The sequence below is a fragment of the Cherax quadricarinatus genome, chromosome 60 (genome assembly GCF_038502225.1).
Source record: "Cherax quadricarinatus isolate ZL_2023a chromosome 60, ASM3850222v1, whole genome shotgun sequence".
Classification (NCBI taxonomy): Eukaryota; Metazoa; Arthropoda; class Malacostraca; order Decapoda; family Parastacidae; genus Cherax; species Cherax quadricarinatus.
This window is the reverse complement of record NC_091351.1, coordinates 34,071-178,249: the sequence shown is the minus strand read 5'-3', so window position 1 is coordinate 178,249 and position 144,179 is coordinate 34,071. Positions and strand designations below refer to the sequence as shown.

At 40.5% G+C, this 144,179-nt stretch overlaps 3 protein-coding genes across 8 annotated transcripts in view; all 3 read right to left on the bottom strand.

Annotated features, from left to right (window-relative positions):
• Nucleotides 1-58,045, bottom strand: part of mei-41 (meiotic 41) — a 183,829-nt gene extending 125,784 nt beyond the window's left edge. The window contains exons 1-19 of one of the 3 annotated variants that reach the window (XM_070097851.1): nt 57,905-58,045; nt 51,395-51,470; nt 48,857-49,077; nt 48,382-48,543; nt 46,867-47,015; nt 44,437-44,607; nt 42,862-43,129; nt 41,144-41,271; nt 36,804-36,931; nt 27,245-27,431; nt 23,905-23,994; nt 23,507-23,714; nt 16,606-16,751; nt 14,339-14,499; nt 13,326-13,647; nt 7,934-8,076; nt 7,285-7,456; nt 2,267-2,361; nt 650-815 (exon numbers count right to left, since the gene is read on the bottom strand). In XM_070097851.1, coding sequence (XP_069953952.1) covers nt 650-815; nt 2,267-2,361; nt 7,285-7,456; nt 7,934-8,076; nt 13,326-13,647; nt 14,339-14,499; nt 16,606-16,751; nt 23,507-23,714; nt 23,905-23,994; nt 27,245-27,431; nt 36,804-36,931; nt 41,144-41,271; nt 42,862-43,129; nt 44,437-44,607; nt 46,867-47,015; nt 48,382-48,543; nt 48,857-49,077; nt 51,395-51,408 — 2,931 coding nt within the window. In that variant the 5' untranslated portion in view covers nt 51,409-51,470; nt 57,905-58,045. Of the gene's footprint in view, nt 1-649; nt 816-2,266; nt 2,362-7,284; nt 7,457-7,933; nt 8,077-13,325; nt 13,648-14,338; nt 14,500-16,605; nt 16,752-23,506; nt 23,715-23,904; nt 23,995-27,244; nt 27,432-36,803; nt 36,932-41,143; nt 41,272-42,861; nt 43,130-44,436; nt 44,608-46,866; nt 47,016-48,381; nt 48,544-48,856; nt 49,078-51,394; nt 51,471-51,615; nt 51,756-57,729; nt 57,865-57,904 lie in introns of those variants that run through there. The other 2 variants (XM_070097852.1, XM_070097853.1) reach the window with 2 other exon arrangements.
• A 10,290-nt stretch (nt 58,046-68,335) lies between these two features.
• Nucleotides 68,336-103,723, bottom strand: LOC128694436 (inositol 2-dehydrogenase). Of its 3 annotated transcripts, XM_070097850.1 has the most exons (10): nt 103,576-103,723; nt 102,277-102,421; nt 101,712-101,818; nt 98,120-98,222; nt 89,656-89,818; nt 79,402-79,549; nt 79,023-79,182; nt 70,672-70,895; nt 70,225-70,390; nt 68,336-68,811 (listed from the first exon to the last, which is right to left on the bottom strand). In XM_070097850.1, the coding sequence occupies exons 5-10, from the start codon at nt 89,793-89,795 to the stop codon at nt 68,702-68,704; spliced, it is 948 nt and encodes a 315-aa protein (XP_069953951.1). In that variant the 5' UTR covers nt 89,796-89,818; nt 98,120-98,222; nt 101,712-101,818; nt 102,277-102,421; nt 103,576-103,723; the 3' UTR covers nt 68,336-68,701. The 3 variants fall into 3 exon arrangements, with proteins under 3 accessions (XP_069953951.1, XP_069953949.1, XP_069953950.1); XM_070097848.1 differs by lacking the exon at nt 98,120-98,222; XM_070097849.1 differs by lacking the exon at nt 98,120-98,222 and having other exon boundaries at nt 79,414-79,549.
• A 4,235-nt stretch (nt 103,724-107,958) lies between these two features.
• On the bottom strand, nt 107,959-136,825 carry LOC138854459 (uncharacterized). 2 transcript variants are annotated; one of them, XM_070097846.1, is made up of 3 exons: nt 136,547-136,825; nt 122,608-122,808; nt 107,959-108,422 (listed from the first exon to the last, which is right to left on the bottom strand). In XM_070097846.1, the coding sequence occupies exons 1-3, from the start codon at nt 136,550-136,552 to the stop codon at nt 108,240-108,242; spliced, it is 390 nt and encodes a 129-aa protein (XP_069953947.1). In that variant the 5' UTR covers nt 136,553-136,825; the 3' UTR covers nt 107,959-108,239. The 2 variants fall into 2 exon arrangements, with proteins under 2 accessions (XP_069953947.1, XP_069953948.1); XM_070097847.1 differs by having other exon boundaries at nt 107,959-108,419; nt 136,547-136,819.
• Between the last annotated feature and the right edge of the window lie 7,354 nt (nt 136,826-144,179).

Sequence of the window (144,179 nt, the reverse complement as noted above, 5' to 3'; positions counted from 1 at the left end):
TAGTATTGAAAAAGAAATAACTTACAAAATACTGATCATGTTGGCCTCAGAGGCCATAAAAGTTACTCAGAAAAAGAAAAATTGAAAAAAAATTGAAAATAGTACATAAAAAAGTAAATAGAAAAATACCGGGTGACGGCAGTTGGCGATGTTACCATATGTTGTTCAATTTTGGCAAATTTCACACCTCCATATCTCGGTAAGTATTGACGTTAAAATTTTTTTGTTTAGCCTATAATGTTTAGAAAAAAAATACTCTATTTTTTCATAAGAAAAAATAATTTTTTTTTTTTTTGAAATTTGGCCGACCCTGAGAACGAGTTTCGGAGAGGGCCTGTCGACCCTCAAAGGGTTAATTACACACAGAAAATTACCCTCTCTTTCTTTTAATAATTTTTTATAATCATAACCCTAATTTTTAAAGGGGTGGACATGTAAGGCAGCAGAAGACCTCAGTCAGATGACCAAAAGCTTCAGCTGTGGGTCATCATATGACTAAGACCAACATCAGGGAATAATTGTCCTGTTTTCTGACAAACCTAATACTTATCTACCTCAACCTATTTGGAGCGCTAACAGAGATGAGTAGATCAATATCATGAGAGAAATCAGTGACAAAGCATGTATAAATAATCAGCAATGGCAGAACCTGGAAGTGGTCAATAAGAATGTCTCGAAGACGGAGACCAAGACATGCTGCCAGCTCCTGCAGAAGTCCAGGTCTTGATTCTTGTGATGCTCGCACTGCTAGGACAGGCAGTAAGTAATGAATCTGACTGCTGATAAAGTATCCTAGTTTACTACTTGACTGATTCCTAAAAAAAAATAAAAATCTATGAATAAGTTTTTAGTTACAACTAAATTAAAATTTTTGAAAACTATTATATACAGCAATTTTATGTCTCTTCATATACATATGTGCATGCAGGTATAAATTTAGGTAAATGTAAAAGCAAAACCAGACCCACTGCAGATTGCAGATTGTGTGATAATTATCATTTCAAACAGTATATTTTCCTGTTAATCTGACCTCTACAGCTCTTATGGAGTAAGTGAATGAATTCAGATATTTGGAAGGGAATATGTTGGTAGATGGGTTTACAAAAAAAAGAAAGAAGGAAAAAAGATGGGGTGTGTGTTGAGATATTTGTAGCATCTGGAGCATCCAACAGGCTTGTATGAGTATGTTAGATCAGGGTGGAAACAAGAATCATGCATATGTTGATGAAATATGATATTGACACATTGATGAATAAGACATTTGCAACACTTGGATATCTTTATTACCAAAACATTTCACCTGCACAATGGGTTTTTTTCATTGTGAAACAGGTGAACAGAGAACTGGAAGAAGCATAAGTAGTTTTCATTCGACCAGTCCAATACCCTCGGTTGGAGGTAGTCAGTCCCTCAAGCCTGAGGGACTGACATCCTCCCACCAAAAGTGATAGAATGATCATATCAAAGCTACTTACACTGTTTCTGGTGCTGTATTTTCCTGAATCTGACTGAACAACCATATTGAGCAGTTGAAATATTTCAGCAATAAAGGCATCCAAGTATTTCAAATGTCTTATTCATTGCAGACAAACAGCTTGAAGTGCTGTAGGAGTGTGAGCAAGGTAACATTTTTGAAGGGATTCAGGGGAGTCTGTTAACTGAAGTGGAGTCCTGGAGGTGGAAAGTACAGAGCCTGCACTGTCAAGGAGGGATGGGGATGTAATAGTTCAGAGGGTTATTTGAATTGTAATGTCTGCACACTTCTGGCAAGACAACTGTTGACTGAATGATGGAGAATATTTTTTTTTTTTTTTGGATCACCTTACCACAGTGAAAAATGGCTAGTATGGCTAAAAAACGTTCCTAAAATCAATTTTATTTCACATGCCTGTATACAGAGACACAATTTCAGTGGTTTATTATTATGGTCATGCATACTTTTATCACCTATTTAATGATTATTTACCTGCCCATTCCTATTTCACTTGACAATCCCATATAAAAGTCTTTCTGTTATTAAAAAAATTTCCAATAAGGTGAGAAAAAGGCAGTTAGCTTTTTTACAGAACACACTCAACTGCCATGTGTGTCATAAGAGGTAACTAAAATGCTGGGAGCAAGGGGCTTGTAGCCCGTTCTCCTGTATAAATTACTAAATTTAAAAAGAAAAACTTCTGCTTTTCTTTTTAGGTTACCCTGCCTTGGTGGGACACAGCCAGTTCATTAAAAAAAAAAAAAACACTCAACAGTGAGAGAAAGAACTTACCTCTTGTTTGTGGAGGAGACTGGCCACTCAAAGACTTCCGCAATATGGCTGAGCACAGCGCCAACTTCACCAGGATTAATAATCTCTGTTAACACCTAAAAAAGAAAAAAATACAGGAAAATTGTTAGCAGAAAAATAGAAAATAAATAAATTTCATTATGTAGGCAAATATATTAAAAAATTAAAGATATTTCCTAATATATAGAAATCACCAGGTAGTAGGTTGGTAGAGAGTAACCACCCAGGGAGGTACTACCGTCCTGTGGTAGTAGGTTGGTAGACAGCAACTACCCAGGGAGGTACTACTATCCTGTGGTAGTAGGTTGGTAGACAGCAACCACCCATTGAGATACTACCGTCTTGTGGTAGTAGGTTGGTAGACAGCAACCACCCAGGGAGGTATTACCGTCCTGCCAAGTGAGTGTGAAACAGAAACCAGTAACTGTTTTACATGAGGGTTGAAATGCTGGTGTCTGTTTTTCTGTCTCATAAACACGCAGGATAACAGGTATATCTTGCTACTTCTACTACACTTAGGTCACACTACACATGCATGTACACACATATATACAGTGGACCCCCGCATAACGATTACCTCCGAATGCGACCAATTATGTAACTATTTATGTAAGTGCGTTTGTACGTGTATGTTTGGGGGTCTGAAATGGACTAATCTACTTCACAATATTTCTTATGGGAACAAATTCGGTCAGTAATGGCACCTGAACATACTTCTGGAGTGAAAAAATATCGTTAACCGGGGGTCCACTGTATATGCATATGCATCTGAATTTTCTTCTATTTTCTTAATAGTTCTTGTTCTTTATTTCCTCTTATCTCTATGGGGAAGTGGAAAAGAATTCTTCCTCCATAAGCCAGCGTATTGTAAAAAGCGACTAAAATGCCAGGAGCAAGGGACTAGTAACCCCTTCCCCTGTATAAATTACTAAGTTTAAAAAGAAAAACCTCACTTTTTCTTTTTAAACTTTAGTTTTTCTTTTTAGGTCACCCTGCCTCGGTGGAATACGGTCGGTTCATTGAAAAAAAAAAAGATATAAAATATAAACACAAGTACTGTATAACACTGGATGTTCATTTGGAATACTTTCTGGAAAATCTGGGAGCTTTGAGTGAAGAGCAAGGTGAAAGGTTTTACAATGGCATCAAGGAAATGGAGAGAAAGTACCAAGGTAGATTGAGTGTCAGTATAATGGTCAACCACTGCTGCATGTTGCAGCACAGAGAGATACCACTAAAAATACATAAATAGAAGAGTGACAGTGCAGTTTTGAAGGAAAAAGACAGAGATTTAATGGAAAGGAGTGTGGAATTTATTAGTGGCGAATCTTATAAATATTTTAATGGAACCTGGTGTAACTTCAGTAAATATACCTTTTCTCAACTGTTGTTTATACAATAACAAACTATTTTATGCATACATTTTAAGTAAAGGTCTACATTATGTGGTGAAGAAACCTTACATGATAGAAAAACACCAGGGAGCCATGGTGGTGGGTGGGTAGCCTGGGAGCCATGGTTGTGCGTAGGTATGTGATGAATGGTTTAGAAAACCAACAAGTTGAAAAATTGAGACACTTATGGAACACATGGGAATCTTTATTGAAGAAACGTTTCGCCACACAGTGGCTTCATCAGTCCAATACAAAGTAGAAATGGGTAAGGAGAGGAGAAGTTTGAGGTAATCAGTCCCTCAACCTGGTTTTCTAAACCATTCATCACATCTGTCAGACACGGCAACATCATGGGATCTTGGTACAAAGACTTAAACGCTTGCCCAACCTTTGGACGACGACCTACTTACACTAGTGGCAGGTCCCACTGTGATCCCGCCTCCTCCTGCTTCACTTCATCTGACTGCAGTATATAAGCCACCTCTCTGGTCCTATGCTGCATTTCCTACAAGAGTGATGGACTGAACACATCAATTGCAGGTTGAGGGACTGATTACCTCAAACTTCTCCTCTCCTTACCCATTTCTACTTTGTATTGGACTGTGCATAGGTAGCCTGGGAGCCATGGTGATGGGTGGGTAGCCTGGGAGCCACAGCGGTGGGTGGGTAGCCTGGGAGCCATGGTGGTGAGTGGGTAGCCTGGGAGCCATGGTGGTGGGTAGGTAGCCTGGAAACCATGGTGATGGGTGGGTAGCCTGGGAGCCATGGTGGTGGGTGGGTAGCCTGGGAGCCATGATGGTGAGTGGGTAGCCTGGGAGCCATGGTGGTGGGTGGGTAGCCTGGGAGCCATGGTGGTGGGTGGGTAGCCTGGGAGCCATGGTGATGGGCGGGTAGCCTGGGAGCCATGGTGGGTGGGTGGGTATCCTGGGAGCCATGGTGGTGGGTGGGTAGCCTGGGAGCCATGGTGGTGGGTGGGTAGCCTGGGAGCCATGATGGTGAGTGGGTAGCCTGGGAGCCATGGTGGTGGGTGGGTAGCCTGAGATCCATGGTGATGGGTGGGTAGCCTGGGAGCCATGGTGGGTGGGTGAGTAGCTTGGGAGCCATGGCAGTGGGTGGGTAGCCTGGGAGCCATGGTGGTGGGTGGGTAGCCTGGAAGCCATGGTGGTGGGTGGGTAGTCTGGGAGCCATGGACAAAACCTGTAGCCCCAGCCAAAGGGAAGAACAGGAAAATGGGTTGGCTAGGACCCTAGGAGGGTGGCCTGTACTGGACTGATGGCTGTCACTCACTATCTCCTTTATTTCTTGCCTTCTTTACTTATTGCTTCCCTCCCTCACTCCCTCCCTACCTTGCTGTCTTTCACCTCTACCATTACAAGGGGTAAGAGAGGATAGGTGCTCACATGTCCTAGACATGTGTGTGTGACATAACATCAACTCTTACTCACCATTTCCTTCAACACACGACATTAGTTTACAGAGATATTAATTCAATAGTGGTTAAATATCAAGCGGTGTTGTATTGAGTGATCCCATTTGAGTGAAAACACAGACCCTACCATCACCAGTCACACACGAGTGAACTTTTACTGCATACAGCAAATGTGCAAAATTGCACATGGCAACTCTGCATAAAGTGAGGGAAATCTGCATATCCCTTTCCCATCTTATGCTTGGGATAATGAAAAATCTGATTATTTGAGAGAAGGTATAGATCCCCGGAACTTTCCCACCCCCCTCCAATTTAAGGCTGAAGTCAACTTATGGTCTGTAACATAAATTATGCCTCTATAAGTCATCCCATGTTACATTAATTTAACCAAAGGGTGTATAAATCTGTAGTGGTGGGGAGAAGGGGTAGGAGTCATCCTAGGAAAGAATGGAGGGAGGAGGTAAAAGAGGTTTTGTGTGCAAGGGGCTTGGACATGCAGCAGGTATGTGTGAGTGTGTTAAATAGGGGTGAATAGAGACAAATAGTTTTTGGGACCTGACAAGCTGTTGGAGTGTGAGCAGAGTAATATTTTGTGAAAGGATTTGGGGAAACCAGTTAGCCAGACTTGAGTACTGGAGGCAAGAAGTACAATGCCTGCACTTTAAAGGAGGTATTTGGGATATTGGCTGTTTGGAGTAACATCTAAACTATTGTATCTGAGTGCCTGTGCAAAGACAATGATTATGTGTAAATGATAATGAAAGTGTTCAAGGATGGTGAATGTGTTTGTTTCTTTTTTGGGTCATCCTGCTTTGGTGGGATATGGTTGGTTTGTCAAAAAAAAATTAACGTTAGACAAAGATGCACAAAGCTACCATGGTTGTTTATATATTTATATATGGGATTGTAAAGGAAGTGAATGCTATTATGTTGGAGAGAATTGTAGGATTAAAAGAAAGAATCAATACAAAGTGGGAGTTGTCACAGCTGCTTTTTGCCAAAGGCACTGTGCTATTGGGAAATTCTGAAGAGAAGGTATGTAAACAAAGGGTATGTAAACAAAGAAAATTGAAAGTGAAATCAGGAACGAGCAAGGTGATGAGAATAACAAAAAAATTAGGTAATGGAGTAAGTGAATGTGTTCATATATTTGGGAATGGACTTGTCAGCAGATAGGTCTATGAAAGACAAGGTGAATCATAGAATTGATGAGGGGAAAAAGGTGAGAGGTGCATTGAGGCATCTGTGGAGACAAAGAACATTATCCATGGAGGCAGTGCAGATATCATATCTGAAGGGAAGTCTATAAAGGATGAGGTGAGTCACTAACTGATGAGGAAAAAAAGATGGGCAGTGCACCGAGGCATGTGAAGAAAAAGAACTTTATCCATGGAGGCAAAAAAAAAAAAAGGAGTATATCAGAGTATAGTGGTACCAGCACACTTTTATGGGTGTGAAGCATTGGTTTTAAATGTTGTAGCAAGAAGGAAACTGGAGGAAATGGAGATTTTGTGTCTGAGGGCAATGTGTGGTATGAATATTCAGCAGAGAATTCATAGTTTGGAGATTAGAAGGAAGTGCAAGGTTACTAAAGGTATTATCCAGAGGGATGAAGAGGGGGTTATTGAGGTGGTTGTGACATTTAGAGGATGGTGCAAAATAGGATGACCTGGAGGGTGTATAAATCTGTAGTGGAGATAAGGAGGGGTAGGGGTCACCCTAAGAAATGCTGAAGGGAGAGGATTAAGGAGGTTTTGTGTGAGAGGGGCTCTGACATCCAACAAGCATGTGTGAGTGTGTTAGATATCTGTGAGTGGAGGCAAGTGGTTTTTATGACTTGATGTGCTGTTGGAGTGTGAGCAAGGTAACATGAAGGGATTTAAGGAAACCAGTTAGCCAGACTTGAGTCTTGGAAGTGGGAAGTACAATGCTTGCACTTTGAAGGAGTGGGGATATTTGCAGTCTGGAGGGGCATCTGAACTGTAGTATCAGCATGCCTCTGGTAAGATAGGGATAAGAGTGAATCATGGTGTAAGTGTTTATTTTTTTTTAGGTCGCTCTACCTAGGTAGAAGACAGCTGGTGTGTTAATAAAAAACATAAATTGGAAGGACAAATGATAGCGCATGCATACGAAACTCAAGCATTATGTTTTAAACAAATATTTCATTAACTCACCTGAGCAAGAGAATTTCTGTGTCTAGTATAAAGATCCTTAAGAGTCAGTCCCAAAGCTTTGGCCAGAGAATGTATTATAAGGTGGGACTGGGCAGTTACCATTCTGTTTGAGTGGACTAAACACCGCAGTAACAGCACCAACATTCCTCCTGTGAGTCCCACTGCAGGGCATCTGTAAATTCAGAAATAAACTGCACTTAGGAGAGGAAATTTATAACTTATGTTACGATCTGTCTTGGACCATAGGAATCAACTATATTTCTTAAACAAATTAATAAAAGAACATAGTACAAATACAAAAACAGTGTATTCAAAATAAAATGTACAAGATATAATACAGTATGATTATTATGACATTCGTAGGGAAGTGCTAAACCTGAAGGGGACATACAGCACCCAGGGGATGGAAGGTAATTAAGTCTGATCTGAGGAAAGAGCCCTTCACCAGCACTAGGGCATTCCAATTGAAAGGTACGCTAAAATGTACAATTTAAGCTGTAGCCAGTAGAGGCAAATGAGGTTACAACACAGTTCAGATATTATGCAAGAATATGTAAATATTGACAGTAAATATACAGCTTAAATGAACACCTTTAGTGTCATGTATTCGTGCAGCAGAGTATATATTTGTGACACACAAAAACCTTACTTCACTAGATGATGCAGAGCTTCAAGAACAACCAGAGGAGATTTACTGGAAGTGCTCCCAGCTGCTTTGCTCTTCTTCATTATATCATTCAGACAAGTAAGAACAACCTCTCCTTCCTTTGAAACACCTGCACTTTTTGAGTCCTAGGAATAAAGTATGACTGATTAGTTAAATTACAGTTTTACAAACTAAGAGCATTTTATTAATTCAAAACAGCAACTCCAATCATTGACTCAACAAGCAGCAGAAAATGAGAACAAGAAACAAAATGCCATAAAATTTATTATACAAAATAAGGTTGACCTCGTTAGACAAAAAGTATAGTAGACCCCCAGTTTTCATAATTAATCTATTCCAGAAGGTTAGCCAAAATCTGAAATGGCCGAAAACCAAAGTGATATTTCCCATAAGAAATAATGTAAATCCAATTAATACGTTCCAGATACCCTAAAATATTAAAAAAAAAAAAAAATTTTGAAAGAATAACTATAGTTTTACATACAGAAAACAGTGAGAAAGAAATATAAAGCACTAATTTTAATGATAAATGTATATTACGTACCTTTACTGAAGACTCTTGTTGGCATATGGAAGAAAGCGAGGAGGGGAGAGGGAGGAGAGTTTATTGTTTGGAAGGGGAATCCCCCTCTATAAGGACTTCAGGTATCAAAGCCCTCTCTGGGGTTAATTCCCTTCTTTGTCTTTTACTGCCACTAGGACCAGCTTTAGAGTCACTGTACCCCTGTTGCACAAAAAATCTGTCCAGAGAGCTCTGTTTCTGGTGTCTCTGTAAGATTTGCCTAAAATGGGACACGACACTGTCATTGAACATGTTGCAGACATGGCTTGCAACAGTTTTGTTAGGGTGATATGAGCAGGAGCATTGTCCATTACAAGGAGGCACTTAAGTGGCCATTTATTTTCCAGGAGGTATTTCTTCACACTCGGGCCAAACACTTCATTAACCCACTCAATGAAAATTAGCCTCATGACCCGTGCCTTATTGTTAGCCTTCCACATCACACAATTTACTCTTTGTGACACTGTTTTCCTTGAACACTCAGGGATTTTCAGAGTGATACACGAGTAAAGGCTTCACTTTGAAATCCCCACTAGCGTTACCACAAAACAAAAGAGTTAGCCTATCCTGGCAGTGCCTTTTCCTCCTGTGACATAGGTCCTCTTTGGCTTTTTCTTCCAAAAGAGGCCTGTTTTGTCACAAATGAACACTTGTTGAGGGAGGAATCCTTCAGCCTCTACGTACCCCTTGAATTCATCAACAAATGCTTCAGCCACATGTTTGTCTGAACTTGCAGCCTCACCATGCCTTACAACACTGTGTATGCCACTTCGCTTCTTGAATCTGTCGAACCAGCCTTTGCTGGCCTTAAATTCACTAACAGCAGCACTTGTTTCCGGCATTTTCTTTATGAGATACGCATGCAACTGCCTTGCCTTCTCGCATATTATCCCCTCCAAAACATCAGCTCCCGCTAACTGTTTCTCGTTTATCCAAACCAACAACAACTTCTCCACATCCTCGATTGTTTGTGATTTCTGTTTCGTTAGCATATTTACCCCTTTCATAACATCAGGTTTCTTGATTTCTGCTTTCTTCACCAGAATGGAACTAATTGCTGATGTCGACTTGCCATACATCCTGGCGAGCTGGGCCACATGTACGCCACTTTCATATACTGCTATAACTTCTTTCTTGAATTCTATCGTGCTTCTCACCTTCTTTACCTAAGGGCTGGCACTGAACTTTCCTTGGCCCTATGATGGCTTATTTCACAAACGCAATCAATAAACAAGCACCAAAAACAATGGATGAACGTGTGGAGTATTCCTAACTCAAGAGACAGATGCGATACATGTGTGATACATGTGAGAAAGTGTGTTGCCGGCATGTGGACCCGTCTCATACCAATGATTTCCAAGTGGATGGATGAAATCTGGGGGAAAATTTCGCCGAAAAAAGTGCTTGATTTCCGAATTGTACGATTCCCACACCTGCCGAAAACTGGGGATTTGGTAATAACTAATACATATTTTATGAAAAAGAGGATAAATAAATATACAAGGTATGATATAGCACATAATGAAAGTAGTTTGTTAGATTATGTATTGGTGGATAAAAGGTTGGGTAGGCTCCAGGATGTACACATTTATAGAGGGGCAACTGATATATCAAATCATTATTTAGTTGTAGCTACAGTTAGAGTAAGAGGTAGATGGGACAAGAGGAAAAGGGCAACAACAAGTAAAAGAGAGGTGAAAGTGTATAAACTAAGGGAGGAGGAAGTTTGGGTGAGATATAAGCAACTATTGGCAGAAAGGTGGGCTGGTCCAAGTATGAGTAGTGGAAGGGGGGAGGGAGGGTTGAAGAGGGTTGGAATAGTCTTAAAAATGCAGTATTAGAATGTGGGGCAGAAGTTTGTGGCTATATGAGGGTGGGTGCAGGAGGAAAGAGGAGTGATTGATGGAATGATGAAGTAAAGGGTATGATAAAAGAGAAAAAGGTAGCTTATGAGAGATTTTAACAAAGCAGAAGTGTTATAAGAAGAGTAGAGTATATGGAGAGTAAAAGTAAGGTGAAGAGAGTGGTGAGAAAGTGCAAAAGGAGAGCAGATGATAAGAGTGGGAGAGGCACTTTCAAGAAATTTTAGTGAAAATAAGGAAAACTTTTGGAGTTAAACAAGTTAAGAAAGCCTAGGGAACGAATGGATTTGTCAGTTAAAAACAGAGTAGGGGAGTTAGTAGATGGAGAGATGAAGGTATTGGGTAGACAGTGAAAATATTTTGAGGAACTTTTAAATGTTGACGAAGGAAGGGAGGCGGTAATTTCATGCACTGGTCAGGGAGGTATACCATCTTTTAGGAGTGAAGAAGAGCAGGATGCGAGTGTGGGGAGGTGCGTGAGGCATTACATAGAATGAAAGGGGGTAAAGCAGCTGGAGCTGACGGGATCATGACAGAAATGTTAAAAGCAGGGGAAGATATAGTGTTGGAGTGGTTGGTATTTTTGTTTAATAAATGTATGAAAAGGTTGGAAGGAAGGGGTAAGGGAGGTTTTGTGGGCGAGGGGCTTGGACTTCCAGCAGGCATGCATGGGCATGTTCGATAGGAGTGAATGGAGACGAATGGTATTTGGGACCTGACGATCTGTTGGAGTGTGAGCAGGGTAACATTTAGTGAAGGGACTCAGGGAAACCGGTTATTTTTATATAGCTGGACTTGAGTCCTGGAAATGGGAAGTACAATGCCTGCACTCTAAAGGAAGAGTTTTGGGATATTAGCAGTTTGGAGGGATATGTTGTGTATCTTTATACGTATATGCTTCTAAGCTGTTGTATTCTGAGCACCTCTGGAAAAACAGTGATTATGTGTGAGTGAGGTGAAAGTGTTGAATGATGATGCAAGTATTTTCTTTTGGGGGATTTTCTTTCTTTTTGGGTGACCCTACCTCGGTGGGAGACGGCCGACTTGTTAAAAAAAAATTCATGCTTATTTAATTTTTTTTTTTTTTTCAACAAGTCGGCCGTCTCCCACCGAGGCAGGGTGACCCAAAAAAAGAAAGAAAATCCCCAAAAAGAAAATACTTTCATCATCATTCAACACTTTCACCACACTCGCACATTATCACTGTTTTTGCAGAGGTGCTCAGAATACAACAGTCTAGAAGCATACACATATAAAGATACACAACATATCCCTCCAAACTGCCAATATCCCAAACCCCTCCTTTAAAGTGCAGGCATTGTACTTCCCATTTCCAGGACTCAAGTCCGACTATATGAAAATAACCGGTTTCCCTGAATCCCTTCACTAAATATTACCCTGCTCACACTCCAACAGATCGTCAGGTCCCAAGTACCATTCGTCTCCATTCACTCCTATCTAACACGCTCATGCACGCTTGCTGGAAGTCCAAGCCCCTTGCCCACAAAACCTCCTTTACCCCCTCTCTCCAACCCTTTCGAGGACGACCCCTACCCCGCCTTCCTTCCCCTATAGATTTATATGTTTTCCATGTCATTCTACTTTGATCCATTCTCTCTAAATGACCAAACCACCTCAACAACCCCTCTTCTGCCCTCTGACTAATACTTTTATTAACTCCACACCTTCTCCTAATTTCCACACTCCGAATTTTCTGCATAATATTTACACCACACATTGCCCTTAAACAGGACATCTCCACTGCCTCCAACCGTCTCCTCGCTGTTGCATTTACCACCCAAGCTTCACACCCATATAAGAGTGTTGGTACTACTATACTTTCATACATTCCCTTCTTTGCCTCCATAGATAACGTTTTTTGACTCCACATATACCTCAATGCACCACTCACCTTTTTTCCCTCATCAATTCTATGATTAACCTCATCCTTCATAAATCCATCCGCCGACACGTCAACTCCCAAGTATCTGAAAACATTCACTTCTTCCATACTCCTCCTCCCCAATTTGATATCCAATTTTTCTTTATATAAATCATTTGACACCCTCATCACCTTACTCTTTTCTATGTTCACTTTCAACTTTCTACCTTTACACACATTCCCAAACTCATCCACTAACCTTTGCAATTTTTCTTTAGAATCTCCCATAAGCACAGTATCATCAGCAAAAAGTAACTGTGTCAATTCCCATTTTGAATTTGATTCCCCAAAATTGAATCCCACCCCTCTCCCGAACACCCTAACATTTACTTCCTTTACAACCCCATCTATAAATATATTAAACAACCATGGTGACATTACACATCCCTGTCTAAGACCTACTTTTACCGGGAAGTAGTCTCCCTCTCTTCTACACACCCTAACCTGAGCCTCACTATTCTCATAAAAACTCTTTACAGCATTTAATAACTTACCACCTATTCCATATACTTGCAACATCTGCCACATTGCTCCTCTATCCACTCTATCATATGCCTTTTCTAAATCCATAAATGCAATAAAAACTTCCCTACCTTTATCTAAATACTGTTCACATATATGCTTCAATGTAAACACCTGATCTACACATCCCCTACCCACTCTGAAACCTCCTTGCTCATCCGCAATCCTACATTCTGTCTCACCTCTAATTCTTTCAATTATAACCCTACCGTACACTTTTCCTGGTATACTCAGTAAGCTTATTTAATTATGTTCATGAAAAAGCAGTAAACCCAGTAATGATAGACAGTGATGAAATTTTGATGAACAAGGAAATATTCTCACCATTGAAACCAAAGATAAAGCTACATTCTTCCTGTGCTTCAGAGATCATAGTCTTCAAAAGTACAATCAATAGAATCTTTACAGTTTTAAAAGTGTACAAATAACATTCCTGAAAAAATAAATAAAAACTCATAAAATGAAAGGATGAAACAAAATTGTTACCTGATTTGAAGTACTCTGACTCTGGGAGCTAACAAGAATTGGAAGCTGTTTGCAGATGGCACTCACTACAGCTTTCTCTTGATGAGTGAGCAGTGACAGGTACTGGTTAAGCATTTGACTGTTAATTGCTGTATGAGAGACAACTGCTGGGAGGGCATCCACCACTGCCATTACAATATTGGTCTCTGTATGAGTTAACAATTCCAAGAACTGTGATACCAGTGTAGGATCAACACAGTGAGCATTTAACTTTGTGTTGGAGTTTGGGTCATTACAGACCTTACAAGTTAAAACACAGAGCTTCTTGCTGTCCTCTTCATCCCTGTAAATGAATGAAAATAAAAAGACAACAATGCTTGATATTTTACACTATAATCAGAAAAATGCAAATTAAAACTTAATCTTTGCCATGAGTGAACATGATAACAAACAAGAAAAGTACTAACACATACAAGCAAGGAGAGTCACCCCTACCATACAAATAAGGAGAGTCACCCCTACCATACAAATAAGGAGAGTCACCCCTACCATACAAATAAGGAGAGTCACCCCTACCATACAAGCAAGAAAGACAACCCCCACCATACAGGCAAGGAGTCACCCCTACCATACAGGCAAGAAAGACAACCCCCACCATACAGGCAAGGAGTCACCCCTACCATACAGGCAAGAAAGACAGCACCACCATATGGGCAGGAAAGACAGCACTACCATACAGACAGGAAAGTCACACCAACCATACAGACAGGAAAGTCACACCAACCATACAGGCAGGAAAGTCGCACCTACCACACAGGCAGGAAAGTCATGCTTACATTACAAGGAGGAAAGTCAACCCTACTCTAAAGAAAGGAAAGTCAACCCTACTCTAAAGAAAGGAAAGATGAACATATACTTTCACACTATCATTATTTCACAGGAGATTCAAATCATATATTTCACTGAAAGCACAACAAGGTAATGATCAGTAGTCAAGAAGCAGCCACAGAAAAAATAAAGCAAAGTCAAATCACCTGTTATACTTTAAAGTTGTTAAGTTGAGAAGGGCACAAAGCAGATGACTGAGTGACTTTGCACCAGCATGGATTACTTGCACATCAGGGGAATGTAGAACCAAACCAATAACTTCTCCCACCAGCTGCTGACCACTTGCAGAGCCCAGGTGATGAACCATCTGTCAGGAATCAATGATATACATAATAAAGTTGAACATTGTTTAAATAACACTGGTCTACAGCAAAAATGCTCTGGAAGTAAAACTAGTCATTCTTAACCAATTTTTGGTCACTAAATATGAAATTAATGCTTAAAATTGCAAAATGGCTTTATTTATGAAGATACGAATTCAGACTGACTGTTATCATCTCTGATGTGAGAAGGGAGGAGGGTAAATAAACTGTACAGGGGAAAGGTTTTTGATTTAAACCCACAATGCCCAATAGCTTAAACCATGAATACAGTTTCCTATAGCCACAACGTATAATTTTTAAAAAATACATACAATTTCCTTTGACAAAAAAAAAAAAAAAAAAAAATCCTTTGACCAATTGATTGTCATTATGATAATAACAGTTTTAAGAACCCAAAAACCTATAAAGTAAAATATCTCTTTCCACTGAAGCACAAAACTGTTCAAAATTTGTACACCAGTGTAATGAAACAGCAACTTAATGATGTGAAAATTACATAAGTGTCTTATTTCCATTAATCCAATATCATATATGTTTTGAAACATGAAATTTCATGAAAAATCTTAAACATGGTAATAAAGTATAGAAGTACAAAACAACAAACAAGATGCAACTAAGACACTTGTGCAACACAGAGACTTTTTTTTTTTTTTTTTTTTTTTTTAAGAAAAAATTTCACTCCTAGAAGCTTGTCAATTCAACAAGAAAAATAAGACATTATGAGCATATACTGTATATGGAAAAAGAAGTCATGTGTGGTCAGCATTAGGTCAATGACATGTTAGTCTGGTCACCTGACAGCGGTGTATTGCCATAGTAGCACCAGGTTAGCCAACACATATGAAATATTAAAACTACTGGAGATCTGGACTACAATATTAGAAATGATGACCAATGCAGCCTCAAGCTGACAACTTTTTCTGCAGACAGCACTCTTTGATTATAAGCCTGGCTTCTCTCCAGTTCAAAAGATGACCATTCTTGTGATATACCTGTCACCAGTTTGGAGAGTCTTCTTGCACCACAACCCCAGCCTGGGGCCAGGCTTTTCTGTTGCTTGTCTGCTCAACCAGGCTGTTACTATTGGTGGTCCACTGGCCAACATATCCATCATTGTCTAGTTGATCCATTACTTGGTGGAAACAGTGATTGAATTGCCTCTTGAAGACTTCCATGCTTGTTTTTGCAATATTTCTGATACCTGCTGGAAGCAGTTGAATAGTTGTTGCCCAAACATGTTAATACAGTGGTCTCTTATTGTGACCATGGAGTCACTGCTTTTCACTTGGTTTATTTTACACTTTTCATATCTCTCACTCGAATAAGTTGTTACTGTAGTGTGTACGTTTGGGACCAGGCCCTCAAGTACTTTCTATGTACATATTCTCATGTCTCTCTCTCTCCTCTGCTCTGCTGTGCTCCAGAGCAGAGGAACTTTGAGAAATTCCCAGTAGTTGAAATGTTTTACTGGCTCCTTGAAGGCAGTAAATGATAGCTGTATCTGCTCCAACTCTGATATCTCTCCTGCCTAGAATGGAGCCATCAACAGTAAGCAGTACTCTAAGTGAGAGAGCACAAGTGATTTAAAGAGTACCACAAATTCACACTATTTCCCTTGTTTTGAAAGATCTAATCATCCACTTTGTTATTTTGTGTCTTTCAGAACTTTTGCTTATAGCTGTGTTGTTTCAGATTTTGGGTCCTTTACTCATGCAGGTTGAGCCACACATGTTGAACATTAAAGAGATATTATTTCTATTGTTTTGTCTATGAAATCTATTGCACTCCAGAAACTGTTATAGCTCATTCAATTTTTTTAGCTTCATTCAATTGTTATCTTGCCAGAAGTGTGCTGGCATCAGAATTCAGATCACCCTGTAACCCTTCAGAGTGCAAGCACTGCCCTTTCTACTTTAAATCTGGCTAATTATCCTCACTGTATTTTTGGCAGTTCACTGACATTTCTTGTTATTATTATGATGATGTGTGTTTATTGCTACTACCAACCTACTAAATATCTACAAGCCATAGTTATGTTTAATATCTTTTAAACTAAAAGAAGAAAATGAAGCAAAGAATACTGTACTAACCACTGGAAACCAGCATGCTATCTCTAACATAACTGGAGGGTATCTTTCACTGATAGCTGCACGAATAACATGGCACCGCCATCTTGGAGCCACACTTTCTGATGTGATGGCCACAATAGCCATACTCTTCGATTTTATTCTGCTATCTGCAATCAATCACAAACAATACATAATGTGTGTCGGCTATATGATATATTGATCAATCCTCTAATGCCTCAATTTCTTGAGTAACTTGAACTCTTATCACATATTAATCATTTTGGAGGAGCAATACTTATATAGAGTACAAAAAAGAATTCTACATGATAGTTTAGCTAACACATGTGAAGTAAATGGCATTTGTTTGTAATAAGAAAAGTGTGTGAAGTGAATGATGCAAAGCAACCAGCATTTGTTTGTGATATAAAAAGAACAAGGTTAACCATAGAAACCATACCCTGCCCGGGATTGAACCCGCGGTCAGAGTCTCAAAACTCCAGACCGTCGCGTTAGCCACTAGACCAGCTAGCCACAATAAGATTCGTCCATCTAGGTATATTTCTAGTGGCTAATGCGACGGTCTGGAGTTTTGAGACTCTCTGCCCGTGGGTTCAATCCCGGCCGGGGTATGGTTTGTTTGCAATCGTATCATTACGATTTCGTGAGTCATGTTGACGGCAGTGAGGGGACTTGAGCTAGAGTTCGTCACGGCCATGCTAGCTGGAGATTTGTCTGTAAAAACTTGCATTTGTGGTCACAGTGGTGCCTATGCTAACCTTCCTATGGTGTAGAAATATACCTAGTTGGACGAATCTTATTGTGGCTAGCTGGTCTAGTGGCTAACGCGACGGTCTGGAGTTTTGAGACTCTCTGACCGCGGGTTCAATCCCGGCCGAGGTATGGTTTGTTTGCAATCGTGTCATTACGATTTCGTGAGTCATGTTAACCATAGAACTGATGAAGGAAAACAGGTGAGTGGTGCTTTGAAGTATCTGTGGAGACAAAAAACATTATTCATGGAGGCAAAGAAGTGAATGTACAAGAGTATAGTGCTATCAACACTCTCATAAGGGTGTGAAGCATGAGTTGTAAATGCTGCAGCAAGGAGGAGGCTGGAGGCAGTGAAGATGTCATGTCCAAGGGCAATGTGTGGTATAAATATTATGCAGAGAATTCATAGTGTGGAAATTAGGAGGAGGTGTGGAGTTACTAAAAGTATTAGTCAGAGGGCTGAAGAGGGGCTGTTGAGGTGGTCTGGTAATTTAGAGAGGATGGAACAAAGTAGAATGACTTGGAGAGCGTATAAATCTGTAGAGGAAGGAAGGCGGGGTAGGGGTCGTCCTAGGAAAGGTTGGAGGGAGGGGGTAAAGGAGGTTTTGTGGATGAGGGGCTTGGACTTCCAGTAAGTATGCGTGAGCATGTTAGATAGGAGTGAATGGAGACAAATGGTTTTTGGGACCTGGTAAGTTGTTGGGATGTGAGCAAGGTAATATTTTGTGAAGGGATTCAGGGGAAACTGGTTAGCCGGACTTGAATCCTGGAGGTGGGAAGTACAATGCCTGCACTTTAAAGGAGGGGTTTGGGATATTGGCGGTTTAGTGACATCTAAAGCTGTCGTATCTGAGCGCCTCTGCAAGACAGTGATTGTGTACAAATGAGGGTGAAAGTGTTGCATGATGATGAAAGTTTTTTCTTTCTTTTTGGGTCACCCTGCCTCAGTGGGAAATGGCCAACATGTTAAAAAAAAATCTAGTAGTTAACAAAGCAAAAATAACTGATCTTGAAACTATACTGGGTTATGAAATAAAAACAGATGAAATTAACCAGAGGAGGATCTCAGCACCAAGCAAACAGAAGCAGTCATCCAGGCAAACAGATGTAATGAAGCAACTACAAATTAGTGATTCTGTTATCATGAAAAACTGTCTTTTCTTCAGAAGAAGCGGAAGTAAAAAATGCTTTAACATGGTGTATGATGTTTGAAAAACTAGCTTATATACAGCATGGACCCTGAATGCACTAGAGAAACATACAGAACTGGCAAACAAGGGGTTGGTGCCACACGGCCAATTATAAGGGTTCATGCAAGAATTAATTAACACGTCACCCAGCTTCTCTGTCAGGGAACGTCCTTTTTTTTTTTATTAACACATCGGCCGATTCCCACCAAGGTAGGGTGGCCCGAAAAAGAAAAACTTTCATCATCATTCACTCCATCACTGTCTTGTTAGAGGGGTGCTTTACACTACAGTTATAAAACTGCAACATTAACACCTCTCCTTCAGAGTGTAGACACTTCACTTCCCATCTCCAGGACTCAAGTCCGGCCTGCCGGTTTCCCTGAATCCCTTCATAAATGTAACTTTGCTCACACTCCAACAGCATGTCAAGTATTAAAAACCATTTGTCTCCATTCACTCCTCTCAAATACGCTCACGCACGCTTGCTGGAAGTCCAAGCCGCTCACACACAAAACCTCCTTTACCCCCTCCCTCCAACCCTTCCTAGGCCGACACCTACACCAATTTCCCTCTGCTACAAGTCCTGTTATCAATCATTAAGATTAGTCCAACACTGATGACCTGTAGGTCATCAGTGTTGGGCTTTTTTCACAACCAATGACTCTGAGCCTTCATCTGGCTGAAAGCCACGAGAAGGCTTGTTAAACTTCCATGGTAACCTGACCCAATATAGCCTCTCCTCACTTACCGACATCCTCGTTTACCGACAACTCGGAGTTATGATGGGCTCTCTGATGAGCTGCTATTGTATACTGTACGAGAACTTGGGTCACGAATGGGCAGTGCAGCATCTCAGCGTCAAGCATCTAAAACTCCTTCCTATATCCACTCAGTACACTAGCTTTCACAGTCTCCAAGACTACATATTTGTACAAATTTCCTGTTGTTTTTTCTCTTGGAAGAGGAAAAAACAAGAGGAAAATGGAAGAAGTATAAAAGAAGTTCATTGTAAAGGGGTTAGTGATGCACCTCAGCATCAAGCAATCTCTAAGACTACGTATTTCATCTATAAATTTGTACTTTATTGTGCATCTCGTTGTAGAAGATAGAGTTAGAAGTACAACAGCACTTGGAAGAGGAAAAGCAAAAGGAAAATGGAAGAAGTACAAAAGAAGTTCACAGTAAAGGGGTTAGCTGGTGTGTTTGTATGTGTGTTTAGATTCTCGGTGTATCGTGGCAGCTTAAGAAATTATTAAAATTTGTGAACAAGGTATGTTAATGGCAATAATAATAACAATAATAACAATAATAATAATAATAATAATAATAATAATAATAATAATAAAATAATAATAATAATAAATAATAATCACTCTAGAGTGCTTTCAACAGCCACCAAACCTATATATATATATAATACGAAATACTTATGACATTTAATGCGCTCCAGATCGATTATTTATTATTATTATTATTATTATTATAAATTATTATTATTATTATTATAAATTATTTTTTTTTTTCAACAAGTCGGCCGTCTCCCACCAAGGCAGGGTGACCCACCGAGGCAGGGTGACCCACCGAGGCAGGGTGACCCACCGAGGCAGGGTGACCCAAAAAAGAAAGAAAATCCCCAAAAAGAAAATACTTTCATCATCATTCAACACTTTCACCACACTCACACATTATCACTGCTTTTGCAGAGGTGCTCAGAATACAACAGTTTAGAAGCATATACGTATAAAAATACACAACATATCCCTCCAAACTGCCAATATCCCAAACCCCTCCTTTAAAGTGCAGGCATTGTACTTCCCATTTCCAGGACTCAAGTCCGACTATATGAAAATAACCGGTTTCCCTGAATCCCTTCACTAAATATTACCCTACTCACACTCCAACAGATCGTCAGGTCCCAAGTATCATTCGTCTCCATTCACTCCTATCTAACACGCTCATGCACGCTTGCTGGAAGTCCAAGCCCCTTGCCCACAAAACCTCCTTTACCCCCTCTTTCCAACCCTTTCGAGGACGACCCCTACCCCTCCTTCCTTTCCCTATAGATTTATATGCTTTCCATGTCATTCTACTTTGATCCATTCTCTCTAAATGACCAAACCACCTCAACAACCCCTCTTCTGCCCTCTGACTAATGCTTTTATTAACTCCACACCTTCTCCTAATTTCCACACTCCGAATTTTCTGCATAATATTTATTATTATTATTATTAAATTATTAAATAATATTAAATAAAATATTATTATTATTATTAAATAATAAATGCTATTTTTGCATTTTTTCTTATGACAAGAATGATCTAAGAGCGTTTTCCCTGATGTAAACAAAGTTCTCTTTCATTATAGACCAGAGGTACAGACGAGAAAACATATCTAGCTTAAGATCTTATCCCAGAGTGGCAGCCTCTGCCTTTACCCCACTCACATAATTTAGCATATATCATTCATTTTAGCACCTTTATGACAGTTCAAGGGTATTTATCGTGTTTCTGATATCAATTTGGAATAAATGTAATAGATAGATAACCTTTATTACTAATATTAGTGTAATTACACATTTTTTTAGCACCACTGCTAACATCCGACAACCATGATGACTCATCAGATACTGAATGCTACTGCTCACCTCTCCCTCTCTCATTTAGCTCCTCCCACTTCTTAACGATGTTAGATGATGAATTTAATGTATTAAACAGAAACATTAAAAAAAAAAATTAGAAAATCAGAAAAAATTCTGAAAATTCACTACATGTTCAGATGTACATTACTCACCGAGTCATAAAAATAATTTTTGTAAAATGACTAATTCTTTGTGGAAACATGGTACTAAGATGATACTTTTGCCAAAATGTTGCCAGATTCTTAAGCTATTTTTTCTGCAAGCTTAACTCGTTGTATGTGTATTTAACTTTTGTATTGTTTTCTGTAATATACAAGAGTTATGCAAATTAAAATACAGTTATCAAGTTGGAGTTTCATTTTTATTTGATTTTTTCTAATCTTTCTTTCTTTCTTTCAACGCACCAGCTGTATCCCACCGAGGCGGGGTGGCCCAAAAGGAAAAACGAAAGTTTCTCCTTTTACATTTAGTAATATACACAGGAGAAGGGGTTACTAGCCCCTTGCTCCCGGCATTTTAGTCGCCTCTTACGACACGCATGGCTTACCATCTGGCATCATTACAAAGTGGGCAGAGCTACAGCAGAGGGAGAAGGAGCAGTGTGTCAGTAACTCATGATTCCTCATGATGCTTCACCCCACCATAAAAGTATTGAATAGTTATACTATTACTATCATATTTATTCCAGAATAATATTAGGTATGACATATATAATGTAGAAGTATGATAAAGATGCCCAAATTAATAAAAACTGACATTATATAGAGAAGTATTGAAGGGTGGAGGGTGGGGAGGGATAAAAAAAAAAAAAAAGTGACCAAGAAAACATTACATGCTTGAAGGGTAACTATAGAAGATCACTTTTATCCTATGCAAAGGCTAAAAAAATTCCAATTTTGTGGAAAAAAACTTCCCAAGTAATCAGCAATGCATGTGTTTCCTGGAATATCTCGGAAGTAAGTCATTGACCTATTTCGTGTTGTATTACCATTAATAATAAACACACTGAAAGGAATTTCCCAGCAAACATATGGGTGGTGATACTTTTGAAGTGTCAGCGACGAAATCGTTTACCGATGGGGGTCTTAGGCCCTTAACTCTTAAACTGTCCAAACAAATCTACGTTCACATGCGTAGTGCTCCCAAAGTAGATCTACGTTTTTTACATATTTTCAAATACATACTATAACAAAAAAAAAAAATGTAGATCAAAGTTTTTTACACATTTTCAAATGTAAAAAAAAAACAGGTCTATGGTTTTTTACATACTTTCAAATGTTGGAAAAACGTAGATCTACGTTTGGACAGTTTAAGGGTTAACTCTATCGTTACGTGAAGAGAGGCTGTACTATCTATCCTGGCACTCGACGTGTCGAGATACTGGCTGAAAGTCTTGGCCTCCTCTTGACTGGGCTTGTTGGCATCAATGCCTATATTATCCAGGCTCCATAACTTATCCAATGGCTCTGTCCTCTCCTCTAACATAAAAAATTTTTGTTGAGGGATGTGGTTAGCGGTGATTCTGGTCACCAAGACACTTTCCACTACATCAGGCTTGCAAGTATTACCTCCTTTACTACCAGGGTGTGGGGTGGGCCAAAAATCATGCGACCACCTACAATGGTCAGCAAAAAAAAAAAAAATTTTTTTAACACCCTGGTTGTTTCTTGTCACTTTACGATGATTTCCACTTTATAGCAATAACCTGGAACCTAACTCGCTGTAAAACTAGTGCCCTCCTGTCCAGGTACAGTACAATTATTTCCATTTCACCATCCACCCAATTTTTTATTTATAGATTTCTTGTATGACAGTTTTTTAAACCTCTTTTATAATAATTTCTCCAAAATATATATTCCATAATCTTGCTACCTCTAATTCAATAGCGAATACTTTTCTCCATTACTAGATCACTTCCCATTATTACTGTAAATCATCTGTTATCTGACCCAGTCGGGGAAGAATGTTTGCCAGATTTCCAGAATTAGTTGATCCCATTTTCTTATGATCTCTCTATTTTACACATTTCTTGTTTTGCATTATCTGAAGAAGACCACTGGATATTGCTGGAAGAAAAGTAAATTGACTGTCAGATAACTGATGTGCTACTGTATTATATTTGTGAGGAAAGCTAAACTTGTAGCGGTCATGCAGTATCTGAGGACTAGGAGGTAAGCAAGTTTGATCCAAGGAAGAGAAAAGTAACTCTAATTTCTTCAATCAAGAGCCCTTAACCAGCATCACGGCAACATCCACTACCATGAAGGAATAATTTCATAATAATTCTTCCAAAAAATACAAAAATATAAAACAACAAACATACCATTACACCACTTCAACTTTGATGCAGCGACAATAAACTCTTTGGTATTATGAGGCTTGAGGTCCATGAGGCTCACTTCTGAAGCTAGCCATGGTAAGGTTGCTAGTGCTAGCCAGGAGTGACTAATGTGTGTTTTCAGGTTGAGAGGCTCCTCAAGAATATTTGATGTCCAAGCAAAATTCCACAAGAGTTCCATCATTCCAGTCACCTGAATTTATGTTAAATCTTTACAATGATTTTTATGCCAGTAAGAAATGGCCATTCTTGCAATATTAATTTATTTAAATAATGCTAAATAATATATGCATACACAAAAGTAAAGAATCAGTCAATTCACATAATTATTATCCACTAACATTATATTTATTAAATCATTAGAATACAGTGACTGCTCTCACCAGCTCGACATTATCTGTGCTTGTCATGATGGAAACTATACACTCGGTTGCTGTTATGAGCCAGGAATCAGGAAAGAACTGAAGAGAAACCTGGGAATACACAAGGATACATTAGTAACAAATTGCTCAAAGTTCTCTCAATGTTAATATTTCATTGTGTCATGTGTTCTATGTGTATATCAAGAAGCATTCTAAACATTATCGATTAATAAAAAAAAACACTATAAAACCAAAAATAATTTAATGGTAATGCTGTTCAATACAGCTATCATCTAATAATAAGCCTTATGCCAAGAACATAAAAATAAGCAAATCTGTAAGGTCAAAGACTCAGGTCTAAGTCTTTACAACTGTTTTAATCCTTTCGGGTTCCATCCATGTGTCGTAGAACTACGTGATGAGCTCAGCTCGCTCAGATAAGCTGTGAGCAGTAAATTTTGGCATAGATATGAGAAAATGGGTCTATGTGTTGCACCATATTAAAAATATCCTGCCCCATGCAGTGCATGATAGGAAAAGCAAAACTGTTACTGTGTGTGTTTGTGGTTTAAAATATCAATGTTGTGGCGTATTTTCAGATGGTTTTATTCTCAATTTCTTGGCTTCATTTGATAGAATGGAAGATACTATATTACAGAAACTGAGATAGTTTTGATTCATTTCAGGACTGGGAGTAGCTTAAAATTAAGCTCAAAGTAGCGGAAATATTTGATTTTTGTCAATATTCTAGAGGACACTAATCCCGTCACTTGTCAACTGTGTGTCCAACTGGCTGGTCTAATGTGTGTTCATGAATGAGCTGACATTATTTATACAATTTTTACAATAAGACAGTAGTCTGCATAAATCTTCTATGTATTTTTTTGTGTAAATAAAAATTCAGACCCTATTTTTAAATTGGAATTTTTTTAATTGAATGTGAAATTGGCCAAGTTACTGATTTCTGATCCCTTTATTGCATAGTTAAAAGGTTAAATGGGCAGTTTCCTGTAGTCAATCAATAGAATGGAAGGCATACTGGCAAAATAGCGAAGAGTGATCAACTGGAAGATTGGAATTGGCCTAAGATAGGACTCAAAGTGGATGAAATCACCAATGCATACATATCCTTAAGACCACTAACTTTGCGAAAGCATAATTCTGTAAGTTTTCCATCAAATTTACTTTTGGTGTCATTACTTTCAGAAAAAGATTCTCCATCATTTCATAAGAAAAAATCATTGTCTTGGGGGCAGGGGAGGATTTTTGGATCCTGAGAACAAGTTTCACATTGGGGGTCTGGACCCTTTAAAGGTTAAAACACTAATTGCAAATATGAATTAGTAAAAATGAATAAAGTTGTTAGGTGTCGAGAACATTTATTCCCTCTATTGTTAAGGTGTCTGCCACCTAGTTTCAATCTGATTATGCTTGAAAAATTTCCACCATTACCTTCCATTTTCATACAAGGTATAACTGTCCCTTAACAATGAAAAAATTCCGATTATTACTCCAGGATCTATTTTAATCTATATGGAAGATGGTTATTATTCTGTAAGTCACCTTCACTCTTCCTTATTTACTTACTACATATATAGCTTTGAATTTCCAAAAAATTCGGATTCAATTTTGTTTTTCATCTAGTCACCATCTACTTTTTCACTAATCTGTCACATTCTTTATATTCTCTCTTAGATCTTGTTAATTTCACCAGATAAATTTCTTTTCATTTTTCTTATAGTGACTACTTCAGTGTTTACTGAAGTGTTACATGAGACTTAATGAAATGTAAATGACTCTTATCTTCTCAGCCATATTTGATATGAAGCTGCAGTGACAACATAAGCATACAGTACATATAAGTGAGGAATAAAAGTCAAAAAATTGTGGCTGGTACAATTCACAAATAACCTGTACTGAGGAGAGGAATCTTCTCTCATCTTTCTAAGCCTCTAAGATAGTTACTACTTCTTGTGCTGTTGCATGTAATAATTACCAAGATTATAAGTCAAATGCAACATTTTACAGGCTCCCAAAGATTAAAGATGAAAATTATTTGTGTGTGTGAGGTGGAAAGACAGTAAACAAAAAAATTACCATCAAGGTAAGTGCTTTGATGCTCATAATGAGAACTTGATTCAAGGATATAGAACAGTCCTCCATTTCCTTAGATCAAACCTGATTATCTCCCATTTTCCAGGTTTAGCACTTACCATGACTTCTGGAAAAACAGATTGAATGATTGATGATGAATATGTTTTCTTCTTTGGGTCACCCTGTCTTGGCAGAAAACATCCACAAAGTTAAAAAAAATACAAATTACTTTTAAAGGGTGATGCTTTATTAATTAGGTAACAATAATTGTGTTGTGTCATCAAAGCATCATGATTTGGTTATAAATGTAGCTTCAGTTAACCCACATTTGGGGAATCAAATCTTCATTAACAGATGACAGATAATTATTTATAGGGTATTTAGTGGTGGGTGCTTGACATTGCTAATATTTACTATTATTCAGTCTCAGGTGTCGATTAGTGAGGCGGTGCAACATGTCTTGGAAAAAGATACCTATAACAGAAGCGGACTTTTCAGTATATATGATGTTTCACTTGCATGAGGCTTTATCAAGTACCAGATACAGCCTTCATAGGTGAAACTTAGTATTTAAGAAAATATCTGCTCTGGTTACAAAGGTGTCCCTCACTTTATAGGGGTTCACATTCTGCAAATTCACTATTAAGCTACAGTATTCCCAATTTCTATCGGTAAATCTTTATATGTAATATACTGTTGCCAAGTGCGATCAGTATGGTTTGCAAAGTGCATTTGTGCATAAGTGACTATGGCCTGCCTGAGTAAAGTACATCTTTCCAGTGCCCAGAACTTATTTATAGCATAAAAGGAGGGACACCAGAATGTGTTTTTCCCATTCAGCCTCAGGTACTAGCCACTGACACAGCCTTGTTACTCAGACCCATGGTACTGGTATGTCATGGCTTTTATGTAGGCCCTCACATCCTTGCCAGTGTAGCAAGGAGATGTTATTCAACACATTAACAGTATAAATAAAAAATTTATCACATGAATCATCAACACAAGTTCGAACAGGGTCATGTCAAATATGGCTGACAAACAAATCAGATGACTTTAGTTACATGGCAGCAAAACTTCACCATCTATGTATTCCTCCACATATTGTGTTATTACAATTTCATACCATCTGCCTTGTACCATCTGCCAATTTCTTGCACATACAACTTTTGCTATTCTCATAGCACTATTAATAAAATGTCATATAGTGTTTTTATTTCCAACCACTTTCATGTAGCTTTACAAAAAAGAACAAAAGTACAATATTAACCTCAGATGGTGGAGTCCTGGAAGCTACCCATGCAGGAGTTGAAATAATTTCACAAGCAGCTTGCAGTTGCTCAGGCAATGGGTTACTGGTTTCAGACCATTCTTCAAGAGAGGCACTCAGCTTCTGCAAGGCTAGTTTCCACCACTTGCTAAGGTTCACAACGCTTATAGGAGGCTTTGCCAAATCCCTGTAAAAAAAAAAAAAAAAAAAAAAAAAAAAATTATTTATAATTCTTCTTTCAACAAACTGGCCATATCCACTGAGGCAGGGTGGCCCAAAAGGAAGAAAGATAGCTTCTCCTTTTAAATTTAGTAATATATAGTGGAGAAGGGGGTTACCAGTCCCTTGCTCCTGACATTTTAGTTGCTTCTTAAAACAAACATGGCTGACAGAAGAATTTTGTTCCACTTTCCCCGTGGAGATAAGCGAAAATAAACAAGAACAAGAAATAGTAAGAAAACCCAGAGGGGTGTGTATATTTTTTTTTTTTTTCAACAAGTCGGCCGTCTCCCACCGAGGCAGGGTGACCCAAAAAAGAAAGAAAATCCCCAAAAAGAAAATGCTTTCATCATCATTCAACACTTTCACCACTCACACATTATCACTGTTTTTGCAGAGGTGCTCAGAATACAACAGCTTAGAAGCATATACGTATAAAGATACACAACATATCCCTCCAAACTGCCAATATCCCAAACCCCTCCTTTCAAGTGCAGGCATTGTACTTCCCATTTCTAGGACTCAAGTCCAACTATATAAAAATAACCGGTTTCCCTGAATCCCTTCACTAAATATTACCCTGCTCACACTCCAACAGATCGTCAGGTCCCAATTATCATTCGTCTCCATTCACTCCTAACACGCTCACGCACGCTTGCTGGAAGTCCAAGCCCCTCGCCCACAAAACCTCCTTTACCCCCTCTCTCCAACCCTTTTGAAGACGACCCCTACCCCTCCTTCCTTCCCCTATAGATTTATATGCTTTCCATGTCATTCTACTTTGATCCATTCTCTCTAAATGACCAAATCACCTCAACAACCCCTCTTCTGCCCTCTGACTAATGCTTTTATTAACTCCACACCTTCTCCTAATTTCCACACTCCGAATTTTCTGCATAATATTTACACCACACATTGCCCTTAGACAGGACATCTCCACTGCCTCCAACCGTCTCCTCGCTGCTGCATTTACCACCCAAGCTTCACATCCATATAAGAGTGTTGGTACCACTATACTTTCATACATTCCCTTCTTTGCCTCCATAGATAACGTTTTTTGACTCCACATATACCTCAACGCACCACTCACCTTTTTTCCCTCATCAATTCTATGATTAACCTCATCCTTCATAAATCCATCCGCCGACACGTCAACTCCCAAGTATCTGAAAACATTCACTTCTTCCATACTCCTCCTCCCCAATTTGATATCCAATTTTTCTTTATCTAAATCATTTGATACCCTCATCACCTTACTCTTTTCTATGTTCACTTTCAACTTTCTACCTTTACACACATTCTCAAACTCATCCACTAACCTTTGCAATTTTTCTTTAGAATCTCCCATAAGCACAGTATCATCAGCAAAAAGTAACTGTGTCAATTCCCATTTTGAATTTGATTCCCTATAATTTAATCCCACCCATCTCCCGAACACCCTAGCATTTACTTCTTTTACAACCCCATCTATACATATATTAAACAACCATGGTGACATTACACATCCCTGTCTAAGACCTACTTTTACGAGGAAGTATTCTCCCTATCTTCTACACACCCTAACCTGAGCCTCACTATCCTCATAAAAACTCTTAACAGCATTTAGTAACTTACCACCTATTCCATATACATACTTGCAACATCTGCCACATTGCTCCTCTATCCACTCTATCATATGCCTTTTCTAAATCCATAAATGCAATAAAAACTTCCCTACCTTTATCTAAATACTGTTCACGTACATGCTTCAATGTAAACACTTGATCTACACATCCCATACCCAATCTGAAGCCTCCCTGCTCATCCGCAATCCTACATTCTGTCTTACCTCTAATTCTTTCAATTATAACCCTACTGTATACTTTTCCTGGTATACTCAGTAAACTTATTCCTCTATAATTTTTACAATATCTTTTGTCCCCTTTCCCTTTATATAAAGGGATTATACATGCTCTCTGCCAATCCCTAGGTACCTTCCCCTCTTTCATACATTTATTAAACAAAAGTACCAACCACTCCAACACTATATCCCCCCCCCTGCTTTTAACATTTCTGTCATGATCCCATCAGTTCCAGCTGCTTTACCCCCTTTCATTCTACGTAATGCCTCACGTACCTCCCCCACACTTACATTCTGCTCTTCTTCACTCCTAAAAGATGGTATACCTCCCTGGCCAGTGCATGAAATTACCGCCTCCCTTTCTTCCTCAACATTTAAAAGTTCCTCAAAATATTCTCGCCATCTACCTAATACCTCCCTCTCCCCATCTACTAACTCCCCTACTCTGTTTTTAACTAACAAATCCATACTTTCCCTAGGCTTTCTTAACTTGTTTAACTCACTCCAAAATTTTTTCTTATTTTCATTAAAATTTCTTGACAGTGCCTCTCCCACTCTATCATCTGCTCTCCTTTTGCACTCTCTCACCACTCTCTTCACCTTTCTTTTACTCTCCATATACTCTGCTCTTCTTATAACACTTCTGCTTTGTAAAAACCTCTCATAAGCTACCTTTTTCTCTTTTATCACACCCTTTACTTCATCATTCCACCAATCACTCCTCTTTCCTCCTGCCCCCACCCTCCTATAACCACAAGCTTCTGCCCCACATTCTAATACTGCATTTTTAAAACTATTCCAACCCTCTTCAACCCCCCCTCCCCACTACTCATCTTTGCACTAGCCCACCTTTCTGTCAATAGTCGCTTATATCTCACCCGAACTTCCTCCTCCCTTAGTTTATACACTTTCACCTCCCTCTTACTTGTTGTTGTCACCTTCCTCTTTTCCCATCTACCTCTTACTCTAACTGTAGCTACAACTAAATAATGATCCAATATATCAGTTGCCCCTCTATAAACATGTACATCCTGGAGCCTACCCATCAACCTTTTATCCACCAATACATAATCTAACAAACTACTTTCATTACGTGCTACATCATACCTTGTATATTTATTTATCCTCTTTTTCATAAAATATGTATTGCTTATTACCAAATTTCTTTCTACACATAGCTCAATTAAAGGCTCCCCCATTTACATTTACCCCTGGCACCCCAAATTTACCTACTACTCCCTCCATAACATTTTTACCCACTTTAGCATTGAAATCCCCAACCACCATTACTCTCACACTTGATTCAAAACTCCTCACGCATTCACTCAACATTTCCCAAAATCTCTCTCTCTCCTCTACACTTCTCTCCTCTCCAGGTGCATACATGCTTATTATAACCCACTTTTCACATCCAATCTTTATTTTACTCCACATAATCCTTGAATTAATACATTTGTAGTCCCTCTTTTCCTGCCATAGCTTATCCTTCAACATTATTGCTACTCCTTCTTTAGCTCTAACTCTATTTGAAACCCCTGACTTAATCCCATTTATTCCTCTCCATTGAAACTCTCCCACCCCCTTCAGCCGAATAGGCAGAACTTGCGATCTTGGCTTAAATAGCAACGCTCATCTTGCCATATAGGACAAGTGAAAATTTATGTATGCAATAATTTCGCCAAAATCATTCTGAGCCTAACGAAAAAAATATATTTCACTGTGTTTGCTTAGTATTAAATTATTGTAAAGAAATCTAAAATATATTTAGTTGGGTTAGGCTAAAATAAATTGTTCTTGTTATAATAAGGTTACGTAAGTTTTCTAAGATTCTTTTGGAGCAAAATTAAATTTTTTTACATTAACATTAATGAAAAATATATATCTTTATAAGTATAAAAGAAAATTTTAGAAAGGGCTTAATTTTAAATGAGTTCTTGCTAATTGACCAGTTTTACATATTCGGCACGACATATATATATATAGATATATATACTATATAGTATATATATTGGCAGTTTGGAGGGATATGTTGTGTATCTTTATACGTATATGCTTCTAAACTTGTATTCTGAGCACCTCTGCAAAAACAGTGATTATGTGTGAGTGTGGTGAAAGTGTTGAATGATGATGAAACATTTTCTTTTTGGGGATTTTCTTTCTTTTTTTTGGGTCACCCTGCCTCGGTGGGAGACGGCCGACTTGTTAAAAAAAAATTATATATATATATATATATATATATATATATATATATATATATATATATATATATATATATATATATATATATATATATATATATATATATATATATATATATATAATATATATATATATATATATATATATATATATATATATATATATATATATATATATATATATATATATATATATATATATATATATATATATATATTTTTTTTTTTTTTTTTTTTTTTTTTTTTTTCAACAAGTCGGCCGTCTCCCACCGAGGCAGGGTGACCCAAAAAAGAAAGAAAATCCCCAAAAAGAAAATACTTTCATCATCATTCAACACTTTCACCACACTCGCACATTATCACTGTTTTTGCAGAGGTGCTCAGAATACAACAGTCTAGAAGCATAAACATATAAAGATACACAACATATCCCTCCAAACTGCCAATATCCCAAACCCCTCCTTTAAAGTGCAGGCATTGTACTTCCCATTTCCAGGACTCAAGTCCGACTATATGAAAATAACCGGTTTCCCTGAATCCCTTCACTAAATATTACCCTGCTCACACTCCAACAGATCGTCAGGTCCCAAGTACCATTCGTCTCCATTCACTCCTATCTAACACGCTCACGCACGCTTGCTGGAAGTCCAAGCCCCTTACCCACAAAACCTCCTTTACCCCCTCTCTCCAACCCTTTCGAGGACGACCCCTACCCCGCCTTCCTTCCCCTATAGATTTATATGCTTTCCATGTCATTCTACTGTGATCCATTCTCTCTAAATGACCAAACCACCTCAACAACCCCTCTTCTGCCCTCTGACTAATACTTTTATTAACTCCACACCTTCTCCTAATTTCCACACTCCGAATTTTCTGCATAATATTTACACCACACATTGCCCTTAAACAGGACATCTCCGCTGCCTCCAACCGTCTCCTCGCTGCTGCATTTACCACCCAAGCTTCACACCCATATAAGAGTGTTGGTACTACTATACTTTCATACATTCCCTTCTTTGCCTCCATAGATAACGTTTTTTGACTCCACATATACCTCAACGCACCACTCACCTTTTTTCCCTCATCAATTCTATGATTAACCTCATCCTTCATAAATCCATCCGCCGACACGTCAACTCCCAAGTATCTGAAAACATTCACTTCTTCCATACTCCTCCTCCCCAATTTGATATCCAATTTTTCTTTATCTAAATCATTTGACACCCTCATCACCTTACTCTTTTCTATGTTCACTTTCAACTTTCTACCTTTACACACATTCCCAAACTCATCCACTAACCTTTGCAATTTTTCTTTAGAATCTCCCATAAGCACAGTATCATCAGCAAAAAGTAACTGTGTCAATTCCCATTTTGAATTTGATTCCCCATAATTTAATCCCACCCCTCTCCCAAACACCCTAGCATTTACTTCCTTTACAACCCCATCTATAAATATATTAAACAACCATGGTGACATTACACCATATATATATATATATATATATATATATATATATATATATATATATATATATATATATATATATATATATATATATATATATATATACAGTGGACCCCCGGTTAACGAACTTTTTTCATTCCAGTAGTATGTTCAGGTGCCAGTACTGACCGAATTTTTTCCCATAAGGAATATTGTGAAGTAGATTAGTCCATTTCAGACCCCCAAACATACACGTACAAACGCACTTACATAAATACACTTACATAATTGGTCGCATTTGGAGGTGATCGTTCAGCGGGGGTCCACTGTATATATATATTCTTTCTTTCTTCTTTCAACACACCGGCCGTATCCCACCGAGGCGGGGTGGCCCAAAAGGAAAAACGAAAGTTTCTCCTTTTACATTTAGTAATATATACAGGAGAAGAGGTTACTAGCCCCTTGCTCCCGGCATTTTAGTCGCCTCTTACAACACGCATGGCTTACGGAGGAAGAATTCTGTTCCACTTCCCCATGGAGATAAGAGGAAATAAACAAGAATAAGAACTAGAAAGAAAATAGAAGAAAACCCAGAGGGGTGTGTATATATGTGCTTGTACATGTATGTGTAGTGTGACCTAAGTGTAAGTAGAAGTAGCAAGACGTACCTGAAATCTTGCATGTTCATGAGACAGAAAAAAGGACACCAGCAATCCTACCATCATGTAAAACAATTACAGGCTTTCGTTTTACACTCACTTGGCAGGATGGTAGTACCTCCCTGGGCGGTTGCTGTCTACCAACCTACTACCTATAATATATTTTTTTTTTTTTTTTTTTTTCAACAAGTCGGCCGTCTCCCACCGAGGAGTGTAGTGTAACCTATATGAGAGTAGAAGTAGCAAGATGTACCTGAAACCTTACATGATTATGAGACAGAAAAAACACACCAGCAATCCTACCATCATGTAAAACAATTACAGGTTTCTCTTTCACACTCACTTGGCAGGATGGTAGTACCTCCCTGGGCAGATGCTGTCTCCCAACCTACTGTCTCCTGCTTTATAATTATTATTATTATCTTTCATTGAGTCAATGACACTACAGAATCAGAGGGAAAACTGTTATGAGGATTATATTTTTCAAGGTGCATCGTTAGCATGTTTCTTTGAAAGCTGGAATTAGCTTTTAATTTAATTACAAATTTCAATAATAGTTAAATAACAAAAAGGCACAATACCGTGACTGGAACGATACACAAATAACCCGCACATAAAAGACAGAAGCTTACGACGACGTTTCAGTCCGACTTGGACCATTGACAAAGTCACACAGTGTGACTTTGTCAATGGTCCAAGTCGGACTGAAACGTCGTCGTAAGCTTCTGTCTTTTATGTGCGGGTTATTTGTGTTTCAATAATAGTATTACAGAAAATACAATCAAACCACTAGATTTCTCAGCAAAGAGCCTGATGTATAGGTTATTGCCAAATGAGTCTGAGACAGTCAAATTCAAGTAGCAACAATCCTGCCAATACAGGAGGGCCCCACTTATATGGCGGGTTAGGTTCCAGGCTACCGCCGTAAAGCGGAAACCGCCGTAAAGTGGAACACCCTTTTTTTCCACTTACAAATGCATACAAACACTAGATAACAAGTTTACACTAACATATATTATGTTAGCAATAGAACCAGGCATCAAAAAAACAATAAAAAAGTACAATACACACATAGTGCACTCATTACTTACCTTAAAATATTTATAGTCTTAATCTAGGGTGAGACAAGTAGTATTTATTGTAAGAATTCAAGTGTGGTATGTATGGTAGTCAGCCAGGCTACCATACCAGGCCACCCCACCCACATACAATTCTATGATATTTAAGCATCCCAGAGCGATAAAATGTATATACAGTTCACTCATTACTTACCTTAAAATATAGGGTGAGATGAGTAGTATTTATTGTAAGAAATCAAGTGTGGTATGTATGGTAGTCAGCCAGGCTACCATACCAGGCCACCCCACCCACATACAATTCTATGATATTTAAGCATCCCAGAGCGATAAAATGTATATACAGTTCACTCATTACTTACCTTAAAATATAGGGTGAGATGAGTAGTATTTATTGTAAAAAATCAAGTGTGGTATGTATGGTAGTCAGCCAGGCTACCATACCAGAGAGAAAGAATGAGTGCATGAGAGAGGACAGGCACAGAGTTATGTAAACAAACCAGGCGAAGGTAAGTTTTGTAAACAGTGTACACGTCTGGTTTGTGTACAAGTTACATTGTGTACAGGTTGTCTCTACATTGATACGGTAGAATAAATAAAGAAGAACACTCCCATTCTCATGTAACATCATTTTGAGAAGAAATGATGCTCTGAGTGAAGGCAATGGAAGTAAGTCACTTTGACTTTTTTGGGTTATCCTAGGTTCTCTACACATATGTTGTTATGTATTTATGTTATGTATCGTGTTTATTATATAATTTTGAAAAAAATATCACGGATGTATTAATGAAAATGTGTATATTAACGTAATATACAACATTTAATGATACACCGAGCTCAGACAGCGTAAACAAACAAACTGAACAGGTTGTGGACGATCACTCGGTCAGGCAAAATAGACGGTATTAATACGTGTCCAGTTTTAGTTCATTCATGTACATTTGTAAGAGTTTGTGAAACTTTTACCTTATAATATTTTTATTATTATTATAATAATTAAATCACGAAACAAATACTCTTACACTGTGTACAAGTTAGTAAAGAATTATAGCTATAAAGTGAAGGCATACAAAAGGAATATTTTTCTACAGTTATCCCTAGTAACAGGTGACGGGCTAGAGAAAACGTAATTCTTCCGACACTTCTACAAACCGTTTGGTAAACATCTCATATATATTTGTATAAATTTTTATACTGTGGGTGCATGTATCATGTTTGTGTGTTACATAATGTGTTTCTTATATAATTTTGAAAAAAATATCATAGATAGATTAAGGGAAATGTCTATATTAACGTAATATGCGACATTAATGCGCCCAAGAGATTATTATTATTACTATTATTATTATTATTATTATTATTGCATCAAGAGTAGAGAGACTCTTAGTGATTTTAATGTGTACCTACATGCCAGCACAGTGTGTAAGTTTATTTAGGTACAGGTGTACACAAGTTTAATTATCAAGTACAATACATATAAAATATACAATAACTTTAAAACACTTGAAATTTTGGAAAGTTTCCAGACATAATAAGGAGATGTGCTCAGGGAGAATGTAAACAAACTCGGTGGGCCGCTGTGACCGTATTAGAAAGACAGGTGGGGGGAGCCGTATAGCGAGTTTTGGTCATAATTTGAAATGTCCGTATTAGCGGAACGCCGTAAAGCGAAACGCCGTAAAGCGGGGCCCTCCTGTATATAGTAAACATCAGCTTGTCTTAATGTACGTCTGCAGTTATATCTCACACATATGTGGCCTTTAAAATCACTTTTAAACCCAGCTGCAGTTTTATATGATATCTTGCACCATGTTACCTCTTCTCAAATCATTTGCAAATCCTGTTCTAGTATTTAAATTATACACTTACACAAATATACTATTGAACACTATGAATTTTCAGTGAAAGAACATAGTTATTAGGTTAGGAAAATGAACAAATGCTTTTTTTTCCATGTGAGAGTACTTCTAAGCCCCACTAAGGGCAGCCTATATACTGCTTACTCTTGTGGATGTTTGAATTACCAGAGTCAAGAAGACCAAAGAATTTAAAAGAATTAAAGCTGAGCTCAACTAATCTTTCCATAACTTGCTACAATTAGAGTACAGTGCAGAAACTCACGTCTCCGATAATTTTCGCTTCCGTGATTGAGTTCGAGATAGTTCTTGACTGAGGTTGAGCAGAGAACTGGTGGGCAGTGCATCAATTAACTCGTTAAGCACCAGTCTCCTCAGAACAATGTTGGCAACCTGATGAATTCAATTATATTAACAGTTTCTTTACTATTACTTACTCATTGTCTCTTATTAGGACAAAATACATTTTAATGTTTTAGACTGACCTGAATATTCCTTCTATTATAAAATAAGGTGAAATATATAGCACAGTTAGCCCCTGAACAACATGGGTTTGAAATGCACGAGTCCACTTATACACAGATTTTTTTTTCAATAAATATACTTGAAATTTTTTTGGAGATTTGTGACCCCAAAAAATTAAGAAACAGTTAGTAATGTCATAAATGCATAAAATATATGTAAATACTAGTCTATTTTATCATTTACTACCAAAAATATACACTATAAAAAGTTTACATTTATCAAAACTTGCACACACAAACAATTACATGTCATACTGTCGTACATGTTCCATTCACTGTTGAGAGAAATGTAAACAAACATAAAGATGCAATAATATAATAATAATTATATTTTTTTTTATTAACACATTGGCCATTTCTCACCAAGGCAGGGTGGCCCGAAAAAGAAAAACTTTCATCATCATTCACTCCATCACTGTCTTGCCAGAGGAATGCTTACACTACAGTTATAAAACTGCAACAGAGTGCTGGCACTGTACTTCCCATCTCCATGAATCAAGTCCGGCCTGCCGGTTTCCCTGAATCCCTTCATAAATGTTACCTTGCTTACACTCCAACAGCACGTCAAGTCCTAAAAACCATTTGTTTCCATTTGCTCCTATCTGACACGCTCACGCACGCCTGCTGGAAGTCCAAGCCCCTGGCACACAAAACCTCCTTTACCCCCTCCCTACAACCTTTCCAAGGCCAACCCCTACCCTGCCTTCTCTCCACTACAGATTTATACACTCTCGAAGTCATTCTATTTCGTTCCACCCTCTCTACATGTCCAAACCATCTCAATAACCCCTCCTCAGCCCTTTGGATAATAGTTTTGGTAATCCTGCACCTCCTCCTAATCTCCAAATTACGGATTCTCTGCATTATATTCACACCACACATTACCCTCAGACATGACATCTCCACTGCCTCCAGCCTTCTTGTTGCAATATTCACCACCCATGCCTTACACCCACACAAGAGTGTTGGTATAACTATACTCTCATACATTCTCCTCTTTGCTTTCATGGATAAAGTTCTTCGTCTCCACAGACTCTTCAGTGAACCACTCACCTTTTTCCCCTCGTCAATTCTATGATTCACCTCATCTTTCACAGACCCATCTGCTGACATGTCCACTCCCAATTATCTGAATACATTCACCTCCTCCATACTCTCTCCTTCCAATATGATATCCAATCTTCCGTTACCTAACTTTTTATCCTCATCACCTTACTCTTTCCTATATTCACATTTAATTTCCTTCTTTTACATACCCTACCAAACTCATAAACCAACCTCTGCAACTTCTCTTCAGAATCTCCCAAAAGCACAGTGTCATCAGCAAAGAGCAACTATGACAACTCCCATTTTGTGTTAGATTCTTTATCTTTTAACTCCACACCTCTTCCCAACACCCAAGCATTCACTTCTGTTACAACTCCATTTATAAATATACTGAACAACCATGGTGACATCACACATCCCTGTTTAAGGCCTACTTTTACTGGGAAATAATCTCCCTCTTGCCTACATACTCTAACCTGAGCCTCACTATCCTTGTAAAGACTCTTCACTGCTTTCAATAACCTACCTCCTATTCCACACACTTGCAACAACTGCCACACTGCCTCCCAATCCACCTTATTATAAGCATTTTCTAAATCCATCAATGTAACAAAAACTTAAATAACAAAAAAAGGCACAATACTGTGCCTTACCTAAATAGGGCTCGTATCCCTTACCCTTCTTAAAACCTCCTTATTCATCTGTGATCCTTCTATGTCTTATCCCTAATTCTTTCAGTAATAATTGTACCATACTTTACCTGGCATACACAACACCCTTTTTATCCTTTTTTCTTTATACAGAGAAACTATGCATGCTCTCTGCCAATCCCTAGGTACACAAATAACCCACACATAGAAGAGAGGAGCTTACGACGATGTTTCGGTCCAACTTGGACCATTTACAAAGTCACAAAGTCCTCTCTTCTATATGCAGGGTATCTATGTATTGTTCCAGTCATGGTATTGTGCCTTGTTTTGTTAATCCCTAGGTACTTTCCCCCCCACATGTTCATTGAAAAAATCCAAAACCATAATCCCACCTATTTTTAACATTTTTCTTTTGATTCCATCAATCTCATCTGCTTTACCCACTTTCATTTTACCCACAGCTTTATGCACCTCCCCCCACACTTACATCTGGCTCTTCCTCACTCCTAAAAGATAATATATCTCCCTGGCCAATGCATGAAATCACTGCTTCCCTTTCCTCATCAGCATCTGACAATTTCACAAAATATTCTCTCCATCTTCCCAATACCTCTACTTCCCCATCTAATAACTCCCCCCCCCTTTTTTTTTTTAACTGTTAAATCTATTTGTTCCTTAGGCTTTCTCAACTTATTAATCTCATTCCAAATCTTTTCATTTTCAACAAAATTTACTGACAAAACCTCACCCACTCTTTCATTTGTTCTCCTTTTACACTGGCTCACCACTCTCTTAACCTCTCTTTTACACTCCATATTCTCTACCCTTCTTATATCACCTCTGTTTTGTAAAAAAAAAATTCTCATATGCTAACTTTTTCTCCCTCTGTCTATCTCGTCATTCCACTAATCACTCCTCTTTCCTCCTGCACCCACCCTCCTATATCCAAAAATTCTGCTGAATACGGTAACATTGCCTTCTTAAATTTTCCCCATACCTCTTTGACCACCTCATTATCTATACTCTCTCTAGCCCATCCTCCCAACAGCTGCTTGAATGTTACCCTAACCATCTCTTCTAACTTGTAAGTTTTCACTTCTTTCTCTCTGCTTTCACTTCTTTCTCTCTTACTCACTGATGACATTCTCTTTATACTCCATCTACCTCTTAATCTCACTGTAGCTACAACTAAATATTGATCAAATATATCTGTTGCCTCTCTAAAAACATGCAAGGGGCCTGGACGTGCAGCAGGCAAGTGTGAGTGTGTTAGACAGGAGTAAATGGAGACAAATGATTTTTGAGACCTGGTGAGCTGTTGAAGTGTATGCAGGGTAATATTTTCTGAAGGGATTCAGGGAAACTGGTTAGCTGGACTTTAGTCCTGGAGATGGGAAGTACAATGCCTGCACTTTAAAAGAGGGGTTTGGGATACTGACTCTATAGAGTGACCTCTAAACTGTCAAATTCAGGCACCTATGCAAAGACAGTGATTTTGTTTGAGTGATGGTCTACCTGGAGGGTATTCAGGGGATCAATGCCCCCACGGCCTGGTCCATGACCAGGCCTCCCAGTGGATCAGGGCCTGATCAACCAGGCTGTTACTGCTGGCCGCACGTAGTGAAATTATTCTTTTCTGTTTTGGGTTGCGCTGCCTCGGTGGGAGATGGCTCGTGTTAAATAAAAAAAAGCAGTCTGGCTACTGTCATTACGCTTTGTATTATATACTGCTTATTACACTCTATATCATTTATTGCTTACTTGTCCTTTTTTTCTTAAAACACGTATTACCTATTACCAACCTCTTTCTATACAGCTCTATAAGGGCCCTCTATTATCACTTACCCCTGGCACTCCAAACTTACCTGCTTTGCTCTCTACAACAGTTTCTCTCATTTCAGCATTTATTTCCTCCACAAGAATTACTAACTGGTTAAAAACTCACTAAACACTTGCTTAACATCTCTTAAAATCTCTCTCTTTCCTCTACACTCCTCTCTTACCCATAAGCATAAACCCTTAATATAACCCACTTTTGGCATCCTACTCTTATTTTAATCCACAAAATCCTTAAATTTATACATTTATATTCCCTCTTTTCCTTCCATAACTGATCAATGAGCATTACTGCTACTCCTTTCTTATCTCTAATTCTCTAAGATACACATGACCTAATCCCATTTATTTCTTTAAATTTTTAATTTATTTCAAGAAGTATTAAATCTTTGTTTGTCATTCAGTGCAAGGAGTTGCAGAAGCTTGATCCTCCATACAAATATAGCAGACTGGTCTCTGATTGGTCAGGCTTTTGGTGGTATGCCCTTTCCTTGAAGGCAAATGAATATATTCTACTACCAATCTAATACAATTCTCTTCTGACTAACCTGAGGTATGAGAAGACTATTAGTGGTACAAGTATGAAGGCTAGTTGTGGCTTCACTTGTAAGAGTAGATGAACCAAGGGCATCAGCCAACATACAAATACATTGTAGAATAGCCTTCCTCAATAATCCTGTTAATATAATATACTGTTTAAGTACATTATTGTTTTCAGATTATTAATGATTTAAGAAGAAAATAAGAAGCTAGCTTTAAAATTCACATATTCTCCTACAGTACAGATTCAATGTGCTTGAAAAATAGATAAAATTTATATAACTTGTCACCTCATGTCAAAAATTCTTTGTGTACAACTATGAAATTGTCAGGAACTAGTCATAATTCAGTTTATGCCACAAAAACGTTTTTATTACTATTGTTTACAGACAAAAGAAATTTCCTCTTATTTCTTTTTGCTATACTGTATATTGAAAGTTGTTTTCTATTGCTGATATATGGTTTCCTCTAGGTGAAAATGCTAGCACAAGCAAACCAGCTCCAGTCATACTGATGTTTCTAGCTATAAGTAGTTTGTAGTTACACAGACTCTAACAGTATAAGCCATGTCTTAGCTCTTGGACCCACCTCTCAATGTGCCGCTTGACAGATTCACACACTCCTAGCCTCGTGGGCCCTATTGTACTCATTCTTAAAACCACAAATGAACTCTGCCTCCACCACTTCTTCGTTGACATCATTCCACTTCCTGACCATCCTGAGACTGAAGAAATACTCCCTGACATCCCTGTGACTCACCTGTGTTTTTGATCTCAAGATGTGCCCTTGAGTACCTAGTTCCTATCTCTCAAACAGCTCTATCAATTCCTCTGAATATTTTGTATGTTATATGATCTCTCCTTGGCCCTTCTGTCCTCCAGGATCATGAGATTTAATCCTATTACCCCTTAGCTCTGAAACTAGTCTTGTTGGTTGCTTCTGTACTTTCTCCAGTTCCTTAACATACTTCCTCAAGTGTGGGTTCCACAATGGTGCTGCCTACTTCAAAATGGGTCTGACATATGTTGCATAAAATGTCTGGAATGACTCTTTCTTGAGATTTCTGAAGACCACTTTCAAATGACATGACTTAAAATGTGTTAAATATAAAATGTATCAATATTGTTCCTCTAATCTAGGAGTAATGATGTTGATGCTATGTGCATATTTGCACATTTTGTTCTCAGGATAATTGAAATGCTTGTAGCAAACTACACATACACACACAAAAGAAAACATTTATGCCATTATTTGACATGCTTCTACTTACATTTTAACTAAAGGAAAAAGCAATAGGAAACTCTCTATTTAATGCACTAATTGGAGGAGTGGGTGGCCAGAAACAACAGTTGTGGAAGATAGAGAAACGATTGTTTTGCTGTGATTGTAAGAATAGTGAACAATTTTGCAACAAAAGAACTCTGTCCTTTGCTTCCAAATCTATTGAACCAACAGATTTTGTTTTGCATTTGTGAAATCCACTAAATAGAGGGCTTACTGTATTCCAAATTAGGGTCAATTTTTTTTTTAACACATTCACCATCACCTATTCTTTAACTGCCTTTTCAAAAGTGCACAGACATCACATTCAAATGACACTTTGAGCACCACAGCCCCACTGGTCCTTCATAGAACTGGCACTGCACTTCACACCTCCACAACTTAAGTCCACCTAACAGGTTTCTAACTGAACAAAATTAAATTCTGTTTCTTAACAAGTTTTTACCTGTCATCTTTTCCATCACATTTGGAATAATGAGACATTTTGAAAGCACTGAGAGCAGCTCCTCCTTGAAGATCTGAATCACTTGTGAGATATGTTGCTGTAAGGCAATTATGACATCAGCCAGAAGGTCATCCATGCTTCTTCCTTTTTCTTGAGAAGTTTGGCTGCTTTCCTCTCTGACTTGACTATTAACTGCACTTGGTAAGCAAGATTCATCAGCATATTCAAAGACTGCTGCCCCAATACACTGTATCAGATAGTCTTGCCTCTGTGAAAAGAAAAGTAAAATGTTTTAAATGTAATAACAGGATACAAAATTCACATCTAATTGTTATAAATAACATTACAGATGATTTACTAAAAAATAAACAGACTAAGACCATGCTGTCTATGGCATTTTGTTCTTTTGGGCTTTTAACCCTTAAAACGGTCCAAACAGATCGATGTTCAAATTCATAGTGCTCCAAAAGTAGATCTACTTTTTTTTACATATTTTCAAATATAACAAAAAAAAATGTAGATAAAAGTTTTTTTTACACATTTTCAAATGTAAAACAAAAAAGAAGGTCTACATTTTTTTACATACTTTCAGATGTTGAAAAAACGTATATATACGTTTGGACCGTTTAAGGGTTAATAACTGCCCTAAATACTTAGCAAAATCAGTTCAATGAAACAAGTTTAGTTCACAAAATTATCATGTATACTTCACTGCACCATATACAGAGAGACTGACTACCTTTGCATTGACATGAAATATAATGATATTCAATATTACTTCCATGTACCCTGTCTTATTTTTCTTCCTCTATCAAAATTAAAAAATGAAATCAGTTTAAAGTTGTGCTCATTCCCTTTTATGCAAATCTCACCATATAGCTCTCGCTGTCCATTACGTTAGTCCTTGAAATTTCTATACAAGTTTCTTAAATTCATTAAGAGGTAATTAACTTTATATACTTTCGTTCTTTCTTTCAACAAACCGGCCGTATCCCACCGAGGGAGGGTGGCCCAAAAGAAAAACAAAAGTTTCTCTTTTTCTTCTTTCAATGTACCAGCCATATCCCATGGCTGGTAATTTATATAGGAGAAGGGGTTACTATCCCCTTGCTCCTGGCATTTTAGTCGCCTCTTACAACACACATAGCTTACGGAGGAAGAATTCTGTTCCATTTCCCCATGGAGATAAGAGGAAATAAACAAGAACTAGTAAGAAAATAAGAAAACCCAGAGGGGTGTGTATATACATGCTTGCACATGTATGTGTAGTGTGACCTAAGTGTAAGTAGAAGTAGCAAGAAGTACCTGAAATCTCGCATGTTTATGAGACAGAGAAAAGACACCAGCAATCCTACCATCATGTAAAACAAGTACAGGCTTCCATTTTACACTCACTTGCCAGGACGGTAGTATCTCCTTGGGTGGTTGCTGTCTACCAACCTAATACCTAGAAAGTTTATATACATTTCAATGATATTTTCAATCTTAAATTTAAAAAATCACACTTAAGTGACTCATTATTATATGCCTTTGAATAAGAAGTACAACAAATGCAAATACTGATACTGAACTTACTTCAATGAAGCTTGGTAGTCCCCATATGTCCAAAAGACATGAGATGGCAGAAAGTGAGGCAGCCTTAAGATTAGTGTCACCAGCTTCTAAACAAGAAGTAATAAGCAGCCATATCTGATCATTAAGATGTTCACAACAGTTCCACAAATACTCTCCCAAGAGTTTTATCACCTGCATAAAAAAAAACTTAGTATAAAATTCTAATTTTATATTCAATATACATTAAATCTAGAATACCTTTAAATAATAAAAGGAGATTAATACAATCTCAAAACATCTTTTGTCTTAACAGAACATTTTCTGCAACAACTGTAAGAGAAATGTCTCTTACATCAAGTACAGTATACCTCGAGTAATTTCAACACTACAATAATTCTAGCAGCAACAGCTTTCCAGTTATGAATAAAATAATTGTCAAGAAAATCATCTTTGCAAGTTTTCCTAATATCCAGTTAACAACTAATTTTCTATAATTTTTTTATTTATTTTATTATTTTGTACCTTAACCCTTTGACTGTCGCAACCCCAAATCCTAAAGTGTCTTTCTGTGTCACAAAACTTTCGAAAAAAAAAAAAAATTCTTATGAAATGATAGAGAATCTTTTCCCGATGGTAATGACACCAAAAGTACGAAATTTGATGGAAAGCTTACAGAATTACACTCGCGAAGTTAGCAATCTCAGCGATATATATGCATCGGCAATTTCACCCAGTTTGAGCTCTATTTTTCGCCAATTCCACTGTTCCGGTCAACTAAACTCATAGCTATTTCTTTAGAACTCCATCTGTTCTGTCGACTGAGTACAAGAAACCACCCATTTACTGATTTCAACTACCCAATAAAGTGGTCAGAAATTGGCAATTTGGCCAATTTTGCACAAATTAAAAAAGATGCCAATTTTAATATAGGGTCCAGAATGAAGAATGCAGATATTCCTGGCACTAAAATAACATTTTCTCTGTTCATCAGTCATGGCCCCAGGCCCCTCTTATATTACTCTTGCTTTCTATTTTGAAATTTTATTCACACAAAAAATAGAAGATTTACTGTTATGCAGACTACTGCATTATTGTAATAATTGTATAAATAATGTCAACCCATTTGTGACAGCATATTAGAATGGCTAATTGGACACTTACTGGACAATGACATCATTTGTTTACTCTTGATTATTATTATTATTATAATCAAGGGGGAAGCGCTAAACCCGGAGGATTATACAGCGCCTGGGGGGGGGGGGGATGTGGAAGGCATTCAGGCTTAATTCGGGGAACTGGAGCTCAGATCCAATTCCCTAAATCAAGAGCCCCTCACCAACATCAAGGAACCTTCCTTGAGGGGTGTTTACTCTTGAACATTGGCAAAAATCGAACATTTCTGCTACTTTGAGCTCAATTTCAAGTTCCTATTCACCATGAAACCAATCAACATCATCTCTATTTCTGTAATATGTCTTCTATTCTATCAAATGAGACCAAGAAAACGAGAATACAACCATAAATACTATATGAAAATACACCTCAAACTCGGTGTTTTAATCCAAAAACACGGCCAGAGGATTTTTTTTCTCATTATGCACTGTGTGCTTCAGGATTTTTTTTATACTGCACACACTGACCACACAGACCCATTCTCTCACATGTGGGCCTACCAGCTTTCTCCCACTTGATTTGAAGCCGCTAGAATTTTGGAGTATAAATACGTCAAAAACACTGGCTCGTAAGACGTATATATATGACTGAAACAATCAAAAGGTTACAGCTGAACCACTGGCCTCCACGTGGCAGGGTCTGGTAACTCAAGAGATAACTCTGAGGCTGACAGTGGTCGCAAATAATAATTTTACCAGTTAGCCGGATTTGAATCCTGGAGGTGGAAAGTACAATGCCTACACTTTAAAGGAGGGGTTTAGGACATTGGCTGTTTGGAGTGACATCTAAACTATCATATCTGGGTACCTCTGCAAAGACAGTGGTTATGTGTGAATGATGGTGAAAATGTTTCTTTCTCTTTTGGGTGACCCTGCCTCGGTGGGAGACAGCCAACATGTTGGAATAAAAAACAATAAATTCAAGTCATCAGCTATCTCCCACCAAGGTAGGGTGACTCAAAAAAGAAAGAAACACTTTCTCTGTCAATTCATTCAATCACTGCCTTGTCAGAAGCATGCCAAATCACAGCTCATTTAACCTTCCAAACTGCAACATACCCACTCCTCCATCAGAGTGCAGGCAATGTATTTTTCAATTCCAAGATTCAAGTTCAGCTACCTGGTTTTCTCAAACCCCAGCATAAATGTTACCTCGCACACATTCCAGCAGCACTTCAAATCACAAAGGCCATTTGCCTCCATTTGTTCCTATCTAACATGCTCACACACTAATTTTTAAGATATATTAATAAGGAACAACATACAATATACATCCTACCATGATGATATTAGTGAGAATGTGGTCCAGATTAGAGTCATCAGCAAAAACAATAGTTCTGGGTGTTGGCTGGGCATTACTCCTATTAACCACTGATGAGAAACACTGACATGAAGCTGAGCCTCCATCAAACAGAACTTCTTTTCCTTCTGTAAAGATAAATACACATTTATGAGATAAGTATACCAAAGAATACCTGTGGCTACAACTATACCCTGACACAGTGCCTCCTTCAGACATGCCTCTACATGGAGAAGCTTTCAGCCAGACTCTTCCACAAACATTTCAAATTTATTTAATTCAACAGCAGCTCAAGAAACACTGGAATCATCTGTCATAGATTTTTGATGCTGATCTGGTTGTGAATTTAAGAGTAACCATTTGTGATGTAAAACATATATCTGGAAATAATAAGGAAAGCCTCAGTGAGCATAAGAATATAAATGGTTAGAGTTTGTGAGAAAGGATAAAAACATGAAAAAAGTAAGAGGTATCAATCCAAAGGAACTGTTTGAACTGAATGGACATCACATAGTGCTGAAGTGTGAGAAGTTAAAAGAACCATCAAGAAGTGGAAGAAAGGCTCACTGACTAACTTCGTGTTATTTCTTTCATGTGATAACAAAGCCAAATAGTCTCAATTCATTTGAAATATTTCCTAAGCACTTGTTTCAGAATGTATGAGTGAACTTTTTTAACTATACTGAAGATGTTGAACTTGTGTGGGTAAGGTGGTGTACAGAGTGGTGGTGGCCTGATCCTCCATCCACTGATCATGAGACAAATGCACTACCTACTGTACTTAACCCATATACACGAAAAGGCCACTTGGATACAGAAGCTCACAAAGTCATGTATGTGCTGTTTGACTACAGCTCACCTGTCACACTTGGAAATGTTTGCCTTGTGGCAGATTTCAAGGTGCTCTGGTATTGCATACATAAACTGGTGTTATTAATATGATTTAATTTTTCTTTTCAACATGTCAGCTGTCTCCCACAGAGGCAGGGTGACCCAAATAGAAAGAAAACACTTTCACCATTGTTCATACATAATCACTGTCTTTGCAGAAGTGCTCAAAACACAGCAGTTCAGATGTCACTCCAAACAGCAAATATTCCAAACTCCTCCTTTAAAGTGCAGTGCAGGCATTGTACTTCTCACCTTCAGGACTTAAGTCCAACTAACCGGTTTCCCTGAATCTCTTCACAAAATATTACCCTCCTCACACTCCAACAGCTCGTCAAATACTATAAACTATTCATCTCCATTCATTTCCAACACACTCACATATTCATTAACTCAGATTAACTCAGTAGCCAAGAGGATCTGTAACAATTACATAAATACGGGGAATTGAAATGGGGTCTACCAAAGCAGTTGTCCACCACTCAAACAGCGTGCCCATGAAGGTTATCAATATGGCAACTACAGAGAATATGGATACATAGCATATTTCAAAAAAATACATTTATACCACAGCAGAAAATAGCTTATATGACTTTTAAGTCATACCTAATCCAATTTTGACATAATCTTCAATGACAGAAGAAAATAAACGAGGACTGCGAGTAGCTAAGAGGCGCATGATGGTAACCTGAAGACTGATATTAGCTTCACTCACAGCCGATGACCCATTTACTGTCACTAGTTCAGCCAAGAGCCAACATGTGAATTCTGAAATAAAAAGAGAAACTGTGATCAGTTTAAAAAGTGTACACTGTTAACATAGAAAAAATTCTAGAGATTTAATGCATATGTACACACTGATTAATTATTAGTAACATAGTCACAAAAGTGCATAATCCATATTGGTCTCAGAACTCTATACTGATTAAACAATAGAAACAATATGTTGTTAGTGTTACTTTTTTGTAAACAAAGCATCTAAATTCCCTGAGCACCCTTTTATTATATAAAGGCTAATATGTGACTTCAATAGCATGGTATTATCATGCAGTAACTTAACATTCCAGATAAAATTTCTTACCTAAAGCTTTGTCATTATTTACAGTGTCAGCAGCAATGTTATCAGTAATACTGTTGATGCCAGTAGATGTAGGTGCAACGAGCAATCCCTCATCATGACGACAAAAATTCGTTAGTGAAGTCAAGAGTGTCAAAATGTTGGTTTCATCACCACCAGAAAACACTGGTCCAACAACATATACAAATCTATCTCGCAGAGCAGTGTTCTGGCTTGTTTCAGGACTGAAAATTAAAAAAAAAAAAAAGTCAGTCAGGTAATGAACTAGTTAAAGAGCCAAGTTGAACATAGTGATAAGTCATGATAAATGTGCAGATTGTATTTATCAAGATTTTAAGAAAACTTGAGTTTCCCAATAAGAAACTAATTTGGAAACTTCAAAACACAGAAAGAATAAAAGGCAAATTATTCCAAAGGATGAGCAAGTTTCTCTTCGAGAGGAAATCAATTTCAGGACAAATTGGAAATAATAAATCATACTTTTGAAATTGTATCATTCATACATTAGGTACCTTTCTTACTGTGTGTATGGTTGCAGTTAACCGAATAAGAAATCCTACTTAATAGTCTAATTCTTTAGTAGTCTTTAGGCATTAGGGTTAGCTTGCCCAAAATGCATTGCATACTAGTACAAATACAAAATATTTATTCCTTTGCACAGTATAAAATGTGAGATTTACATGTAATAAAGTTGGTAGAATTACCGACAATATGTAAAGTAAAAGGACACAAGTGCAACTAATGTGGCATTTATTGTGGCAACGTTTCGCTCTCCAGGAGCTTTATCAAGCCATTACGTAATGGCTTGATAAAGCTCCTGGAGAGCGAAACGTTGCCACAATAAATGCCACATTAGTTGCACTTGTGTCCTTGAGATTTACATGTTATAAGATATTGTTCAGCACAAAGAAAGCTACTATCATACGTGAGCATTTCGGGCAGACTAATCTTAATGATTACAGAATACATGTACTTAAAACTAGCCATAGATCAAGGAGTGGTAAATATTAATTATGCATTTTTTGAATTATTACAAAAAGAGAGGTAGCAAAAAAAATTACAATTAATAAGATTTATAGCAGAGAGGTAGAAAAAATATTACAATTAGCATAATTTACAATATTACAACAGTACAATTTCAAGTGTGAATTAATATTTTAGACTGATTTAGTAGTCATAAGTTAATTGAGATTTTTAGTAGTTCCAAACTGGTTAAATGATTTCAGACATTGAACAGTGCTGGTACTGTTAAGTTTAGGAGATGAGATGATTTTTAATTATAGCCCTAAATTAATTGACAGTCAAGGTGAAGACCTAAAAATTTGACCTCATTTTATCTTGTAATGGGGGGAATTATTGATCAATATGTTAAGTTGGATAATAAGGCTCGGTTTCCAAACAGCATGTAGTAGGTTTTGTCTATATTAAGAGGGAGTTTGTTGGTTGTCATCCACATAGATTTTTTAGTAGCTCATCATTAACAGTCATTAAGCATAGTTGGGTTTGAGTAAGAGAAGACATAAGTAGTGTCATCTGAGAATAGAACTGGTTTAAGGAGATGAGATGCATTGGGAAGCTCATTGATGTAAATGAGAAAGAGCAGAGGGCCAAGGACACTGCCCTGTGGCACTCCAACAGCTACAGGCTGAGAAGCTGAGGCTACACTATTTGTGGAGACATACTGGTGTCTATTGCCAAGATAAGATTTTAGGTATTCAAGGGTATGTCCTCAGACCCCAAAATTATCTAGTTTAAAGAGCAAGATATTGTGGTCCACTTTACTGAATCCTTTTTGCAGGTCTATGCAGAGCCCTAGAGGATATTAATTTTTTTCAAGTGCTGCATATATCAGTTCAAGTATTTGTATAACTGCATCATTCATATTTTTTTTTGGCCTAAACCCAAACTGGCAGGGGTTAAGTATGTTGTGAGATATTAGGTAGGAGTAAACTCGCTTACGAATTATTTTTTTGAAGATTTTAAAAAGTAAGGGCAAGTGTGATATAGGCCTATAGTTATTCACATCAGCAGGATCATCTCCTTTGAGAATTGGGGTAACCCTTGCTCTCTTGAGTAGGAAAGGGAAAGTTGAAGATTCCACTGATTTGTTAGAGTTGCAATAATGGGTGACAGCACATGTGCTGCTTTATTGTACATTAGTGGCTTCTTTTGTGCCTAACATGTAGGCTACATTATCTGTGCAGTGCATAAAAAGAAAAAACTCTGAATTTGAATAACACCATTGAAGTCATAAGGATCTGCACTTTGCCTTATACAGTTTTTAATTTATGTAAATTACGTATTTACCAGTTGCAACTGAAAACTACATGTGTTTGTTTGCATGTAGTGCTAAAGTACTTGACAAAATAAACAAAAAAAAAAATGACTTGGATATACTGAGCAAATGGAGTGATAGTTGGATGATGGAATTTAATGTTGATAAATATCTGTATAAGAAAACATTCATGACTACATCCAGATATTATTCCAATGTGTGTAATCACTAACATTTTACAGAATTCACTGTTAAATAATACATACACATTGTCTGTCATCTTGGAGTTTATGATGAGTTCAACATCTTGGAGGAAACGTCAGTACTTTAGAGTTGGTAACTCTGCACAGAAAATAAAAATCTAAGTTCTTTACAAAAAAGTAAAAAAAAAGTATAGACATATTATCTAAATATTAGTTGTTTTGTTAACCAATTATATTTCTTGCATACTTATACACAGTATGCATGCATGCACGTACGTACTCACCTAACTGTGGTTGCAGGGGTCGAGTCATAGCTCCTGGCCCCGCCTCTTCACTGGTCGCTACTAGGTCACTCTTTCCCTGCTCCATGAGCTTTATCATACCTCTTCTTAAAGCTATGTATGGTTCCTGCCTTCTCTACATTACTTTCCAGACTATTTCACTTCCTGACAACTCTATAACTGAAGAAGTACTTCCTAACATCCCTGTGACTCATCTGAGTCTTTAGCTTCCAATTGTGACCCCTTGTTGCTGTGTCCCATCTCTGGAATATCCTGTTACTGTCCACCTTGGCGAGTCCTCTCAGTATTTTATGTCATTATCATATCCTCCCTCTCTCTCTCCTGTCCTCCAGTGTTGCCAGGTCAATTTCCCTTAACCTTTCCTCATAGTACATGCCCCTTAGCTCCAGGACTAGTTTCATTGCAACCTTTGTACTTTCTCTAATTTCTTGATCTGCTTGAACAGGTGTGGGTTCCAAACTGGTGCTGCATACTCCAATATGGGCCTGACATACATGGTGTACAGGATCCTGAATGATTCCTTACTGAGATGTCGGAATGCTATTCTTAGGTTTGCCAGGCGCCCATCTGCTGCAGCAGTTATTTAGCTGATGTGCATCCCAGGAGATGTGCTTTGTATTATACTCACCCCAAGATCCTTTTCCCTGAGTGAGGTTTGTAGTCTTTGTCCCCCTAGACTGCACTCTGTCTGTGGTCTTCTTTGCCCTTCCCCAATCTTCATGACTTTGCACTTGGTGGGGTTGAACTCCAAAAGCCAGTTTCTGGACCAGGCCTGCAGCCTGTCCAGATCTCTTTGTACATACAGTGGACCCTCGACCAAAGGCTGCATCGGCTAACGCCAAAATCAGCTAACAGCTCTCCTTGGCGTCAAAATATTGGCTCAGCCAACACCAAAAAACTTGGCTAAGGGCTTTCGTCCAGAACGTGTCCAAACGGCCTAAGCAGGCCCAGCCACTCCAAGACTCTGTGCATAGCCAGTGTGCCATTGTTTACAAGCCGTTGCGGTCGATTCCACACATACACGCGATATATTCTGTATTATTCTATTGCTTTCAGTGCTTGTAACTGCTAAATAAGCCACCATGGGCCCCAAGAAAGCTTCTAGTGCCAACCCTGTGGTAAAAAGGGTGAGATGTACTATCGAATTAAAAAAAGAGATAATAGAAAAGTACGAAAGTGGAATGCGTATCTCGGAGTTGGAAAGGTTATATAACAAATCCCATTCAACCATCACTACTATCTTGGCCAACAGAAAGGCAATCAAGGAAGCTGTTGTTGCGAAAGGTGCAAGTATGTTTTCAAAACAGAGATAGCAAATACTCGAAGATATGGAGAGACTGTTGTTGGTGTGGATACGCGAAAAACAATTATCAGGAGATAGTGTTTCTCAGTCAATAATACGTGAAAAGGCAAGGCAGTTGCATGATGATCTCATTAAGAAAATGCCTGAAACTAGTGCTGATGTTAGTGAATTTAAGGCCAGCAAAGGTTAGTTTGAGAGATGTAAGAATCGTAGTACTCACCTAATTGTACTCGCCTAATTGTGGTTGCAGGGGTCGAGACTCAGCTCCTGGCCCCGCCTCTTCACCGATTGCTACTAGGTCCTCTCTCTCTGCTTCCTGAGCTTTGTCATACCTCGTCTTAAAGCTATGTATGGTTCCTGCCTCCACTACATCACTTGCTAGGCTATTCCACTTCCTGACGACTCTGTGACTGAAGAAGTACTTACTAACATCCCTGTTACTGGTCTGAGTCTTCAGCTTCCAATTGTGACCCCTTGCTTCTGTGTTTTTCTGTGTTCCCTCTCTGGAACATCCTGTCTCTGTCCACCTTGTCTATTCCACACATTATTTTGTATGTTGTTATCATGTCTCCCCTGACCCTCCTGTCCTCCAGTGTCGTCAGTCTGATTTCCCTCAACCTTTCTTCGTAGGACATTCCCCTGAGCTCTGGAACTAGCCTTGTTGCAAACCTTTGTACTTTCTCTAATTTCTTGACGTGCTTGGCCAGGTGTGGGTTCCAAACTGGTGCTGCATACTCCAGTATGGGCCTGACATACACAGTGTACAGTGTCTTGAACGATTCCTTACTAAGGTACTGGAACGCTATTCTCAGGTTTGCCAGGCGCCCATATGCTGCAGCAGTTAACTGGTTGATGTGTGCCTCCGGAGACCTGCTCGGTGTTATGGTCACCCCAAGATCTTTCTCCTTGAGTGAGGTTTGCAGCCTTTGTCCACCTAGCCTATACTCTGTCAGCGGTCTTCTTTGCCCTTCCCCAATCTTCATGACTTTGCATTTGACAGGGTTGAATTCGAGAAGCCAGTTGCTGGACCATGTGTCCAGCCTATCCAGGTCTCTTTGTAGTCCTGCCTGATCCTCATCCGATTTAATTCTTCTCATTAGCTTCACATCATCTGCGAACAGGGACACTTCAGAGTCTATCCCTTCCACCATGTCATTCATATACAGTGGACCCCCGCATAGCGAACGCCTTGCATAGCGAACATTCCGCATAGCGAACGCTTTGATCGCTAAAATTTTGCCCCGCATAGTAGACAAAAACCCGCTCAGCGAACTTCGTCCGAGACGCGTCCAATGTGCGGCCTCAGCCAGCCTCACATGTGCCGCCTGTCCCATTGTTTACCAGCTAGCCTCCGCGGTAACATTCAAGCATACACTCGGAATATTTCGTATTATTACAGTGTTTTCGGTTCTGTTTGTTGAAAATAAGTGACCATGGGCCCCAAGAAAGCTTCTAGTGCCAACCCTGTGGTAAAAAGGGTGAGAATTAGTATGGAAATTAAGAAAGATTTTGAAGGGTTTGGGGCTAACCCTGAGAAGCCTATGCCAGTTGTGGAATCCATTGTGCCTACTTCAAAAATTAAGGAAATGTGTGCACAGTGGGTTGAACTGCAAACCTTTATGGATGAAAATCACCCTGACACAGCTGTTGCAAGGCGTGCTGGTGACTATTTCAATGACAATGTTATGGCCCATTTTAGACAAATCGTAAAGGAACGGGAGGTACAGAGCTCTATGGACAGAAAGAAGTCCAGTGACTCTGAAGCTGGTCCTAGTGGCATTAAAAGAAGAAGGGAAGTAACCCCGGAAAAGGACTTGCCTCCTCAAGTGTTAATGGAAGGGGATTCCCCTTCTAAACACTAACACTCTCTCTCCCCTCCTCCCATCCCATCAATCATCACCAGATCTTCAATAAAAGTAAGTGTCATGTAATTGTGCATGCCTTTTTCAGTTTGTGTGTACTAAAATTAACATTTTTTTGTGGTAAAAAAATTTTTTTTTCATACTTTTGGGTGTCTTGCACGGATTAATTTTATTTCCATTATTTCTTATGGGGAAAATTAATTCGCATAGCGAACATTTCGCATAACGACCAGCCCTCTTGCACGGATTAAGTTCGCTATGCGGGGGTCCACTGTATATCAAAAATAGCACTGGTCCTAGGACTGACCCCTGTGGGACCCCGCTCGTCACAGGAGCCCACTGTGATACCTCATCACGTAGTGGCATACACAGTGTGATAAGGAATGGTGAGGCTGCCAGTTCAGACAAAAAAGCAGCTGAAAAATATGTGCAGGACTTTAAGGAGTACATAGACACTGAAAAATTAAAACCCCAACAAGTGTTCAATTGCGACAAAACAGGCCTGTTTTGGAAGAAAATGCCAAAGAGGACCTACATTACTCAGGAGGAAAAGGCCCTGCCAGGACACAATCCTATGAAAGACAGGCTAACTCTTTTGTCCTGTGCAGGCATCTTCCAGATGCCAGCAAGTCTCTTCGATAAAGGTATATAAATGTTATTTTAAACGTTTACTTAAATTTTAATTTATCTATTGTATACTAGTACATGTAAATGTATTTATCTGAGATGTGTGTATGTAAAACTATAGTTATTCTTTAAAAAATGTGAATATTTTTGTGGGTTTGGAACGGATTAATTCTATTTTCTCATGGGAAATATTGCTTCGCCTTTCGGCCTTTTCAAGTTTAGGCCTAGCGCCTGGAACGGATTACAGCCGAAACTCAGGGTTCCAATCAACCAAAAACAAAATACCTTTTATCAATGGACTCTTCACAGAGTCAAATTCAATGTTTGAAGCTTTCACAAAGAACCATAAAAAAGATCATTTTGACAATGAAATATGGATCCCAGGGTACAACTTATTTAGATGTGACAGAAAGAACAGGCAACAAGGGAATGGTTGGCCTGTATGTCAAAGAGTCACTCAAACTGCTCAGACTTACTAAACATCACAAATGATATATGTAATTGAAGTTTTGTCAGTAAAGATTGAAAACCAAAACCTTGTCACTGGGGAATGTGTATAAACCATCAGCTCCAACTTCCAAACAATTCAAGGAACAGGTTCCGAAAATTGACTACCGTTTGGAAAAAATCTTCAAATCCCAGCACTAAATATTCTGACGCTTGGTGATTTAAATTTAAAATGTCTAAAATGGAAGAATGTAGTAAAAAAATGCTATAGCGGAGATAACCCCAGAAGGCAGCTCAGGTGAAAATTCACACATACATGAGCTATTAAATCTCTGAAACAAATTTGCCTTAAGCCAGCAAATAGTGGAGCCAACAAAACTGAAAAATACAATTGACTAATAATGATGATTTGGAATGAAATATAACAGTATCAAAGACAATACATATAGATCAAAACATAATTGAAGTACAGATGTGCATGCACAGGTAGGTACCTGGGTGTTAGTGGACTGGTGTGGGTGATATCCTGGGGGACAATTATTATTATTATAATCAAAAAGAAGTGCTAAACCTACAAGGATCCTGGGGGACAAGATTGAATAAGTAAGGAAGTTTATTCAGGTATACAAAAATACACAGCATACACAGCATGTGTAGATAACCTAGGATAACCCAAAAAAGTCACAGTGACTTATTTCCATTGGAGTCCTTTGCTACCCGTCCCATTTCCACCTGACGTTAGTATATAAGCGTCAGGCGCTTTGCTTCTGCTTCAGAATCTCCACGACTACGGTGCTCTTTGCACCTACTCCTAGGTTGAGGGACTGATTACCTCATCTTCTGTATATAGTTCTACTGTCTTCAAGTTATGTCCTGGAACTTGTATTGATAAAGCCACTGGATGGCGAAATGTCTACAATAAAGATACCCAGATGTTGCACAGGTGTCTTAATTTCATCTTGTCGGTATTGTATACCATTCTTGTACAACATAACACATGACCATAACACAAGACACAGATCACTCTTTGATGTTCCTCGTGTCCATATCACGCTATGCAAAAACTCAAAGCACATAAAAGGCCCTAAAATCTGGAATTCATTACCTGTAAATATAAAAGAAACACTGTCTGTTTATAAATTCAAGTCTCTTCTCAAAAATCACTTTCTCACCCACAACTAAATAAATACTGAATAATTGTATCTCATAAATTGTATCTCATAAATGTTTCTCATTATTGTATCTCATAAATGTCTAACCTGTGACCCAATCAAACTTTGTTATTTTTTTAATTACATTACCTAACAGAATATTCCATTCTATTGAATGTACAGCAACACAGTAAATGACCATATGACCTGTCTTTGTAATACTCATTTGTGCTAAATTGTTGTCTGTTTACAATAATGTTTTTACCACTAAATATATCATTGCTTAGTTAATCTTAAGTTAACTTTAAGCTGCCCATAATGCTCTGCATACAAGGTGCTTTGGCATGTTGCACTTTAATAACTGTATTCCTGTACTTCTCTGTATCATATTCAAATTAATAAATAAATAAATAAATAAATAAATAAATACACTGAATTTCTTGGGTTATGCTGGGTGGTTAACCCTCCTAATCTCAGGTTATCCTGGGTGGCTATCCCTGCCCCAGGTTATCCTGGGTGGCTATCCCTGCCCCAGGTTATCCTGGGTGGCTATCCCTGCCCCAGGTTATCCTGGGTGGCTATCCCTGCCCCAGGTTATCCTGGGTGGCTATCCCTGCCCCAGGTTATCCTGGGTGTCTAACCTTCCAATTAAATATCCAAACATATCTTATCTTGCCCTCAAAGGGCGGCAGCACAATGAACTTACTTATTAACTAAACGTTCAATCGGCATAAATTGAATTAATGAAGCCTTGACCGACGTAACAGCGAGAAGATAATATAAGAACCAAAATCCCGGGGAGATAACATGGGAGGAGATAAGTGGTCAGCAATACTGAAGAAAGAGAGAAAGATAGTGTCCCGAGGATGAGAAACACCAACCTTACTGCCGCCACAACCTCACTACTGCTTCTTGTTCTTCATGTTGGGGTTATTAAGGGACACCACAGTCATACACCCAGAAAAACTTTCATCAGCGGAATATCGTGCAACTTGCCACTTTGGTGGTAAAATCTAATCGTGGTCCTTATATACATAAATTTGAATTCGAATTTGAATTGAATAAGAAAGTAAGTTTATTTAGGCACAGGTACACATAAGTACAATTATCAAACATAGTGTAAATTAACTAGGATAATCCAGAAAATTCAAAGTGACTTATTTCCATTCTTCTCTTATAAAACTAATAATAATAATAATAATAATAATAATAATAATAATAATAATAATAATAATAATAATAATAATAATAATAATAAATAATAATAATAATAATTTATTTATTTATTTATTTACAATTTGAGCACACATACAGAGGTACAAAAAAATACAGATAAGAGCAGCATGCCAAAGCCACTTATACTATGCATAGCATTACGGGCTGGCTTAAAATTAACTTAAGATTAACTAAGCAATGATGAAAACAGTGATAAAACATTAATGTAAACAGATTACTATAAAGCACAAGTGAGTATTACAAAGACAGGTCATATGGTTGTATGCATTGCTGTACATTCAGTAGAATGGAGTATTCTGTTAGGTAGTGTATTTAAAAAATAATAAAGTTAGATTGGGTTTTAGGTTTAACATTTATGTGATATAATTGTGAGAAACATTTAAGATATACAATTTATAAGGTTCAGTTATTCAGTATTTATTTGGTTTTGGGTGAGTAAGTAATCTTTGAGAAGAGACTTGAATTTATAAACAGGTAGTGTTTCTTTTATATTTACAGGTAATGAATTCCAGATTTTAGGGCCTTTTATGTGCATTGAGTTTTTGCATAGCGTGAGATGGACACGAGGAACATCAAAGAGTGATCTGTGCCTTGTGTTATGGTCATGTGTTCTGTTGAGGTTGGCAAGGAGATGTTTGAGGGGAGGGTTAATATCAGAGTTAAGTGTTCTATGTATGTAATAAGAACATAAGAACATAAGAACGAAGGAACACTGCAGAAGGCCTACTGGCCCATGCGAGGCAGGTCCAAGTCTCCTACCGGCTTAAGTCAATGCACCCAACCTAGTCAGGTCAGGTCACATTGACTTAAGGGAGGAACACGGCAATCGACCTGTTAGCACAAGCTATCAGGTCTAACTCACACCCACCCACATCTGTGGGTGAATGGGATGTGGGAGAATGGATGTTTTGTATGGTGAGTAGGTTTAGTGCATTGAATATTGGTGGAGTGTGCTGCCTGTAGTGAGAATTTGTTATCATTCTAACTGCAGCCTTTTGTTGGGTAATTAGTGGTCTGAGATGGTTACTTGTTGTTGAGCCCCATGCACAAATTCCATAGGTGAGATAGGGGTAAATAAGAGTGATATAGGGCCAGGAGGGCTGACTGTGGAGCATAGTACCGTATCTTCGATAGTATGCCTACAGTCTTGGAAATTTTCTTAGAAATTTGTTGTATATGTGTATGAAATTTGAGTCTATTATCAAGGTGGATTCCTAAGAATTTTCCCTCTGTTAGCTTTGTGATAGGTGATCCGTTTATCATTATGTTAAGAGGGACATCTGTAGCTCTGTTACCAAACTGAATGAAGTAGGTTTTGTCAATGTTTAGTGTAAGTTTGTTAGTCCTCATCCAGGTAGATATTTTCTGTAATTCGGTATTTACAGTATTGGCTAGCGTGACTGGGCTCGGGTGGGAGAAGACGTATGTAGTGTCATCTGCAAATAGTGTGGGTTTGAGTAATTGCGAAGCATTTGGTAGGTCATTTATGTATAGGAGAAAGAGAAGAGGGCCAAGGACACTTCCCTGTGGGACACCAACTGTAATTGGTTGTGCAGAAGAGTTTGCCCCATTTGCGTACACATATTGGCTTCTGTTGCTGAGGTATGACTTGAGGTAGTTGAGGGAGTGCCCTCTTATACCATAGTGTGACAATTTTACGTGGAGCAAGTCATGGTCAACTGTATCAAAAGCTTTACGTAAGTCGATGAAGATCCCCAGTGGGACTTCTTTTTTCTCTATTGCAGTGTATATATGTTCTAGCATGTGTATAATAGCATCATTAGTATTTTTATTAGGCCTGAATCCAAATTGGCAGGGGTTGAGTATGTTTTGGGAGATAAGGTAGGAGTAGATTCGTTTATGAATTAATTTTTCGAAGATTTTTGAGAGAGGGTGTAAGTTGGATATTGGCCTATAGTTATTCAACTCTGTTTGGTCTCCTCCTTTGTGGATCGGGGTGACCCTTGCTATTTTGAGTACTGTAGGGAAGGTGGAGGATTCAATGGATTTGTTAAAGAGTGTTGCAATGATTGGTGATAGCACTTGTGACACTTTTTTGTATATAAAGGGTGGTAAGGTATTTAAATCTCCTGCCTTGTTTTTTAGTGTGTTGATAATAAGGGAAATAATGGAAATAAGTCACTCTGTCTGACTTTTTTGGGTTATCCTAGGTTCTCTACACATATGCTGCTATGTATGATAATTCTATGTAACTGTATTTGTGTATACCTGAATAAACTTACTTACTTACTTACTTACGTATGGGTTAGTCGGAGCTAGGAACAGTGTGTTCGGGTAGTTGCCGGTGAGGTAGTCATTTGGTGGGGTATCTGAGCTTGGGATTTTATTGGCAAGGTTTTGTCCTATAGTGGAGAAGAAATCATCGAGTCTGTTTGCTGTTTCTGTTGGTGGGAGTTGGGGTTCATCTGATTTTGCTAATTTTATTTCGCTATTTCGTGATATCTTTTTTGTTCCCAGAATTTCTGATAGGGTTTTCCAGGTCTTTTTTATATCACCTCGTAAGTTGGATAATCTGTTCTCATAATACAATTTTTTTGCCCTTCTTATCAGGCTGGTTAGGATTGACGAGTAACGTTTTGTTTGGTCTCTGGTTATGTGACCCATTCTGTACTGTTTTTCATATTGGTGTTTTGTATTTATGGATTTGAGAATGCTGGGTGTTAGCCAGGGACTGTTCAGTCTCTTAGCTGTCATGTTTAGTTTTTTTAGGGCAGTGCTTGTTATAGAGGTATTGGGTCTTTTTTAGAAAATTATTAATACATTCGTCAATATCTGTATAGATTTCTAGCTCAGTGTGCCAGTCAATGTTTGCTACTGCTGTTGTGAAGTTATTAATGGCTGCCTCATTGTGAAGTCTGAAGGTGACTTTAGTAGTGTCTTGGGGTAATTTACCAAGAGTTGTTATGAGGAAAGTAGGGTAGTGGTCTGTGGTATTATCTGTAATTATGCCTGATTTTAAAGGGGATATGGTGTTGGTCCAGATGTGGTCAAGTAGGGAAACACTAGTCTCTGTAACTCTTGTAGGTTTTGTTACTGTTGGTAGCAACATACAGTTACTCATTGTGTTTGTGAATTCAGTAACGTGTGGGTCCTGGTCTTGCAGGAGATTTATATTGAAGTCACCTGAGAGTAGTAAGTGATCTTTGTTCATGCGTGCATCAGTTATCATACTTCCTAGGTTTTGACTAAATTGGCTAATGTTTGACTGTGGAACTCTGTAGATGTTTATCAATGTGAGAGGTTTTTGTAGGTATTTGGATTTGAATTTGGCTATTATATATTCCCCATGTTCATCCCTTGTGCAAGTATTAGTGATACATTCTAGTTGGTCTGAGCAGTATATGGCTGTGCCACCCCCTTGTTGGTCTGGCCTACAGTTGTGTATGGCTGTGTAACCAGGAATGGCACAGACATCTGTACTATCAGGCTTTAGCCAGGTTTCAGTTAGTGTAATGATGGACATATTGGCATGTAAGGAATTTAGTAATGCTATGAGGTCATCGTAATGCTTGCTTAAAGATCTGATATTGTAGTTAAAGATAGTTATGTTGTTGTTGGCACTGAGAAGTGCCTTTGATTGTTCTGCAGTGTAGTAATTACAGTAACTGTTTGATTCATTTAAGTCATTAAATAAGAGGTTGGTATCAGGATCAATGCTTGTAATCATAAGATTTGTAGTGAATCTATAGTTAGAATTAAGTATAAAACAAAGTAAATAGTCTTAAGCTAAAAAATAGCACCTGAATTATTTAACAAATGTAAAATAATGAGCTAAGGTAGTTTTTTTTAATAATAATAATAATAATAATAATAATAATAATATAATATATTTATTTACTACAAGTAAATGAGACAATATTTTACTGAACTGGGCGGTTAGAATGACATTTTTCCGGGAGACAGGAAAAAAAAAAGATAATTAGATAAGATTTGTTTGGAGTTTTAACACGGGATAGGGAGGGTTAGCCACCCAGGATAACCTGGGATAGGGAGGGTTAGCCACCCAGGATAACCTGGGATAGGGAGGGTTAGCCACCCAGGATAACCTGGGATAGGGAGGGTTAGCCACCCAGGATAACCTGGGATAGGGAGGGTTAGCCACCCAAGATAACCTGGGATAGGGAGGGTTAGCCACCCAGGATAACCTGGGATAGGGAGGGTTAGCCACCCAGGATTTATTTATTTATTTATTTATTTATTTATTTATTTGAACATGATACAGAGAAGCACAAGGAATGCAATTTTTAAAGTGCAACATGCCAAAGCCCCTTGTATGCAGAGCATTATGGGCAGGCTTAAAATTAACCAAGATACTACGTGCCGCAAAATGCCCTTCTCACACTATACCACTCACTTATTTATCCATACCTCACCTATGCTATTTGTGCTTGGGGATCAACTGCAGCAACACACCTAAAGCCAATAATAACCCAACAAAAAGCTGCAGTAAGAATAATCACTAAATCCCATCCCTGGCAGCACACCCCCCCACTCTTCAAAGATCTAAACTTACTCCCAGTTCAGTACATCCACACTTACTACTGTGCAATCTATATCTACAGGGCCTTAAACTCTAATATCAACCTTGACCTAAAACGCTTTCTTGATAGTTGTGACAGAACCCACAGGCATAACACCAGACACAAACATCTCTACGACATTCCCCGTGTCCGACTAAACCTTTACAAAAATTCAATGTATGTCAAAGGCCCTAAAATCTGGAATACCCTACCTGAGAACTCTAGAACTGCAGACACATTCATCACCTTCAAAACTACCATTAGAAAACATCTTATCTCCCTGATACACCCCGTCAACTAACTACACAAATACCACCTGGTGGTTCACACTTACACTCGCTCACTCATTTGACCATAAACAGAAATATTAATCTCAGTCTTAAAATAATGAATCCTGTGATACTCCAATACTGAAACTATATACTGTACCAAAACAAAAGCATTCACATTGCTAAACCCATAAACTAGTATTTAGTCACTTAGCCATAATACCAACTTACCTCATAATTTGTAATATTTTACAATTAAGAATAAAACTAAGTATGCCCGAAATGCCTAGCCATGCTAAGCGTTCTAGTGGTACACTGTAATCACAATTTTACTACATGTAAACCAAACAATAACCAAATTTCTGTAAACTCAGCATTGTAATCCTTATAGAGAATAAACTTTGAATTGAATTGAATTGAAAAAAAGAAAGTCAGTGCGTCATCAAGTACTGTGTACTTGCCTTTTGTCAGGACCTGGGGTTGATTATCTCTATTGTAAGGACCTGGGGTGAATTATCAATGTTTAATATTTGAGAGGAGTACAGATACTGTGAATAAGATTATATTGTTTTACATATGTTCATGACATTTAGAATAGACACCTGGCTGTCTTCAAGAAGTCGCTGGACAGACACCTAAAGTCACTACCTGATCAGCTGGGCTGTGGTTCATACGTCGGTTTGCGTGCGGCCTACAGTAACAGCCTGGTTGATCAGGCCCTGATCCACCGCGAGGCCTGGTCACAGACCAGGCCTTGGGGACGTTGACTTCCGAAACCCTTTCCAGGTATACTCCAGGTAGTTATCACACATTTAGTTAATGTTGGGATATGTTAGGGAGAGGTTTTTGTTAATGGTAGTTTTGAAAATGCTGGCATTGATAGTGGTACTGGAGATTTCCAACAGAGAATTCCAGATTTTGGGCCATTTTATGTGCATTGAATTTTTGAAGGGATTAAGTCGGACACGGGGAATGTCATAGAGATTTTTGTGCCTAGTATTATGTCCATGATCCTATTGCAACTATTAAGAAAGTGCTTCAGGTCGAGATTAATATTAGAATTTATTGTTCTGTAAATGTGGTGTCGAGAAGGAAGTCTCACTGTCAATCTCAAAAGCAGCTTCTCTTCTTAATAAAGAAGGTTCCCAGCTCTTGTAATACAAAATATGCAGCATTATTTGACACAACTGTCTGGAAACCCAAAATAACAGGACTAACTCAGGAGTAATTGTGGATGTCACTGAACTAGTTATTTGCACGTCTAAGAATTTTTGGAAAGGAATCTACAATTACCAAAAATATTTGCCCTCACTTTGCTCCCAAACACAGTAAGGCTGAGGCAGGTTTTCATCCCAGGTATGGTGTTAATGTTAAAATTGTGAAAGTGATGTATTTTGCTTATATTTGATCATTGATTATGTTGCACCACTACTTGCTCTTGTGTCAGACTGGAAGCTTGGAGGGCTGGAAAAAATGCAAAACGAAGCTGTGAGGATCATCCTAGGATGCCCTCGTACTACCAATATTTTAAATATACTGAAAGAACTTGATATCCCAAGCATCAGAGATCTTGTTACTGAAAGAAATATCCTCACTGGGGTCAGGCAAGCCCATTCAAACCCTTGCACAAAAGCACTCCAAACTTTCCTCAGCACTGGTGAACACTCCTCCAGACGGATCGTAAAGACTGGAACTGACCTCCGAATGAACCAGATATATGATCTGTGTCAAATAAGGCAATACCGGCACTTCTCCGCTCCTGGGATATTACCCCCATTCCAAACCACAGTCCTTCTCTTCCCTCCCCCCCCAAAAAAAAATTCTTAAATTACAACCATCAATACAGCTTAAGGCATCCTGCTTGAAGCCAAGCAGGATGCCTTAAGCTGTTGTGGCATGCAAAGAGTTCGTAACCTTTTTTCAGCGCTACACACCCTCATTGAAAGGCTGTCAACCCCAACCAGCGAACCAGGTACTAGGGGTTGATGATGGGGCCCCGTCGTTCAACCAGTACCCAGGTTCCAGCCAATGAGAAGATGGTCTTGGCAATCGCAGAGGTGCTGTGGGTACCACTCACCTGTCTGCCCTTGTCATTCCCATTCTAGAGCTGGTTGAAGCATGGTCTGCTCTATAGTGGCTTCTATTCTGCCTTGCTTACCGTGGAGTGCACTAATACCTATTGTTGTACATAGTGTATATAGTGTACATACTTCTGTTCTAAATTGGTGAAGGATAATGCAAGTCAAAGGTTTTTCTGCTGTGTTTATTTCGCTCCCTTTACACCCAGGATAACAGGCCTTTGCGACTCCTGGGTTGCAATAGCTGTAATGACTACTTCTTCAAGGAAGGCGAAATTGCTGACCTGGAGAATGTACAAAGAACTTCACGGCACACATTAGTACGATAGAGCACCTAAATTACTGGGACCAGTTGAAGTCTCTTGATCTGTATTCCCTGGAACGCAGGCAAATTCACACAAATTATATTTGTTGATGGATCTGTTCACTAGAGGGACTAGTACCGAACTTGCACACGAAAATCACTAACAACGAAAGCAAAAGACTCGGCAGATGATGCAACATCCCCCCAATGAAAAGCAGGGGTGTCACTAGCAAGTTAAGAGACCATGCAATAAGTGTCAGGGGCCCAAGACTGTTCAACTGCCTCTCAGCATACATAAGGGGGATTACCAATAGACCCCTGGCAGTCTTCAAGCTGGCACTGGACAGGCACCTAAAGTCGGTACCTGACCAGCCGGGCTGTGGCTCGTATGCTGGTTTGCATGCAGCCAGCAGTAACAGCCTGGTTGATCAGGCTCTGATCCACCAGGAGGCCTGGTCACAGACCGGGCCGCGGGGGCGTTGACCCCCGGAACTCTCTCCAGGTAAACTCCAGGTAATGACATACTACTATATAGAAAGCAGCTTGTTATGCTGAGCATTTCGAGCAAATTAGGTCAGTTTTGTCCCAGGATGCGACCCACACCAGTCGACTAACACCCAGGTACCCATTTTACACTGATGAGTGAAGAGGGACAGCAGGTGTCTTATGGAAACACGTCCCTAATGTTTTTCAGCCATACCGGAGGAGATTCGAATTTCGAACCTGAGTGTGTGAGCTGAGTGCTCTGTTGATCGAGCTATGGGACACCGTTACTTCAATAATTTTCAAAACCTTCTGTGTCATGGTTTCAAATGTTCCAAAGGTGCCTCCTGATTCGACGACTATGGAAAATATATTTTAAGTGCATCGGTGCACGTGCCTATTTTACATGTAAGACAAAGAAATTTATATTTTTGTTTAAACACATTAAATAAATTTCAGTTATTCTTTTCTGAACGGCTTCAATATTTAATGGATGATGCATCTTATTGCCAGGATAACACCTGTGGAAGATACTGTATATATTTTTAGGAAATATGGCAATTTATAGGTAAATAGATGCCCTATATTGTATTTTTAAAAGAAGTATGTTATCGAAAAAAAGAAGAGACTCGCCATCTTGGTTTTTGAATTTTGTACAAACGTTGGTGTAATGGGAAGAATTTTTCGTGCTCTAGAGGTTAAAATTGTGTTGACACCTCTCAAATAGGAGGCGAAATTGGTGGATGTGCATTCCTGCATAACTTGAGATATCAGACGACTGGACAAGACAGCTCCAGGAACCTCAGATAAGCTCTCTAGATTTGTGTGTAATTCTGACCAGCATTATTTTCATAGATTTAGTTAGAGTGAGGTTTTCTGAGTATGATACACATTAATCTCCAGTCAAATTGGTGAGTGATATTAAGATATATTTTCCTTCTGTTATGTAATTGTGTATATATATAACCATTTATAATTTTTAATATACAGTCCACAAAATTTATATATTTACCAGTATTCCTGGTTATACATATTTCATTGGTAATTAATAGGTCCAGAGCAACTTGTGGTTATGCCAGTGGTAGGTATCGAAGGGGGACATTTTTTGCGACCTAGGTGTCCCAAATTCCTACTTGTCTATGTAACATTGATAAATAATAATTATCTTTGTTAACATTTACTGTTATGTACATAATTAGTTACATTCAGATAAATGCAATTTTCCACAACATCAATCAACTTTAGTTTTTGTATGGGGAAATTTGACGATACACCAAAACAGCTTAAAAAACGGAATAATTAGAATCTGTTTCATTATTGGAGAATATTTCTGATCATGTTTCAAATTTCCAGCGCTGTTGTTTCTCAGCAGTTTGTTACTTAGTTTAATATCTTTATTATGCACCCCATACCCATCCTGTGGGCGGTAGTCAAAAGATTACAGATGTACATAATTGGTCCAGGGACTGGACCCCAAAGTTATGATAGCTGAACTAGTTACAAAGGTAATGAACTCCAGGTAGATCTGGTCAGCTTTCAGCAGGCAAGGTTCACTCTGTTATTTGGTGCTATAAGTCCCAATTTGACAATTTAATTGAATAGTGATAAACGTTTACATTTAATAACTATAGACTGCCTCTTCTGATGAGTGTTTTCCTTCTTATTACTGATCATGTCATAACAAGGAAGACAATCTTAGTTTACATTGTTTAGGTGTAAATTTGAAAGTTTAGTGAGACTTATATAACTTGGAATTACTAAATTCAAAGCAATTACTGGAGAATACATTTTCAGAGTCTTTTCAGTCTTAAAGTGTTGATGGGCTTTATTTTAAGAAATATTGACTTTTACTTTCAGTATCACACAAGCTGCAACGCCTGAGTCCAGACACACAATATGAGCTTCTTGTTGTGGTACAGTGTGGGTGGCAGGAGTGACGCTAAGAGTGGTGAACCTCACTGAGGGACGACCTGGCTGACTACTTAACAAAATGAGGCTGACACCAGAGGAAGTGGAAGACTTGGAGCCAATCAGGACATTAAAAGCAAAATTCGTAGTGCATTTGATAAACTGTGATAATGATCCTGACTGGGAACGTAGCCACGGCATTCAAAGATGTGTCAACATGATGTTGAAGCCCTACTATAACATCTTGGAAGAAAGAAGTAGGAAGTCATGTCAGACGTCAATACTGCAGTTCTTGACAAAGAGGGGAGAGGAGCCCTCAGAACCAGACGACCATCAACCAGGAACCTTCCATTAATGTCGCCCCATTGTCACAAAGTATCAGTGAAGGGGCAAGACAATGGCGTAAACATACTCAAGCGATGGCTCCACGGGACCAAGTAAGCTAATTTTTTATTTTATCAAATGTTTTATGTATAAGTTTAAATAAAATGTGTTTAAATGTTTAAAGTATTTATTTTATAAAACGTAGCAATAATAGTTCATACTTGGGAATATTTTGATAATTTTGGAGTCTATCATTTAATTACAATTTGGTCTTTTTTAAGACTTATTAAAACAATTGAACGTCGTAGTGCGATGTTATTACAGTAAAATAATGCAGCATAAAGAAGAGCATAGGACATCATGTTGAAAATACAAGTTAAACTTTTACGTGATAATATGCTGCTTGGGAATCTTAATGACCCTCTGTACCATGGTTTGTAACATTACTGGTAGGTAGTCACATGGTTAGTGTACAGCGTATTTTTGTTTTAATTTAAAATCTTCATCTTGCCTGAAATTTTCAGATAAGATCACTTCAATACTTTATTTCAATCATCTGTCCAGTGGCAGCAGATTCCTCGAGGGCAGTAGCAATGGTGGACACTTTAAGTGTGTTCTCTCCAGACAGCTGCAGATCAACCAGTCCTAGTTGAAAGACAGGAAAGACTGAGTTAGTAAAGCCTCTCACAAAGTTTTTAGGTTGGTTGGCTAATAGGGCTTAAAGCCTATCGACTACACAAGGGTCAGTACGGCTGCGTGTCACCTGTTCACCACCAGCTGAGAATGCTTTAATCCCTAAAATAAGGGTTCGGATATTCTCTCAACGTATCTACACTGTAGATGAATGGTTCAAAGAACCGACACGTTGTTAAATTAGACACACGTGCAACTCTTGGGTATCTTCAGTCCATACAAAGGATAAACTTGAAGAACAGGAGGTAATCAGTCTCTCAACCTTGAGTCGATGTGGTCAGTCCATCAATCATGAATAGAATACGTCATATGAGCGGAGAAGCAGCTTATAAACCGTATGGCAGGAGAGGTGCAGCAGTCGTAGGTGGTGTCACATTTGTCCAATGTGGAAGTAGGTCGTGCCCAAACGAAGAATTCCCAAGTATTAAGATCCCAAGAAGTTGCAGTGTCTGACAGGATTGTAGATGAATGGTTCAAAGAGTTGCACATGTGTCTAATTTAACAACGTATCTACACTGAAAAGCATAACACCTCAGCTAAAACGTATGCCCTTTGAGTAAGATTTATGTTTTTTAATCTAGCTATATACCAGTGTGATGAAGAAATGAGACATACTAATTATATATAAGATCGTGAGATAATTCTAGAATACAGATAAAGTGTAGAAGTGTCATATTAGTGATGGTATACAATATTAGTGTTTTAATACTCAGAGTGGCTGATCACAAAATGGCTAGCATGTGTCCATTGGATTTGAATTTATTTTCTCTTTTGGGCGAATCAGTCATGCAAATATCTCGATAATCTCTTTACTTCCACCTTTGTGTATTGGGCTATATTCGTTGTTTTTAGTGCCTGTGGAATGACCCCTGTGTCTGTGCTCCCTCCATAAGATATTTAAGGCACGTGAAGGTTTGCTGCAGTTCTTGATAAACACGGAGTTCCACGAGTCTGGGTCTGGGGCAGAGAGCATGGGCATGTCATTCATTACTTTTTCAAAATCCTGTGATGTTAGGATTATATCAGAAATTCTTGAATTAACCAAATTTTGAGTCTTGGTTATTTATTATTATTATTATTATTATTATTATTATTATTATTATTATTATAAAAAGAAGCTCTAAACCACAAGGGCTATACAGCTGTCTTGGTCATAAAATTTCATTTAGATTGTCAACCTTTTTAGTCTTATTAACGGCTCACTAAATGCTGAGTCATACTGAGACTTCAGTGTCTCACTCATTTCTTTTTGTCATCTGTGTAAGTCCCATCTCGTTTAAATTCAGCCTCACCAACTTTGTCCTTTATTTTTTTTAATTTCCTTATATAAATTAATATTTTTTTTTCATGAGGCTTACACCTTACCTTGGATGACATCACAAAAGTGGTTTAGCTCATTAATATAACCATCATAATAGCGAGACGGGAAGGAGTGGAGGATGGGTGGCTGGCTCTCTCCTTGTACAGTGGAGGTAGTCATCTGATATGGTCGTTCATTACCTGAGGCTACCATGCCCTTTGGCCCAAACACCTGTGTGAACAATAAGAAAGAATTAATGTCAATCATAAAAGCCTATTTTATACTCATTAAAATCTTTATTTTCATCTCTATTTTAAAGAAGCCTCCTCAGGTTAGTATAAGGGACATTATTGTCTTCTCAGCTTAGTATACGATATATTGCTATGGTATATTGTTGGACTTTTCAAGACAATTACTTCTACACACCATGAAGGTAAGAAACAATGGTAATGGTGATAAAATTCGTGTTTGCTTATTTTGGTCAGGCCTATGAATTGCATTACTGATTTTACCTCCAAACGTTGATCATATCCGTAAGCAGCGTAGCGGCTCAGATCCGTCATTGATATAGTTCCTGAGGGAAACTTCATGGTGAAGGCTACAGTGTCGTGATCATTTATCGCAGCGACCTCTGGGATGAAAGCAGTAGCTGAGGCGAACACATGTGTTGGATACTCTCCAGTTACCCAGCAAATTAAATCTACATCGTGGACAGCACAGTCATGAAAGATTCCACCTGAAAGTAATAAATGTCATCTGTTTACCGTACAAAGACCAGTGACCGAAGACTTGCTGAAGAAGGAAGGCATTTTGTCTTATATTTAGAAGTACACCAAAGTGTTCTTTGTAACTCTCCAGTAAATGAAATATATATATTTCATGAACTACAGGGTAACTACATCGTAGTTAACAAATGAGTCAACTATACTGTAGACTGGTTTAAGACCTACCTTAGCAACAGGAGACAAATAGTCAAAATAAACAAAACGAAATCAGAACCCCTGCCGATAACATGTGGAGTTCCCCAAGGTAGTATTCTGGGTCCCTTATTATTCTTATGTTATGTCAATGATATGCCTATCAGTGTCAAGTGCAAACTCCTACTGTATGCAGATGACAGTGCCCTGTTATTGTCAGGTAAAGATCCACAAAATATAGCTAATGTTTTAACACTGGAACTGGAGTCCTGCAGCAAATGGTTAGTAGACAACAAACTACCATTACACCTCGGGAAAACTGAAGCCATTCTCTTTGGCACGAAACATAAACTGAGAAGGGTAAATAATTTTAATGTTCAGTGTAGTGGGGAGCCCATCACTTTGGTTTCTTCAGTTAATTATCTGGGAATCCCCTTTGACCCATGCATGTCAGGAGAATTGATAGGGAACAGTGTAGTAAAGAAAGCGAATGCCAGACTGAAGTTCCTGTATAGACAAGCACAGTGTCTACCTACTGAGGCTCGCAGGACCCTATGTCTAGCCCTTATACAATGCCATATGGATTACGCTTGCTCTTCATGGTATTCTGCCTTGACAAAAAAACTGAAAGATAGACTGCAAATCACCCAGAACAAAATCGTAAGATTCATCCTGGGGCTGGGACCAAGAGAACATGTAGGCCAGGATGAATTACAGCAGTTGGATATGCTGAATGCTGAAGAAAGAGTAAAACAACTGAAGCTAAATCATGTTTATAAAATTGCTCACAAACAGTGTCCAGAATATCTTGCTGTCAATTTTGTCAAGGTTGGGAACGAAAGCAATCATAGTACTAGGGGGAGAGAGCACAACTTTGTAGTACCCACAGGCTTCAAACACCTTTTATTGTACAACAATAAAGGAATGGAGCAGACTACCCGCACATGTCAAAGCCAGTCATAGCATGAACCAGTTCAAGAAGAGTGCCAAAAGGTGTCTGATGAATGTAGCTACAGAAAGGGAGGGGAAAGATTTTTTATTTTTTAGCCAACATACGTGTAAATTTTACCTTATTCCTAGTAATGACCCTCGTATTGTAGATAGTCTTACCTGGAGTTTACCTGGAGAGAGTTCCGGGGGTCAACGCCCCCGCGGCCCGGTCTGTGACCAGGCCTCCTGGTGGATCAGAGCCTGGTCAACCAGGCTGTTACTGCTGGCTGCACGCAAAGCAACGTACGAGCCACAGCCCGGCTGATCAGGAACCGACTTTAGGTGCTTGTCCAGTGCCAGCTTGAAGACTGCCAGGGGTCTGTTGGTAATCCCCCTTATGTATGCTGGGAGGCAGTTGAACAGTCTCGGGCCCCTGACACTAATTGTATGGTCTCTTAACGTGCTAGTGACACCCCTGCTTTTCATTGGGGGGATGTTGCATCGTCTGCCAAGTCTTTTGCTTTCGTAGTGAGTCATTTTCGTGTGCAAGTTCGGTACTAGTCCCTCTAGGATTTTCCAGGTGTATATAATCATATATCTCCCGCCTGCGTTCCAGGGAATACAGGTTCAGGAACCTCAAGCGCTCCCAGTAATTGAGGTGTTTTATCTCCGTTATGCGCGCCGTGAAGGTTCTCTGTACATTTTCTAGGTCAGCAATTTCACCTGCCTTGAAAGGTGCTGTTAGTGTGCAGCAATATTCCAGCCTAGATAGAACAAGTGACCTGAAGAGTGTCATCATGGGCTTGGCATCCCTAGTTTTGAAGGTTCTCATTATCCATCCTGTCATTTTTCTAGCAGATGCGATTGATACAATGTTATGGTCCTTGAAGGTGAGATCCTCCGACATGATCACTCCCAGGTCTTTGACGTTGGTGTTACGCTCTATTTTGTGGCCAGAATTTGTTTTGTACTCTGATGAAGATTTAATTTCCTCGTGTTTACCATATCTGAGTAATTGAAATTTCTCATCGTTGAACTTCATATTGTTTTCTGCAGCCCACTGAAAGATTTGGTTGATGTCCGCCTGGAGCCTTGCAGTGTCTGCAATGGAAGACACTGTCATGCAGATTCGGGTGTCATCTGCAAAGGAAGACACGGTACTGTGGCTGACATCCTTGTCTATGTCAGATATGAGGATGAGGAACAAGATGGGAGCGAGTACTGTGTCTTGTGGAACAGAGCTTTTCACCGTGGCTGCCTCGGACTTTACTCTGTTGACTACTACTCTCTGTGTTCTGTTAGTGAGGAAATTATAGATCCATCGACCGACTTTTCCTGTTATTCCTTTAGCACGCATTTTGTGCGCTATTACGCCATGGTCACACTTGTCGAAGGCTTTTGCAAAGTCTGTATATATTACATCTGCATTCTTTTTGTCTTCTAGTGCATCTAGGACCTTGTCGTAGTGATCCAATAGTTGAGACAGACAGGAGCGACCTGTTCTAAACCCATGTTGCCCTGGGTTGTGTAACTGATGTGTTTCTATATGGGTGGTGATCTTGCTTCTTAGGACCCCTTCAAAGATTTTTATGATATGGGATGTTAGTGCTATCGGTCTGTAGTTCTTTGTTGTTGCTTTACTGCCCCCTTTTTGGAGTGAGGCTATGTCTGTTGTTTTTAGTAACTGTGGGACGACCCCCGTGTCCATGCTCCCTCTCCATAGGATGGTAAAGGCTCGTGATAGGGGCTTCTTGCAGTTCTTGATGAACACGGAGTTCCATGAGTCTGGCCCTGGGGCAGAGTGCATGGGCATGTCATTTATCGCCTGTTCGAAGTCATTTGGCGTCAGGATAACATCAGATAGGCTTGTGTTAACCAAATTCTGTGGCTCTCTCATAAAAAATTCATTTTGATCTTCGACTCTCAGTCTGGTTAGTGGCTTGCTAAAAACTGAGTCATATTGGGACTTGAGTAGCTCACTCATTTCCTTGCTGTCATCTGTGTAGGACCCATCTTGTTTAAGTAAGGGCCCAATACTGGACGTTGTTTTCGACTTTGATTTGGCATAGGAGAAGAAATACTTTGGGTTTCTTTCGATTTCATTTATGGCTTTTAGTTCTTCCCGCGATTCCTGACTCCTATAAGATTCCTTTAGCTTAAGTTCGATGTTTGCTATTTCTCTGACCAGTGTCTCCCTACGCATTTCAGATATATTGACCTCTTTTAGCCGCTCTGTTATTCTTTTCCGTCGCCTGTAAAGGGAGCGCCTGTCTCTTTCTATTTTACATCTACTCCTCCTTTTTCTTAGAGGAATAAGCCTTGTGCATACATCGAGTGCCACCGAGTTAATCTGTTCTAGGCATAAGTTGGGGTCTGTGTTGCTTAGTATATCTTCCCAGCTTATATCGGTTAGGACTTGGTTTACTTGGTCCCACTTTATTATTTTGTTATTGAAGTTGAATTTGGTGAATGCTCCCTCGTGACTAATTTCATTATGTCGGTCTGGGGCTCCGCGCATACATGTCTGAACCTCAATTATGTTGTGATCTGAGTATATTGTTTTTGATATGGTGACATTTCTTATCAGATCATCATTGTTAGTGAAGATGAGGTCTAGTGTATTCTCCAGTCTGGTAGGCTCTATTATTTGCTGGTTTAAATTGAATTTTGTGCAGATTTAAAAGCTCGTGTGAGTGTGAGTTTTCATCAGAGCTTCCTCCTGGTGTTATTTCTGCAACAATATTATTTGCTATATTCCTCCATTTTAGGTGCCTTAAGTTGAAATCGTGTAGTAGATAATCTTTTTAGTATAATAATAAGATGTTATCTTCATTATAGAATAATAAGAAAATATTATAACCTTTATATTATAATAATAAGGTAAAAGGACCCCAATGGAAATAAGTCACTCTGTCTGACTTTTTTGGGTTATCCTAGGTTCTCTACACATGTGCTGCTATGTATGATAATTCTATGTAACTGTATTTGTGTATACCTGAATAAACTTACTTACTTACTTACTTACAAAAGCCCTTCTGACGCAGTTTTCCAATTTTTGTACCACATACAAGTCCTCTGTGTACGCCTTGCTTTTTCCAAAGAGCTTATTTTTGTCAAAGAAAAAAAAACAGCACATACTTTAAGTGGCATTTGCTCTACCCATAGCTGTGTGTAAATTTTAAGTTTCGATTTTCTGGTGGTTAAATCGTCTATGATTTTTTTTTTTTTTTTTTGCATTGAGCGTGGAATATTTGTATTTCTCAAGCGTCATTTTTATGTGAGTTGTATTACAAAGTGCACCGAGACCGAAATCAATCACTGAAAAGTCTTATAAAGTTGGTGCAGTGTTGCAGCACCATTGTGATTAATAAAGTTTGCGTGAATAACGGAGGCTGGTAAAATCGTAGTCACCTGAGGATTAAGCTGGCAGAGGCTGGTCATAGTGAGGTCGACTCTCACACTGACCTCCAAATACTGTCTAGTTTTGACGAAAGTCTGATGCAAAGTGAGATTAAGGAAAAAGAAAAAACAGTGATCAGTTAGCAAAGGCAGAGTGAAGGTTTATAGTGCATTGGCAAGTTTGACGAGTGAGCAAGTAATAAGAATGAGAAAAAGCAAAAAAAGAAAAAAAAAAGTGAATCTCCAGAGTACAACAAAAAGGTTTCCTTTACGTCAGTTTGCGTGCGGCCAGCAGTAACAGCCTGGTTGATCAGACCCTGATCCACCATGAGGCCTGGTTTCAGACCGAGCCGCGGGGGCGTTGACCCCCGAAACCCTCTCCAAGTATACTCCAAGTTTCAAGACCATAGACCTCTCCGGCTTCAAGACGTACAGTAACTCCTGTGTGTGTTGGAGAAAGACACTATATTCTGCTTTTGTGTCTTTATCCTTCGTGTCAGCATTTTATATAATTTCTTTCCTATGTTTGTTGAAGATTGCGCATAAACCAGCGAGAGGACAACTAGAGAAAGAACTCCATACGTATAGTGCAGAAAGTATCGAGAGACAATAGGAAAATTCCTGGTCATCTAAACTAGCCAGAGTTTTCAAGTTACAGAAAGATAACTGTGGGTCAGGAGCCTACACACACACACACACACACACACACAAACCTGAGAATAGCGTTCCCAAACCTTCATAAGGAATCGTTCAAGACATTGTACACCGTGTACGTCAGGCCCATACTGGAGTATGCAGCACCAGATTGGAACCCACACCTGGTCAAGCACATCAAGAAGTTTGAGAGAGTACAAAGGTTTGTAACAAGGCTAGTTCCAGAGCTCAGGGGAATGTCCTACGATGAAAGGTTGAGGAAAATCAGACTGACGACACTGGAGGGCAGAAGGGTCAGGGGAGACATGATAACGACATACAAGATACTGCGGGGAATAGATAAGGTGGACAGAGACAGGATGTTCCAGAGAGGGGACATAGAAACAAGGGGTCACAATTAGAAGCTGAAGACTCAGACGAGTTACAGGGATGTTAGGAAGTATTTCTTCAGTCACAGAGTCGTCAGGAAGTGGAATAGCCTAGCAAGTGACGTAGTGGAGGCAGGAACCAAACATAGTTTTAAGACGAGGTATGACAAAGCTCAGGAAGCAGAGAGAGCACCTAGTAGCGATCACTGAAGAGGCGGGGCCAGGAGCTGAGTATCGACCCCTGCAACCACAATTAGGTGAATTAGATGAGTATACACACACGCATACGCACACACACACACACACACACACACACACACACACACACACACACACACACACACACACACACACACACACACACACACACACACACACACACACACACTCACTCACTCACAAACCTACTGGAGTTCTACGACAAAGTGACGACAGTCAGGTATGAGAGGGGTGAGTAGATTGCATTTTCTTGGACTGTAAGAAGGCTTTTGACACAGTTCTACACAAGCGATTAGTGCAAAAGCTGGAGAACCAGGCAGGTATAACAGGGAAGGCACTGCAGTGGATCAGAGAATACCCGACAGGAAGGCAACAGTGAGTTATGATACGTAACGAGGTGTCAGAGTGGGTGCCTGTGACGAGCGGGGTTACACAGAGGTCAGTCCTAGGACCGGTGCTGTTTCTAGTATGAGTGAATGACTTGACAGAAGGGATAGACACAGAAGTGTCCCTGTCTGCAGACGATGTGAAGCTAATGAGGAGAATTCAGTCGGATGAGGACCAAGCAGGGCTACAAAGGGATCTGGACAGGCTGCAAGCCTGGTCCAGCAACTGGCTCTTAGAGTGCAAACTCATGAAGATCGGGGAAGGGCAAAGAAGACCGTGGACAGAGCACAGTTTAGGGGGCCAAAGACTGCAAACCTCACTCAAGGAAAAGGATCTTGGAGTTCTACACAACCAAATAACTGCTGCAGCGTTTGAGCGATTAACAAACCTAAGAATAGCGTTCCGGCACCGTTTGACCCTAAACTGGTTATTAACCACATCAGAGGAAAGATGATAGTAAAAGACAAGGTAACTCGACTGAAGAAAGAAGGCGAAGAGTTCACGATAAATAACAAGGAGGTTTTCAAAGTGTTGAGCAAATAATTTAAAGAGGTCTTCCCGTCGGAAACAAGGGTAATGCCAGAAAGCCTAGGGAGAAGTTAAACCAGCAGGTACTGGACACCATACTCACAACAGAGAAAATAGATTAAAAAAAAAAACTTTTGATGGGAGTAGATACATCAGAAAAAATGGGACCTGACAAGGTGTCACCATGGATTTTGCAAGAGGTGCGGAATCAGTGTCCGAACTACTAGCTAAGATTGAAATTTTAAAACAAACAAATGGACATGGTACAGTTGGCAAAGATCTGGAAGAAAGCAAGTCTAAACCCTATAATTAAGACAGGAGACAAACAGAAAGCGTTGGACTACTAACCAGTTTTGCTGGCATGCATACCTTGCAAAGTAATGGAGATAATCAGAGAAAGAGTGGTATGGAAAAGTGGTTCAGAGATGGCAAATCATATCTTACTAGCCTGTTGGAATTCTATGACCAATAAATGGAAGCGACAGAGTAGAGAGAGGGCTGAATAAATTACATTTTCTTAGACTTTAAGAAGGCATTTGGCACTGCACCCCACAAGAGACTGGAGCAACATTTTGAGGGACATGCAGGAATAACAGGAAACGTACCCTAGTGATTATCTGGGAAAAGTTATCAGACTGGGGAAGAGTAAAAAAACGGGGTTCTGCAAGTCTAGGATCAGCACTGTTTCTGGTTTATGTGAATGACATTCCAGATGGAATTCAATAAGATGTATCCATTTTTACCGATGAAGTAAAACTAATGAGGAGGATACAAAGAGATGAGGACAGGGAAAGGCAGCACATGGATCTGGACAAACTGCAGGATGAGTCAGGTAGGTGGTTACTTGAATTCATCCCAGAAAATGAAAAGTTACGAAGATTGGGGTAGGGGCCAAAGTCCTGACATATAAAGTATAAACTGGATTATTAAGGGCATCGAGAAATGGTTGGAAGAGACTAGAGTCATGAGACCAAAGATTAAAGATGGCATGTATTGTTCTGGTCACGGTATTGTGCCTTTTTGTTCTTTATGTCACGGAGTATTTTCACTGTCTCAGGGTGTCGGAAATTGAAAATTCCTCGAAGTGGTGGAGGAAGATACCATATGTAGTTTTAAGCGCATATAAGAATAAGCAGAAAAAAATGGAGAGGGACTTGAAACGTGGTCCCTGCATATTTCAGGCCCATCCCTTTGACCAACCATGCTACTGAAGTTCTGGTTGTAAAAATCATCGTATGACATTAAAAAATTCTTCATAAGAAAGGTTCTAGTATTGTTATTAGGTTTTCCTTAAAATAAATATTCTCATTTCATTTGTTACAATGTTCTGAACACTGTAACCCAACTACAGTGTTTGGTTACAGTAACCTGAATACATACAGTGTTCCAAGGAGACATTATTTGTTTACAGTAATATGACTATATTTTGAAAACTGATACTAGGCTGGTAAAAACATTCACCTGATATTTTAAGATATTCTATAGAGGGAAGAGGCGAGTCTCTGGCGACAGTTTTGACCAATTGCACCTGTCCCACCACGCCCAGGAGCACTTGATCCCGCAAGTGGCTGAAGCTGGGATCAAATCGACGATTAAAGCCACACATGAGAGGCTTCCCTACCTATGTGAAGATATAAGTTTTGGAACGTTAGAACATTTAGGCCTTATGCTTATTAAGTTGCAACCATTTCTTCAAGTCTAAATATTTCATTGCTTAAGTAGATTAAAATATATTTTTTATTCTGAAGCAGTTTTTTTTTTAATTAATAGTTATTTGATGGCACGTTTGACACAGCAGTATTTAGTATTAGCCAAATATCGGAAGCAACACAGCACCTACTTTCTCTGCTACCTCGTAACACTGTCTTGTGCCTTTAATGTCCTCAGCGATGGGCTTCTCACAGAAGACAGCTTTACCCGCGCTCAGACCTCGAATGATCAGATCCTTGTGCATGAAGGTTGGCGTGGCGATAATGACGCCATGCACACTGGAAAATTAACAATGAATTCATTTCATGTGAAACTCAAGATGGAGAATGGGCTTCAAATTTATCTAATCTATTACTATACAATATATTTTTTGTTTGTATTTGATACATATATATCTATATATATATATATATATATATATATATATATATATATATATATATATATATATATATATATATATATATATATATATAAACCAAATATCGCAAACCAAGCGATGCAAGATGCAAAACAACCACGGGGGGAGTAAAATGATAGCTCTAGGCCTTTCGTGTTGCAATCAACACATCATCAGGAGCTTGCCAAATGTAGAAAAGAAGAGGGTTTCCAAGTGAATACGTTCCCAGGGGACCGCAATGTGTTGATTGCAACACGAAAGGCCTAGAGTTTTCATTCTACTCCCCCGTGGTTGTTTTGCATGTGTATATATACAGTGGGAGCAATCAGAATAATTACAAGTGACGACACTGTAGCCCCCAAAGATGAGACCACGGCCCAAGCACTAAGAGACAAGCATCCAACCAGGGACACCATAGCCATTAACAACAACCCTGAGGAAGACCCCATCAATTAATTTTGCCAGAATCAGAAGTCTATAAGGCGATTGTGTCATTTCCAGCAGGATCTGCAGGAGGTTATACTGGAATTCGACCTCAGCACCTCAAAGAGATGGTAAATCCAGTACTCGGTGCATCTGCATCAATTCTCACCGAGTTAACAACTTTCGTTAACAACTGCCTGGCTGGGCGAATCCCAGAAGAAATTAAACCTTTCTTTTTTAGAGCCTCACTATGTGCTTTGAAGAAGAAGGATGGGGGAATCAGACCCATTGCGGTTGGAAACACTCTTCGCCGTCTCGTTGCCAAAGCAGCAGTAAGAAACATTTGCCTAGAAGCTGCCAGTTTACTCCAGCCACACCAACTGGGATTTGGGGTCTCTCAAGGCAGTGAAACTGCAGCTCATGTGGCAAGGGCCTACATCAGGGACCTACCAGAAGACAAGGCCGTAGTCAAACTTGATTTTAGAAATGACTTTAATGTGGTGAAGAGAGATGTCTTGCCAGCTGTTCGGGATCTGTTATCCAGTCTTTTTCCCTTCATTTCAGCCGGCTACAGCAAACCCTCAATTCTTTTGTTTGGAGAACATGAAATTCTCTCATCAGAGGGTGTTCAGCAGGGTGACCCACTCGCTCCACTTTTCTTCTGCTTGGCAGTAAGAGAACTAACTTCCAGCCTATGCACCGAGCTCAACATCTGGTACCTGGATGATGGTACTCTGGCAGGTACTGAAGAGTCCCTGTTAGAGGACCTACAACTGGTGAAAACACAGGGAGAAAACTTGGGACTCATCCTCAATCCCTCCAAGTGTGAAATCATAACAGCAAACCAGGAAATAATCAATGCCGTGCGAAGAATCCTCCCAGAAGTCTCGACTACCACTCCGTCCAACAGTACCCTCTTGGGAGCACCACTGGGTCACCCGGCCATCGACACTGTCCTCAAGGACAAATTGAATTACCTGATGAGAATGGAGGAGAGAATAAGCAATCTTGATGCCCATGATGCTCTATATCTCCTCACAAGGTGTCTTACTATGCCAAGACTCACTTCCTGAGGTGTGCACCCTCTTTTGACAACCCAACACTCAACGAATATGACGCACACCTGAGATCAACCTTTAAGAAGGCACTGAACCTGTCACTAGAGGATCAGCAATGGGATCAGGCAACCCTCCCAGTGCGACTGGGAGGTATAGGGGTGCGCAAAGCAACATATGCTGCTTTACCTACTTTTCTGTCTTCGTGTTTGGCTTCCAGTGCATTAGTCAAGAAGATTGTCCCCGAACGCTTGAGAGACGTGGTAGGAGCTCAAGACCCCAGGTTTACTGAAGCAGCGATTCGGTGGGACACCCTTGCAGACTCCTCCAGTGGACCAGCTCCTCCCAAAGAGCACAAACAGTCCCACTGGGACAAACCAATCATGGAAAAAATCGCCAACACAATGCTCTCCAACGCTTCAGGAAAGGACAAAGCTCGTCTCCTGGCAGTGAAGGCACCACACTCAGATTTTCTTTTAGCTGTTCCCAATTCCTCCCTGGGCACTCGTCTCAATCCACAGGCCATTCAGATTGGTGTTGCTCTTTGCCTAGCCACCCCCATCCTCACCGAACATAGGTGTATTTGCGGCAGGGTGACAGCTGATCAATTCGGACTTCATGGTCTCGTGTGTCACACAGCAGAAGGGAAATATGCCAGACATGAGGTCAATGACATCATAAAGAGAAGCCTCGCCACAGCCCGTTGCCCAGCTCAACGGGGACCCCAAGTGCAGAGGTCTGGCAGAAGTCAAAAGCGTCCTGATGGAGCCACTATGCTACCCAGGAAGGATGGAAAGCAGATTGCTTGGGACCACACATGTGCCGCCACATTGGCAGACACCTACTTGCCATACTCCGTAGTTGAAGGTGGTGGAGCTGCCAGCCACAGGGAGACCCAGAAGATCCGCAAATATGAAGACCTTCCCCCTTGCTATAACTTCATGGTAATAGGGTCGGAGACCCTTGGAGCATGGGGCAAGTGTGCTCTAAAGTTCCTCAAAGAGCTGGGTGAAAAACTCATCATAGAAACCAAGGACCACAGGGAGACCAGCTTCCTCTTTCAGAGACTCAGTGTTGCGATCCAGAGAGGAAATGCCTGCAGCATTCTGGGCACGCGGCCCACCACCGTGAAGCTGGACGAAGTATTCGAGATGTAGCTCTGAGTTGTCATCAATGTTGTTTTACTTTCTATTGTATTTCTGTGAATGGTTTGTCAATGTATTTTGTCTTTAAATAAAATATACATTAAATATAGGGGGTGGTAGGAGAAAATTCTCAAACAGCTTCAGGGAGAACCTTAAGTTTTCCCTGAGGCAAGTTTACTCTTTTCTCTGAGGATGAGGGGTCCCCAGGAGAGTTCTAGAGGGGGTACCTCACTATATTATATATATATATATATATATATATATATATATATATATATATATATATATATATATATATATATATATATATATATATATATATATATATATATATTACCTGGAGTTTACCTGGAGAGAGTTCCGGGGGTCAACGCCCCCGCGGCCCGGTCTGTGACCAGGCCTCCTGGTGGATCAGAGCCTGATCAACCAGGCTGTGCCGAATAGGTGAACTTGCGATCTTGGCTTAAATAGCAACGCTCATCTTGCCATATAGGACAAGCTAAAAATTTTTTATGCAATAATTTCGCAAAAATCATTCTGAACCTAACGAAAAAAATATATTTCACTGTGTTTGCTTAGAATTAAATTATTGTAAACGTATCTAAAATATATTTAGTTGGATTAGCCTAAAATAAATTACTCTTGTTATAATAATGTTAGGTAAGTTTTCTAACATTCTTTTGGAGCAAAATTATAAATTTTTACATTAACATTAATGAAAAAAATATATCGTTAAACGCATAAGATAAAATTTTAGAAAGGACTTAATTTTAAATGAGTTCTTGCTAACTGACCAGTTTTACATATTCGGCACGACATATATATATATATATATATATATATATATATATATATATATATATATATATATATATATATATATATATATATATATATATATATATATACCTGGAGTTTACCTGGAGAGAGTTCCGGGGGTCAACGCCCCCGCGGCCCGGTCTGTGACCAGGCCTCCTGGTGGATCAGAGCCTGATCAACCAGGCTGTTGCTGCTGGCTGCACGCAAACCAACGTACGAGCCACAGCCCGGCTGATCAGGAACTGACTTTAGGTGCTTGTCCAGTGCCAGCTTGAAAACTGTCAGGGGTCTGTTGGTAATCCCCCTTATGTGTGCTGGGAGGCAGTTGAACAGTCTCGGGCCCCTGACACTTATTGTATGGTCTCTTAACGTGCTAGTGACACCCCTGCTTTTCATTGGGGAGATGGTGCATCGTCTGCCAAGTCTTTTGCTTTCGTAGTGAGTGATTTTCGTGTGCAAGTTCGGTACTAGTCCCTCTAGGATTTTCCAGGTGTATATAATCATGTATCTCTCCCTCCTGCGTTCCAGGGAATACAGGTTTAGGAACCTCAAGCGCTCCCAGTAATTTAGGTGTTTTATCTCCGTTATGCGCGCCGTGAAAGTTCTCTGTACATTTTCTAGGTCGGCAATTTCACCTGCCTTGAAAGGTGCTGTTAGTGTGCAGCAATATTCCAGCCTAGATAGAACAAGTGACCTGAAGAGTGTCATCATGGGCTTGGCCTCCCTAGTTTTGAAGGTTCTCATTATCCATCCTGTCATTTTTCTAGCAGATGCGATTGATACAATGTTATGGTCCTTGAAGGTGAGATCCTCCGACATGATCACTCCCAGGTCTTTGACGTTGGTGTTTCGCTCTATTTTGTGGCCAGAATTTGTTTTGTACTCTGATGAAGATTTAATCTCCTCATGTTTACCATATCTGAGTAATTGAAATTTCTCATCGTTGAACTTCATATTGTTTTCTGCAGCCCACTGAAAGATTTGGTTGATGTCCGCCTGGAGCCTTGCAGTGTCTGCAATGGAAGACACTGTCATGCAGATTCGGGTGTCATCTGCAAAGGAAGACACGGTGCTGTGGCTGACATCCTTGTCTATGTCGGATATGAGGATGAGGAACAAGATGGGAGCGAGTACTGTGCCTTGTGGAACAGAGCTTTTCACCGTAGCTGCCTCGGACTTTACTCTGTTGACGACTACTCTCTGTGTTCTGTTAGTGAGGAAATTATAGATCCATCGACCGACTTTTCCTGTTATTCCTTTAGCACGCATTTTGTGCGCTATTACGCCATGGTCACATTTGTCGAAGGCTTTTGCAAAGTCTGTATATATTACATCTGCATTCTTTTTGTCTTCTAGTGCATTTAGGACCTTGTCGTAGTGATCCAATAGTTGAGACAGACAGGAGCGACCTGTTCTAAACCCATGTTGCCCTGGGTTGTGTAACTGATGGGTTTCTAGATGGGTGGTGATCTTGCTTCTTAGGACCCTTTCAAAGATTTTTATGATATGGGATGTTAGTGCTATTGGTCTGTTGCTTTACTGCCCCCTTTGTGGAGTGAGGCTATGTCTGTTGTTTTTAGTAACTGTGGGACGACCCCCGTGTCCATGCTCCCTCTCCATAGGATGGAAAAGGCTCGTGATAGGGGCTTCTTGCAGTTCTTGATGAACACAGAGTTCCATGAGTCTGGCCCTGGGGCAGAGTGCATGGGCATGTCATTTATCGCCTGTTCGAAGTCATTTGGCGTCAGGATAACATCGGATAGGCTTGTGTTAATCAAATTTTGTGGCTCTCTCATAAAAAATTAATTTTGATCTTCGACTCTCAGTCTGGTTAGCGGCTTGCTAAAAACTGAGTCATATTGGGACTTGAGTAGCTCACTCATTTCCTTGCTGTCATCTGTGTAGGACCCATCTTGTTTAAGTAGGGGCCCAATACTGGACGTTGTTCTCGATTTTGATTTGGCATAGGAGAAGAAATACTTTGGGTTTCTTTCGATTTCATTTATGGCTTTTAGTTCTTCCCGCGATTCCTGACTCCTAAAGGATTCTTTTAGCTTAAGTTCGATGCTTGCTATTTCTCTGACCAGTGTCTCCCTACGCATTTCAGATATATTGACCTCTTTTAGCCGCTCTGTTATTCTTTTCCGTCGCCTGTAAAGGGAGCGCCTGTCTCTTTCTATTTTACATCTACTCCTTTTTCTTAGAGGAATAAGCCTTGTGCATACATCGAGTGCCACCGAGTTAATCTGCTCTAGGCATAAGTTGGGGTCTGTGTTGCTTAGTATATCTTCCCAGCTTATATCGGTTAGAACATAAGAACGAAGGAACACTGCAGAAGGCCTACTGGCCCATGCGAGGCAGGTCCAAGTCTCCTACCGGCTTAAGCCAATGCACCCAACCTAGTCAGGTCAGGTCACATTGACTTAAGGGAGGAACACGGCAACCGACCTGGTAGCACAAGCTATCAGGTCTAACTCACACCCACCCACATCTACTCATGTATTTATCCAACCTATTTTTAAAGCTACACAACGTTCTGGCCTCTATAACTTTACTTGGGAGTTTGTTCCACTCATCCACAACTCTATTACCAAACCAGTACTTTCCTATATCCTTCCTGAATCTGAATTTTTCCAACTTAAAACCATTGCTGCGAGTCCTGTCTAGGCTAGATATTTTCAGCACACTATTTACATCCCCTTTATTTATTCCTGTCTTCCATTTATACACCTCAATCATATCCCCCCTAATTCTACGTCTTACTTGAGAGTGAAGATTCAGGGCCCTTAGTCTATCCTCATAGGGAAGGTTTCTGATACATGGGATCAACTTTGTCATCCTCCTTTGTACATTTTCCAGAGAATTTATATCCATTCTGTAATACGGTGACCAAAACTGTGCAGCATAATCTAAATGAGGCCTAACCAAGGATGTATAGAGTTGAAGAACAACCTGAGGACTCCTATTATTTATGCTTCTTGATATGAAGCCAAGGATTCTATTAGCTTTATTGCGAACACTTATGCACTGTTGTCTTGGTTTCAGATTACTGCTAACCAGAAACGTTTCGGAATAAAGTTGCCTAACTGTTGCCTGTCTTACCTACATATCTTAATACTACAGCTTTCATCAACGACAAATAAAGACATAAAGACATAAAAGACAATGTCTTTTATGTCCATGTTTATCCACATAAAAGACATTGTCTTTATGCCTGCTGAAGTGATAGTCAATGTTGAATGTCATAATGGGATGCAGTGAGTCGAATCTCTTAAGAGAATTTACTTTCAACAGTAAGAGACTAAAAGTGAATGAGAATTATAGACATTTTTCAGCTATTGACTTATTTTGGAAGAAAAATTTTTGCCACTGTGAGTTGTAATAACAATTTAAACTTAAAATTGTTAGTGGTCGCCTTCTTTCCTATAACCATAACAGTGAACTTACCTTCAGTAGTAATAGTTGGTTAGATGATCTTCGCTCTAATGGTATCAACCTTAGTAATTGATATTGGCAAATTGATTGTTCACTTCAAAGGATCTTGATCACTTCTAACGACACTTGGGTGGCATTGAAAATTGGGTTGGGCAAATGTTTTGTTAGTGGGATGAATTGTAAAGGACCTGCCTAGTATGGGCCAGCAGGCCTCCTGCAGTGTTCCTCCTTTCTTATGTTCTTATGTTCTTATGTTAGGACTTGGTTTACTTGGTCCCACTTTATGTTTTTGTTATTGAAGTTGAATTTGGTGAATGCTCCCTCGTGACTAGTCTCATTATGTCGGTCTGGGGCTCCACGCATACATGTCTGAACCTCAATTATGTTGTGATCTGAGTATATTGTTTTTGATATGGTGACATTTCTTATCAGATCATCATTGTTAGTGAAGATGAGGTCTAGTGTATTCTCCAGTCTAGTAGGCTCTATTATTTGCTGGTTTAAATTGAATTTTGTGCAGAGATTTAAAAGCTCGTGTGAGTGTGAGTTTTCATCAGAGCTGCCTCCTGGTGTTATTACTGCAACAATATTATTTGCTATATTCCTCCATTTTAGGTGCCTTAAGTTGAAATCCCCCAGGAGCAAGATGTTGGGTGCAGGAGCTGGAAGATTTTCCAGACAGTGGTCAATTTTTAACAGCTGTTCCTGGAATTGCTGGGATGTTGCATCCGGAGGCTTGTAGACTACCACAATGACTAGGTTTTGGTTCTCGACCTTTACTGCTAAAACTTCCACTACATCATTTGAGGCATTTAGCAGTTCTTTGCAAACAAGTGACTCTGCAATGTACAGGCCAATATATATATATATATATATATATATATATATATATATATATATATATATATATATATATATATATATATATATATATATATATATATATGTCGTGCCGAATAGGCAGAACTTGCGATCTTGGCTTAAATAGCAACGCTCATCTTGCCATATAGGACAAGCGAAAATTTGTGTATGCAATAATTTCGCCAAAATCATTCTGATCTTAAAGAGAAAAATATATTTCACTGTGTTTGTTTAGTATTAAATTATTGTAAACTTATCTAAAATATATTTAGTTGGGTTAGGCTAAAATAAATTGCGCTTGTTATAATAAGGTTAGGTAAGTTTTCTAAGATTCTTTTGATGCAAAATTAAAAATTTTTTCATTAACATAAATGAAAAAAATATATCTTTAAACACATAAGAAAATTTTTTTGAAAGGACTTAATTTTAAATGAGTTCTTGCTAATTGACCAGTTTTACATATTCGGCACGACATATATATATATATATATATATATATATATATATATATATATATATATATATATATATATATATATATATATATATATATATATATATATATATATATATATATATATATATATATGCGTGTGTGTACTCACCTAGTTGTACTCACCTAGTTGAGGTTGCAGGGGTCGAGTCCAAGCTCCTGGCCCCGCCTCTTCACTGGTCGCTACTAGGTCACTCTCCCTGAACCATGAGCTTTATCGTACCTCTGCTTAAAGTTATGTATGGTTCCTGCCTCCACTACATCACTTGCTAGACTATTCCACTTCCTGACAACTCTATGACTGAAGAAATACTTCCTAACATCCCTGTGACTCGTCTGGGTCTTCAGCTTCCAATTGTGACCCCTTGTTTCAGTGTCTCCTCTCTGGAACATCCTGTCTCTGTCTACCTTATCTATTCCACGCAGTATTTTGTATGTCGTTATCATGTCTCCCCTGACCCTCATGTCCAGTGTCGTCAGGCCGATTTCCCTCATCCTTTCTTTGTGGGACATTCCCCTGAGCTCCGGAACTAGCCTTGTTGCAAACCTTTGCACTTTCTCTAATTTCTTGACGTGTTTGACCAGGTGTGGGTTCCAAACTGGTGCCGCATATTCCAGTATGGGTCTGACGTACACAGTGTACAGTGTCTTAAACGATTCCTTACTAAGGTATCGGGACGCTATTCTCAGGTTTGCCAGGTGCCCATATGTTGCAGCAGTTATCTGGTTGATGTGAGCTTCCGGAGACGTGCTCGGCGTTATGGTCACCCCAAGTTTTTTCTCCTTGAGTAAGATTTGCAGTCTTTGTCCACCTAGCCTATACTCTGTCTGTAGTCTGCTTTGCCCTTCCCCAATCTTCATGACTGCAGGTTGAATTCTAGAAGCCAGTTTCTGGACCACGTGTCCAGCCTGTCTAGGTCTCTTTGTAGTCTTGCCTGATCCTCATCTGATTTGATTCTCCTAATTAACTTCACACCATCTGCGAACAGGGACACTTCAGAGTCTATCCCTTCCATTATGTCATTCACATATACCAAAAATAGCACTGGTCCTAGGACTGACCCCTTTGGGACCCCACTCGTCACATGCGCCCACTGTGATACTTCATCACGTACCATGACTCGTTGCTGCCTCCCTGTCAGGTATTCTCTGATCCATTGCAGTGCCCTTCCTGTTATACGCGCCTGATCCTCCAGCTTCTGCAGTAATCTCTTGTGAGGAACTGTGTCGAAGGCCTTCCTGCAGTCCAGGAAAATGCAATCAACCCACCCCTCTTTCTCGGGGTGTGGGTTGATTGCATTTTCCTGGACTGCAGGAAGTGTGTGTGTGTGTGTGTGTGTTTTATATATCATGTTTTATTGTTTAGCCTGTGTATGTTGAGTAGTGAAGCATATTTTACTCTAAAATGTAAAAATGGGTTGCTGCTTCTGGTGCTCTATTTAAAGTTATTTATTGAGATAAACTGCACTTTCAGCCAAGAACCAAATGAGGCTCCAGCATCACTATCACTCATGAAAGAAGATAAGTTCATATCCCCATTTTGTTAAATTGTTTTCTCCTAATTGGATATAAATTACAAGATGAAAGTTAACAAGTCATTTTGTACTAGGAAAATTTGAGTAAGCCAAATATGAAACTAACAGGGCTTCCCATGTAATTTATTTCTAAGTTTCACCATTGGAGTACCAGCCAAAAACAATATCCCGTCCACTATAGCATTTTGTCATACTGGGTGTTATGAGACTTAACACACCTTGGATCTTGGAAGACTCTGTCCGCCTCATCAGGAAAGAGCAAAACACTCTCAGGGAGTCGCCACTCAGCCTTCGCACGTAATAACTTGTCAGTGTCCGATTCCACCAGGTACTTGAGACAAATACGAGAACTCTTCATAATGTTTGTTAGGTGAAAAGATCCTGGGAAAGAATTATGATAGATGAGCGACCCAGACAACAAGTTCTGGGTAGTGACTGGTTACGGGACTCCGTTACAGTACTATGATTGTAATCGCTAGTTCATATAGTAAATACCTTACTTTCATTTTGTTGTCTTTTAAATATTTCTTTTTTTTTGTTCTGAAATCGTAATTTATTGATTTAGCACTTGAGATGATGCACTCGTGCAGTTGCTGTATGGTAACACTTAGTAACTATTTCGTGTACAAGACTCTACAGATTTAGATTAGATTTTGCCACCGAAGTGGCTAGTTTATTGTGCACCCCATATCCATCCTGTGGACGGTAGCGCAAGAGCATATGGATACACAAAAGGCCCAGGAACTAGGCCCCAAAGGGTTAACAGGAATACATATGGATTTATATATACTTATCTATAGTTCACTTATCTGTTACAAGCAAATTTAGGAAATTTGTTTAGTATACCTGGTATCTTATTTTCATTAATAAGATATCTTGACATGTCACATAGGTTATTATACTGTCTGTCTCTGCATTCCTCAATAAGTGGACAATTAAGCACATAGTGTTCAAGAGAGTGACCATATGCCTGATCACATAATTTACATTTAGTTTGATCATCATCTGTGAGTCTCCCAAACTGCCAGAAGTACTTGTAACCAAGCCTAAGCCTGGCCACTACAACATCAGTCAGTCTGTTCACATTGCAAGTTGCTCCATAAACATACTTATCTACGTTCATGTTATCATAGTGGGTTATAGATCTACTCAGGCTTCTAACTGCATTCCTATAACAATCATTTTCATTATTTACTTCTCTCTTAATATTATTCCTAATGCTAGACACAGTTATACCAAAGTTATATTCTACATTCTCCTTCTGGGTACTTTTCTTGGCTAACATATCAACTTTATCATGAAGGAGTAATCCAATGTGTAATGGGATCCATAGCAATTGTACATTAATTCCTTTGTCCCTAATTCTTGAGTATCTATACCTGGCTTCTCCAATGAGCATGTTGTTGGAGTCATTATATGAGTCAAGAGCCTTCAATGATGACATAGAATCAGTAATGATGATAGAGTCAAGCTCAGTGTCATAGGTTAGCTTTAGTGCCATTAGGATTGCAAACAATTCAGTTTGCAGTGTAGACGCCCAGTTGTTAATTCTTATGCCTAACTCAACAAATTTATTATCGTTTTTAACTAGGGGGGGGTGGCAACAAGAGCAGATGCAGCCCTGCCAGAAGACTCCTGTTTAGATCCATCAGTGTATATAACTTGTGATAACTTATTACTACCAGCTAGGTGAGAAATTTCTTCTTGAGCAGTTGCTCTAACAAGAGATTTAAGGAAGGGATTACTAGCGATGAGCTTCTTGGGAGGGACTTGTAGGTAAGTGATATTAAATGAACACATCTTCCGTGGAGGGGTGAAATGCTCTTGTTGCCTACAGTGATACAGTTCATGCAGGTTATAAAACTTAATGCAATTGCACGTTTTCACAATCCATTTAGATCTGTGTGTATTTACCTCTAGACACTTGGTAAGATTCATTGTGACAGTGTCTGGTTCGTTTCTCAACATTCTAACACCGAGTACAGTGTTAATCTCAACAATCCTATCACTGAAACTAGAAATACCAAGCTCCTTCCTCATGTTAAGAACTTTTGTAGATCTGGGACAGCCAAGAATAATCCTGAGAGCTTCATTTTGCATTAACTCCAAGGGTCGGAGAGAACTTTCTCTAGCTAATATCAACATGGGAGCAGCATAATCAATTAAGGACCTAACATAGGCTATGTACATCATTCTCACGATTCTCACATTAGCACCATAGTTGGGATTGTAGCCAGCAACAGCTTTGAGAGCATTTAGCCTAGCTTTGCATTTCTTGTTTAGTTGTGGTATAGTGGATTTGTTAAAGGGTACATCTACACCAAGATATCTGTAAGTTTTAACGTAGCTAATGATTTCACCCTGCAAATAGATGAGTGGGGGATGTCGTTTGCTTGTTAATATCTTTGTTTTAGAGGAAGATATTATGAGGCCTAGTCGATTACAAATTGCTTGAACTTCATTAAGAATGGTATTCATCTTCTTATGCCCTGTTGTATGGATCATGATATCATCAGCATAGCTTATAGCTATATGTTTAGGTGAGGCAGGTAGAGCATTTAGGAGAGCATTAATCAGAATATTAAATAGCATGGGACTAAGAACTCCTCCCTGCGGTGTACCTAAAGACATTTCTTTAGAATCACTTCTGAAGCCTTGGTAAAGGACAGAGGATACTCTATTTGACAGGTATCCTATTATCCAGCAGAGTAAGCTACCACCAATATTCATTTTGGCTAGTTCATGTAGTATAACGGTTCTGTTCGCAATATCAAATGCAGATTTTAGATCAAGAAAAGTGGTAAAACTAGTAGAGGTGTGTGCAGTGAGAAAGGTGGAAATACAGTTCTGCACACTTTTACCTTTCATGAACCCATAGAGGTAGGGGGAAAGTTGGTGTCTGATTCTGTAGTACAGTCTGTTAAGTATCATTCTTTCAAAAGTTTTACAAAGACAACTAGTTAAGGAGATCGGTCTAAATGTATCAGGCTGTTGGGGCTTAGGGATAGGCACAATGAGACTATTAGTCCAGGAAGTAGGAAGAACGCCCTCAATGTAACTGAGATTATACAGTGCCAACAAAGGGTTATCAGGCACGTGCCTTAGAGTTCTGAGAATATCATAGGTTATACCATCCTCTCCAGGAGCAGTTGATCGACCTTTGGTTAATGCATTATCTAATTCATACTCGGTAAAGAGGCAATCACTCTCATCAATATTTTGGCTTATAAAATTAATCAGTTTCAACATTTCTTCAGAAGTACTCTCTAAATTTTTTCTAATATGAGATGGAAGGTTTTCATGCCTGGATGTTTTGGACCAGTCATTTATGAGGTCATTTGCTTTTTCAAGAGGAAAGGGATGAGCATCATTGCCAGTCTTTTTCCTGGTTATTTTATTTATACCTTTCCAAGCCAAACTTAAAGGGGTGGACCTATTTAATCCACTAACAAACTGTTCCCATTCCTGTTGCCTAAGTTCTTCCTTTCTATTCCTTGCATTTGTTAGTGCAGCTTGGAACGTTCTGAGCAGGTCTGGGGTTCTACATTCACGGTATGCTTTACCAATCCTCCTAGCTGCATGTGTTAGATTGCGTAGCTGTGGATCATTATAGTATTTACATTGGCTTTTATTGTTATTTATAGTGGAGGGTCTTTGTTTCCTATTCCTGCCCACTTGATCTGTGAGAACACTCTCAATAGTGGTAATTAAATCATCATTAAATTTTTGTGTGCCAATGGGCTCGTAATTCTTATACCATTGATCCAAGTGGTTAATAAAGTTGTCTCTGTGTTCTGGTTTGAGAATAAGTTTCCTCCTTCTGTATTTAGCTCCTTGATTGCTGGATATGTGATCAAGATTGACAGTTGTTAGTCTTGGGAAGTGATCAGATAGAAGATCATCAACTATGACAGAGTCATGCATCGTATATGATGTATTAAATCCAAGACACAGATCTAGTATGCCACCATATATGTGAGTAGGCTCAGTAGTGCCCACAATTCGAACATTATCATGCTCATTTAGCAATTTCACTAGTTTAGTTCCATTGGTGTTTGTAATTGAGAAATTTCAATTACTCAGATATGGTAAACATGAGGAAATTAAATCTTCATCAGAGTACAAAACAAATTCTGGCCACAAAATAGAGCGAAACACCAACGTCAAAGACCTGGGAGTGATCATGTCGGAGGATCTCACCTTCAAGGACCATAACATTGTATCAATCGCATCTGCTAGAAAAATGACAGGATGGATAATGAGAACCTTCAAAACTAGGGAGGCCAAGCCCATGATGACACTCTTCAGGTCACTTGTTCTATCTAGGCTGGAATATTGCTGCACACTAACAGCACCTTTCAAGGCAGGTGAAATTGCCGACCTAGAAAATGTACAGAGAACTTTCACGGCGCGCATAACGGAGATAAAACACCTAAATTACTGGGAGCGCTTGAGGTTCCTAAACCTGTATTCCCTGGAACGCAGGAGGGAGAGATACATGATTATATACACCTGGAAAATCCTAGAGGGACTAGTACCGAACTTGCACACGAAAATCACTCACTACGAAAGCAAAAGACTTGGCAGACGATGCACCATCCCCCCAATGAAAAGCAGGGGTGTCACTAGCACGTTAAGAGACCATACAATAAGTGTCAGGGGCCCGAGACTGTTCAACTGCCTCCCAGCATACATAAGGGGGATTACCAACAGACCCCTGGAAGTCTTCAAGCTGGCACTGGACAAGCACCTAAAGTCAGTTCCTGATCAGCCGGGCTGTGGCTCGTACGTTGGTTTGCGTGCAGCCAGCAGCATCAGCCTGGTTGATCAGGCTCTGATCCACCAGGAGGCCTGGTCACAGACCGGGCCGCGGGGGCGTTGACCCCCGGAACTCTCTCCAGGTAAACTCCAGGTATAGACCCACCAATATTCTTATGCCTGGCATTAAAATCTCCAAGAATGATGGTAGGTTCACTATTGATGCGATCTGGTAAAGCATCAGGTCGAAGCTGGTTCGCTGGGGCATAGAGATTAAAAATGTTTATGGAAAAATCGCCTGCATATACTTTGACACGATGATACTGCATGTTAACTCGACTCTGCAAGGAAAGGAGTGAATGTGGCAAGTTCTTTCTGACATACATCACACAACAGTTGGTTGACCTTAGGTTATAAGCTGCATATCCAGGCAAGTTTGGTGAAGGTGCTCCATCTTTCAATCTACATTCCTGCAAACAGATGACATCAATATTCTTGGTTGCACTAATATGATGTAAGTCAGGTAACCGCTTCCTGATGGAAGCAATGTTCCATGAAAAGATCTGTAATGTATCCATTGTAGTGAGTTATTACAATCTCTTGCTCATAAGATGGTAAAAGTATTATGCTTTGGCTACAGTGTGCAGACACTTAAGAGCAAATAGCATAGTTTGTACGTCTTTATCTTCAGGACCCTTATTTTTAAGCATTTTTTGGCATATTGGCAGCCAGTTCCAAGGCAAGTCTTGAAGGCAAGAGTCATGGGCTTCTTTCTTACAAATTGCTGGAAGCTGAACGGAGATTGCTGCACTTTTGACATCATCACCATGCTCAAGAGCATCATCCTGATTACATATATTTATTAAACTTGTCAGGATCTGTTCAAGATGCTCAATTTTTTTCTGGAAATTTGTTATAATATGAGGAAGGTCAGGCGAATCCAATGCCTCTCCGGAGGATGGCACTTCTGAGTTAGTGCTTTCTTTAACACCTATCACCTTAACAGGTACCATGGTTACATTAGTGTTCTCTGATGGTGCCTGTGGCAAGTCTGTTTCATCATTCATTGCAGGTAGGTCCTGTGCATCTTACTCATCTCCAATTTTCAGGGGGGTTACCTGTGTGGTGTCCGTCTGACTGTTGTAGTTGTGTGTATTGGGAGAAATGACAAACTCATCCCCATATTCAGGTGTAGCCATAGGTATCAGTAGTGGCAGACCAGTAGTTCCACATGTGCTAGCAGGGATGGCTAGCTCCTCCACAGCTGGTGTGTGTGATGGCATTCTGGTATCACCAGAATCCTTCGCAGTGAGGTGGGGTTCTTGCGCACTTTGCAGAGGTTCAGTCTCAGATCTGGCTGTGGTAGACTGGATGGCCTCTTCCTCAGTTACCATTAAATGACTGTTATCAGGTTTACATCGAAGGTTGTTTGGGTTCTGACTGCAGTCCTTGTGGGAAACTGTAACCCCAACTTCTTTACAGTTAATACACTTAAATTTTTGTCTGTCAGGGCCTACTGTGCATTCTCTAGTGGAATGTTTCCCAGCACACTTACCACACCAAGAATGTAGTATTCCACAGTCTACTGGAACATGGCCATAGTGCTGGCATTTGTAACACCTACGTTTAGGGGGTAGGTACACTTCGATGTTTAGGAAACGTAAACAATGCACCCAGATATTCCGGGGGAGGGGCACAGGACCCACCCAACTGGCAATAATTTGGGATTTTCCTTTAAGTCTTTTAGGCTTGATGATATGCTCACTGAGAGTCAGATGGGATGGGTCCATGTAGAGAGGGTATCCAAAGATTATGATACTGACCCATTTTTTAAAGTGGTGAGTGTCTGATGGAGGTCGGAGCAGCTTAATATCCCCATAAGGTGTACTAAATAGATCATTGATCAGTTCTTCATTCTGTTCCACAAACACAAAGTTGTGTGTGTTTTTCCTAAATTGGATCCTTGAGTTAGGATGCTTGTTTACAGCTTCCATTAGCCATGCACACTTAGCAGGCAGCGGGGTGTTGTCAGGGAAGTTCAGCTTAACACATTCTTCCTTTGAAGAAAGACTTCTTGCAGCCTCTGTGCACCAAGGACGTTTAGTGTTACATTGTGTACAAGTCAAGTGAGTCTGACTACGTCGACGCTCTAGCCCTTTCTCACTTTTTCTCTTTTGTTTACTTTTAAAGGTCTGGAAGCTATCATCATTTCCATCACCTGCTGAAATAGGTTCCTCTATAACAGTTGCCATGTTTGCCAGTGATGATATCTCGTGTAAGACTCACAACACAAAAATTCCTTGCTTATCTTCCCCTTATAGCTTATGCAAGAGTAAATATTTACTATAAAGTCAGAAGTCTAAAATAGATCATATGACACAAGTGTTCAAGTTCAATGAACACTTCTAATTATACTTAACCCAGATTACTACTACTTAATACGATACACACCTTACTAAAAATACATTCAGAGACTTCTTGTATGTGTGTTAATAATATGGTACATATAATGATATAATGGATGGTACAGGCGTTGTCTTACACCTTATCACAAATTACAAAGATGAAAAGAGAGAGAGAGAGAGAGAGAGAGAGAGAGAGAGAGAGAGAGAGAGAGAGAGAAAGTAGGTAATATTGAGCATAAAATTAGAATTCTGACATATATCACATTAAACAAGAGGTTCAAATTCAATGATAACTTCCACTTGAGTCAGTTCAGGCTACTGCCACCTAATGTACCTCACTGTAATAATAATATAGTGGACATCACAATGAATGCTGAAGACAACCTCTTACCCCAACCATACATTGTAAACAATGTTACTAAAAAAAAAAAGTAACTAGGTAATGTTACAATGACAATGAGATAAATCACTCTGGTCGACTTGCTTCGTCCATCCTGGGTAACTCACACGTTACTATGTTATACATGTATGCAAGCATAAGTGTGCAGCTGTAGATAGATGAACCAGTACCTAAACAATCTCACTTACACACGCGTTACTATGTATGACAAGTGTTACCAAGTACACCAAGTGTACACTTTATCACTTAGAATACACTTTTGTTGATGTAAATATAGGTGAGAGTGGTACACCGCTGGTCGTAATAAATACTCTCAACTTCTCAAGGTCACACACTAGGCCCAGCTTCTGGAGAGTTACCAGTGCTTTAGCTTAATATGTTTATTATGTGTCTGTGCGAGTCTGCAGTCATTAACTTGGTGTTTTGGTGTGTCAGAAGTTAAACACTACAATCCAGTTGATCAAATAGTCTAAAACAATTTACACAATGTATAACTAGAAGTATAATGATTGCAAATTGTTACTATTACAATTTTAACTAGGCGCTAAACCCACTAGATGAGATGGCAAGGAACATAGATGTTAACAGGCTGACTCTTGCTTAACAGTTTAAAGGTAACCGAATTACTCAAGAGAGAAAGTATTCATGAAACTGAACATTATGCAGGAGTAAGCTTGTTACTGGTCATATGTTTTAACGTAAATTTATATACACCGAAAGTTTTTTTTTTGTTATTTACTCACTGGATGTACATTGAGTTTATTCTAATCTATATTTTAGGGAATTTATATCATATATGTTACACGGGCTTTGTTGAAAATTAAAGCCAGAGTAAGGTTTAGTTTAACATATTTATTATGCACCCCATACCCATCCTGTGGGCGGTAGTCAAAAGATTACAGAGGTACATAATGGGTCCAGGGACTGGACCCCAAAGTTATGATAGCTGAACTAGTTACAAAGGTAATGAACTCCGGGTAGATCTGGTCACAATCATAGCAACATTAGGTTTTAAACCAAATGACCAGCCATCCAACCATGAGTAAGATGTGAGTTTATCTCCTCCCGGTTGAACAGATTGTACTGTGCTAAATATAGTTGAATATTTGCCACATTTACCAGAACTAAGCAGGACGTATGTAGCGTTGACAGTGAGCAGCTCAGAAGCAGTCACTTGCCTATAGTGAGTCACAGTCAGCAGCCAGCAGTGGGGCAGCTGTCACTGTGAATGATACACATTGACTCTGTGATAGACGGATATCTCACTTGCCATAGTTTGTTGTGAGATAATTCTTAAGTAATTACCTCCTGTTTTTATAGAAATAAAATTTGTCTTTCAGTGCACCGTGTCAGTTAGTTTAATATGTTTATTATGCACCCCATACCCATCCTGTGGGCGGTAGTCAAAAGATTACAGAGGTGCGTAGTGGGTCCAGGGACTGGACCCCAAAGTTATGATAGCTGAATGAGTTACAAAGGTAATGAACTCCAGGTCGATCTGGTCACAATCATGGCAAGTTACAAAGGTAATGAACCATCTACATTCCTATACATAGTTACAGTCATGAACAAATTACAAAGTAATGAGCCACTGACATGTCCACACCTGGTCACAGTTGTAATGAGTTATAAATACGAATATTAAGTGGGTCATACACCCACACGAGCGTGCGAGCGCGCACGCACACGAGGGCGCACGCACGTCAAGAAACGAGAGAAAGTACAAAGGTTTGCGACAAGGGTAGTTCCAGAGCTAAGGGGAATGTCCTATGAAGAAAGGTTGAGGGAAATCGGCCTGACGACACTGGAGGACAGGAGGGTCAGGGGAGACATGATAACGACGTATAAAATACTGCGTGGAATAGACAAGGTGGACAAAGACAGGATGTTCCAGGGAGGGGACACAGAAACAAGAGGCCACAATTGGAAGTTGAAGACACAAATGAGTCAGAGAGACATTAGGAAGTATTTCTTCAGTCATAGAGTTGTAAGGTGGTGGAATAGCCTAGAAAATGACGTAGTGGAGGCAGGAACCATACACAGTTTTAAGACGAGGTTTGATAAAGCTCATGGAGCGGGGAGAGAGAGGGCCCAGTAGCAACCGGTGAAGAGGCGGGGCCAGGAGCTAAGACTCGACCCCTGAAACCACAAATAGGTGAGTACACACACACACACACACACAAACCTTCTGGAGTTTTATGATAAAGTAACAGAAGACACGAGAGAGAGAGGTGGGTTGATTGCATCTTCTTGGACTGCAAGAAGGCCTTTGACACAGTTCCTCACAAGAGATTAGTGCAGAAGCTAGAGGATCAGGCACATATAACAGGAAGGGCACTGCAATGGATCAGAGAATACCTGACAGGGAGGCAACAACGAGTCATGGTACGTAATGATGTATCACAATAGGCACCTGTGACGAGCGAGGTCCCACAGGGGTCGGTCCTAGGACCAGTGCTATTTTTGGTATATGTGAACGACATGATGGAACGGTTAGACTCAGAAGTGTCCCTGTTCGCAGACGATGTGAAGTTAATGAGGAGAATTAAATCAGATGAGGACCGTGCAGGACTTCAAAGAGACCTGGACAGACTGGACACCTGGTCCAGCAACTGGCTTCTCGAATTTAATCCCGCCAAATGCAAAGTCATGAAGATAGGGGAAGGGCAAAGAAGACCGCAGACAGAGTATAGGCTAGGTGGCCAAAGACTGCAAACCTCGCTCAAGGAGAAAGATCTTGGAGTGAGTATAACACCGAGCATGTCTCCGGAAGCACACATCAACCAGGTAACTGCTGCGGCATATGGGCGCCTGGCAAACCTGAGAACAGCATTCCGATACCTTAGTAAGGAATCGTTCAAGACACTGTACACCGTGTACGTCAGGCCCATACTTGAGTATGCAGCACCTGTTTGGAACCCGCACTTAATAAAGCACGTCAAGCAACTAGAGAAAGTGCAAAGGTTTGAGACAAGGTTAGTTCCAGAGCTAAGGGGAATGTCTTATGAAGAAAGGTTAAGGGAAATCGGCCTGACGACACAAGAGAACAGGAGGGTCAGGGGAGACATGATAACGACATATAAAATACTGCGCGGAATAGGCAATGTGGACAAAGACAGGATGTTCCAGGGAGGGGACACAGAAACAAGAGGTCACAATTGGAAGTTGAAGACACAGATGAGGCAGAGAGATATTAGGAAGTATTTCTTCAGTCATAGAGTTGTCAGGCAGTGGAATAGCCTAGAAAGTGATGTAGTGGAGGCAGGAACCATACATAGTTTTAAGACGAGGTATGATAAAGCTCATGGAGCGGGGAGAGAGAGGACCCAGTAGCAACCGGTGAAGAGGCGGGGCCAGGAGCTAGGACTCGACCCCTGCAACCACAAATAGGTGAGTACAGATACACACATGATAAAGCTCACGGAGTAGAAGAGTGACTGGGTAGCGGCCAGTTGAAGAGGCGGGGCCAGAAGCTGTGCCTCGACCCCCCCGCAACCAAAACTAGGTGAGTACACGTGGTAATGTTTTATTTACAGTGAGCAAAGTCAGGGTATTTCTCCAGAATGGTCTGTAATATACAACTGTGGATAAAATACTTTGCCATTTCTTGAACATTTCTGAGTGAGTTGTTTCTAAATTCATTAATTTTATCGCACACCAGTACATAATGACGCAGGGTGTGACAGTGCACCGTGTCAGCGAGCTATATAATATTAAATAACAAGGACACGACATAAAGTAATAATTACAGTACAGTAAAAATATTAACAATAAAAGCACGTTACCATAAGCACCTTGAAGAAGACATGTATTGATCCCAATCCTATCATAATTACGATCCCTGTAGCTCATTTTTCGAGTATATCAAGAGGTAAAATTGTATTTATTTAGAATATTGTAAATATTTTTGTAGACAAATGAGATCAACTTTTCGACAGAAAAAACTACACCTATAAATATAGGTTTAGTCTCTAGTACATAAAGTTTTAGTGAAAATTTCACACTGATTTTTCATTGGGTAGATCAGGAAGGTTGTCAGTGGGTAGATCCGGAAAGTTGTCAGTGGATATATCAGGAAGGTAGTGGGTAGATCAGGAAGGTTGTCAGTGGATATATCAGGAAGGTCAGTGGGTAGATCAGGAAGGTTGTCAGTGGGTAGATCAGGAAGGTTGTCAGTGGGTAGATCAGGAAGGTTGTCAGTGGATATATCAGGAAGGTCAGTGGGTAGATCAGGAAGGTTGTCAGTGGGTAGATCAGGAAGGTTGTCAGTGGGTAGATCAGGAAGGTTGTCAGTGGATATATCAGGAAGGTCAGTGGGTAGATCAGGAAGGTTGTTAGTGGGTAGATCAAGAAGGTTGTCAGTGGATATATCAGGAAGGTCAGTGGGTAGATCAGGAAGGTTGTCAGTGGGTAGATCAGGAAGGTTGTCAGTGGATATATCAGGAAGGTCAGTGGGTAGATTAGGAAGGTTGTTAGTGGGTAGATCAGGAAGGTTGTCAGTGGATATATCAGGAAGGTCAGTGGGTAGATCAGGAAGGTTGTTAGTGGGTAGATCAAGAAGGTTGTCAGTGGATATATCAGGAAGGTCAGTGGGTAGATCAGGAAGGTTGTCAGTGGGTAGATCAGGAAGGTTGTCAGTGGATATATCAGGAAGGTCAGTGGGTAGATCAGGAAGGTTGTTAGTGGGTAGATCAAGAAGGTTGTGGCTTACCTGCACGACCGAGAGCAAATAGTGCAACATTGACGACTTTGAGATCCTCGGGTACGTTTACAGCGTACTTATTACTGAGAGTGTGTAGACCGGCACTCAGCAGGTATCTGTGAGAAGGAAGGTGCTGCTGAGGACTAGGCCCACTGTTCTCACCCATGTTACTATTAACCCTAATAAATTGCTTCAGTCTCTTCATCAGTATATGAACACTAAATGTTTCCCGTGAATAATATAATAAACTGGAACTTTATGTTTTAATCAGAAAGGCTGGCTATTAAGTTGTGCTTGTCATACTGCATTACCCAGGTACTACAAACACTTCACTTGGTTCCATTTAACATATAAAAATTCTACATATTTATGAAAACTCTAACCAAGACCTCCACTCTTCTGTAAAAAACTTCACCCTGACGTAAGCACTCCTTCACCATTATGGGATGAATTACTTGTATGAATTTAACTTTTTTATTGTATCATAATCATAAAGGAAGTAATAAGACTTTAGTATAAAAAGCTCTATTACAGTACAATGGCACTATAACTTTGAATCGGATGATTGACTCACTCTTTATACTTGAAGTCAGTGATGTGGGGAATTTGCTTTCCCTGACTGTAGGGCGAGGCAGATGCGAACTCTGATGTAGACATGTTGGCTTGGAGGACACTATGTACGTTGTACATCACTATTTTTCACATTAGAACACTAATACCTGGAAAAATATATGTTTTTAATCTTTCTCATTTGTAACATTTTAGACAAAGTAACAAAACGTTTAATATTCAAATAGCGTAATAGTTAAGGCAGTCTCAGGGAGGTGCAGTGTATCAGGACCCAACCATTCAAAAGCTACCCAATAAATCTCAATGAAGGGGACCTGTTTGTTGCAGGTCGAGCACCTAAGGCACGTCTCTCAAATATCTGTTATCAGTGCATGTGTTTTTATTTATTTTTGTTTGAAAACTTAGTTGGTCATTGCTGTGAGTTAAAGAAAAACATGTATAAATATATAATATATTTGTTAATGTATTTTGTTTCAAATAAAGTTCACATAGAATTTAGGGAGTGGTAGAAGAAAATACTAAAACAGCTCAGGGAAGAATTCTGAATTTTTCTTTAAGTACGTTTATTCTTTTCTCTGAGGATCCCCAGCCCAGTGAGATTAATAAGTTAAGAAAACCTAGGGAACGAAAGGAAGAGAAGAGTTATTCGATGAGGAGTTGAAAGTATCAGGAAGATGGAGCGAATATTTTGAGAAACTGTTAAATGTTGAGGAAGAAAGGGAAGCTGTGATTTCGTGCATTGACCAGGGAGGTATAACGTTTTTTAGGAGTGAGGACTATCCAGATGTGAGTGTGAGGTGAGTGCTTGAGGCAGTAGGTAAGATGAAAAAGGGTAAAGCAGCTGGGATTCATGGGATCAAGACAAGTTAAAAGCAGGTGGGGATGTGGTTTTGAAATGATTTGTGCATTTATTAAAGGGCTTTTGATTCAAGGAACTGGCGCTTTCCAATTAAAATTCTATTATGTAGTTTGTGACTTAAGTCATTTTACCGAGAATAATTGTTTTTATATTTAACTGCGATGGTTTGATAATTAATTTAATACATTTAGAGTACTAGTGAGTAAACTAATGGGTTAATGCAAAATTCATTCTGTGCGGTGTTAATCCCTTTTGTTTATAGTAATCGGCGGCAGGACCTCAGTGGAAATAAGCTACGTTGACTTTTACACACATGTTAAACTACGTATGATAATTATACTTATGTGTACCTGTACCTGAATAAACTTACAGGATGAAGAGAATATTATTTTTGGTACAAGGACTTGTACAGGAGTAGGTATACACGAAAATGCGAAGGCTTACCGTGTTAGTGATAGCCGTGAACTTGTGGTTGTATAGTAGTCTCTTAATAACACAGAAATGGCAACCAAGTTTAACACATTGACAGATTACATAGGAGCTACAGTCTGTGCCAGCGTTCAGAAGACAGTCAGGTGTCTGTGACGCACGGTAATCTGATATGCGCAGCGCATGTTCCAACGCTTTCAATGCTGCCGTTATCAACCACAACATGTCATACAAATATATATATATATATATATATATATATATATATATATATATATATATATATATATATATATATATATATATATATATATATATATATACATATATGTGTGTGTGTGTGTGTGTGTGTGTGTGTGTGTGTGTGTGTGTGTGTGTACTCACCTAGTTGTGTGTCCGAGCTCCTGTGTGTGTACTCACCTGTGTACTCACCTAGTTGAGGTTGCGGGGGTCGAGTCCGAGCTCCTGGCCCCGCCTCTTCACTGATCGCTACTAGGTCACTCTCCCTGAGCCGTGAGCTTTATCATACCTCTGCTTAAAGCTATGTATGGATCCTGCCTCCACTACATCGCTTCCCAAACTATTCCACTTACTGACTACTCTGTGGCTGAAGAAATACTTCCTAACATCCCTGTGATTCATCTGTGTCTTCAGCTTCCAACTGTGTCCCCTTGTTACTGTGTCCAATCTCTGGAACATCCTGTCTTTGTCCACCTTGTCAATTCCTCTCAGTATTTTGTATGTCGTTATCATGTCCCCCCTATCTCTCCTGTCCTCCAGTGTCGTCAGTTTGATTTCCCTTAACCTCTCCTCGTAGGACATACCTCTTAGCTCTGGGACTAGTCTTGTTGCAAACCTTTGCACTTTCTCTAGTTTCTTTACGTGCTTGGCTAGGTGTGGGTTCCAAACTGGTGCCGCATACTCCAATATGGGCCTAACGTATACGGTGTACAGGGTCCTGAACGATTTCTTATTAAGATGTCGGAATGCTGTTCTGAGGTTTGCTAGGCGCCCATATGCTGCAGCAGTTATTTGGTTGATGTGCGCTTCAGGAGATGTGCCTGGTGTTATACTCACCCCAAGATCTTTTTCCTTGAGTGAGGTTTGTAGTCTCTGACCCCCTAGACTGTACTCCGTCTGCGGCCTTCTTTGCCCTTCCCCAATCTTCATGACTTTGCACTTGGTGGGATTGAACTCCAGGAGCCAATTGCTGGACCAGGTCTGCAGCCTGTCCAGATCCCTTTGTAGTTCTGCCTGGTCTTCGATCGAGTGTATTCTTCTCATCAACTTCACGTCATCTGCAAACAGGGACACCTCAGAGTCTATTCCTTCCGTCATGTCGTTCACAAATACCAGAAACAGCACTGGTCCTAGGACTGACCCCTGCGGGACCCCGCTGGTCACAGGTGCCCACTCTGACACCTCGCCACGTACCATGACTCGCTGCTGTCTTCCTGACAAGTATTCCCTGATCCATTGTAGTGCCTTCCCTGTTATCCCTGCTTGGTCCTCCAGTTTTTGCACCAATCTCTTGTGTGGAACTGTGTCAAACGCCTTCTTGCAGTCCAAGAAAATGCAATCCACCCACCCCTCTCTCTCTTGTCTTACTGCTGTCACCATGTCATAGAACTCCAGTAGGTTTGTGACACAGGATTTCCCGTCCCTGAAACCATGCTGGCTGCTGTTGATGAGATCATTCCTTTCTAGGTGTTCCACCACTCTTCTCCTGATAATCTTCTCCATGATTTTGCATACTATACATGTCAGTGACACTGGTCTGTAGTTTAGTGTGTGTGTGTGTGTGTGTGTGTGTGTGTGTGTGTGTGTGTGTGTGTGTGTGTGTGTGTGTGTGTGTGTGTGTGTGTGTGTGTGTGTGTGTGTGTGTGTGTGTGTGTGTGTGTGTGTGTGTGTGTGTGTGTGTGTGTGTGTGTGTGTGTGTGTGTGTGTGTGTCGTGCCGAATAAGCAAAATTGGTCAGTTAGCAAGAACTCATGTAAAATTAAGTTCTTTCTAAATTTTTCTCTTATACGCTAAAGATATATTTTTTCATTTATATATGTAACACGTGAGGAAATTAAAACTATATCGGAGTATAAAACAAATTCCAACTACACAATAGAACGAAAAACTAATGTAAAAGACCTGGGAGTGATAATGTCAGAGGATTTCACCTTCAAAGACCACAACATTGTATGAATTGCATCTGCTAGAAAAATGACAGGATGGTTAATGAGAACCTTCAAAACAGGTCGCTTGTTCTACTAGGCTGGAATATTGCTGCACACTAACAGCACCTTTTAAGGCAGGTGAAATTGCTGACCTAGAAAATGTACAGAGAACCTTCACGGCACACATAACTGCGATAAAACACCTCAGTTACTGGGAACACTTGAAGTTCCTCAACTTGTACTCCCTAGAACGCAGGCGGGAGAGATACATAATTATATACACTTGGAAAATCTTCGAGGAATTAGCACCAAGCCTGCACACGAAAATCACTCCCTATGAAAGCAAAAGATTCAGCAGACGATGCAACATTTCCCCCAGTGAAATGTAGGGGCGCCACTAGCACGATAGAGAGACAACACAATAAGTGTCAGGGGCCCAAGACTGTTCAACTGCCTCCCAGCATGCATAAGGTGGATTACCAATAGACCCCTGGCTGTCTTCAAGAAGGCACTGGACAGGTACCTGAAGTCAGTATCTGACCAGCCGGGGTGTGGTTCGTACGTCGGGTTGCGTGCGGCCATCAGTAACAGCCTGGTTGATCAGGCCCTGATTCATCATGAGGCCTGGTCAAAGACCGGGCCGCGGGGGACATTGACCCCCGAAACCCTCTGCAGGTATTCTCTAGGTATGTTAATGGAAAAAAATAATAATTTTGTACCAAACGAACCTTAGAAAACTTTCCTAACCTTATTAGAACAAGTGCAATTTAATTTAGCCTAATCCAACTAAATATGTTTTAAATAAGTTTACAATAATTTAATAATAAACAAACAGTGAAATATATTTTTTTCGTTAGGTTCAGAATGATTTTTGCGAAATAATTGCATACACAAATTTTTGCTTGACTTATTCGGCAAGAAGAGCGTTGGTATTTAACCCAAAACAGCAAGTTTTACCTATTCGGCACGACAAATGGCCTTTCAGTGTCATCAGTACACTACTACAACGTACACGAAGTGCAGCTCAGAGGTCAAGTGCCTCTCATAGAGCATGACGTCCACACTTAACTGATTACGTCTGTTTTGATACCACCCGCACTTACATACCACCTACTTCCAGCAACCACTACCAACACTCACTATCACCACCCTCTATCACCAACTACTTTCTATCACCTACTACTACCATCTATTACCTACCACCTACTAACACCATCTACTACCTATCACCCACATTTACTCCTACAGTATATCCCGAAGCGATACGTCATTTGTGCGCTCTGTAATGTATGTTCTGGTGAGGTTCTTTTCACCCTGCTGGGTCCAAATAATGTTTTAGCAGAGATAACCCTAGGAGGCAGCTAAGATGAAAATACACACGCACGAGCTATTAAATCTCTGCTACAAATTCACCTTAAGCCAGCAAAGAGTGTAGCCAACAAGACCGGAAAATACACTTGACCTCATCTTCATTAATAACGATTACCTGGTACGAAATATAACAGTATCAGAGATAATACACTCAGATCACAACATAATAGGAGTACAGACATGCATGCGCATGGCCCCTTACCGGCTAAATGAGATCAGTTATGAGGGTGCCTTCACCAAATTCATCTTTAATAACAAAAACATACATGGGGAAGCAAATCAACCATGTCTTAAATGAAACAAGCTCGGAAGATATCCTAAACATTACGGATCCGAACTTTTGCCCCGTGACCTGGTGGCAAAAGCTCCCGCTTCCCACAGTGAGGGTCCGGGTTCGATTCCCGGCGAAGTGGTGGAAACATCGGACGTGTTTCCTTACACCGGTTGTCTATGTTTATCTATCAGTAAAATGGGTACCTGGGTGTTAATCGACTTGTGTGGGTCGCATCCCTGGACAAAACTGACCTAATTTGCCCGAAATGCTCTGCATAACAAGGAGCTTTCTATATAGTAGTATGTCATTGATGTTAGCTATGGTCTGTATACCTTGTACATATATTTGTAGTAACTAAAGATATTATTATTATTATTATTATTATTATTAAGACAGTGCCACTGTCCCAGGGACAGTACTGGAGGAGGAGACAATGTTAGTGGCACTGTCCAGGGACCATACTGGGGAAGGAGACAATGTTAGTGGCACTGTCCTAGGGATCGTACTGGAGGAGAAGGAAACACATAAAACTATATTTTAATTTCAAAAGCTTGCTTTTGGACAATTAATGATATGACTTGTTGCAATCTGAAGCATTTTATATTTACCCATGAGGAATAGCTGTGAGCACACATAATACAATATACATTTTTTAAAAACATTTCATTGTTCACATTTGCGATTTGTATATTTATAATCATTGGGAATACATAATCCGTCACATTGAACACACAGTTCTGGAGATGCTGGCCACACCAGACAAGATGACAGGCGTGTGGTATGAGGGGTGGAGGCCAGCGCAGCACGCTCTGTAGTTGTCTTGTGCCGGGACATAAGGTTCTTTTCCCTCCTGGGCTTCACGGTCACCTATCCCTGACTGTTGTAGTCTATCTTGCTGCGGTCAGAATCAGTGGTGCGCCTACTGGGTGTGAAGATGACGGAGGGGTCGAGAAGCGGTTGTTCGGTGCGGTAGAGGTGCACCAAGTAAGCTGGCATCATGGAACCGAAGCCTCGCTTGTCCGACACTTCTTGCTTCTGCCACAGCGCCTGCTGATGACAACCGAGGTGTGATACTTTCTCTTAATTCTTGGATTTAGTTTTCAGTGTAGTGTATAACGAGACAATGTGTTTAAATAATTTTGCTAACAAGGGTCATGATATGGTTATATTAATATTAGCTGGCCAAGACGGACCGAAACGTCGTCGTAAGCTTCTGTCTTTTATGTGCGGGTTATTTGTGTATCGTTCCAGTCACGGTATTGTGCCTTTTTGTTATTTATTAATATAATGTGTTAATAAATAACAAAAATGGCACAATACCGTGACTGGAACGATACACAAATAACCCGCACATAAAAGAGAGAAGCTTACGACGACGTTTCGGTCCGACTTGGACCATTGACAAAGTCACACTAACCAGGTTCGAGGTTCGAGGTTCGAGGTTCTGACCAGAGCTTTGGTAAGAGGGGAGTGGGGGAAGAAGGATGGGTAAGGATGGAAGTTTGAGAAAGGTTGGGGAGGGAGGAGGGGTAGGTGGGGATATAAAAAGGTAGTGGCCTATCCACTTTGGTGTAATTTGAATATGCATGTGTGCATATTAAGTAATTTATGAAGAGGTTGGTTATGTGTGTAGGGTATACCTCCTGCCCATCAATTACGCAATGCTATATTGTGTTATACCACTGCGCCATTGAATTGGAAGGATGCATACTGTATAGAATTGCTTGCCTTTTTTTTTTCGCAAGAGGTTGGTCAGGAGGCGCAGCTGCAGGCGAAGGTTGCTGGGCATTCGATGGAGGTTGGTTGCTCACCTGGAGTCGGCCAGCAAGGCAGTGACTGAGGTGGTGTCCTGCTGTATTGTAGTAGTAGATGTAGCGAGGTCAGTTGTGAGGTGTTGGTTGATAGAGATGGGTCACCCGGAGATGGGGAGGGCTTGCCCGTGTTACTGGACATAGAATGGTTCTGGTGGTATCCATTCTTCTTCTGGGGGGAGGCCGCTTAAGATATTGGGATGAGGGAAATTCTCCTTGTGGATAAAGCGTCGAACTCTTTGTTGGAGGCTCATTCTTTGGGATCTGTGGGGAGGGGTGGTGATGGTATAGTTGGTTGTGTTCACTGGTTGGGGGGGGATTCTCTCTGTCAGGCATGTAGAGTTCCTGCATGTCATATAGTTGTCTCTTAGTAAGTTTGTCTAATCGGACGTTGATTGCAGGGATTCTCTGTTGTATGTGTAGGTCCTCTGATCTGATTCTGTCTCTGAGTCTGGTGTTCGTGATGAAGCGGAGGGCTTTGTTTTGTACTCTTTGGAGTTTGAGCATGTTGGTTTTGGTTGTGAGCGACATGGGTACGCAGGGGTATTCTAGCAGAGGTCTGATCATCATCTTGTACAGGTGAAGTTTGATGTGGGGAGGGGCTGTTTTGAATCGATAAAGTTGGCCAAGGCGGGCTTTTGCTAGGTTTACTTTTTTGGTTACGTGGGTTGTAGAGTTGAGTAACCTGCCGATCTCGTATCCTAGGATCTTGTTTGGGTTCCTTATAGCAATACGGGTACCTCTGATGGAAATGCCCCCTTTTTCTTCTATGGTTGATGGTAAGCACCCAACGGTGCTGATGAGGACTTTGTCAGGGTTGGTTGTGATTCTCCATTTTTTCTCCCACCTGGCAGTTCTATTTAGTTCTTCATTCATTTTCTCGATTGCTCTCCTGTGCTTGTTTACACCAGCTGTAGGGGTGGAGGAGACAACATGGATGACATCGTCTGCGAATTGGGTGATGATGGTGTCGGTATGTTCAGGTTGGGGGAGGTTGTTGACGTATATGTTGAAGAGGACGGGGCTGAGGCAGGAGCCTTGGGGTACTCCTGCTGTTGGTGTGAAGGGGGTTGCTTCTGCTCCATGGAAGGTGGGGATGATTTTTCTTCCTGTTAAGAAGTTGTAGATGAGCCTGAGAAAGGTCCAGTTGTGGTCAGAGAGGTCTACGAGTTTGTAAATGAGACCGTCGTGCCAAAGGCTGTCGAAGGCCTTGTGAACGTCCCTGGTGGCGATTAGGGCCAGGTTCCCTTGCTTCTTCAGGCTGGCCACAGCATCGTAGATGATGTTTATGGCATGCTGAGTGCTGCGGTGGGACCTGAAGCCGAACTGCCTTTCAGAGAATAGGTGGTTGAACTCCATGTAATAGTTGAGTCTGTTGGAGATTATTCTTTCAAAGACTTTGCCTGTGACTTCGAGTAGGGAGATGGGTCTGTAGTTCTCGGGATTGTGGTTGTCCTTGTTTGGTTTGGCGATGAAGATCATCTTAGCTGTCTTGAAAGCCACTGGGAAGTGACTGGATGCCAAGATGGCGTTGTAGATATTCACCAGGGACATCTTGCAGTTACGGGGGAGGTACTTTAGTTGTTTAGCTCTTATGCCTGATGGGCCTGGAGCTGTGTTTCTCAGTCGCCCTATGACTTGGGATACTTCTCTGAGCATGACTGGTCTGGTGAGGGGATGTTCGTCTTCAAGGGTAGCTGTGTCTATTGATGGAATGGGATGAAAGTCTTCTAGGTTCTCGTCCCGCCATTGATTGACCCACTGATAGTGGGTGTTGTTAAATCTTCTGCTGTCGTTGTGTGAAAGGATGTTCTCCCATACTTCCCCCATCAGCTTGGCTTGGTCCAGTGGGTCTTCAAGTAGGGTAGCCACAACCTCACCATTTGCGTCGGTGAAGGAGTGAGAGAGGTGTTGAGTGGGAGTGTGTTTGGCCCATAGTAGTCTGCGGATCGTGTTCCAGAATTGGTCAGGGTGGCATTTGTACTGGTTGGCTTGGCGCACAAGATATTCCCAAAGGTCTCTCTTATGCTGTGTTATTAGGGCGATTAGCTCTCTTCTCGATCTTAGTAGGGCTTCCCGGGAGGGTTGCCCTGTGAGGAAGTGTCTACTGCAATCTAATTGGTACCTGTTCATTCTGTCCTTGATTTCCCTAGTTGGTTTGTATTGTTGGTAAATCTTGGACGTTGCACACTAACCAGAGGTGGAGCAGGACGGCTATATATAGGCAGGAAGAGGTGGTGGTAGTAGTAGTAGTAGTAGTAGTAGTACAAGCATTGTATATAATACCGACAAGATGAAATTAAGACACATGCACAACACCTGGGCATCCCCAACGTAGACGTTTCGCCATCCAGCCAGCCACTGGATGGCGAAACGTCCACAACAAAGACAACCAGATGCCGCACATGTGTCTTAATTTCAACAGTAGTAGTAGTAGAAGAAGAGGTAGTAGTAGTGGTAGTGGTAGAAGTGGGAAATAAGGAAGACGAGCCAGTCAAATACAAAGGAAGGGGAGCACTGCAAGAGAGCTAGATGCCCACAGAGGGAGAGCAAGCGCACAGAGGTGTGTGAAAGGGGAAGTGGTGAAATAAATGAGGAAGGAACAGAAACACGAGACAGGAGAAAGAAAGACAACCCAGAGGAGAAAAGGAAAGAGGAAAGGGGAAGTGGAAGAAGAAGAAAAAGAAAAAGAAAAAATGAGGATTCAGGTTAAGTCACGGGTGTTCTGAAGTTTGGAGCATTTTACAATGTAGTGGGAGAGGAAGGCAGCTACAGAGACGAAGCCAGGGCTAAGGTTCATACAAGGAAAGTTGTGTATTAGAGAGGATTCAACTAGACGCCGACTGTTCGAGTTGGAAGTAGGGAAGATAGTTTTAGCAGAAGACCAGTCAATAGGATGGCTATGATCTCTGACGTGACAGAAAAGAGCATTGTTAGTGTCGGCAAGCCTAACACTATTTTTGTGCTCCCTAAGTCTGTCAGAACACCCGTGACTTAACCTGAATCCTCATTTTTTCTTTTTCTTTTTCTTCTTCTTCCTCTTCCCATTTCCTCTTTCCTTTTCTCCTCTGGGTTGTCTTTCTCTCTCCTGTCTCGTGTTTCTGTTCCTTCCTCATTTATTTCACCACTTCCCCTTTCACGCACCTCTGTGCGCTTGCTCTCCCTCTGTGGGCATCTAGCTCTCTTGCAGTGCTCCCCTTCCTTTGTATTTGACTGGCTCGTCTTCCTTATTTCCCACTTCTACCACTACCACTACTACTACCTCTTCTTCTTCTACTACTACTACTACTGTTGAAATTAAGACACATGTGCGGCGTCTGGTTGTCTTCGTTGTGGACGTTTCGCCATCCAGTGGCTGGCTGGATGGCGAAACGTCTACATTGGGGATGCCCGGGTGTTGTGCATGTGTCTTAATTTCATCTTGTCGGTATTATATACAATGCTTGTACTACTACTACTACTACTACTACCACCACCACCTCTTCCTGCCTATATATAGCCGTCCTGCTCCACCTCTGGTTAGTGTGACTTTGTCAATGGTCCAAGTCGGACCGAAACGTCGTCGTAAGCTTCTCTCGTTTATGTGCGGGTTATTTGTGTATAATGTGTTAATATAATGCCTAATATTAATATAATGTGTGAAGCGAGAGCTTCACACATTGAGGGTCCGGGTTCGATTCCCGGCAAGGGTGAAAACCTTGGACGTGTTTCCTTACACCGGTTGTCATTGTTTACCCATCAGTAAAATGGGTACCTGGGTGTTAGTCGACTGATGTGGGTCGCATCCTGGGACCAAATTGATCTAATTTGCCCGAAATGCTCTTCATAAGCGGCTTTTTATGTAGTAGTATGTTATTGATGTCAGCTAGGCCTGTATACTATGTACATGTACTTGTAGAAATAAAGATATTGTTATTACTATCACAATGTTTTATCCTGACGCTTTTCCTAATTGAACTTGCCAGATTGGATGGACGTGAATGACTTCTTCCACTCCCCCCAAAAAGTGATATCAATACTTGTTGTGAGCTGAACTCTGTGCCAATGAAGAAGGGAACGGTAGCTTCTATTGAGAATGGGACTAAAATAAATAATTGCACTTCTACTATACAGTACAGGCTGAACTGAGCGCTAGACTCCTCTTGCTCAACCCTTATCAGAAATAATGGGGGCAAATTCCTAGGCTTATACCTTGACAACAACCTGAATTTCAGCACCCACATCCGGCATATAACCAAAAAAGTATCCAAAACGGTTGGGATCCTCTCCAAGATACGATACTACGTGCCGCAAAATGCCCTTCTCACACTATACCACTCACTTATTTATCCATACCTCACCTATGCTATTTGTGCTTGGGGATCAACTGCAGCAACACACCTAAAGCCAATAATAACCCAACAAAAAGCTGCAGTAAGAATAATCACTAAATCCCATCCCTGGCAACACACCCCCCCACTCTTCTTAGACCTAAACTTACTCCCAGTTCAGTACATCCACACTTACTACTGTGCAATCTACATTTACAGGGCCTTAAACTCTAATATCAACCTTGACCTAAAACGCTTTCTTGATAGTTGTGACAGAACCCACAGGCATAACACCAGACACAAACATCTCTACGACATTCCCCGTGTCCAACTAAACCTTTACAAAAATTCAATGTATGTCAAAGGCCCTAAAATCTGGAACACCCTACCTGAGAACTCTAGAACTGCAGACACATTCATCACCTTCAAAACTACCATTAGAAAATATCTTATCTCCCTGATACACCCCGTCAACTAACTACACGAATACCACCTGGTGATTCACACTTACACTCACTGACTCATTTGACCATAAACAGAAATATTAACCTCAATCTTAAAATAATGAATCCTGTGATACTCCAATACTGAAACTATGTACTGTGCCAAAACAAAAGCATTCACATTGCTAAACTCACAAACTAGTATTTAGTCACTTAGCCATAATACCAACTTACCTCATAATTTGTAATATTTTACAATTAAGAATAAAACTAAGTCTGCCCGAAATGCCTAGCCATGCTAAGCGTTCTAGTGGTACACTCTGTAATCACTATTTTACTACATGTAAACCACACAATAACCAAATTTCTGTAAACTCATCATTGTAATCCTTATAGAGAATAAACTTTGAATTTGAATTGAATTTATGGGAGGTCACTTGATGCAGGTTAAGGGCTCTTAATCCAAGGAATTGAATTTGTTCTCCCACCTCTTTGGATCGAACTCTATTGCTTCCCATTACCAAGGCACTGTATGGGCCCCCTGTAAGTTTAGCATCTCCCCCTAAATATTTTGACAATCTTTGTGTTTACCGTCACCAGAGTCTCTCATTTCCTCGGAATTACTAAACACCACAAATGTAGTTGAAGTTTTGACTGTAAATATTGGAAACCAGAACCTTGTCATTGTGGTTGTATGAAACCCACCAGATACAATTTTCCAACAGTTCAAGGAACAACTCTTGAAAATTGACTGGAAAGTCTTCAAACCCCAGCCCCAAATATCTTGTTGCTGGGTGATTTCAACTTAAGACACTTAAAATACAGGAATGTGGCAAGTAATGTTTTAGCAGAGATAACCCCTGAAGCAGCACAGATGAAAATTCACAAACACACATGAGCTATTAAATCTCTGCAACAAATTCACCATGGCCTAGCAGATAGTGGAGCCAACAAGACTGGAAAATACACATGACCTTATCTTCACTAATAATGATGATATGTAAAGTAAAAGGACACAAGTGCAACTAATGTGACATTTTATTGTGGCAACGTTTCGCTCTCCAGGAGCTTTATCAAGCCATTACAAACAATACATGGACACAGAGGGCATATAAAGGCTCAGAGTGAGGTGCAATACTAGTGAGGTACCATTTCGATGTTCACTAGTAGTAGTAGTAGTAGTAGTAGTGACAAAAGTTGTAATACAATATGGTAGAGCGATTAATAAATATAAAAGCTATTCCTTGGGTAACATAAAAATAGGTTGGACAAATATAGACTGGAAAGAGGCAGGTTGTTTCAGTGTTCACTCTCTGTAATGTGCTTTGTGTAGTATAACAGGAGAGACTATGTGATGGCAGGGTTAACTGCTTTCAGGAGGATTCTTGCTAAGACTTCGGAGATGGTATAAAAATAGATGGAGCAGTAACAGAGTCTGTTTGGGTAGAGTTCGTGGAGGGTCAAGAAAAACTAATTCTAGGTGTAATATACCGACCTCCAGGCTTGGATCACGATAGAGAGAGACTTCTTTGGGACGAAATTGTTAGGGCTTCTGGACACAGTAACATAGCCATAGTAGGGGACTTTAACTTTAGTCAAATTGACTGGAATTCTTTGACAGGTAATCTAGAGTCCAGTGACTTTATGGAAACAGTTCAGGACTGTTTTCTGAAACAGTGTGTAACTGAGCCTACCAGGGGTAATAATTTGCTAGACATAGTCTTGTCAAATAAGGAAACACTCGTGAATAACCTGGAGATCACTGAAGAGCTTGGCGCAAGTGATCACAAATCCATCACTGTTAGCATTAATTGGGAAAACAAGAATAATGATTTTCGTTCTGCCGATTATAATGGACTTAGAGAACATCTGTCTAATCTTGATTGGGGTTATCTAGCTAATGATTTTATTGACGATAATCATACTTATGAATATGAAGGGATCTGCTTTTATGATTGTTTTCTTAATAATGTACACAGTGCCCAGAGTATATACATTCCCCAGAGAGAAATTAGGTCTAATAATAACGATCCCAAATGGGTTAACAGGAGGCTAAAGCATCTATTAGGGGAGAAAAGGGGAATTTATAGGCGCATCAAAAGAGGAGAGGTTAACCTTACTGACCAATATGTTCAGCTTAAAAGAGAAGTAAAAAAGGCGATTAGAAAGGCTAAACGTGACTATGAAATTAGAGTTGCTAATGAATCAAAGACTAATCCAAAGGGGTTCTTTCAAGTGTATAGGACGAAGGTGAAGGAAAAAGTAGGACCTCTGAAATCTGGGAATGGACAGCTGACAGATAATGAACTGGAAATGTGTTCCTTATTTAATGACTATTTTTTGTCAGTTTTTACACAGGAAGATGTAAATGAGATTCCAGTAATTAACAATTATTTAGTTCCTGATGAATTTAAGTTAACTAATATTACTGTCACGAGGGACATGGTTATTAAACAGATAGACAAACTGAAACAAAATAAGTCCCCGGGACCCGATGAGTTGTAAAGTAAAAGGACACAAGTGCAACTAATGTGACATTTATTGTGGCAACGTTTCGCTCTCCAGGAGCTTTATCAAGCCATTACGTAATGGCTTGATAAAGCTCCTGGAGAGCGAAACGTTGCCACAATAAATGTCACATTAGTTGCACTTGTGTCCTTTTACTTTACCCGATGAGTTGTTTTCAAGGGTACTTAAGGAATGCAAGATGGAGCTTAGTCAGCCATTAACGAGTGTATTCAATGCGTCCATCCTTACCAGTGTTGTGCCAGAGTTGTGGAAGATGGCTAATGTGGTTCCTATATTCAAATCAGGGGATAAGTCCACTCCTTCAAATTACCGTCCAATTAGCCTGACATCTATAGTGGGCAAGTTATTAGAATCAATTATAGCTGACATTATCAGAAGTCACCTTGAAGAGCATAACTTGATAAATGAATCTCAGCATGGATTCACGAGAGGTCGTTCCTGCCTGACAAACTTACTGACGTTCTTCAATAGAACATTTGAGGCAGTTGACAGTGATAAGGAATATGATATTGTTTATTTGGATTTTAGTAAAGCCTTCGACAGAGTACCTCACAATAGACTCTTCAGAAAAGTGGCAGCTCATGGTATAGGAGGTAAAGTTCTAGCATGGATTGAGGCATGGCTTACCAATAGAAAGCAGAGAGTTACCATTAATGGAGTGAAATCTGAATGGGGATTAGTCACTAGTGGCGTTCCACAAGGATCAGTTTTAGGCCCTCTCCTGTTCATAATTTACATTAATGACCTTGATGAAGGGATTACTAGTGACATGAGTAAGTTTGCTGATGATACAAAGATAGGCCGTATAATTCACTCTGAGGAGGATATCAATGAACTCCAGGACGATTTGAACAAATTAATGTCTTGGTCTGAAAAATGGCAGATGAAGTTTAATGTGGATAAGTGTAAGGTACTTGCCCTTGGTAATGAAAATAACCCTCAAAGCTATAATCTAGGTGAAGTAGAGCTTGGTCATACAGAATGTGAAAAAGACTTGGGAGTCATGGTAAGCAGAAATCTAAAGCCAAGACAGCAGTGCCTTAGTGTGCGCAACAAGGCCAACAGATTACTTGGAGGTATCTCAAGAAGTATAAGTAACAGAAGTCCAAAAGTTAATTTACAGCTCTATACATCACTAGTGAGGCCTCATTTAGATTATGCTGCTCAGTTTTGGTCCCCTTCCTACAGGATGGACATAGACTCATTAGAGAACATACAGAGAAGAATGGCTAAAATGATTTACTGTGTAAGGAACCTCCCGTATGAAGATAGACTTAAAGCCTTAAATCTCCACTCTCTGGAGAGGCGTAGAATGAGGGGAGATATCATTGAAGTGTATAAGTGGATGAAGGGCATAAACAAGGGAGACATTAATAAAGTACTGAGGGTGTCGAACCAGGTAAGAACCAGGAATAATGGATTTAAGTTGGATAAATTTAGATTTAGAAAGGACATAGGTAAGTACTGGTTTTCTAACAGAGTTGTAGATGCGTGGAACAGTCTTTCCACTGGGGTGATAGAGGCTAGGACCTTGGGTAGCTTTAAGAAGAGACTGGACAAATATATGAGTGGGAGGGGCTGGGTTTGATTGGTGTCAAGGGGTACGGGAGTTATTTCTTGAGTAGCTTTAGGTAGATGTCGTTTTGATAAGGACCTGCCTCGTATGGGCCAGTAGGCCTTCTGCAGTGTTCCTACATTCTTATGTTCTTATGTTCTTATGGTGAAGCTGCCGTTGTTTTGTTTAATTGTATTCGAAACAGCGATCAGTGCTGATTCGAGGCACTTGCGTCTGCGGAAATTAGTTTCTTTGATCACTAATTGGGCGTCTCTGAATTTCATGAGATGATTGGTGGAATTTCGGTGTTGTACACAGGCGTTGTTCAGGTTATCGTTCCTACATGCGTAAATGTGTTCATTGAGGCGGGTGTCGAGGTTTCTTGCTGTTTCACCTACGTAGATCTTGTCACAGCCTCCACAGGGTATAGTGTAAACTCCTGCATTGACTGGTTCGTGGTGCTTGGATTTTGTCCTGGTTAAATCCTTTATTGAAGTGCTAGAAGCGATGGCGACTCTGGTGTTAGCTTGTGAAAGTACTTTTGAGACGTTTAGTGAAACCTGGCTGTTGGGAAGAATTATAACTTTGTTGGAAGCGGTGTTGATGCGTGGAGAATTAATGATCTGAAGAGCTCTTTTCTTGCAGTCTTTGATGAAAAAAGAAGGAAATTGTAACTCAGTGAATGTTTGGTGAATGTATGTACATTCCTCGTCAAGAAACTCAGGACTACAAATTCGGTATGCTCTTAGGAAAAACCCGATGATGATGCCTCTTTTGGTCTTGGTATCTTGACTGGAATAGAAGTGTGTGAGATCATTTTTATTGGTGGGTTTCCGATAAACTTGCAATCTTAGATTGTTGTCTACTTTGTGAATGAGGACGTCGAGGAAAGGTAGCTTGTCATTGACTCTTCTTCTAGTGTAAACTGGATCGCCGCTACATACGAACCCATCAGCACTCAACAGTGGGAGACGCTCACAAAAGATTTTCTATACAAAACCAGACAAATACTCAAACGCACTAGAGAAGGGAAGAAACTTCTGTACTTGTTACCAAGCATCCCTAAACCAGCACACATGTATGGTTTACCCAAGACCCATAAACACAATATTCCTCTCAGACCAATCACGTCAGGAATAGGCAGTGCTCCACACAAACTAGCCGGAGTTCTTGCCAAACATCTTTCCTGCCTTCTGGGGACCATCAGCCCCGCTCATCTTAAACACTCAGGCGACCTTCTCAACCGCATCCGAAACCTCTCCATCCATAACAAGAAACTAAGCAGTTTGGATGTGACTTCCCTCTTCACAAAAGGACCTACCAAAAAAGCCATCGAGGTTCTACGAAGTAAAGTCAATCAGGACCTTAATCTTCCTCTACCTCCCGGAGATTTTGTTGACTTGATTGAACTCTGTGTTAATTTCAACTGTTTTTCTTTCAATAACATGCTCTACAAACAAACCTACGGCATGGGAATGGGGTCCCCCATCAGTGCCGTCCTAGCCAACTTATACATGGAACACCTAGAGTCTGAACACTTCGCCAACATCATCCCTTCAAGCGTCACTTGGTTACGTTACGTGGACGACGTCCTCGTAATAACTCCCAAACGTTTTGATGTACGGAATCTTCAGGCAAGGCTCAACGCAGTTGAACCGGCGATCCAGTTTACACTAGAAGAAGAGTCCAATGACAAGCTACCTTTCCTCGACGTCCTCATTCACAAAGTAGACAACAACCTAAGATTTCAAGTTTATCGGAAACCCACCAATAAAAATGATCTCACACACTTCTATTCCAGTCAAGATACCAAGACCAAAAGAGGCATCATCATCGGGTTTTTCCTAAGAGCATACCGAATTTGTAGTCCTGAGTTTCTTGACGACGAATGTACATACATTCACCAAACATTCACTGAGTTACAATTTCCTTCTTTTTTCATCAAAGACTGCAAGAAAAGAGCTCTTCAGATCATTAATTCTCCACGCATCAACACCACTCCCAACAAAGTTATAATTCTTCCCAACAGCCAGGTTGCTCTAAACGTCTCAAAAGTACTTTCACAAGCTAACACCAGAGTCGCCATCGCTTCTAGCACTTCAATAAAGGATTTAACCAGGACAAAATCCAAGCACCACGAACCAGTCAATGCAGGAGTTTACACTATACCCTGTGGAGGCTGTGACAAGATCTACGTAGGTGAAACAGCAAGAAACCTCGACACCCGCCTCAATGAACACATTTACGCATGTAGGAACGATAACCTGAACAACGCCTGTGTACAACACCGAAATTCCACCAATCATCTCATGAAATTCAGAGACGCCCAATTAGTGATCAAAGAAACTAATTTCCGCAGACGCGAGTGCCTCGAATCAGCAATGATCGCTGTTTCGAATACAATTAAACAAAACAACGGCAGCTTCACCATCTCCGAAGTCTTAGCAAGAATCCTCCTGAAAACAGTTAACCCTGCCATCACATAGTCTCTCCTGTTATACTACACAAAGCACATTACAGAGAGTGAACACTGAAACAACCTGCCTCTTTCCAGTCTATATTTGTCCAACCTATTTTTATGTTACCCAAGGAATAGCTTTTATATTTATTAATTGCTCTACCATATTGTATTACAACTTTTGTCACTACTACTACTACTACTAGTGAACATCGAAATGGTACCTCACTAGTATTGCACCTCACTCTGAGCCTTTATATGCCCTCTGTGTCCATGTATTGTTTGTAATGGCTTGATAAAGCTCCTGGAGAGCGAAACGTTGCCACAATAAAATGTCACATTAGTTGCACTTGTGTCCTTTTACTTTACATATTGTCGGTAATTCTACCAACTTTATTACAATAATGATGATGATGATCCGATACGAAATATAACGGTATCAAAGACAGTACACTCGGATTACAACATAATCCAAGTACAGACATGTATGTGTAGGGGCTCCTGACCAGCAAAATGAGATCATTTACGAGTGTACCTTCACCAAATTCAATTTCAGTAACAAAAACATACAGGGGGATCAAGTCAGCCATGTCCTACATGAAACAAGCTGAGAAGATATCCTAAACAAAACGGATCCGACCCTTTGCCTAGAAAGAATAAACTCTGTGGCACTTGAGGTATGCTCAAGTCACATTCCTTTAAGAAAAAAGAAGAGTTGTAATCTGAAAAGAGAAAGATGCTCACTCTACAGGCAAAGGCGAAGAATCAGAGCTGCTCAAAGGGGGCCAGTATATCTAGAATGTGGAAGGAGGCACTAGCCAGAGAAATAAAAAATATCGAACTTACTCTTAAGGAATCATACAGAAGCCAAGAAACACAGGAAGAACTTAAAGCCATAAATGAAATTGGAAAAAAAAAACAATAATTTTTTTTTATGCCACATTTAGAGCAAAAACCACATCCAGTATTGGACCCCTGCTCAAACGAGATGGGACTTAGATTACAGCATTTAATGAGCTGTTAATCAAACTAAGGTTAACAATCTAAATTATTTTTTTATGACCGAGACTCAAAATCTGGTTATTTCAAGAATCTCTGAATTTATCATAACACCACAAAACTATGAAAAACGCAATAAGTAACATGTCCATGCACTCTGACCCAGGCCCAGACCCATGTTCATCAAGAACTGCAAGAAACCCCTTTCACATGCCTTAAATATCCTATGGAGAGGGGGCACAGACACGGTTTCTCCCACAGTCACTCAAAACAATAGACATAACCCTATTCCACAAAGATGACAGTAAAGCAAAGAATTACAGACCAATAGCACTAACGTCGCACATCATAAAAATCTCTGAAAGGGTTCTAAGAATCAAGATTGCCAACCAGTTAGATACCTAACAGTTGCACAACCCAGGGCAGCATGGGTTTAAGGTACTAGTCTCAAATCTGTTCACGGAAATCACTCCCTGCGAAAGGAAAAGATTCGGCAGGTGGTGCGACAACCCCCCAATGAAAACCAGGGGCGCCATGAGTACGGTAAGAGACAACACAGTAAGTGTCAGGGGCCCAAGACTGTTCATCTGCCTCCCAGCATACATAAGGGAGATTACCAATAAACCTCTAGCTGTCTTCAAAAAGGAGCTGGGCAGGCCGACCAGCCGGGCTGTGGTTCGTACGCAGGTAACAGCCTGGTTGATCAAGCCCTGATCCACTGCGAAGCCTTGTCATGGATTGGGTCGCGGGGGAGTTTACCCCCGGAACACCCTCCAGGTATACCTTGTCCATACTGCCAATACTGACTCCTTAACTTTAATTGACTATCTCCCCTAAATGCTGTAAATTATTTTTCATTGTAATGATCTCGCAAATGATGAACTACCACTAATGACTTATATCGTTAATTAAACAAAAGAAGACAAAGTAAATGCTGAAACCAAAAAGAAGAAAAAAGAAAAAGGAACAAATATAGTAAGTGGAGATGCAAAACGGAGTAAATACGGAAACAAAAGAAGGTATATGCACAAACAAAATAAGGTAGATACACATACGAAAAAAGATAAATGCAGAATTAAATCATGGTAAATAAATAAACTGATAGTGCAGTAATGAAAGATTAATGCTACCTGCAGTGGATAGTCTTCCTCAGTGTCATCCTGGGTTTGAGATAGTGCTGCACGCTTGTCCCAGAATCCTCTCTTAATGGAGTGGTCATGACGTGCTTGCACTGTGTAGGGCAGGTGTAGGTCAGGCACTGGCTGTCTAGCCGCTTTCCCCATCATAGCTAACAGGAGTACTCCTACAACTATAACAACAACCTGGTAGTCCTGTAGAATATATAATACAACTTTAATTTCAGTGTCTAACCTCACATAGCTGGGTATCCAGCCGACACACATATACTCCTGCAACTCTGAGAAATATAAATATTGAAAGTGGATTTTTGCTTAATTCTTGGGTTGTGATGGTCCCTCTCAGTTGCCTCACATCATATTTTACACAATACTCTGATCTGAGGTAGAAGTTAGTAACTATTTTTGGCAACTTCAACACCTGTCAAGTATTAAGTAAACATTACCTTGTTACAGAAAATTTTGCATATTTTTGTAAAATATCACAAAGTTACAAACACCATTTACAATTTCCTTGAAGGTATAGTGGCGGAGAGTGTGTTTATTCTCTTTTCCTCTTCTTCAGGATACGTACAAGTTGCTTAGCAGTTTTTTTCTCCTCACGATGAGTGTGTCACACACACACACACACACACACAATAACCGCTAGCAGTAATCAGTGGTAGTGACAAAGTCAGTGAACAAACCTACGAGTGATAACTATAGTTATTAGTTGAAAAAAATTCGAGAGGAAACCTGAATTCAGTATTTTTTTTTTAAAGTGCCAAACCATTGTGGATCTACTAGGCACTGTTGCCACACAGATATTTGTTTGGTTAACAAGTGAAATGTGGGGCATCGTAATGTGAGAGTGAAAAAGTTAATAAGCAAAAGGAGAAAGAAAAAATAAAATATACAACAAGGGAAGGTGGCAGTAGGCCTGCTGAAGCAGTGACGTCACAACAGTTTGTATGCCATTATACATATAAAGTGTAACACCGAATGTGAAGTGTATTCTGTAATAAGTGAAAAGTGAAATCACTTGAGGAACGCGGGATGCATGAGCATATATGGTTATAAACATCACGGGTGAAGGAGTTACAAAATAGTGATAGAAGGCCTATGTACGACAACTACGTCATCAGCATCTGGCAACTTGTCATCACACCGCTGTCAGTGCAAGTATTCACCTGTTGAGGTTGCATTTTGCAAGGTGAGTTCTGGTCCTGCATCACTGTTAGATACTGGTCACTCACTCCTGCAAGCCATTACCAGAATTAGAGTAGAAATAGCATAGACGAGAGTGCAAGGAGTAAAGCGGTAGTGAGGGATAACGTCAGACACTTAAGCTGAGACAAGCTAAATTTTACAGCCTAGCTACTTTCCGAATTTTAGAAGTAGAATCGGTAAGTGTTACAAGTATTGGTAAGCTTAGAATTACTGGTATCTACTGGTATTTATTAGCAGTATGAATACCTAGAAGTGGGGGCACACACACACACACACACACAGGGCCGGATTACCGCATAGGCAAACTAGGCATTTGCCTAGGGCCCCGTGCATTTGGGGGCCCCACGCATTTGGGGGCCCTACGGTCCAAGGGGTTCAGGGGCTCATCCAAGACTGTGCACATGGTGCAAGTGCAAAGGGGTCCCTACCTAAAAAGTTCAAGTGTTTGGAGAGTAAAATTGATTTTTAAAAATTAATCAAAACAAATATAAATAATGAAATAAAATAAAATAAAAATAAATAAACCTAACCATAGATGGCAACACTCAACACGCCTTTGTTTACATCAGAACAGCTGTGTTTTCCCGCTAATGGGTGAGTATGGGAGATTCCTCTCCAATTTTCTGTAGTTTAAATTATTTGATAGTCTTATGCATGATGCAATAACAATAATGGTCAGTGATTTATAAAGGGAATAATAGTGCTGTAGTGGTTATGCTGAATATAATAGGGACATGATGTCACTACTTTAATAGCCTAATCTAGTAATACTATGCTATCTTGAGTTTATTCTCTTTAAAATGCATGATTTAACATGATAGTTATAATGGCTGTTGGTAAATGGTTTTGGTTGTCTTGATGTACTTTCCCTATTATTAAATTTAATCTAAATAGCCAGAATGTATTTAATTAGACCTTAAACAGGCTCACACCGACCCCCCCCACCCCCGAGCTGGAAGGGGTCGCTTCGCTTACCCGTAACTCAAAGGGGCCCCGCCAATCTGAATAGCCTAGGGCCCGGAGACTTCTTAATCCGGCCCTGCACACACACACACACACACACACACATAGTAGCAATCAGCGAAGAGGCGGGGCCAGGAGCTGTGACTCGACCCCTGCAACCACAAATAGGTGAGTACACACACACACACACATACAGGAACAAGCACTTGTAAGCTGTAGCACACATGCAAACACACACACAGGATTTCACACCATCCTGTGAACTGACCATCTGAACCTCGCTTCTTCTCTCTCTCTCCCTCTCTTCCTATCCTAGGTAGAGACCTCTCTCTCTCTACCTATCTCTCTACCTATCTCACTCTTTACCTATATCTCTCTCTCTACCTATCACTCTCTACCTATCTCTCTCTCTCTCTTCCCTCTCCCATCTCTCCCTTCTAACATCTCTTCCCTCTAACACCTCCCCCCCTCTAACATCTCTCCCCCTCTAACATCTCTCCCCTCCCATTATCTCTCCCCTCTCTCTTTTCCCATCTCTCTCCCCTCCTCCCCTCTCTCTCCCCTCCCCCCTCTTTCCCCCTCTTTCCCCTCTCTTTCTCTCTCCCTTCCTCTCTCCCACTCTCTCCCTCCCTCCCTCTCTCTCTCTCTCTCTCTCTCTCTCTCTCTCTCTCTCTCTCTCTCTCTCTCTCTCTCTCTCTCTCTCTCTCTCACTCTCTTGCTCTCTCTCTTCCCCATTTTCCCTTCTCACTCTCCCCCTCTTCTACCCTTCCCTTCACTCTCTCTCCCCCCTCTCTCTCTCTTCCCCTTTTTCCTTCTCACTATCCCCCTCTCTCCTTCTACCTTCCCTTCTCTTTCTCTCTCTCTCCATCTCTTCCCCATTTTTCCCTTTTCACTCTCCCCCTCTCCTTCCCTTCCCTTCTCTCTCTTTCCCCCTCTCACACTCTCTCTCCCCCTTTCCCTTCTCACTCTTCCTTACACCTGTTGTCCTGTTCACCTAGCAGCAAATAGGTACCTGGGTGTTAGTCGACTGGTGTGGGTCGCATCCTGGGGGACAAGATTAAGGACCCCAATGGAAATAAGTTAGACAGTCCTCGATGACGCACTGACTTTCTTGGGTTATCCTGGGTGGCTAACCCTCCGGAGTTAAAAATCCGAACGAAATCTTATCTTATCTCTCTCTCCTTCTACCTTTCCCTTGTCTCTTCTCTCACAAAAAAAAAAAATGGTGGGGACTCGCAGGAACCAAGGATCAGATGAGAATGGTTCTGGTAGAGAGGAGTGGATGGAGGACCAGTGGAAAAGGATGGAACAAGAGTGGGAGAGAAAATTAGGAGAGCTTTCTGAAAAAATGGAGAAAGAGCTCTCTGTGAAATTGGAAAAGAGGGTGGAGAAGGAGACAAAGAATTGGGAGGCACAAGTCGAAACTGCAGTAGCCAAGATAAGGGTCCTAGAAGTTGAGATAAATAGGCTGAAGCGAGTTACAGGGGCAGTGACCAGAGAAGACACAGCACATGAAGCTGCGAGGCCGAACAGGAAGGAAGGAATTATGAATTATGCTAAGGTCATATCAGCCTGCCAAGGAGGGCCAAGGAGTGAAAGGGAAGAACAGCTGGGTGCAGATGGAGAGGGTGATAGGTCGAATGCTGAGGCACAACCATGCTATCAAGAGCCACTAGAAAAATCAAGGGAGAAACTGGCCACATACAGGCAGGATCCAGAGTCACAGAGGGTGAGGCAATGGGAGGAGGAAAGGGCAAAAATCAGTGTTTATCCATGGGCTTCAGGAGAGAGAGGAAAGGACACACACTGAAAGGCAGCAGGAAGAAAGAAAAGAGATTGAGAAAATCATCACGGAAATAGGTGAAGAGATGGACAAGATTGTAAATTTTCAGAGAATAGGTGGGTACTCGAAGGGGAGAAACTGACCAATCAAGCTGATTCTCAGGACGGAAACAGTGCGGAACAGGATCCTCCAAGAGAAACCACGGTTGAAATACTCGGAAGAGTACAAGAAGGTGTTCCTAGACAGAGACAGAACTCAATCAGAACGACAGCAGCTGAGGGAGAGGACAAAAAAGCGAAAGGAGGTAGGAAAAGAGACAAGGATGGAACCAGCAGAGGTCAGTCAGAGCAGAACAGAACAGCAAGGGCAAGCACACACACAGCTATTCTCAGAACCATACAACCTATCACACCATCCCAACACACACTACAATCCATATCCACAGCCTCCACCCAACACCGAGCTATAGAATCCCACAGGTCTCCCACCCTCCCAGGCCCTTCAAACCACAGTGTTGGAAAGGAAACTGAAGGTATGGTACACAAACGCTGATGGAATAACAAATAAGTGGGAGGAGTGGCATGAAAGAGTTAAAGAGGCATCACCGGACATCATAGTTCTCACAGAAACCAAGCTTACAGGTATGATAACAGATGCCATCTTTCCAACAGGATACCAAATCCTGAGGAAAGACAGAGGGAACAGGGGGGGGTGGAGGAGTGGCATTGCTGATCAAAAATCGCTGGAATTTTGATGAGCTGGAGAGAGGAGACAGCGGAGAAGAAAGTGATTACATAGCGGGAACGCTTCACTCTGGAGGTCCCAAGGTGGTAATAGCATTGATGTATAACCCACCACAGAACAGCAGGAGGCCAAGGCAAGAGTACGACGAGAGCAATAGAGCAGTGGTTGACACACTGGCTACAGTGGCCAGAAGAGCTCATGCATGCAGGGCAAAGCTCCTGATCATGGGTGACTTTAACCACAAGGAGATCGATTGGGAGAACTTGGACCCATATGGGGGCCAACATACATGGAGGGCTAAGATGATGGAGGTGGTACTGGAAAACTTCATGTACCAACACGTAAGGGACACTACAAGAGAGAGAGGAGAGGATGAACCAGCAAGGCTGGACTTAGTATTCACCTTGAGTAGTGCAGATATCGAGGACATCACATATGAAAGACCCCTTGGGGCCAGTGACCATGTGGTTTTAAGCTTCAAATACACAGTAGAGCTACAAGTGGAGGGAGAAGCAGGAAGGCCAGGACGAAAGAAGCCAAACTACAAGAAAGGGGACTACACAGGAATGAGGAACTTCCTGAACGGGGTTCAGTGGGACAGAGAACTGGCAGGGAACCCAGTTAATGAGATGATGGAATATGTAGCAACAAAATACAAGGAGGCTGAGGAGAGGTTTGTACCCAAGGGTAACAGGAATAATGAAAAAGCCAGGATGAGCCCATGGTTTACCCAAAGGTGCAGGGAGGCAAAAACCAAGTGTGCTATGGAATGGAAGAAATATAGAAGGCAAAGGACCCAGGAGAATAAGGAGAGCAGTCGTAGAGCCAGAAACGAATATGCACAGATAAGAAGGGAGGCCCAAAGACAATATGAAAATGACATAGCAGCGAAAGCCAAATCTGACCCGAAACTGTTGTACAGCCACATCAGGAGGAAAACAACAGTCAAGGACCAGGTAATCAGGCTAAGGAAGGAAGGAGGAGAGACAACAAGAAATGACCGTGAAGTATGTGAGGAACTCAACAAGAGATTCAAAGAAGTGTTCGCAGAGGAGACAGAAGGGGCTCCAGAAAGACAGAGGTGGGGCACACCACCATGTGCTGGACACAGTGCACACAACCGAGGAAGAAGTGAAGAGGCTTCTGAGTGAGCTAGATACCTCAAAGGCAATGGGGCCAGATAACATCTCCCCATGGGTATTGAGAGAGGGAGCAGAGGCGCTATGTGTACCCCTAACAACAATATTCAATACATCTATCGAAACAGGGAGATTGCCTGAGGCATGGAAGACAGCAAATGTAGTCCCAATCTTTAAAAAAGGAGACAGACATGAAGCATTAAACTACAGACCAGTGTCACTGACATGTATAGTATGCAAAATCATGGAGAAGATTATCAGGAGAAGAGTGGTGAAACACCTAGAAAGGAATGATCTCATCAACAGCAGCCAACATGGTTTCAGGGACGGGAAATCCTGTGTCGCAAACCTACTGAGTTCTATGACATGGTGACAGCAGTAAGACAAGAGAGAGAGGGGTGGGTGGATTGCATATTCTTGGACTGCAAGAAGGCGTTTGACACAGTTCCACACAAGAGATTGGTGCAAAAACTGGAGGACCAAGCAGGGATAACAGGGAAGGCACTACAATGGATCAGGGAATACTTGTCAGGAAGACAGCAGCGAGTCATGGTATGTGGCGAGGTGTCAGAGTGGGCACCTGTGACCAGCGGGGTCCCACAGGGGCCAGTCCTAGGACCAGTGCTGTTTCTGGTATTTGTGAACGACATGGCGGAAGGAATAGACTCTGAGGTGTCCCTGATTGCAGATGACGTGAAGTTGATGAGAAGAATTCACTCGATCGAAGACCAGGCAGAACTACAAAGGGATCTGGACAGGCTGCAGACCTGGTCCAGCAATTGGCTCCTGGAGTTCAATCCCACCAAGTGCAAAGTCATGAAGATTGGGGAAGGGCAAAGAAGACCGCAGACGGAGTACAGTCTAGGGGGCCAGAGACTACAAACCTCACTCAAGGAAAAAGATCTTGGGGTGAGTATAACACCAGGCACATCTGAAGCGCACATCAACCAAATAACTGCTGCAGCATATGGGTGCCTAGCAAACCTCAGAACAGCATTCCGACATCTTAATAAGGAATCGTTCAGGACCCTGTACACCGTGTACGTTATGCCCATATTGGAGTATGCGGCACCAGTTTGGAACCCACACCTAGCCAAGCACGTAAAAAAACTAGAGAAAGTGCAAAGGTTTGCAACAAGACTAGTCCCAGAGCTAAGAGGTATGTCCTATGAGGAGAGGTTAAGGGAAATCAACCTGACGACACTGGAGGACAGGAGAGATAGGGGGGACATGATAACGACATACAAAATACTGAGAGGAATTGACAAGGTGGACAAAGACAGGATGTTCCAGAGAGTGGACACAGTAATAAGAGGACACAGTTGGAAGTTGAAGACACAGATGAATCACAGGGATGTTAGGAAGTATTTCTTCAGCCACAGAGTAGTCAGTAAGTGGAATAGTTTGGGAAGCGATGTAGTGGAGGCAGGATCCATACATAGCTTTAAGCAGAGATATGATAAAGCTCACGGTTCAGGGAGTGACCTAGTAGCGATCAGTGAAGAGGCGGGCCCAGGAGCTCGGACTCGACCCCCGCAACCTCAACTAGGTGAGTACAACTAGGTGAGTACACACACACACAAACACACACACACACACACACACACACACACACACACACACACACACACACACACACACACACACACACACACACTTAACATATTTTCTTCTCTTGGAGTTGTTATACCAACCTGCTACTTAAGCAGGTTGCCAAAACTAGTCTTGGCTACCATCATCTCGACTTTGTTTATTTCTGTTTTTCTCACCACACATATATTTCATCTAATGCAATTCGTTTGATGTGTAGCGTAGTGACCCAGTGGGATTGGCTGCACGACTCACATGCCATTCTTTTGTTTTATTTCATTTCATTTTTTCATTGCTCTTACGCTGAGGAAGATTATTCTTCTGTGTCTTTGAATTATCTGACCATTCATCTTTCTTTCTTGTCCCGTGTATGTCGTGATCTTATCACTTTTTGTTTTCCGTTCTCGTTTACTTATCTGGATATATATATATATATATATATATATATATATATATATATATATATATATATATATATATATATATATATATATATATATATATATATATATAACGTCGTGCCGAATATGTAAAACTGGTCAATTAGCAAGAACTCATTTAAAATTAAGTCCTTTCTAAAATTTTCTCTTATGCGTTTAAAGATATTTTTTTTTTCATTAATGTTGATGTAAAAATTTATAATTTTGCACCAAAAGGAACTTAGAAAACTTACCTAACCTTATTATAACAAGAACAATTTATTTTATCCTAACCCAACTAAATATATTTTAGATTTGTTTACAATAATTTAATATTAAACAAACACAGTGAAATATATTTTTTTCGTTGGGTTCAGAATGATTTTGGCGAAATTATTGCATACACAAATTTTCACTTGTCCTATATGGCAAGATGAGCGTTGCTATTTAAGCCAAGATCGCAAGTTCTGCCTATTCGGCACGACATATATATATATATATATATATATATATATATATATATATATATATATATATATATATATATATATATATATATATTTAAGCGTATATGAGGTGGGTTGGTGAGAGTTCCACACTGGTGCTTCTTACTCATGAGACTGACTTGATGCACTTCTCATGAAATCTGAAAGATATTCTTTTGTCCAGCAGCCAGGCACATACTGATTCAGACAAATGAAAAAAAAAAACTTGTACTGGACGACGCATCTCCCGCTTTGTAGTTTTTCCACGAACCTGTAAATACAAGTGGAGAATTGTATAATAATTACCTGCTAACTTTCTTATCAGATTCACATGATTTCTTAACGGTCCCAATAAACTTACAAATAATGTTTTCTTTATTTAAGGTTAAGTTTGGTTATGTTGTATAAACGTAAAGAAAATCGAATACTTTACCAGAATTAATTAACTATAACTACCAGATGTCTGGTAGTGTAGTGACAGAGCAGCACAAGAAAATTACCAAATTTTTACGAGTATCTTTCGTGGACTGACGTGTGTGTGTACTCACCTATTTGTAGTTGCAGGGGTCGTGACTGCTCCTGGCCCCCGCCTCTTCACTGACCGCTAAGAGGTCCTCTCCCTCTGCTCCATGAGCTTTATCATACCTCACCTTAAAACTATGTATGGTTCCTGCCTCCACTACATCATTTTGCCAGACTGTTCCACTTCCTGACAACTCTATGACTGAAGAAATACTTCCTAACATCCCTTTGACTCATCTGAGTCCTCAGTTTTCAATTGTGACCCCTTGTTTCTGTGCCCCATCTCTGGAACATCCTGTCTCTGTCTACCTTATCTGTTCCTCGCAGTATTTTGTATTTCGTTATCATGTTACCCCTAACCCTCCTGTCCTCCAGTGTCGTCAGGCCGATTTACTTTAACTTTTCTTTGTAGAACATTTCCCTTAGCTCCGGAACTAGCCTTGTTGCAAACCTTTGCACTTTCTCCAATTTCTTGACGTGCTTGACCAACTGTGGGTTCCAAACTGGTGCTTCATACTCCAGTGGCCTGACGTACACGGTGTACAGCCTTGAACGATTCTTTACTGAGGTATCGGAATGCTATTCTCAGGTTTGCTAGGCGCCCATATGCTGCAGCAGTTATCTGGTTAATGTGTGCTTCTGGCGATGTACTCGGTATTATACTCACTCCTAGGTCTTTCTCCTTGAGTGAGGTTTGCAGCCTTTGGCCTCCTAGCCTATACTCTGTCTGCGGTCTTCTTTGCCCTCCTCCGATCTTCATGACTTTGCATTTGGCGGGGTTAAATTCTAGGAGCCAGTTTCTGGACCACGCATCCAGCCTGTCCAGGTCTCTTTGTAGACCTGTCTGGTCCGCGTCTGATTTAATTCTCATTAACTTCACGTCATCTGCAAACAGGGACACTTCTGAGTCTATCCCTTCCGGCATGTCGTTCACATATACCAAGAATAGCATTGGTCCCAGGACTGACCTCTGTGGGACCCCGCTCGTCACGGGCGCCCACTGTGATACCTCATCACGGACCATGACTTGCTGTTGCCTCCCTGTTAGGTATTCTCTGATCCATTGCAGTGCCCTTCCTGTTATACGTGCCTGTTCCTCTAGCTTCTGTGCTAATCTCTTGTGAGGAACTGTGTTGAAGGCCTTCTTGCAGTCCAAGAAAATGCAATCAACCCACCCCTCCCTCTCATTTCTTACTTCAGTTACCTTGTCATAAAACTAGTAGGTTTGTGACACAGGATTTGCCTTCCATGAATCCGTGCTGGCTGTCGTTTATAATCTTGTTCCGCTTCAGGTGCTCCACCACTCTCCTCCTGATAATCTTTTCCAAGACTTTCCATACTATACACGTCAGTGACACTGGTCTATAATTTAGTGCTTCATTTCTGTCTCCCTTAAAGATGGGGACTACATTTGCCTTCTTCCATTCAAATTCAAATTCCAAGTTTATTCTTTATAAAGATTACAATGTTGAATTTACAGAATTTGGTTGTTGTGTGGTTTACATGTAGTTAAATAATGATTACAGAGTGTACCACTAGAACGCCTAGCATGGCTAGGCATTTCGGGCAGACTTAGTTTAATTCTTTATTTTAAAATATTTCAAATTATGAGGTAAGTTGGTATTATGGCTAAGTGACTAAATACTAGTTTGTGAGTTTAGCAATGTGAATGCTTTTGTTTTGGCACAGTACATACTTCAGTACCATACTTCAGGTAGTTGCCCAGTTTCAAGGGAAGTGAAGATTTTGGTTAGTGGCACACGTAGTGCCCCTGCTCCCTCTCTAAGGACCCACGGAGAGATGTCCGGTCCCACCGCCTTTGAGGTATCAAGGTCACTTAGGAGCTTCTCCATGTGTGTAATTCACCCAACACTTGTTGGTATATCCCTTGCTGCTGTACCCCAGTGTTTTGTCTTCCCGTTGTCCCTTCAGCCTCCACTGTAAATACTTCCTGAAATCTCATGTTGAGCTCCTCACATATCTCCTGGTCGTTTCTTGTGAGCTCCCCACCTTCTTTCCTCAGCCTGATTACCTGGTCCTTGACTGTTGTCTTCCTCCTGATGTGTGTGTGTGTGTGTTGGTGTATCTTCAGTATATATCCAGATATATACCTTCTCTCTGAAGGTTAAATGATGATGAAGGCTGCTGTGGAATTGCACTGAGGAATAAAACAGAAGCGTGAGAGAGAATCTCACACAAACAGAGAAAAGATGTGGTAATCACACATTTGTGAAGGAAGCGAATCTGTACACAGTAAGATTTTTAGTCAGTGTGGATAATTCGGAGGAGTGGAGAGGTAAGACTTGGAATGGTGTCCTTCCTTAGAAGTGTAAGGTATGGGGCTCTGGAGGATTCAGTTAGTGAGAGAGAGAGAGAGAGAGAGAGAGAGAGAGAGAGAGATGCAGAGACCAAGACTAGAAGGACATACATATATTTAAATGGGGCAAACACTGATCAATTATAAAAAATGTAAAAATAAATTCCAGAATGCTGCCACTAGTTTAGTGGTGTAACATTTTAAGACACTTACAGAAAAGCACACATATAGAATATGAGATGCACATAAGAATAGAAATTGGTAAGTGCTGCAACTACCTGGATTTATGAGGATGCAAACCTGGGCACCATGCCTCTAAAAATTTGCATTGAGATGAAAGCTTACATAATAATAATAATAATAATAATAATAATAATAATAATAATAATAATAATAATAATAATATCTTTATTTACTACAAGTACATGTACATGGTATACAGGCCTAGCTGACATCAATGACATACTACTATATAGAAAGCCCCTTGTTATGCAGAGCATTTCGGATAAATTAGGTCAGTTTTTGTCCCAGGATGCGACCCACACCAGTCGACTAATAACCAGGTACCTATTTTACTGATGGGTGAACATGGACAACTTTTGTAAGGAAACACGTCCGATGTTTCCACCACTTCGGCGGGAATCGAACCCGGACCCTCGCCGAGTGAAGTGAGAGCTTTTGCCACCAGGCCACGGGGCATACATAACATCGTGGAAAGACTTGGAAGAAAGGAAAAGAAGAGAAAGTGTGAGACACTGGTTGTCTGTATAACAGTAGTCTGGAAAACGAGCAGCACGTGTACTCAAAACTGAATTTTCTAGGGGTAACACTCTCCATCCTTGGAACTATAAATAACTTGTACAAGAACAGAGAGAGAAAGAGCAAGCAGCTAAACGCCTGTGAAGGCTAGAAGAAGGGTAGACAGTTTTAGCAGAGGACCAGTCAATATGATTGTGATCTCTAACATGACAGAAAAGAGCATTATTTGTGTCGGCAAGTAAGTCTGTCAGAAAGAGAGCGGCCAGTTTCTCAAAGTATTGAAGAGGAACAGGAAATAGACTCCGGAAGCATCAAAAGCAGGAGGAGAGGTACGAACTAGATTACTGCGAAAGGCGTTAGTTTGGCAAAAAGTAAGTTTGTGTATTTTTCCAGTCACGGTATTGTACCTTTTTATTCTTTCTAGTTGTAGTCGTGATACTTAACCCAAATGCTAGAGCTGCCTGCTGATCCCTGCTTAATTCCTTATCATTTATATATATATAAAAAAGTCAGAGTTTGCATGTGTGATCCAGCCACTCTGTTACATAAGGTTATTTAGTTTCCTAGTATTCGTGCGTTCAGTGCATGCAAAGTGGCTTCGTGAATATATGGTAGTATCAGACCAGTGTTTTCCCACCTGTCGTGCACATTTCGCCCCTTGGAGAGCACGTCTTGCCTGTTGTATCAGCGTACATGGAGAATTCCTATTAATGGAACGGGTGTATTCCTGGGTATCTTCCTTGACACACACATGAACACTAAGAAACTTCTAGGCACGCCGTAAATCAGTCACTCTGATAACACCTTGTTTGCACAGGGTACATTTAATTAAGATGGAATGCGTCCTATTCGTCAGAGAAAAGATCGCCTGACAGAGGTCGTTGGCATAAGATGGCGAAAAATCTCATTATATATGTATAACATGACGAAAAATCTCCTTATACGTATATATTTAAGTCACTCTGACTAATTTGCGTTATCCTAGGTTCTCTACATATGCTGCTATGTATGATAATCTATGTAACTGTATTTGTGTATACCTGAATAAACATACTATGATGGCGAAAAATCTTATACATAAGATGGCGAAAAAGGAATAAATAATCCCGAGGGATATTAACCTACGATAACCCGTGAAAGGCAGATACTATATCTTTGTTATTTTAGGCTTTCATAGAATTCAAACCTTAATTAACAGTCGACTATCACCCAGGTACCTATTTACTGTTGGGCGAGAAGAGGCAACAGGTGTAAGGAGACTGGCCGAAAGGTCTCATTTCGCCAGGGAATCGAATCTGAGTAAGTTCGGTTGTGAACCAAGCTCTGTACCACTGAATTACCAGTCACAAATATATTCAATGCACCTTACAGAAACGAACGAGAACATATGCAAAGAAATATCGCAGCTAGCAGGATTCGAACCCACATTGGTGGCTACCAAGAGTGTGGCTTACCTCCCAGCGTGACACACTAAACCATTTAGCTGCAGACGCCACATGACGTTAGGTAACCTGCTTGTCTGCAAGATATGTTTCCTACGAATACCGGGTGCACCAGTGAGCCTTAAGTATGGTTTCCAGCTATTTCATTCTTCTCCTGTATGTTCTGGTCTCACCGGCGATGCACCTCACAAAAACTGACTAAAGTACATACAAAGAAATATCACAGCCAGCAAGATTCGATTCACATTGAGATTTAAGCCATACTTATGGATAATTTCTTTCAACGTTGGTTTGAATCCTGCTGGCTGCGATATATGTGATATATGTGATATATATATATATATATATATATATATATATATATATATATATATATATATATATATATATATATATATATATATATATATATATATATATATATATATATATATATATATATATATATATATATATATATATATATATATATATATATATATATATATATATATATATATATATATATATATATATATATATATATATATATAAAGCAAGAAAAGTGAAGGTAGTGCTGACCTTCATGTGTGTAGTAGTGGTGTACGACTTGAAGATGCACGTAGCAGGTGTTTAGCGCCAGTGAGGCAGTCCGGGCAATCTGCTGGCCTTATGAAGCTTCCTGTCTGCTGGACCACACGCCTGCGTACTCTTCCTCCTCTCTTCCTCTGACATACCTTTCCTCCCTACCTAACCCTCCCTTCCTCTCACCTTTCTTGACTTTCTCTACCTTCAATCATTCGTAATATTCCTCTCCTTTGCTTCCTCGTCACCTTCCTTGCTCTTTCCTTCTCCACGTCACCATCAGCCATGCGCGCCCCCGCTACCCAAACCCCTTTTAAGCCTCTGACACAATTTTAATCTACTATTTCTAAACGGTCTAAGCGGTTACACATTCCCAACCAGGTTAATTGAAGTTACTTCAACGTTAATAAATTTAAATTTACGCAATTTAAAACTGGATAATCAAAAGAGTAAAGAATTCTATAAAACAAAAAGTACCACAAGGACAGGGTAATTTTTTTAACACACCGGCCGTCTTCCACAAAGGCGGGGTGACCCGAAAAAGAAGAAACACTCCATCACTATCTTGTTGTTAGAAGAGACACATATGCAACAGTTAGGTATCTTTATTTCGAAACGTTTCGCCTACATAGTAGGCCTCTTCAAGTAGAAGCAGAAAAGATGTGAAGACGATGTAATCAGTCCTGGCTGGTCAGTACTTGACTAGTCAGGCTGTGGTTCATGTTGGATTGCGTGCGGCTAGCAGTAACAGCCTGGTTGATTAGGCCTTGGTCCACCATGAGGCCTGGTCACAGCCCGGGACGCGGGGGCGTTGACCCCCGGAACTCTCCAGGTATACTCCAGGTATCACCCTTGAAGATCTAGTTTTGAGGTGGTCAGTCCGTCAGCCTGGAGAAGAGTATTTGCCCAGCTGTTGCACATATGATAAATACTTCAAGATGGCCTCTTAAAAAAAAAAAAACCTTTACCGGCATCAGAGGGTGTAGCAGCAGGTAAAATCCGAGTCAAGTCTGGAGAAATTCTAGGTAAACGTTGAATGGTAAAGTTGATCTTGTTTTATATCAGTTGCTTGGCCTTTGTTCGTGAGATGGGTTGCAGGGCTGCCCAGGATCATCCTCCATTATCAACTTGACGGGTCGCTCCTCTCTATTGTTAACTACATGTAAGCTAATCTGCCCACACAAAGCCTCTCATTTGTTTTTTCATAGTTGGGGATAGTCTGGCTGGGGTTCTATCATCGTACCTCAGCCGTCCACACATACCTCTGGCGTCGTGATACATACCTCTGGCGTCCTGACACATACCTCTGGCGTCGTGATACATACCTCTGGCGTCGTGATACATACCTCTGGCGTCGTGATACATACCTCTGGCGTCCTGACACATACCTCTGGCGTCCTGATATATACCTCTGGCGTCCTGACACATACCTCTGGCGTAGTGATACCTCAGCCGTCCACACATACCTCTGGCGTCCTGACACATACATCTGGAGTCCTGACACATACCTCTGGCGTAGTGATACCTCAGCCGTCCACACACACCTCTGGCATCCTGATATATACCTCTGGCGTCGTGATACATACCTCAGCCGTCCATACATACCTCTGGCATCCTGATATATACCTCTGGCGTCGTGATACATACCTCTGGCGCCGTGATACATACCTGTGGCGTCGTGATACATACCTGTGGCGTCCTGACACATACCTCTGGCATCCTGACACATACCTCTGGCGTCGTGATACATACCTCTGGCGTCGTGATACATACTTCTGGCGTCCTGACATACCTCTGGCATCCTGACACATACTTCTGGCGTCGTGATACATACCTCTGGCGTCGTGATACATGCCTCTGGCATCCTGACACATACCTCTGGCGTCGTGATACATACCTCTGGCGTCGTGATACATACTTCTGGCGTCCTGACATACCTCTGGCATCCTGACACATACTTCTGGCGTCGTGATACATACCTCTGGCGTCGTGATACATGCCTCTGGCATCCTCATACATACATCTGGCATCATGATACATACCTCTGGCGTCCTGACACCTACCTCTGGTGTCGTGATACCTCTGGCATCGTGATACCTCTGGCATCGTGATACATACCTCTGGCATCCTGACACATACTTCTGGTGCCCTGACACATACCTCTGGCATCGTGATACATACCTCTGGCATCCTGACACATACTTCTGGCGTCTTGGCACATACTTCTGGCATAGTGATACATACCTCTGGCATCGTGATGCATACCTCTGGCGTCCTGACACATAACTCTGGCATCCTGACACATACCTCTGGCATCCTGACACATACTTCTGGCATTGTGATACATACCTCTGGCGTCCTGAGGCATACCTCTGGCATCATGATACATCCCTCTGACGTCATGATACATACGTCTGGCATCGTGATACATACCTCTGGCGTCCTGATACATACCTCTGGCATTTTGACACGTACCTCTGGCATGGTAGGTAAGACACATAGGCAACATTTAGGCAACTTTATTCCAAAACGTTTTGCCTACACAGTAGGCTTCTTCAGTCGAGTACAGGAAGTAGGCAGGAGCAGTGAAGACGATGTAATCAATCCATCACCCTTGAAGTCGTAAATTTGAGGTTGTCAGTCCCTCAGCCTGGAGAAATTCTGTTCCAAAGTCTGGAACTAACTGGTATTGTATACCATTTTGATATTCACCTCTGGCATCCTGACATACCTCTGGCGTCCTGACACATACCTCCGGCATCCTGATACATACCTCTACCATCCAGACATATACCTCTGGTGTCCTGATACATACTTCTGGCGTTTAATGCATACCTCTGGCGTTTGACGCATACCTCTGGCGGTTGACGCATACCTCTGGCATCCTGACAAATACCTCTGGCTACCTGACGCATACTTTTGGCATCCTGAAATGTATCCTTGGCATCCTGATACATACCTCTGGCATCATGATACATACCTCTGGCTTCATGATACATACCTCTGGCGTCCTCATACGTACTGCTGGCATCTTGACAGGTGCCTCTTGTGTCCTGACACATACCTCTAGTGTCTTGACACATACCTCTGGCATTCTGATACCTCTGGCTTCCTTACATATACCTTTGGAGTCCTGATGCATACCTCTGGCATCATGATACATACTTTTGGCGTCCTGTTTCATACCTCTGGCATGACATGTCTCTGGCGTCGTGATACATACCTCTGGCATGATACCGTTGGCGTCCTGATACATACCTCTGGCGTCTTGAAGCATACCTCTGGCATCCTGACAAATACCTCTGGCTTCCTGACGCATACTTTTGGCATCCTGAAACGTATCCTTGGCATCCTGATACATACCTCTGGCGTCATGATACATACCTCTGGCTTCATGATATATACCTCTGGCATCCTCATACGTACTGCTGGCATCTTGACAGGTGCCTCTTGCGTCCTGACACATACCTCTAGCGTCTTGACACATACCTCTGGCATTCTGATACCTCTGGCTTCCTTACACATACCTTTGGAGTCCTGATGCATACATCTGGCGTCATGATACATACTTTTGGCGTCCTGTTACATACCTCTGGCACGACATGTCTCTGGCATCGTGATACATACCTCTGGCGTGATACCGTTGGAGTCCTGATACATACCTCTGGCGTCTTGACACATGCCTCTGGTGTCTTGAGACATAGCTCTGGCATTTCATCATGTCATGCTAAATGTAAATTGCATATGAAATGTTAAGACAAAGTCAAGAATAATTCTTGCAGTAGTTGCCTGTTTTTCGATTATTATTATTATTATAATCAAAAAGAAGCGCTAAGCCACAAGGGCTATACAGCGCTGCAGGGTAGGGAAGGAAGCAAGGGAATTGGATGGCAGAAGGGAGGGGGGATGATCAGCAGGTTACAGAAAACAGCGGGGCAGGGGATAGTACGGGGGTAGAGGGTAGCAAGAGATACAAGTAGAAAGGGCTGAACGTATCAAAATTTGTGGAGTAAGTCAGTCGTTGTCAAAAAGTCAATGAGAGAGTCCGGATGAAAGGTGGGTCCATCAGCGAGAAGGGAAGGTAAAGAGAGAGCAGCGGGGCGAAGACGACGACAGAGGTAAATTCTGCGTGCTCGTTGATAAAGTGGGCAGTCCAACAGAATGTGGCTGACTGATAATGGAGCTTGGCAATTCTCACAGAGAGGAGCAAGACGCCTCTCCATGAGATATCCATGAGTAAGACGAGTATGGCCAATGCGAAGACGGGAGAGAGTAGTCTCCCAACCTCGACACTGGTGATAAGAAGACGGCCAGTAACCTATACTCGGTTTAATAGACTGAAGTTTGTTGCCGAGCATAGTAGACCAACGTTGTTGCCAACGGGTGTGAAGGTGGGAAGATATTACAGCAAAATAGTCCGTACATGGAATACCTCTATAAGAAACTGGTAGGTCATGTACTGCTGACCGCGCAGCAGTGTCTGCCTGTTCATTGCCCTGTACGTCAACATGACCAGGGACCCAACAAAAAACAATATCTTTATGCTTAGTAAAGATGCGGCGTAGCCAAAGTTGGATACGGAGGACTAAGGGGTGAGGTGTATCAAATTTTTGTATAGCCTGTAAAGCACTAAGGGAGTCTGAGACAACCACAAATGATGACACAGGCATAGATGCAATACGGATAAGTGCTGTAAGGATGGCATATAATTCAGCAGTAAAAATACTAGCTGAAGATAGTAAATGCCCTTGTACGACGCTGTCCGGAAACACTGCTGCGAATCCTACGCCGTCAGAAGACTTAGAGCCATCTGTGTACACAGCAATGGCATGAGAATGAGAGTGAAAGTGGTCAAGAAAAAGAGAGCGGGAAGCGACCGTAGACAGTTGGGCTTTCGAGCAAGGGAGGGAGAAAGAACAGACTCGAACAGCTGGAACTTCCCAGGGGGGTAGGGAAAAGTGAGATGCTACATGTACATAGAAAGGTGGTAGTTGAAGAGAAGACAAGAGCGAATGAAGGCGAAGAGAGAAGGGACGGAGTAAGCAGGGGCGGCGAACAAATAAAGAATGTCTACTAATATCAGTGACCATTCTATAAATGGAAGGATTGCGGAGATCATGAGAGCGTACATAGTAGCGCAAGCAATGGGCATCACGGCGATCGGATAAGGATGGAACGTTCGCTTCTGCATAGAGGCTTTCGACAGGGGAAGAGCGAAAAGCACCAAGACATAAACGTAATCCTTGGTGATGAATGGGGTTAAGGCTAGAGAGAGTATTAGGAGATGCCGCTGAATAGATCTGGTCACCATAATCAAGTTTCGATAAAATAAGGGTGGAATGTAGGTGAAGGAGGGTTCGACGATCAGCTCCCCACGAAAGATGAGCAAGGGTTTTAAGAAGGTTCAGCCGGCTGTGACAAGTTGCCTTCAGAGAGGTAATGTGAGGTTTCCAGGATAACCTACGATCAAAGAGGAGGCCCAGAAACTTGACTGTATCACGTTCAGGGATACGTGAGCCATAGAGGTACAAAGGATGATCAGAGATGACAGAGCGTCTAGTGAAAGTGATTTGGTGGGTTTTAGTGCTGGAAAATTTAAACCCATGTGTGGTGGCCCAATTGGAAACACGGTCGACTGCATGCTGGAGAGAAACTGTAAGGAGGTGACAGTCAGCGCCTGCACAGGCAATAGCGAAGTCATCAACATAGAGTGATGACCAAATATTTGATGGAAGACTAGAGGCCAAATCATTAATAGCAAGGAGAAAAAGTGTTGTGCTCAGAACACATCCCTGGGGGACACCTTCAGCTTGGATAAAGTCCGGGGAGAGCACATTATTAACCCGAACACGGAAATGCCTGTCAGTTAAAAAGTTCTTAAGGAAGGATGGTAGATTGCCTCGAAGGCCTAAGGAGTGGGCTTGGGCTAAAATATTATACCTCCAAGTTGTGTCATATGCCTTCTCAAGATCAAAAAATATGGCAATAACTGAGTGGTTATTCGCAAAGGCATTACGAACATACGTATCCAAGCGCAGTAAGGGGTCTATGGTAGAACGTCCCTTACGAAAGCCATATTGACGAGTGGAGAGACTGTTGTGTGTCTCTAAATACCACACTAAACGTCTATTTACTAGACGTTCCATTACTTTGCAAACTGCACTGGTAAGAGCAATGGGACGATAGTGGGAGGTTTCATGTCCCGTAGTGCCTGGTTTGCGGAAAGGGAGAACAATGGCGGATTTCCACAGCTGTGGAAGAACTCCTTGTGACCAAATAAGATTGTAAAGGCGTAATAGGACTGCAAGGGCTGACTGATGTAAATGTTGTAGCATACGAATATGAATGTCGTCGGGCCCAGCTGCCGATGATCGACAAGCTGAGAGTGTTGCCTCCAGTTCTTGAAGTGTAAAAGGCACATTATACTGTTCTTCTCTGAGAGAAGAAAAGTCCAAAGGTGCTAACTCTCTGGCAGACTTTGAGGAAAGAAATGAGGGGCATAGATGGAGTCCCTGAGAAATACGGACCAGATGATTGCCAATTTCATTGGCAACATCTAGTGGGTTTGCTATATCAACACCGGCAACCCGCAGAACAGGAGCCGGGTCAGGAGAATATTTACCACTCAGTTTTCGTACTTTTTTCCAGACTGCACTCATAGAGGAAGCAGAGGTGATGGTGGAGACATAATCTCGCCAGCAAGTGCGTTTAGCGTCACGGATGACACGGCGAGCGATCGCACGCTTCTGTTTAAAATCAAGGAGTCGCTCTGTGGTTCTATTGTACCGGTACCTGCCCCATGCAGCGCGTTTCAAACGTACTGCACGAGCACAAGCAGGAGACCACCAAGGCACGCATTTCTGAGAATGCCTGCCCGAAGTTTGGGGTATAGAATGAGAAGCTGCGGTGAAAACGGAGGACGAGAAGAGGTGTAAAAGCTCATCGATGGAGGACGAAGAAGGAACCTCTTTAAAAACAGTCAGGTGTGAGTAAAGGTTCCAATTTGCCCGATTAAATTGCCAGCGTGGGGTGCGAAGAGGTGGCGAATATGAAGGGGAAGTAAGAATGATTGGGAAATGATCACTGTCATGTAAGTCCGGGAGAACAGACCAAGTAAAGTCTAATGCGGCGGAGGAAGAGCAAACTGAGAGATCTATGCAAGAGAGAGTATGAGTCCGAGGATCAAAATGGGTGTGAGTACCTGTATTTAAAACATGGAGGGGGTGGGTGGCAAGAAAAGCCTCTAACTGAATTCCACGGGAATCACAGTGAGACCCTCCCCAGAGGAAATGGTGGGCATTAAAATCACCAAGTAACAGAATCGGTGGCGGTAATGACGAAACAAGGAAGGCAAAATCCGGAATAGATAATGCCCGAGAAGGAGAGAGATATAAAGAACAGAGCGTATACCACCTATGTAAGTGGATACGGGCTGCTGTGTAATGCAGCGAAGTATGAATAAATAGCTGATGGTACGGAATATCAGTGCGGAGAAGAAGGGCACTTTCATTAAAGGTCCCATCAGGAAAAGGATCTGAAGAATACAATAAATTATAGCCTGAGATGTGAGAAATAACAGCAGAGTGTAATTTTGGTTCCTGTAAGCAAACACCAACAGGGGCAAACTGGG

Bases quoted from the DNA above. Each gene is read 5' to 3' on its own strand.
- LOC138854459 (XM_070097846.1), bottom strand. The intron at 108,423-122,607 runs GTAGCATTAATC...GGTTGTCATCAG, and splicing joins AGGAAGACTATCCACTGCAG to CAGGCGCTGTGGCAGAAGCA.
- LOC128694436 (XM_070097848.1), bottom strand. From the start codon at position 102,392: ATGTACAACGTACATAGTGTCCTCCAAGCCAACATGTCTACATCAGAG. The intron at 101,819-102,276 runs GTGAGTCAATCA...TCCTTCTCACAG, and splicing joins ACTGACTTCAAGTATAAAGA to ATACCTGCTGAGTGCCGGTC. The intron at 70,896-79,022 runs GTGAATGTTTTT...TATTACTTTCAG, and splicing joins AGAATATCTTAAAATATCAG to GTGGAATCTTTCATGACTGT.